Raw genomic sequence first — 137573 nt, 5'->3', positions numbered from 1 at the left:
CGGTAGGGGAGGCAGACAGAAAACAAGATAATTTCACACGGCGGTAAGAGCCGTGATGAGAACACAGAAAAAAGGCGGGTGATGGGAGGCTGGGGGCGGTCAGGGAAAGCCTCTCTGAGAATAGGCAGGAGCCAGTCTTGAGAAAAGGAGAATGGGGAATGGGGGGCAGGGGGGTCAACCTAAACAAAGAAGTAAACAGGCAAGCTCGAATTACCAGAAGTTGAGTTTCTTTGGGAATAGCAGAGGAATTGCCCTTTGGGAAATGCTTGCTGTAGGCAGCCACAGGCGAGTCTGTCGAGGGTTTGGGGTGGGCCGTATTTATGGGCAAGGAGCACAAAGAGGGAGAAGTCCAGCCAGAGTCCAAGCAGTAAGTCCATCGGCTTCGGGATGGGGAGAGATCCTTGGTGGATGTTCATTGGTTAGGTACGAGTCTGGGCGTTTTGGAAGTCAGGCATTTGTATGAAATCAGTCACAATTCTCAGGTTCTGGTCTTCTGAGGGCGCATGCGTGGGATTCTCCATTTTATATCCTCCAGTTCCTTTTTCGATTGAAATCCTTTCGTAGAGGTGTGTGTCTGCGGAGGGGTGAATGGGGTGGCCCAGACAGGGGAACACCCAGAGCAAAGACCCTGAGATGGGAAAGAGCCTGGCGTGGTGTCAGACCCCCAGAGAGGCCCGTGTGGCTGGAGACCAGAGGGCAAAGTGCCTTAGAGGGGCTGATGGGACAGATCCTGTGGGACCTGACGGGACGGTAGGGAATCTGGGTTTCATTTTCATGTGATGGGCAGTCACTGGAGGGTTGTGACTCTTCTCCCAGGTATTGTATGACTCATGCTCCACGTCCTTCAGGTCTCAAATGCCCCTTTCAGTGGGGTCTTCCCTGGCCACCCTACCTACAATTGCAGGCCCCTATTTAAAGGGATGACATGAATTCGGTCCCTCTCACCGCCCTCCATGTCCTCCTTCCCTGAGTTATCTTCCCCCCCAGCTCTTCTTATCTTCTAACACAGTCTACATTTCACTCTTTAATTTTGTTGATTGTCCTCTCCCAGGGGAGAATGCAAGGTCCTGCAAGGTCTAGAAAGTGCTGGCCCAGAGTAAGTGGGCAAATATTTGTTGAATGCAAAACTGAATAAAGTGACATGTTGTAGGTCACGCTTTCACAAGGACTTTCTGGCTGCCCGTGGGGGAGGGACTGTGGGACATAGGGAGCCTGGTGAGGTGGCCTCCGAGGCTCTCTGGTGTTACCAGAGCAGGCTCGTTTTGCCTGCCGCACAGTATGCCAATCACTGAGACCGTGAGTTTGCAGCAGAGAAAGGCAGCCAAGCGAGGAGACAGGAAAACAAGCCTCAATCTGCCTCCCTGAAAATGGGGACTAGGGATATTTATGGAATAGGGGGGCCGGGTGGTCTGAAGTGGGAATAGATGATTGGAGGTGAGGAGAAGTGAGGTAGCAGATGATCTGCGCAAGCATAGTCAAGCTTCACGGCTCTTCCTAGCACGCATGTTCACAAAATGGCGGCCTTAGCATGACGTGAGGGTGGAGTTTTCAGCCCCTTGATGTCAAAGGGTCACCTATCAGGCGTTCACGCAGGCCCACTTGATGAGTCAGTGGTCTTAACTGGCCTGAACTGGAGAAGGAGTCAGCCACAACAGGAGGTGCTCACGTATCGTGGGATTTGAGATTCAGGAAAAAAAATCCAAACCTAGATCTGAGTCCACTCTCAATTCCTGAAAAACAACTTAAGCGCCCGTTGCCATGGTGAGCCAAGCGTCAGAGCTGTTATCTGTAAGGTGGGTTTCAGTGATGTGTTATCTAACTAATTTTGCAGACAACTCACTGAGCATAGTTAAAGCGAGTCGCCTCCGGTTCACAGGACAAGAGGGGTGGGAGGCGGTCCAGTTTGACATCGTCTCACACGTAGGGCCCGCTGGCCTTGCTGACGGCTGGAGTGTGGGTTTGAGGAGTGAGAGGACTCGCTCTGTGTTTTGGACATGAGCAACTGCGATCATTTGCTGAGACTGGGGGGGATGAGGTCGGGAGGGGCCGGGCCAGCTGGAGGAGTCAACTTGAGGGGTCTAGGCGACAGCTGAGAATGGCGGCGTTGTCAACAGAAAAAGATGGTGATGAAAAGGAAAGTGCTTAAAATAGTGGAGAAACTGTCAGTTTGACAAATAGGAGTTGCTCACGTATCATGGAATTTGAAATTCAGAAAAAAAAAAATCCAAAACCTGAATCTGAGTAAATTGGGATAAATGTGCGACACTTTGATTACATTCAAGTACAAAGCATCAAATAATAATGTTAGCCAAAATGCCTGCACTTTGAAGTCACAGGAAGTGCTTTAAAATAAATTTCAATGGAATTTTAAATAAAATGAAGAGAATGACAATGGAGGAGGTCTCCAATTTATAGGATTATTTTTTTCCTTTCAGTTAAAGAGATAATTACAAATAATCTTTAATATTTTAGGAGAAGGATACCACCCCAAATAAGGGGTATTTCCCAGAATGCCATTCTCGGTTTTTAGAAAGAGGCCCTCTGAGTTTTGCCTCCGCACGGCACTATGCAGGCCTCCCCCACATTTCCCAGAGGCCATTTCAACCCAGTCGCCTTCCACCAAGACCTTCAGGCATCTGCACATGGCAGTGCGTTTTGTTTGGTTTTCACACCCACAGACGTGACAGATCTTTCTATGATGAGATTTGTGGTAACTCTAAGACACAGGAGTGGTTCTGGAAGCAAAGATGACAATGCAAAACCTGGGAAGATGTGGATTAAGCAAAGCTACGCTACAGTCTATCCTTGACGGGCTTCTTGAAAGCATTTGGTTTTTGGAGAATGGAAGCTGCCGCACCATAGGAATTTCAGCCCGTCCTTTCCTCACGGGAAAGTCACAAAAGCGATATTTTCCGCCTAAAGATTTTCCTGCCCCCACGAAAATGGTTTGCTGACAGCTCATATTTTCCCACGCGGAGCTGTGCGTTCTGAATGCAGTCCGCTACACTTGGTAACAGATGCGCAGGAAGCCTCGCCTTTGAGAGAAATCGCTGTGACGAGCCGGGCAGGGTTGTAACCAGGTGGCTGTGTCGGGAACTCCCGGGTTGTGTTTGTTATTCCATGTGCGTCGAGGCTGTGAGCACCCAGCCAGGGCTGCCCGGAGGACTGCTGTGCAGCTCACAGGGCGCATGAATTGTGAATCTCAGAGTCTGCTTGCAAGGAGGTTTGTAGCTAAAACATCAGCTGCTCTTGCAGGTAAATCCGAGTTTAATTCCATCTCCCATTGCTGAGCTTGGGGATGCTGCCCCCCCCCCCCCCCATTTCTCTGTTCTTTGTTCTCTGGCGGCAGATTTGCTGGCAATGCGCGGTTTGGTGCAGAAATGACTGCTCCTTGAAAAGGTAAAAGATGGCCCTGTTCTGTGGATGGACTGAAGCTGTGCTGTCCTGCCTCCTCATCTCATTTTTTCCCCCAACCTCTGCTGCTTGACTCTGGTTCAGCAAGCCGGCGTGGAAGAGCCACCAGGGGTTAGGGGACCTGGGTCTGAGCTGGGCTCACCATGGCCACTCTGCGTGACCCTCACCTGAGCCTCAGCTTCCCAACCACGCAATGAGGAAGTTCAGGAATATCATCGCCTCCATCTCCTGACACGGCAGCAATGCTCTCCCTGGTGTGGATGCTCGGAGACACAGGGCTCTCTGTGCGCTGTCAAAGATCCCAGTTTCAAGGGCCGTATCTGGGGGCCACACCAGCCCCTCAATTATGAACACTGATGGCAGAAAATGGGCGCACCCTCATCCTCGCACATCCCCGGGGACGCATGTCTGCCCACACCTGCCCTGAACAAATGCTGGGGAAATGAAAATGTCAATTACATGGTTGCCATGGCAACCCGATCTCCTGTTTGCCGCTACAGCTTCAGTGTTGCCATCATTATTTTCCTACTGAGTTGATTGAATTCGTCAGTTATTGCCTCCTTCCCCAACTCTGTCACCCTTTCAAAACACACACGCACACACACACTCAAGTACACACACACACACTCACGCTGGTTTGTAAAGACTAACGGAGCCAATGATGCGTCTTTAGTGGGCTGAGGTGAAAGCCAGGAGAATGCTTTTGGAGCAAGAGGGTGCACTTTTGTGTTCTTTCTGTGCCTTTTGCAGGTAGTTCAATGAGATACAGGGAATTTTCAGCTTGAGATTAGAAAGACTCTGCCAGTAATTCCCTTCTTGACCTTGCATGAGCTCTCCAACTTCTTGAGCCAGAGGTTTAAGCTCTTTATCAAGAGAAGATAATGCTCTTAGCCCCACCAGGGGAGTCGGATAAAGACCGACAAGAAAATGCCCACAATCTTTGCATTCCCTGAGGAGGAGTGACCTGCACACGGTCGTGGCTGGGTTTCCTTCTGGAGTCTGGTGTGGCTTGGGTGAGGAGCAAGAGCATGGAGACAGGAGCCTGGGTTGCAATGGAGTTTTATTAGCTACGAAACTTTGAGTTGTTCCCAAACCAGGTTCATTTTGCCTGCAGCGCAATTATGCCAATCCCAGAGATGACGAATTTGCAGCAGAGAGAGGGTTTGTTCACAAGGCAGTCAAGCGAGGAGACGGGAGAACCAGTCTCACATCCACCTCCCTGAGAAATAGGATTAGGGCTATTTATGGGATAAAGGGGCAGGGTGGTCTGAGTGTGGGAATAGGTGACTGGAAGTGAGACGAAGTGAGGTGACGGATGATCTGCGCAAGCGTAGTCAAGCTTCATGGCTTTTCATAGGACGCAGGTTCACAAAATGGTAGCATTGGCACAATCTAAGGGTGGAGTTCTTAGCTCCTGACGTCAGGAGGTCACTTATCGGTCATCCTCATGGGCCCAGTTGATGAGTTAGTGGTCTCAGCTGGCCTGAACTGAACAAGGGGTCCACTCTCAGTCCTGAAAAGCTTGAGCACCTGTTACCTTGGTGACCCAAGCGTCAGAGCTGTTATCTCTAGGGTGGGCTTCAGTAACGCATTGTCTAACTGCTTTTGCAAACAGGCAACTAACTGATTATAGTTAAAGCAAGTTAGCCCCCGTGTCAGAGTTAGTCCCTTAATCCCTCTGTTAGTCTATGAAACGGGGCTGACAGAGCAGTGCGACCTCGTCAGGCTGTTCTGATCATTTAATGAAGCACCATAGAAAATGCTGGCCTGTAGTAAGGACCCAATAGGTGATAGTTCTTATTATATCATGTTGGTCACTTCGAGAGAGCCACAAAGGAAAATTGGACTGTCCGATTGTCACAGCTGGAAGGTACCTGCTTTAACTTTCCGTACACATCTTTGCCGCTTTTTGGAGTGTGTTCTAGCTTCATCTTTCAGAGCAGGCTAGGATGCCATAAACATTCATTTTTCTTCCCTGTTGATAAATGAACTGATTTGATTTTGATTTTATTAATTTTTTTTTTTTGAGGAAGATTAGCTCTGAGCTAACATCTGCTGCCAACCCTCCTCTTTTTGCTGAGGAAGAGTGGCCCTGAGCTAACATCCGTGCCCATCTTCCTCTATTTCATACGTGGGACGCCTGCCACAGCATGGCTTGACAAGTGTGCCTAGGTCTGCGCCCAGGATCCAAACCAGCGAACCCCGGGCGGCCGAAGCAGAACATGCGAACTTAACTGCTCACCACAGGGCTAGCCCCTGTTTTGTTTTTAAAAGAAGTCTTTTTTCTGTTGCCAAAACCATCCGATGATGAAATCACCTATGACTGAGGTTGAAGGGCCTCGGGGGAAGAGGCAGCATTTCTCCCGTGACTTTGTGCCTGGAACACAAGAGGGACTCCTCCTCTGTTCCTACTCCCAGGGCGGAGGGGCCCTGCAGGGGTCCGCTCAGTCTGGGCAAAGAGGACAGCTAAAGAAGGAGGCTTTTTTTTGCTTGCTTTTTTTAACCTCCTGAGCTTTGCCATCAGAGTTAGGTCTCTCCCTGTTTCCTCCGTCTGCTTCCCGGGGGAAGAACCCTGGGCGGCAGTGACGGCAAAGGCCTGAGCCCTGCTAATAAGTCACTATTTCTGCAGAGCAGGGCACGGTGGAGAGACGCCAGAGTGTAGCCCCCATTCTAGAGGGCGTCTAAAGGTGTTTCTATTTCACAGAGATTTCAGAATGTTAGCACTTTAAAAAAAAAAATCAAAACAATTTTACTGAATAACAAAGGAATTGTATAATGTGTATAACCTTTGCAATATATACATTTTTTAGTGTTTAAAAAATGTCAGGGAGCACAGTTTGCTCAGGGATACACTGATGTTTCCTGGGCCCAGAAAAGTTGAGACAGGAGGGCTCCACTAAAAAACAGCACCGAGATGATTTTAACAGACGGAAAACTTCAGCAATTTTTTATCAATTTATTTGATAATGTGTTCCCAACCTACTATACATGAATTACTGTAAAAGTAAAATGGAGGGGGCTGGCCCGGTGGCGAAGCACTGCTCATCAAGCCATGCTGTGGCAGGCGTCCCACATATAAAGTAGAGGAAGATGGGCACGGATGTTAGCTCAGGGCCTGTCTTCCTCAAATAAATGAACAAGTAAATAACATAAATAAAAGTAAAATGGGAAAAACACTTTCCTAAACGTCGAATATCATTAAACTAAGTATATGCAGTGGGGATGACACCACTTTAACAATTGCTACTAATGCTCTCTAGTTCTGTCCCCAAGCTTCCTTGGAGAGGAGTGGCCATCAATTCTTCTTCAATAATTTGGGGGCCCCTGCTCCTCCCAGATACCACCAGAATGGGGAACTCACCCAGAGGCTGAGGTAGAGGCTCTGTACTTCGATGTCCTGGTCTCTGATGGTGAAACCATGGGGGTTCCGGCCTCTGGGTCCTGGGGGGGTCCACGGGGGCTGCTTTCAGCAGAGTGTGCCTGGGGTGAGGGGCCTGGGCTCCTCTTTGAGGTCCAGCTCTGCCTGGCGGTGCACAGCCCTGCTGGCCTGTGCTGGGCTTGTCCCCATTGGAGGGAATTCCCTAGGGTGCTCGAACCTGCCTCCCCAGAGAGCTATGGCTAAACCATCTATGTTGAGGAATTCGGGGAGGTGGTCCTGATGGAGTTGATGCAGAGGCCGAGGGCCCCCAAGCTTCCTTTCGACGCCGTCAGTATTCCTGCTGCCGCCACCTCTTGCATAAGACAGGAAGGACGAACCGCCGTCCACTCCCTCATCCCGGGCCCCTGGGCTTATCTTTTTATAACAGAAAAGAAGAGCCACTCCAAGATGATCCAGCAAAAATCCGTCTTATAAATGCTTTCCCATAAGCAGAAGCAGGTGAATCGTAAGACGGGGAGTCAGGGGAAAGGGTGACAGGAGAGGACCGGCTTTATCCAGAGACTTCTGTTTTTAAAAGGAAAGCCGACTACCGCAATTAGCTGTAATTTTAAAATCTTCATGGCAAGACAGCACCAAAGGGTCTTGCCACCTGCCTGAAAAGGATGTGTGTGTGAGGAGGGGGACTGGGTATGCTGGGGGAAAAGATGAACCTTTCGGTAAATGATCCTGCCACAAATGTTTACATTTAATTCGTTTTGTACCCCATCTCACCCTTCCCCCGCAAAAAATGAAATCATGAGGATCTAGTTTATCGTAGTGCTGGTTCCCTGAAACCCAAGCTCTGGAGCGCAAACTGCTCAGGGCGCCTGGTCTACCTGGTGAAGGGCAGCCCCGGCGTCAGTGGGACCAGAGGAAACCCTAGGTCCTCGTTCTCGCCAACAGCGTCGGCACCACCCACGAGCTTGTCAGAGATGCAGAATCGCAAGCCCCAATGAGTCTTAAGCTGCATTTTAACAACATGCCAGGTGATTCGTGTGCACCGTGCAGTCTGAGAAGCCCTGAGCCAGGGGTGCACGAAGCAGGGAAGGGGGGCTGGGGGTGCCCGCTGCCAAGCGCTCTGGGAATACGAGGAACTCTTTGTTGGGTTAGCGGGGTCCGGCCTCCGTGGTGTGAGCAGATGTGGCTCTAACTACAGCGCTGAGCCTCGGTGTCAGACAGGCTCACCTGCTGGGCGAGAGCGCTGCGCACCTGGAAGGAGCCCTGCTCATTACTCAGGCCTCTGTTCCAATTTCACGGTTTCTGCCTGAGGTTGTGTAATCCCGGGTTTGCAAGGCTCAAGTCTGGTGTAAGTCACAGCTCGTGAATTTCTGACTCCAGCGACGCCTTAATTGGAGGCGACGCTCCCTTTCCTTAGTAAAGTCACGACCTCCTGTCTAAATTGTCCCCTCAAAGCCTTGGAGGGAAAAGGAGGCTGACCTCACAGTGCAGCCTCAGTTATGGTGGCTTTAGTGGCTTCTCCAAATGAATATTCTAAGTTTTACTAGTTGCAACTGCTTTCCAATTCAGAAAACATTTTATTTCCACCCATTCTCATTACAACCATATTGGGGCAGAGAGAGGGTTGCCATTATTCCCACTTTCCAGAAGGGAAAACAGAGTCAGAGAGGTAAAGTAACTTTCTCAAGGTCACACAGCAAACTAAGTGGCAGACTGGGGACCAGAGCCCAGGTCTGAATGACTCTAAAGCCAGGGCTGCCTGTCCACCGGGGCTACACCTGGACTTTCGAAGACAGAATTCGCATGGTGGGTTGAGGCCATCCATTGTTTCTTTCAGGTGGGGAAGAAAAGCCGGACAGTCCTTTCGGATGATCTTTGTCATTCCTCTCCTGCTTCCTCCAGCGCAGGGCAGGCATTGGTCCTCACCCTCTCCCTCTGAAAGACTCGGCCCCTGAAACGTGGCTCCTCTGCTCCAGCGGCTTCTTGGAAGGCTAGGAGTTGAGCCCGGGCAGCCTGCCCACCAGGGACTGTGGCCAGCGGGGCAAGTGTCCACGGCCCAGTGGCTGCTCTGTTTGTCACTCTCCCAGGGACAGGTGCACAGCCAGCTCCCGCCATTGCCCCGGTGCTCCTTTGACTGCCCTGCACTTCCGAGGGGAACAGCTCTGGGTTCAGGTCCTGCTTGCTCAGGGTGGCATGATGACTTTCATGAGCCCTACACGCTTTTGCCTTTGTGGGCCCTTTTCTCCATTAAAAAGAAAGATCCAAAGCCATGTTTTACTGCTGCATTGGTGTGGAGATGAATATATTCATGTTATATATTAAACATTTTCTTCTCCCTGAAAATGTATTATTTTCCTTCTGATTTTAAGTGAAATGAAAACATTTTCACTTCACTTTGTGTCCCTCAAAGTCCTGTAGATCCTGGACACGGCGCCCCTACTACATAAGTTGGCCTTGTGCTTACTGAGTTTGTGGCGACCTTGAGCAAGTTGTTTCACTTTCCCGAGCCTCGGTTTTCTCATCTGTCAAATGGGCGCAGCGACAGCGTCTGCTTTAATCCACAGCAAGGGGCTCGCGTAGAGGCAGGCCATGGCGCCTGGCATCGCTCATGCTCAGTGGAGGCGCTGCTGTCACAGCCCTTTGCTGGGGAGCGAGTGGCCTGCTGTAGGGGTCCAGTGCCTGCCCTGGGGAGGGGGCTGCTTCTCAGACAAGTATCGACAGGCCCCTGAGGGTGCGGGTTTACGCTGTCAGCCCGCGGCCCGCTCCTGCATCACAAGCATCAGCGCTGGGCGAGTCCGGGGAGCCTGCCCTCCGCCCGGCCCGTGAAGAGACTGGATCCATCGGGGAAGAGCCGGGATGAGAACCCAGGCTCAGACCCCAGCCCAGAGCCCCGGGCCCACCCCAGCTGTCTCTTCAGGGGTGCCCCTCGGGGAGACAATTACAAGCAGATCTCCTTGGTGAGGACATGGCAAGTCTTTGCTACAAAACTCCCTCCTGCTGCCACATTGCCTCCTTGGCCTTTCCGCCGCCAGTTCCACGTCCTCGTGGCCACGTCTGCACTGGGCTGTCGTGGGCAGTGCCCGGCGAGGGCCTGGCCTTTCAAGGTGGCACAGCCTGGGCTGGGTCCCCGCTCTACCCCCGAGTTGCTGGGCAGCTGGCTCCCGTCGGCTTTCTCACCGGGGGGAAAGGACGTAAGCACACCTCTGACGTCACGGGGCAATTGCAAAGGTGACATGATGACACGGGTGAAGCTCTTGCTCAGTGACAGGCACACGGGGGGCTCCATCACGGAGTGAAGGCAACGAGGAGCACGAGGATCAGACAGCTGCTTCCTCCTCCGTTCTCCTTCAGGAAGCTTCTCAGGAAAAGCCCTGAGGGGCCCACAGGCAAAGCTGGGCTGCCTGGGCTGCAAATCTGGATGGAATAATCCTAGAATTTACCTCAAGGGGTTGTTCGGAGGAGTAAATAGTGAACACAGCTGAAACGCTCACCTTGCTACCGGCTATCCAGCGAGTGCTCAGTAGACGTCAGGTGTTTTTTCCTCAGGACACAAGCCATAGATAGCAAAGTGGCTTTAGCTTTCAGGATGGAACCTTCTAGAACTTATATGGGGCTCCGGAAGTGGGAGTTCTCAGTTCCTTCCTCTCCACCTGCTGCAAGGCTGCAGCTCAGGGAGCCCAGGGAACTTTCTGTCTGTCCGTGACCTTGGGGTTGCTAAGACCCAAGCGGATGACTTCTCCTGAGCCTTAGAAAACGGCCGTGTTACCAGGGAGGCTGTGGGCCTGAACCTCCCCATGAGGCGTCCTACAGGCAGCACGAGGCTCTGGAGAGAGTTTGGGCTCCAGGATCGGAGGGAAAGGGGGAAGGAAGCGAAGGGAGAGCAGGTGTCCAGAGTCTCCGCTGTGCCAGGCATGGGGCCCTGACTCTGCTCCAGGTTTGTGCAAACAGCCCTGCCGGGAGCTCGAGCCGCCAGGCCCCTTCGCCCTCTGGCTTCAGCTCCTGCCATGCCTTCTCTGTGGGCAGTGCCCTTGGACTTCGAGCCAGCTGGACACCAAGATGGGGCCTGTGACCACAGCCCAGGGGAAGCTCCTGCCTCCACGGGCACTGAAGTCAGACCCAGAGCCGCTGACCCCAGGCTCCCACCAGCCACAGGCTGCCGGCAGCTCGGATTCCTTCTGGCTTTCCTCCTGTGGGACCCTTTAGTCTGATGGGGACCCCGAAGGAGAGACGATGGAGGCTGTGCTCCCTGTATCCTGCTTCCCCGAAGACTTCTGTTACCCCGAGTCCTTATTGGCTGCGGCATAAAATATTAACACTGACTGAGTGTCAGCGCTGGGGCCTTCCTGGCGGGGTCTGGTTTCACGGCCCCAGGAGGCGGCAGCTGCAGGCCCCAGGGCCCTGGCGCCTCGGCGGGCACACCACGGCGAGCAGCAGCCTGGCCCACGCTCCTGCTCAGCAGCCACGATCTGGGGATCTGAGGTCAAGGAACATGACGCCTGTGGGAGGTAGGTACCCGGATGCACAGAGCTGATAAAGAGTCTGACTTCTGGAATCTGAACTGGACTCTGCTGGCCGTCTCTGTGACCGTCAGCAGAACAGCTGGTTGCTTCCTGTGTAATGACTGAATCAAAACACACACACAGATACACACGCGCACACACACACGCACGCACATGGGAGGGACGGCTGGCCACGATCTGCTTACACACGTTCTTTCCTCCCGTACCGACTTCTGAATGTGGGCTCTGTGAGCCTGCCTCCAGAACTGAATGCCAAACAATCGCACAGGTTTTTTCTGGAGACGGGGTTCTAATTTTTCATTAGACTCTCAAAGGGGTCATGGATTCCTACCCCAAATTTAAGCACGATAATGCTAACAATTTCCCTCTAGGAAAACCTACGCCTACCCGTCAGCGAGAGCAAAGATCTAGGTACAAGGCCACTCCCGGAAGCATTGTTTGTGGTTGCAAAAGACTCGAAATAACTCAATCATTCATCAACAGAGACTGGTGAAATCGGTGGGTCCCCTCACCCTTCGGAAGGCACAGGACCGCGGGGGGCGGGGCTGGGCGTGTGGCGTGGAGGGCACGCAGTCAGAACAGTATGTGCGTCCAGCCAGCGACGTTGGGGGACGGGATGTTCTCCACCGTGAGCTTGTGTCTGGGGGTTATCTCCAGGAGGATTCGCCAGCCACTGGGGGAAACGGCTGTCTCAGAGGAGGTGGGTGGGAGGACGGAGGTCAGGGGGAGGGGAGACGTGATTGGCACCAGAGTTTGTACGGTTTGAACTTGTGTGGTGTAAAAACAGTCAAACAAGAAAACAGCCCCACGGGCAACATGCGGCCTTGGCTTTCAAAAGAACCTAAGCAGAGAGAGGCCTGGGGCTGGCCAGCTGAGGCCGACCGAGGGGCGGCTAATTCGGGTGGGCAGCTGCCACTCCTGTAAATCAAGAAGGTGGCTGAGGTCAAGCCTGACTCAGAGGGAATGAAGTGGAGTGGCGTCCTCACGCGCGGTGTTTAACAGCCGGCCACGTGCAAGCTCTTATCCTCGCCACGATCACGACGTCTGGGCTTTCATGGACGGAGCTCAAAGCTCGCGGGCAAACCCCGTTTACCCTCCTCACAGCCCTTCAGGCTGGGGGCTGTAACACAGACGTTTGGCATCCGTCGGGGAGGGACAGAAGGGAGGAACTGAACAGTGACGCAGGAGGACTGACAGTGCCCCGCCTCACTCAGGAGGGAAGTCCCCAGGAGGTCATCCGGGTGGCAGTGCAGTCTGGGATTTCCCACAGGCCAGCCCTGGCAGCCGTCGACCCACCAGACAGGCTGGGCTGGGGTGAGCTGGGCTGCGGGCCACATTCCTTGGCCATGAAGCGCCCTGTTGACTGGCCAGAGCCCCAGCTGCTGACATCCATCCATCTTCACCCGCTGGGCTATGGTCTCGGTGAGAGCTGAGTCGGCTGCAGATGCAGGTTAACTATTTGCCTGAGGCCGGTGAGGGCCTGGTCAGAAGTGCCAAGGGGTGGGGCTGGCACGCCCTCTGCTTCATTCCTCTCGTGGGGCCGCAGGAGTGGTCCAGACAAAGGGTCACCTGCCCGCTTTGAGATCTTGTTCTCGGAAGTGGACACTTTATTTTGCCCGTGAGTCTCTGGCCTGGCTCCTGTTGTGGGGGATGAGATGTCAGCTTGCGTTCTGCCCGCTCACAGGAACCCTGCCCTTGGCCGCAGACGCAGCCTCAGGGTCCCTGCTGGGGGAGGGACCTGGGTCCTCACGGGACACCCAGAGGTGCACCAGGCTCCCACAGCACCATCCACAAGGGGCGCTTGCGGGCAGGGTGACCACCACCCCATGCCCAGCACTGAGGACTCTCCCAGGACATGAGACTCTCAGGGCTAAAACTGGGACACTCTGGGGCAAACCTGCACAGCTGGTCACCCTCCCTGGAAGCCTGCCACCAGGGGGACATGCTATCCCCGGGCAGAGGGACATGCCAGGACTCTGCATCCCTTCAAGGGCAAGGACTCCGCATTTCTTTTTTTTTGTTCCTTTCACAATTACAGACTTTACAGAAAAGTTGCAAGAATAATACAAAGAATCCCCAGATACCCTCCCCCTAGGTCCCCCAAGAGTGCCAGGTCTCGTTAGTCCCCATCTGCAACAGTTCCTGAGCTTTTCTTTGGATTTCATGTCATTGACATTGTTGAACAGGATGGGCCGCTTATTTTGTAGAATGAAGGACCCTCCAGTAGTGCCTGGCATACCACTGGCCCTAATAAGTGCTACCATGTATTGAGCACCGACTGTGTACCAGGCTCTCCCCGTACGTTATCTCGTTCGTCTCTTCGACACCCTCTGACGGACAGGTGATATGATTACCCCATTTTGCACACGAGGCAGCAGGCTCAGCGAGGTCAAGGGGCTGGCCTGAGGTTGTTCAGCCAGGAAGAAGTAGGCTCGGAATTCAACCCCTGAGCCCACACTCCTAACCACTGGGCCGTGTGTCCCGGGGGAGTTTTCTCGTGTTTTATTTGCAGGTGTTGTTTCTTTTAACTTCTGGAACTCTGAGGTCAGCAAATTGTTGTCAAGGTCCCCAGCCATCCCCACAGCCTATAGAGATAAGAAGGCTACCTTTGTACTTTCCCCAGGCCCGCAAACGAGGGCGCAATTATCCTCAGAGGCTTGGAGAGACGGTGAGCGGCGAGCAAACGGCTGTAGAAGATTGTGGGGAAAGTTCACCTTTGAGTCTAAAAACCGCTACCTCCCACTTGGAGTCCCTGTTGTGGGTTGGAGCAGGATGTGGACTTAGGAATCCTCCCTGGTTTGGTCTCTGTGGCTGTGGCTGTCACTGAAGCCACAAAGGGTCACCCGGCTCTCCTGCCTGCCTCTGCCCCTGCCCAGAGCCACAGAGTGAGGCAGAGCATCCTCTCAGAGGGTCTGGTCACCCTCCTCCAGGAAGTCCTCCTGGCTCGAGGCTTTGAAGCCCCGGCAACCCCCACCTCCTTTACCCTGTCCCCATGCCTGCCTCCGCCCTCTCCGGAACAGCTCCCTCACTCATTGCACATAGTAGGTGTTCGATACCCATGAATGAAGGAAAGAAAGGGCACAGGATGCCTTGGGCCTACCTTTCGCTGTCACCCTGACAAGTAACCTTTAAGCTCTTACTTGCGTCTCCATAGTCTCTTGCACCTGCTGGTGGGCCACGAGGTCTCGTCTGACTGCTCTTGAGAAAGCAGCCTCCTTTCTGCCCGTTTCTGCCCTCGTCTGTGGCCAGGTGGCCCCTCGTGCCGCCCGCGCCCCTCTCCTCTCCCAGGACACCCCAGCAGCCTCCACTCGGCCGTGCCCTCTCACCACATCATGACTGCTGGCCCAGCCTGCTCCGAGTCTTTCTCTGGGTGACCCACGTGTGACTCCATATTTCTATTGAATTCGTTCATTTAGTCATTCAACAGATACCGTCCGAGTACCTACTGCGTGCGAGGTACCGTGCTAGGGGCTGGGGTCTGCAGGGAACAAGTCGAAGTCCTGCCTTCGTGGGAGAAAGATGATTAAGGAGCAAACAATAAATAAATGGGGCCATGGCAGGTTGCTGCAAGTGCCAGGAAGGAAAGAAACAGGGGGACTGCCCATAGAAGAAGTGGGGGGCACCGAGGCTGGACTGGTGGCCAGAGAAGGCCACTCCAAGGAGGCGACAGCTGAGCTGCGATCTAAGGATGAGGAGCCAGAAGGCACAGAGTTTGGGGAATGGCGTTCCAGGCAGAGGGAACAGCAAGTACAAAGGCCCAGTGGCATGTTTGGGAACAAGAAGGAAGCCTGTGTGGCTGGAGCTGGGCTGAGATGGGGCAGGTCATCGGGGCCAGCCCTGCAAGGCCGTGCTGACCGTGGGAGCAGTCGGATTGTGTTGTAAGCTCCCTGGGAAGCCACTGGGCTTCTGGAGTCGGAAGGTGGTGTTGTCTCCTTTACATGTTGGGAGCCCTCCGGCTGCGGTGGAGGGTCAGACTGGAGGCCCCCCGGCTCCTGCCCTCCTGCCTGTGCCAAGTCGTGTTCTCCCCTTGGCTCACATGGCTCCCGAGGGCACGGGCTTGCCCCAGTCTCCTGGTCCTCAGGTCTGTCCTCCTTCTCTCAAATCCCCCGGTGACCCTCTCATGGTCCACGGTGTTCCCGCCACAGCAGCCACTCTCGCGGCCTCCGCCCTCCCTGCAGAGACCAAGACTGGGGCCCTGGACTCAGGCAGACCCGGGACCAAGCCCTGGCTTGGACACTCGCCAGCAGAGTCCTCTGAGCCCCAGTTTCTTCCTCTGGAAAAGTCAGGGCACCAATAGCACCTGCATCGTGGGGCGCCTGTGTGGATTAAGAGAAAATGCTGGACCGTGCCCGGCACAGGCCACACTGGGCTGAGTCTGCAGCTCGCCCCTTCTTGGCCAGGAGCCGCTGGGGGAACGGGCCCACCGCATCGCTGGCTGCCGCCCGGGCCCCGTGGCTCAGCTGAGCTGTGAGGGCTCCGTGGATTCTGGCCCTTGTTTTCTCTGCTTCGCAGCTGCTCAAACAGCTGGCCTTGCTGCCGGCCGAGAACAGTCGGGGACGAGGGGCTGAAACCTGAGGAGGAGAATTTAAGCCACAGATTTACCATACCTTTTATGAGCTTGGCAGTGTGGCTGAAGTGGGTGTTATCAGTAAACACGGCAAGGCCATTGAGCGCGCTGGGCGTGTTGCCTCCACTGACTTGGCAAAGCCTGAGAATGTTCCCCTTAGACCCCCGTTTGGAGTCTACATAGTAGAGTGTGCTGGACCTGGGGTCAAAAGCCCTGCCACTCAGCTGTGTGACCTTCACAGTGCCTGTTTCCTGTGTAAACCGCAAGCTGGGCCCCTTGAGGTTGTGGTGGCCAGAAGAAAATGTGATGATGGCCAAGAGAAGCTTTGCAAATGTTGAACCGCTGGGCCCCTGTGAGGAGATGGCAATGAGGATGATGTCTAGGACAACGTAGTGTGGGTTCCAGAATCAGAGAGAATGGGTTCCGGTCCAAGCTGTGTGACCTCAGGCAAGTTGTTAACCTCTCTAAGCCTCAGTTTTGTTATCTGTAAGATGAGGATAAGAGTAGTATCAGGGTTTCGGGGGGATTACATGTGATACACTGGGTTGGCTAGTGTCTCCCACAAAATCATGTTCATTTGGAACCTGTGAATGTAATCTTACTTGGAAATAGGGTCTTTGTACGTGTAATCAAGGTCAGATGTGGTCGTACAGGACTGGAGTGTTCCCTAATCCCATATGACCAATGTCCTTATAAGAAGAGGGAAATCTGGACAGAGACACAGACACAGAGAGAACCCCACGGGGAGACAGAGACAGAGATTGGGGTAATCCATCTACAAGCCAAGAAGTGCCAAGGATTGCTAGGGACCACCAAGGGCTGGGAGAGGCGAGGACGGATTCCCCCCTCAGGCCTTCGGAGGGCGCGTGGCTCTGCCGACACCTGGGCGCTGGACCTCTAGTCTCCAGAACCCTGAGAGGAGACGTTTCTGTTGTGTACACCGCCCAGGCTGTGGCAATCGGTTACAGCGGCCACAGGAGACTAACGCGTGGGATAATCCAGAGAGGGCACCCGGTGTGGTCCTGGGTGTGGAGCAAGCAGTGTATCATTGTTGTCATTCTCATCGCTGTCTTCAGCCCCGGGTCAAGGGCGGCTGTGACGGCTGCAGACGTGGTTGGGGGAGACCAGCAGCCCTGGCCTCAGGCCTTGCTGGCAGTGAGGGTGGGGTGGCTTCCCTGGGCCATGGTCTCCGGGAGCCCCTGCCTGGGTGGGGTGGCTGACTTCCCTGAAGCTCCGGGGGGTTATGTCGAGGCTTGGGGGCGCATCTTTACGAGCCTTTGTCGTGGGGAAGGGTGCTGGCGGCCTCCCGGGAGCCGCCTGGTCAGCCCAGCCGCCTCTGAACCTGTCTGACAACAACATTCCTCTGACGCTCGGGCCGCCAGGTCGTTGCACAGCGCTGTGGTTCTGTGACTCGTGGCCTACATCAGCTGCCACTGCCACGGGCAGTTCCGAGGCTCCCCTGTGGCAGGCAGAACCCCTGCCTCCCACCCAGCCTGTCAGCCACCCAGGCGGGTCCTCGGAGGCCTCTGCAGAAGCAAGGTGGGGAGGGACAGGCCTCTGGGACCCTTCAGACTCTCCAGGACAGAGCCGACTCCCTTTCCCATCTTCCTCCGGGGCCTGTCAGGGCTTCTGGGTTTGGGGCAAAGAGTGTGATGGTTTGGGTTTCAGGGAAGAGCGGGCAGTGGAGAGAAGTGGCCTCAGGACGTCTGGTTCTGGCACTTTCTTGGACTGCCCACTTCATCCTTCAGGGCCTCAGTTTTCTCAGCTGTAAGGGGGCCATCTGGAGGACCTGAGGAGCTATGGAAGGTGGAGGGCCCTCCCTGGCCTCTGCCCACCACGCGGGGCACCTTTGCTGGGCGACTAGGAGTGGCAGGTCACATGGCTGGGGGGGTGACCACACCCTTCCCAGTTCGTGTCCACTGATCCACCTCAGGACGGAGCAGGCCTTGGGGGGTAGGGGGGAAAGGAACAGACTCCTGACCACGGCGGCTGACGTCCAAGACATAGACGCCGGGGTGGCTGGCCGAGCCCATCGTGCGGACAGACAGACAGGCCGGGCCGAGCTCACGGCGCACGCAGGCGCGATCCAGGCGCACGAGCACCACCCGCGGGCCGCGGGGAGCCGGGATAGGCGCGGGGCCGGGGCGTTCGCGGGACCCCGGGACCCTGGGACCCTGGGACCCTGGGCAGCCTCGCCGCCGGCGGCCCCGGTGGCCGTGCAGACAGCCCTTCCTCCCGCAGGAGCGTGCTCACTGCTGCTTTCCTAGCCTCTGTTTCCAACGTCACTCATTTCGGGGGCCCCCAGCCTCTCTGGTGAGGGGGGCTCTGTGATCGCCACTGGTCTTGAAGGACGTCCTGGTCGGACAGGCAGGCCGGTTGCTGATGTGGTCCTGGCTCAGCCAGTGGGGGTGGTAGGTGCAGCACCTTGCAAGCAGCCCTGAGGCTTCTGGGAATTGTTTGAAGTCGGGGGGCTGGGGGGTCTAAGAAAACACCGGTCGGTTGAGCTTGGAGCACGGAGACATGTGGCATTCTGGACCTGTGGCCTGAATTGGCAAAACCCGCCCTGAAGCTGTTCTGGCCACAGATGTGTGCAAATTCTGCCCCGGGTCAGCCACCCAGGAACCCTGGAGGCTGGGCACCTTCCAACCCGGAGGCCTGTCTGCGTGGGCTCTGGGCATTCAGGGCTGGTTTGGGCAGACGGTGCTGTGTGTAAAGGTAGGGCTGACTGGAGAAGCGGAAGCAGGCCACCCAGGCCCCAGCCTCCTGTCTGCCAGCGTCAGGCTCCAAAGATGGTACCGTCCCAGTCAGGCTGGGGCTGGGCCTGGGCATTCCGGAGCAGGTGCAGGGCTGTTTCTGGAACTGTTTTCCTACCCAGGTCCCCTCCCGTTTTCATCCACACTTGAATTGAACAAACAGGATTTCAGCATCTGCTGCAAGCTAGGCTTTGTGGCAGAAGAAAGAATCACAGTAATCATAACGGTGACAGTTCTAACAATAGTGACAGTTTCTTCATCTGTAACATGGGGTAATAATAAAGTCCACCTCCTAGCGTGCTGTAAGGATTAAATGGGATCTGGCACATAAAACACTTAGCACATATTGCCAGGCACATAGTAAATTCTTAATAAATAATATCCATAATAATAGTAACTATTACTATTGGGGCTCGCATTTATGAAGGCATTGAGGCTCAGAGAGGTTAAGTGCCTTACCCAAGGTCACACAGCATGGGAGCCTGAATCAGGGAGCTCAAGTCTTACAGAGGAGACTGACAGGTCCCCCACAAGCTGCGATCCAGTGTACTGAGTGAGCTAAGGGAACGGTGGTGGTCCTCGGGGCAGTTCTGGCCGGGTAGTGTCAGGAAGGCCCCACGGAGTAGGTGATATTTCCATTGGACCTCCCAAGGGGAAGGGGCTGTCATCATCGAGGCAACTGCATTGCAAAAGCAGGGAGGCGTGGACACAAGGTAAATTCAAGGAACAGAAAGCAGGGACCTTGGGGGGGTCAGTGGGAGAGAAGGCCGGGCAGCTTGTCTGCAGGCAGATGGTAAAGAGCCTTGAGTGCACACCGAGACTGACACAGGGTGACGAGGACCCCACTGACTGTACCCTCGAGAGGCAGGATGGCACAGTGGCTCGAGACCTGAACTCTGGAGCCGGCCGGCCTGGGGTCGGATCTACAGAGCGGGGCCAATGGCAGCACGTGCACCCCACAGTGGGAGGAAGGAGGCAGGAGCCCTCAGCCGGTGGAGGGTGGGGGGTCTATCTACCAGGCACATGGGTCTGGCCCAGGCTGGGGCTCTCAGAAGTGGTTATGGTCCCCAAGATGTGGCTTCCTTGTTCCCCTAGGGCCCAGGCATCCGCGGCTGTTTGCCCGAGGAGGCAGGCGTAAGGAGGATGGGCCGCCTGGACGGGAGGTTTGCCGGGAAGAGGTGCTTTCCGGCTGGTCTGCCTTTGGAGATTCAGACACAGAAGCTGTGCCTCCGAGACCCTCTGGGATGCTCCTCTTTCAGCAGAAGTTGCCCTCACGGCAGGAGTGGAATGAGCTCCTGCCTCTGATTGGCCAATTTTGCCCTCATTTTGGGTCCCCTGCACCTGTGCACCTGCTGGGGGTCAAGTCTGGGCTGACGTTGCCTCTGGGATGGCTGCATCCATCTGCGACCCCACTGGTGTCAAACAGAACACGGCTGTACGAGTTTGTGGGGGCCCCTCAGGAGCAGTGGCTGCTCCTAATGCACCCTTCCTGGAATGCCAAGATGTTTCCAGGCCACCGAGAGCACCCCGGCCAGTGTTTCCAGGGCCTCCGCATCTGAGCAACCCCTTGCCTTGATTCTCTGAGTCTCCTCCTTGACCTGCTTTGACCCTGCCTTGGCCTCTGTCCATCTTCCTGCCATCCCCGCCCCTCCCCCCATTCCTCCATCCCTCACCTGCTCTTTGATTCACGGTTCCTTAGGCCTCCGAGGAGGTCAGGGGCTCCCATCACTTCTGGTCGGAATCTGGAGCTGTCCCTTGCCACTTGGGTATCTTCACACATACCTGTCCCAGGCTCTGGAGTGAGGGTGCCTGGACAGGGGACCGCTGGGGAGGGGCTGGTGCTGAGGGCCCACTCCCAGGAGCCAGATCTCAGAGGGTGCTCTGGCCCAGCCTCTAGGCAGGTCTCCCTCCCTCCTGCCCTTCTTCCTTTCTCTCTTAAACAGCTTTATTGAGATATAATGAACACATCATAAAGCGATCCATTTAAAGTGTGCAATTCAGTGGTTTTTGGTATATTTACAGAATTGTGCAACCATCCCATAATCTAATTTTAGAACATTTCGTCACTCCAAGGAGAAACCCCATTAGCGGTCCCTCCCCCCACTCCAGGGTAACACTTCCCACCAGGGCACCACCCCCCCCCAATCTCCTTTCTTCTGCTGGCATTCATTCGTGAAGCGTGAAGCGGCTGTAAGTGAAGCCAGAGCGCCAGGTACAAAGACGGAATTACTCCTCCCCTGAACCAGGCCCAGAGCAAGCGAATCTCAGGATTACAGTCATTCCTTCCATCTTGCTCACTCCCTCCCTCTTGGCTTTAGCGCTGGAAAGGTCGCCAGCCCACACTCCTCACTTACCCAGGGAGGGACATGAGACCCAGAGAGGGGAAGAAATTTGCCCAAGGTCACACAGTGCTGGGGACACAGGCCCTGGCCTGGAGCACCCCCTTTTCCAGCGCTCCAAGCCGCCTTCCCACAGCGGCCCCTTGTCACTCATGGGCCTCCCCCTAGCTGTTCTTATAACATAGGACCTGAGCCACTCCACCTGTGGAGTGGGAATTATAACGTCTACTGCACACGTCGTGAGGATTACATGAAATCGGAGGCAGTCCTGGACGTAAAGAGTTTGTTCCAGTGCTTGGCAATAGCCGGCCCTCGGCAGAAGCAAGTTAAATCAAATCAGACTAAATTCCCACCGCGGCATTCCCGGCCCTGTACATCCCGGTTGTTTGGGATGGGTGGAAGTTCTTCCCACTCCGCTCCCGAAGATGACAGATGGATCTACCACCGAAACTACCGAGCTCGCAGTCATTTCTTTCCCGTCACCTGGAAGCCGGTGATGTCGGCAGGGCGGGCGGAAGGTTGAGACTTGTCGGGATGACTAAGAACCCAGAGCCGTGGGAGTCTGGTTAATCAGCAGCGTCAAAACTTCCTGTGGCTGTTTGCAAACAAGGGCCACCCCCAGAAGAGGAGGACCAGCAGGTGGGGGGGAGGCCGGGGTGGGGGGTGCTGCTGCAGAGCCTGGGTGAGTGAGGCTGGCAGTGCTGGGAGGCTGGCAGGGTGGTCAGGAGCCATGGCTGCGGTTCCCTGGGGACACACGGCTTCCCTTACCGGCTGCTGCCTCTGCACACCCCCATCCCCCAAAGAATGCAAAGTTGACTGTAGACGCCAGAGCCTCTTGAGGGATTCGCTTTCCAGGAGTGGCTGAGTGACTTATTACAGGAAGCCAGAATGAAGTGCCAGGCTGGTGTCAGAGCAGAGATAAACTTAGGAATGCTAATGGCCAACTGAACAGAACCTTCCAGCGTTGTGGGCTGTTCCAGAACCCACCTGGGAAGGTGTCTGGGGGCTGAAGAGCAGGCGGAGGGGGTGGGACGCTGACTCAGTGCGCTCAGCGCCGCCCAGCCCAGCCCAGCCCAGCTCAGCAGACAGAAACACCGACAAACAAACCAGACACTCCCCATTCTTGACATCCATCACACAGATCTCTTTTTATGTGCTCCGTGCCTCCAGGGGGAACCAGCCGGGGCGAGAATTCCAGATCCAAGAGAAAAACTGTAAATTAGAGCGAGAAGTAGTTCTCGTCAGAAATGCTGCCAATGACAGTGTAAAGTGTAAATTTGGTACAACCCTTCTGATGGCAATCTGGCAACATGTTTAGAAAGTGTAAACGAAATGCTCAGACTCTATTCAGATTTGATGAAATTCATGGCCCGTCTCTCCTCCCACCCCGGGGAATGAAAAGGCTGCACGTGGAGAGATGTTGACAGTGATGCTGTTTATAAAAGTGAAAAAATGGGAGCTGCTCACATATCTGACCCCAGTGGAATGGTCAGCGCAGTCAGGGTACAGCCATTTAGTGGAATACTATGCAACCATTTAAAATAATTATTCTTTTCGGTCATTTTGACTGAGCACTGGGTGTGCCCCAGACACTGCGACCCCAATGCTAAATGGGATCTGGCTTCATCCACAGTATGGGATGCAGTTTACAAAAGAGCAGACCTTAGTAGGAAAAAGTAACTTGGAAAATGCTTATTATGTGATTTAAGAAAAGGCAGAGTGGAAAATTATATCCACTCTCTGCCTCCTGCTGTAACCGCGGCCAATTTTTGCGGAACGCCGACCGATGCTGGGCTACGGGTGTGACGCGCTCGCTCTTATTTACTTATCACAACAACTCAATACTTAGGGACTAGTGCTTCCGTCATTGTCACAGGAGGAAACTGAGGCATGGAGAAGTGACTGAATTAGGGTTCAAACCCAGGACCGCCTGACCCCAACCCCAGTTTTAACCATTGCTCCATACTGTCTCCCCTTAATACAGTAATAGTGTCTGTTCAAGCTCAAGTGCCAACAAGAAAATCTGAGCCCATGACAATAAGGTAAGAGTGGTGGGATTTGGGGACTTTTTCCTCTCTTTGTTTCTGCTATATTTGTGCAGAAAAAAAATTGCAGTTCAAAAAAAAAAAAAACCCAGCCACCTAGAATTTGCAGCAGATGGGGAAAATGAATGGGGAAGTTGAAAAGAAGTGGGAATGATGTTAATAATGCATGCCTTGGCTTAGAAGAAGGAGCTAGAATGACTTAGGAACAAGAAGGGAAGCCAGGAGCTTTTGGGGGAAGAAGCCCGGCGGCTTCCGGATGGGGGACAGTCCAAGGGAGGAGCTGACTCAGAGGGAGGAGGGGCAGCGGGCCATTCTTGCTAAGTCTTTTTATTACCTGGGCTTAAGTGCCTATCTCCTCAGTGTTTGCATTCCTCTCATTTTTTAGACTACAGGAAATGATAAAGAGGGGAAGAAACCCTCTGTTTGCTTAACACCCTGGAGTGCTCAGAGCAGGGCATCTCTGCCAAATTCTTCCTCAGGTCAGAAAGAGGTAACAGGTTCCCCTCACCTGAGAGCTGGGAAGAGCTGTTCAGTCCAGTCTCCCGCGCAAAGGCAGAAAGGAAGTCACTGTCCAGAGATTTTAAAGCAAGGTGGCTTTATTGCGGGGAGGGGGGCCTTGGTTCCCTACAGAGACCTCTAGAAATGGGAGTGCTGTTTCCCCTCTTAATGTACCTTTTCGAAAGAAAGCACCTTGGGCAGAAGGGGGAGGGCACAGAGGGAGCTGGAAGGGAAGAGAGGAATGAAAGGTACCATTTGTTCAAATATCTGTTGAGCACTTAATGCTCGTAGGAGCCAAGTCTGTAGCAGACAAGGGCGACTGGAACTTACGGTCCAGCCAAGGGTCATCCAAGACCCCACCTGTTCATGTCCACCGAGGAGTGTGGCTTCCTGAGAGCTGGCAGGTGCGAGCCAAGAGCCAGCCCGCCTGGTGCACTCGGAAGGCTGAGTACAGCTGGCGAGGAGTCACACTTGCACTGGCAGGGCTGGCTGCAGAGCCCTGCCTGGCACCCCCCCAGCCCCTCCTCGGATGCTCCCCAGCTCCCGCTGCTTGGTCCAGGACAGACTGTTTCGGGGTATCGGACACGGTGGGTTCACATCAGTGGCTAACTGAGGCAGGGTTACTTAATATGTGGCTCCACTCCAGAATGGCGTTCTCTAACTTCAAGAAACTGTTTATTGCGCAGTCTCGTGCAAGGATGGACGCTTTTCACATCTCCTTACTGACCACGTTGAAATAATTCCTTAAGGAGTCTTCTCTTGCTTCCTTTTAATAAGAATTATCATGAAGTTACACAGGAAGACGGTCTCTTTGGCTACGCTTCATGCCCCCTGTTCTTCCTGTCTTAATTATACGCGATCTAGGTATTTATTCAATAAAAACTCACATGACGCCAGGCCTTGCAGAGCTTTCCCTGGAATCAAGTCAGGAAAGGGCCCTGCCCTCAAGGAGCTGATGGTGTCGACAGGAGAGGCCATCACAGCCCAGTGCGGGAGGGGCTGCAGGGAGATGAGCAGTCAGGGAACTGGTCCCTGGGAGGGTCAAGGAAGGTGAACTCTAAGCTTGAAGGACTTGAAGGACAAGCAGGAGTTGGCCAGTAAAGGAGGGTGGAGGCAGGTGGAAGCGGGGAGAAGGAGAGAGGCAGGGAAAACAGTATTGCAAAGACCTGGAAGGTAACTGAATCGCAAGTTAAACCGTTAAAGCTGGAAAATCGTGTAAATGTCATGTGTGCTTTCCTCTGGGTTACTATGAGAATCAGATCAAGCACAAGCTGGCTTGTTATTCCCCTGTCGTTGCTTCCCTCTGGGCTGAAAAGCTCTTGGGCCCGGCCATGGGTATCTCACCTGGACGCCTGAGAGTTAAGGGGCTTCAGGCTCTTTGAACACAAAGATGGCGCTGCTACCCCCTGCCTGGGGGACATGGTGGATGTGCATACAGATCTGCAGTGTTCCCGTCACTGCCTTTTGTCTGGCCCTCCCTGAGACGGCTATGCCTCTGCGAGGTGGGCAGGGAGTCAAGGCCAAAGGCCAAACCCAGGAGTCCTCATGCCCGGGCTCAGGACCTTAGCGTGGGGATGGCCAGGTTTCTGGCAAATCCTCCACCTTCCTTGTGGCCAGGGGAGAGTTGGCATTCTCATCAAACCATCAGTCCAGTTCCTGGGATAGAAATGACCTTGAAGTCATCGGTATGCAGTTCCTGGTGACATTGTGCAATCTTTAATAAATTCCAACAGTCATGAAGCAATTTGTTTCACATTTCATTAGAGTTTTGCTAGAATTATGAAAATTCCTCTTCCTAATGCCTCAGTTTTCTTTTTCTTTCACTGGCGCTTTGATCTTAATAAACTCTGGCACCCACATACATAGGATAGTACCAGATGTTGCGTGTACGTACGTACACACACACACCTGTGGGTTCACATCTCGGCTGTATCACACACTGGGTTTGTGAATGTGCTTTCGGAGCCTCAGTTTCCTCTCCTGAAAAATTGGGGATATGATGGTGCCCTCCTCATGGGCTGTTCAGGGTTAAATGGGATCTTGTTTCTAAAGAGCTTTGTGTAGCGGCTGGCACCGTGTTAGCTTGCAATAAATGGTGGCTATTATGTGCATAGAAAAAAAAGACTACATGAAAATGTTGGCAGCATTTATCTCTAGTGGGTGGGACAATGGTTACAATGAACATCTATTACTTTTGTAATCAGAGAAAAAGAACAATAAATGTTATTATTAATTTAAAAATCTGGCTTTGGCTTTGGCAGAAGGAACCTGCCGTTAATGTCAATGTACGAGCCAGGAAGGGAGACAGGGCCCCCGGTTGCACCAGGACTGCAAAGACAGACACCACCCACCTCCAGTCAAAGAACAGGGACTGTGATAAAGGGAAAGACTCAGCCTGGCACCTAGAGAAACTTCACCCTCATCCATCCTTGCCGCGCCCTGACCGCTGCTGTCTGGAGAGGCAGGCAAGGGGACTCGGAGAAAGTAACTCACAATGTATGGCCGCCTGTCCCATGGAGGGGGTGCCCCAGGGTTCTTAGCTGGAAATCTCTAATTCCACGGAACCACCCCAGGAGAGTGACATCTATTCTCCACTGGGCCTTCACTCAGCATCTGTCTCAGCTAGAAAACAAAACACACACTAGCCCAGGTCCAGCAGGAGCACTGTGAGTGTCCTAGTCTGGCATCCAGAACAATCCGGGCCCAGAACCAGGCTCTGTGTCCGGTTGAGATTCTTGACTGCCAGCCCGTGTGCCTGGGCAGCAGCAGGAAAGAACCCTCCTGGAGCTGCACGCCCCTCCAGTCCCCTTCTTGCTCCTCCTGGGCCATCCCCTGACCGGCAAGGAGCAGCAGAGTGCCCACGCTGCTCGGATTGTCTGTGGAACCGTCCGCTGTGCTGGGCCGGCTGCTGAGCTGCTTTCTTTCTCCTCCTTCCGCACCCCGGAGCGGGGTTACTGCTGCAGCCTCCGGAGGAAAATGCCACCTCTGTTTGGGAGACAAAGAACAGAGTGGCTCCTTGGGTCAGCTGCCTCTCCTCGGCTGGCCGGCTCCTGGCCTCCCCCAGGCCTCTTCGGAGGCCTCCTAGGAGGAGGGCCTCTGGGTCCACACCAGGAGCCACCGTGGCTCCCGAGCTGCTCCGCTCTGAATGGGTTTTCGCTGGAGCTTAAAGGAATATTTTACCTTAAAAAAATCTCCGGTAGCTTGCCTCCTCTGGGAGATGTTAATTTTTCTGGTGGGGGCGGTGGGGGTGGCGGGTGGCGCAGTGGCTGGGGAGGCAGCCCGGCCTATGCATTCCTACCAGAGCTAGTGAGAGAGTGTGTGTGACCATGTATAAAAATGCATGTGCGTGTGCCCCGGAGCATGTAAGAGCATGTGTGAAAGTGTATCCTAGGGTTTAAAAGAACGTGTCTACTAGAATGTGAGCGAATGTGTGCTAGAGCATGTGAGAGAACACGGGGGTGAGCGTGTGGAAGTACTTGTGTGAAAACATGAGCACTGTCCAATAACACGAGTGCAGGTGTAAAGTGTGTGGGAACATGTGAAAGTGCACACACATACTATCTAGAGTGTGTAAGAGCGTGAGTGCTAGAATGTGAAGAAAACACGTGTACTAAAGTTTGTGACTGTGTCAAGGACAGCCAGGGAGCACACGTGAGAAGTGTCTGTGCGTCCTAACCAGAGCGTGTTAAAGTTTTGTTCTAGGGTCTGAGGATGTGCCTATGAGAGTGTCAGTGCAAAAGCACATATGAACGAACTAATGTAGGAAGCGTGTGAGAACTGTGAATGCGTCGTGTGTACTAAGTAGAGCCTGTGTGCAAACAGAGATGTGAGAACATATGTGCACCAGTGCGTGAGAGCCACAAGCACGCATGCCGACGCGTGTGCCCAGCAGGTGAGAGCTCACGTGCGCACTAGCGCGCGGGGCGGGGGCGAGAGCCGGCGGGAGGGGCCGGGAGGGGCGGGGCGGCGGGAGGGGCGGCGGGGCGGGCGGCCCCCGCGGGAGGGGCGGGAGCGCGTGCCGGAGCATGTGCGGGAGCGCGCGCGCGCCCCGTCGCCCCCCGCCGCGGTCGGAGCCGGTTGCCATGGGAACGCGCCGCGGCCCGAGTTAATCATTTCCTGGGGAAAGTGTGCGGGAGGGGCGGGAGCGGGGCGGGAGCGGGGCGGGAGCGGGGCGGGAGCGGGGCGGGCGGAGCAGGCGGCGGCGTGGAGCTGCCTCCCGCCGGCGGGCCGGGCCGGGCCGAGCCCCGGGCGCTGCGGCGACGCCGGGATCCTGCCTCTGCCAGGCCGGTGAGTCGGGGGCCCGGGCGGGCTGGAGGCGGGCTGGGCGCGCGGGGGCCGCCCGGGCTGTTGTTCGGGGTGCCGCGTCCGGGCCCGCCCTGCTCGCGGGACCCCCTGTCCGGTCCCGCCGTGGAGCGCGGGGAGGGCGCGGCCGGGAGACCCAGCCCTGCGCCGACCCCCGCACCGTCCAGCCGAAGCCGAGGACCTTGCCCGGAGCAGGGCATGGGGGCGGCACGTCCCCTGCGATCAGAGCAGCCTCGGGACCCCCCTTCCGATTTCTTTGGCCCGGGAGAGCCAGACCCTGCCGGGGACCCTCGTGCCTGTCGGCCCCGCGCCTTCCCCGGACGGAAGGCCCCGCACCCGCAGGGCTCCCTGGAAGGCTGCAGTCCGGGCCCTCCCACCACGTCCGTGCCCTGGGCCGTTCGCTTTCCCCCTCGCGGGGCCGGGGGTGGGCGGGCCAGCCCGCGGTGAGGAAAGAGGGCCTGGGCCGCTGTCCTCCTGGACAGTGGGGGATGGAGCCCTTGACAGCGGCAGCCTGGGGGGTCCCAGCCGGGAGGGCGAGCCAGAAGCTACCTCCTTCAACCCCCTGTTGTGAGTTGGAGCAGAATTCTGGCGCAGTGAAGGGCCTGGTTCTGGGAGATTTTAAAGAGGAAGCTGCATTTAAATTCTCAAGTACCGTTTGCAGCCTTCCCCACCCCCCAACGCATCTGTCTCAAGGTTGGGGGTGGTGGCCACCCCTGGACTTTGACCTTCCCTGGCTATCCCTCCGCCTGAGGCTGTGTGAGCACCTATCTTTGCCCCGGTGGCGTAGTCCCCATGCCCTTGATAAAGTAGCTGTCTCCTTGGCCAGGGAGAGTCATTTGCAAGGAATGCAGTGTCAGAATGGGGCCCTGTATTTGCAGTGACTTTAGGGATGAAGGGTGGTGAGTTCTGCTGTCCTTTTGGACGCTAGGGAGCAGAGACTTTGAAATCTGGGTTGCCCGGGAAAACCCAGGATGTGTAACTGTGCGCAGGGGAGGTCCCAACCCCTGTCCAACCTCCCTGACCTTCTGCCCATCTCCGGGAGAATAAGCCCTCCCCAGCAGGGTCTCTGGGCAGTGGTCAGGTCTGTCCCCTAATCATTGCAATATCCCTGGTCTGGGGGCAGGAGGGCTGCAGCTCAAGGGCCTGGCCTCAACCGGGAGAGGCAGATGCCCCTCCCCCACTCCTGGCCCCTCTGCATTCCCCCACCACTGGAGGGGGGGTCACTGAAAAATAAAATGTTTGAGTTCTTTATGCATACCATTATTGTTCTGAACACTTTCTACATGCGTTGTCTAATCTTTACCCCAACCCTATAAGGTGGGGTTCCCCCATTTTTCAGATGGAGATAATGAGGCACAGAGAGGCAAAGTAATTCTCCTAGGGTCACATATCTAGTAGGTGGCACAGCCGGCTTCTGAACCAGCTCTTGATCATAGCCACTGCACTGTTATCACCCGTCACCCCACCCCATGACCTTGGTAGGTAGAGTCTTCAGCCTTGGGCCTTGCTACTTTTCCCCTTCACACCCCTCCGGCTGCTAAATTCAGCAGCCTTTTCCTCTTCAGGATCTTGCACACACCCTTCCTCTTTCTTCCTGATGTCTTCCTGGCTGCCTCCCCGACTTCCCTTCCTGAAAGCCACAGCAACATTGTCTGCTCCCATCCCTGCCCCTCAGACTTCGATGACGTCCTTAGAAATCTTCCCCCTCAACTGTGGATCCGGCCTTCAGCGCCCTGTGCCATCTCCCCTGTGCCTTCTCACCTCCCCAGCAGCTCGGCATGCAGGTGGAGCCTGTCTCTCTCCTCACCCTTTGGGCAACTGGTCCTCGGGGTTGATTGTGTGGCCAGCTCTGTGCCAAGCAGCCTGGAGAAGAGGGAGTCTGGCCGCTCCCCCGGGTTCTTTCCACTCCGCACTGGTCCACCTCCAGTTCCTCAGTGGAGCCGGCCCACATATTTGGATTTGCCCCCGCCCTGTCCTTTGGGCTGCAGTCCTGCCCATGTCCCAGTGAGACTAACCCCAGGAGACGCAAGGAAGGCAGAGACCGCGACTCCCGAGCCAAGAGCCTGGCATTCTTCCAGGACTGTGGTGACCAGCTCTTGGGGCCACCTGTCCCTGTACTCTTACTTCTTTTGCCTCTCGATGTTTCAGTCATTCCTGCCGCTCTGTCGACCCAGCATGCTCCAATCTCTCCTGTTCTGAATACCACATGCTCTTGATTCATCCTCTCCTTCCCATCCTAGCCAAACTCCCCCAAAGAGAAGGAAGTGGCTGCTTCCTCTAGGCCCCGTCCACCCCGTGGGCTCTCCCAGGTCTGCCCTCTGCCCTGCTGCACTGATTTTCCCCGTTCAAGAGCCCCCAGGGGCTGGCTTCCGGTTCAACCTCTCTGTGGCGTCGTTCTCTGGGGATTGACCATCCTCTGCTTCCCGCTCACTCTCCAGTCGCCTCTGAGGGCTCTGTGCCTGCCTGCTGCTCCCACCACCTCTCTGACCTTCCTTCCCCGGCTGCCGTCCCCCCCCAGAGCCAGCTGTCCTCCCTGCTTGCCTCTCATCTTGCACGACCTTTGGTGACCACATCCTCACCTGTGGCATCAGTGACCTTTAGCCTCCCAGCTCTTGCTCCCTCTTCCAAGCTTCGGTCCGAGGTTTTGTGTGTGTTCAGTGCCATCGCTGGGTGTTTGGGGTGGCTGTAGCCGCAGCTCTGGGCTTGTGCTGTGGGGCTGCAAAGAGGAACGTGCTGTGGGCGCTGCCCTCAGGAGCCGTAGAGCGTCAGGGCAGGTGGACACCGTTCAAACACACATCTGTACTGCCCCGTGGCAAGTGGTCAGTGCAGGGAAGTTTGGGGAAAGAGGTCTACAGCCCAGGTGGTGCCATTAGGAAGCCCCTCCAGGGCCTCCCACTCCATTTTAAAACCCAAAGCACACTCAACGTTGCCTTTCTGAGCTGACTTCACTTCTTCTGTAAATGGTGTCCGTTTGTCCCAGTCTGGGACTGTAGCGTGGTCACCTTAAATGCCCTCGAGGCTGCTTTGCACACATCCGGTGCTCAATAAAGACTTGTGCAATGAACGCCTGAAGCCTGCTCTGTTCATTTGCTCAGTTCATAAGGGACCTGAGGGGCTTTCCATCCCGGATCCGTGCTCCCCACCCCCACCTCCATTCTCCCACAGCTTCTGGTGCCTCCCCTGCATCCTGTTCTGATTGTGAAGGTCTGTTGAAATGTTTATCTTGCTCCTGACCCGGAGCTCTGGGGCCACGTCTCTCCTGATCAAAGAAGACCCGTGGCAGATGCCTCGCACACAGCGGGCACTCAATAAATAATTATTAAATGAAAAATGAATGAATCTTTGTATCTCAGTACCTAGCGTGGTGCCTGCCACGTCGTAGGCACAGAGCGAAGGCTGGTTGAATACATGAATGAGCTGACTTTAGGAGAATTTGCTATGTATAAACCTAACTCGTCGTTGGCCGCAGTCTGGGCCCCTCCTGAGCCCCTCCTCAGGGAGATGTTTCTATCAGAGCATCAGCTGCCTGGCTGACAGGCCTGGGGCAGAGGAGCCTGAGCACAAGGGTTAACTTCCTTGGCTGAGTGCAGTCGGAAAATAAGACGAAGTAGAGAAAAAGGATCAGATTTACAGAGATGCTGTTGACTGGTGCCTCCTCCACGTGGGGCTGTGACGGGGCGTGTCTTCACGCTGCCAGGCTCAGAGTGGACGGGCTGCCATGTGGGGTCTCCACAGTGTGCTGCAGACACACCTGACGGGGCCCTCTGCCCACCTCTGAGCCTCCCCACTCAGGAACAAGCATGCCAAAATGGTGACAGGCCCTGTTTCTTCCCTGAGCCCTGGGGGTCCTTGGGGGACATTGGATTGGGGGCAGACCTTCCAGATGGCTGGCTCCCATCTGCCTGGCCCGGGGTCTTCAATCTCGTCTCCCCCTGTTCTTTCTGCAGGCTGCCGGGGCCCCGGAGGAGACTGCTGAGCCCCGGGCCATGGTCCCTTCTCGCAGGACGTGGAACCTGGGAGCCACGCCCTCGCTGCTCGGCCTGTGGAGAGTGGGCCGGGCCGGGGAGCCCCAGCCGGCAATGGCTCGCCCCGCCCCAGCCAGCCCGGCTGCCCGCCCTTTCCCACACACCGGCCCGGGGAGGTTGAGAACTGGTGAGTCCGCATTTTTAAAATGCCTCTTTATTTCCTTTCCTTCCTCCAGATACCAGAGATGAGACTGGGCTTTCTCGCAAGTTCCTAGGCTCAGTCAGAGCTGTCAGGTAATTACAGGGTCGCGGGCAGCCCGCGAGGCGGGCGTGGATCAGGGTGTCAGGCTGGCTGGGCGCTGCTGCCCTGCGCCGTCGGTACCGAGAGAGGCCGTGGACGCCGGGTTAAACTTTAACGCGGTCCCTAGAGCAGAGGGAGAAGCCGCAGTTGACCACGCGCTCCCGGCCCTGCTGGATCTGGAGTGGGGAGCCTGCCGTCCTCCATCCTCTCCTCCATCCTCGGCGGGGAGCTCGTGGTCTCGCCCGGTTCTGCCTGCGGCTGGTAAACAAGGTAGGTGAGGTGTCTGCCCGGCGCCCTGCGCGGCACTGACACTTGATCCAGCAGGCTGGCCCGCGGATAGCGAGAGGAGTGGACTGAGGCTGCCCCGGAGTGTGGCCTGGCTGGGTTTGGGTGTCATGCACTCAGTTTTAGGTGTCCTCCAGGGTGGTCTCTGTAGGGGCCCCGGCGGCAGGTGGGCGGTGAAGGAGTCCCCGAGTCTGGGCCCCGCTGTCCCCTGGGGGAGCTGTCAATACCAGCTCTCCTTTCTGGGTGAGTTCCCCTGGTGCCTCCAGCATCAAGACGTGAGTGGCTCCTCTGATTCTGGGTGGAGGCTGGATTGTCAGGGCTGGGGAGCTGCCCTGTGACTGTCTCCCGAGCTTGGCTTGGGCAGGTGGTCCTGGAAGTGTTGGGGGAGGGGGGTCTTCAGGCAAGATGCCTGAGGGGTTTGCTGTCTGTTGCTCCTGACCTACAGGGAAGGGAGATTAGATTACCAGCCTGTCTGAGCTAGCAGAGTCCCTCTGACCATCAGGTCCAAGTCCCCAGAGGTACAGGATGGGAAACTGAGGCCCAGAGAGGGCACACAGCAAACTCCTATTCAGTTCCCTCTCTCCTACCACATTTGTGACATCAGTGGCAGCCAGAGTGATGCTTCCCAGGGTCTCTCTGCAGGGGACAGTGCGCCTGGGCTGCCTTGGGGGCCTCTGGGAAAAGCCTGGGCTTTGGGGTCAGGTAGCCCCAGTTCTCTGGAAGGGACTGAAGATGGTTTCTGCTCAACAAGGTTGTCCTAAGGATTCTAAATGTAATATGAATGGGTATTGCTGTCCTGGTAAAAAAAAAAAAAAAAAAGAAAACAAGAAGGAAAAACAAAAAGATGTTGGAAAACTAAAAAAACCCAAAAAACAAAAACACGGAAAAGTGTAAAAAAGAAAATAAAAATCACCTGTAAGCTTGTCACTGCCCATTTTATATAGTTCCTTCCAGTCTTGTGTGTCCAAGACTATAGCCTTTATAGGTCTATTAAATGAGTATTATGAGGGCTGTATGACCGTGCAGACTTTTATCCACTTCTAAAATTCAAGACAAAGGTCAAGTGAAATCCTGGGTGTGAGATGCGAAGCACCTGCCCCTGGGTGGAGTGTCAGCCTGCTCTGTGGCCCGGGCCCCCACCCCTTGAGAGGGGTGGGCCAGCACAGGGTGGGTTAGCTGTGGGATTGCAATCCTGGCTCCCTGGGACTGTGGGCATGTCGTTAACCCTTCCAGACCTTGGTTCCTTGCCTGTCAAGTTGGCAGAAAGCTCCCCACTTCTGGGGGTTGTTGTGAGCAGCTGATGTGGTCCTCACAGCCTGCATTTGCGGCCGCTTTCCGGGTGCCTGGCACTGTGTGAGCACTTTCTGTGTGTGACCCCATTTGATCCTCACCACCGGACTGTGAGGTTGGTTCCTCACCCCTGTTTTATTGACGGGGAAACTGAGGCTCGAGAAGGGCATTAAGGCCTGGAAAGCACCGGGCCGGGTGCTGGCAGGATGCATCCCAGGGTGCTGGGCTCTGCAGCTTGCCCCTGGGAGGGCGAGCCCCCTCTCCCAGCCACGTCCGACCCCTCAGGCTGTGGTGGGGGTGGTGGGGGTGTCGAGGCCATAGTCAGCTCTCTCTCCATCCCGTGAGGGAGGCAGTGTGTCAGAGGCACGAGAGGATGCGCTTTAGCTGGTCCTGCATATGCTTTTGGAGGCCACAGGGACCAGGCCACCCAGCGTGGGGTTGGTCGGAATGAAGGCAGGGCAGAAATTGCCACCTAGAGGCGGCCCGGGTAATTAAGCCGCGGCCGGGGTGCACCTCCTTTGAGGATGAGCGCAGCCCGGTTGGTTGGCTTGCTTCTGCTCTCTGTACAAAGTGCTCGTGAGCAAGTGCCAGTCCCAAAAGCCACTGGAGGAGGGGAGCCCCCCGGCGGGGTCTGGGGCACCTGCCAGAAGAGAATCTTGGGGCGGCTTTGGGTAAGACAGGAGCGCAGGCCCTGCTGTGCCAGGCCCTCCCTGCGCGCAGGGCAGGCGTGTGAGGGCGTGTGGGTCCCTCCTGGCCGCGCCCGGGCCGGCCCGGAGTGCAGAGCCGAGCTCCGCCACAGCCCTGTGGACGGCAGTCTCTGGCCAGGCGTCCAGCGGTCTCACCTGTCTTCTCTGTCCTGGGACAGGGCGTGGAAAAGACACCCCGGCTGGCGGTGACGAGGACTCTGGTGCCCGCAGTGCAGGCCGCCCGGCCCTGGCTCAGTGCCGGGCCCTCAGTGTGGACTGGGCTGGCCCCGGGAGCCCCCACAGGCTCTACCTGACCGTGCAGGTAAGCCCTGGGGCCTTGAGGAACGTGCCGGGTGGGGCCGCATCTGCCCTGGCCCTCGGAGCTTCAGCGGCTGGGGCCCCGACAGCCCCTCCTGGGAAGGAAGCACCCGGGCGAGCTGGGGACCTGCCTCGGGCCCCTGTGCCAGCTCCCTGCAGCACATCCGCCTGGTGTATGGAGCAATTTGCTTTATTAGTTTATCTCAGGAACATCTCACGGCCGAGGAGGGAAGCTTTGCAGACACTCCCCGGCTGAGGGGAAAGTGGGGAACGTGGGGCTTCAACACAGAAGCTTCTGGGGAGGGGGCAGGCTTTTGGGGTAGCTGTTTGTGCCCCCTTGGGCGTGCAAGTCGCTTAAAGTGGGAATTCGAAGTTAGATGCAGGGCTTTGCCAAATCGTGGGTCCTTTTCTCAGCAACTGACTTTCAAAAGACAAACTTTACATAGGTTTGTATATTTGGTTGTAGAAATAATACATAACGATAGCACTAATAGTGGCTACTATGTATTGAACACTGACTTGACACCAGGCCCTGTGCCGTGTATTATATATCTCACATCAGTCCTCATAATCCTCATAAGAATCTCAAGTACCACAGTTACTGTTTTATCTGAGTTTTATGGATGAAGTAATGAAGGCTCAGAAAGGTTAAGTAACTTGCTACTGGTCACACAGCAAGCTGGGATCTGACCCACTAAACATGATGATTTTTATAACAAATGGTGTAAAGAATTCACACAGGGCAGAGACGCAATATCTAGAAACTGAATGCCTCCTATAATCCTGTATCTGAGAAATCCACTACTGAAAGTTTGGGGGTTATCTTTCCTATATAACTGCTTAATTATATTTATGTGACTCATTCTTTATTTTATGTACTGTTCTGTGTCTAGCTCCTTCCCTCAACAGTCACCTTGGTGATTTCTTCCTGCATGTCAATATATGGAGCACCGCTTCATTCTTTTAAACTGCTGCGTAATATTCTACTTCGGGTTTACTGTAAACCATCTCACTAACTGTCTGTGTTATTTCGATTGCAATGAGCACTTAAACAAGTACCTGCGCATTCGTGCAGCTGCAGCTTTGAGCGATTTCAGGACAGCGCAGGCTCTGTGCCTCTTAAATGAAGGCCTTTGTTAACAGATGTTTACACAGTGCTTGCTCTGTGCCGGTCGGGTGCCCTGCTAGGTGCTGGCACACAGCACAGAGGAGAGAGGAACCTGACAGCCTGGCAGAGGTGCTCCAGTCGTCAGATGATCACCAAGGAGGGAATGCAGTCTGGGCAAGGGTGTCGACGCAGGGGCAGAGGGTGAAGGACCAGGGGTGTCTGGGAGTGTTCCCAGGGTGCCCCCAAGAAAGGTCGTGCATGAGATGGCCCACCTTGAAAGGACGTGTGCCAAAGGGGGGGCGGGTGCGGGTGTGGGAAACACTCGTGCCCTCTGAGCGGGTCCTCCTCATGCAGACGGAAGTCCCTGGCCCAGGCCGCGTGGGGCCCAGGCCCTGATCAGAACAGGGGCCAGTGCTTGATGTTGCTGCAGGCACAATATTGTGCTTCCGGGTTTTCTCGGCCCTTCTCATGCAGTTCGTCTGAAATGGAACCAAATGGTCCTCCATTGATCTGTAAGGTCTGCGAGAAAAGCAGGTCTGGTGTGGGAACAGTTAAGGAAACCGGAGAACCCGTTTTTTTCTCTGACTCGAGCCATTGGTGGTTAAATCGGGAGGTGGTCAGAAACTGGCTGCCTCGAGTTGGGCGGTGGCTCTGTTCTTGAATCTTGATTATGGGCTGTTGGGCTGTGGTTGCGGCCGAGTCCTGGGGTCAGCAGATCTGCTGAGGATCTCTGAGAAACTCCCTCCAGAGACCGTCTCCGTGACCCTGTGCTTCTGGGTCCCGGGAAGCTCCATTATATTTATGGTGCTTCGAGCTTGGGGATGTGAGACCAAAGGAGGGACACGGGCACAGTGAGGTGCCCCCCCCCCCCACAGCGTCTCAAGCTGTTAAAACCGGAGATGCTCCCTCTGGAGACTCTGCAGGAATTTCCCACCCCCCGGGGCTGTCTGCCCTTCCTGTGGCCTGGCCAACAGGCCAGAAATAGTATAACCTTCGCTCTGGTCGGCAAATGGAAGCTTCCAGCTGTTGCCATTGTCGCCGTCTCTGACAAGCCTGCTCGTGATGGAGCAGCAGTTGGTCAAAGGGTGGGGACCAATAAAGTCGGCAGAATTCTCCTAAATGCGAGAGGTGTGCTTCTCAAGTAGAAGGTGGGGTCTGGAGGGAGTGGGTTGTGGACTAACCAGCCGGCTGAGGTAGCTTTTCGAGTCTTTTCAATTCCCTTTACTGGCTTTTGGATGATAAAAGTAAAAGATTTGAAGATTTCAGAAATAATGTAACGCTGCTGGCTGCCTGACGTCAGGTTCTTCCTGTGCACCAGACGCTTTGGGGCCTTGGCCTAAGTCATCGCAGTTACTCTTTGCACCAGCTCCGTGCGACGGCGGGTCGTTCTGTTTGAAGACTCCAAAAGCGGAGTTTCAGGGAGGGTTACTCACTTGCCCACAGTCACACAGCTCACAAGAGGCAGCTTCCCACCCAGGCCTTTCCGACTCTAGACTCGAGCGTTGTTTGGCAGTCCTGGGCTAGTGCTGTCTGGCAGTGGGAGCAGCTGACATCATGGGGGGCTGCCCTGAGATCGCCGTGGTCCTGATGCCACTGGACGGGCCTGTGATAGTGGGGTTGTGGACCCGATGCTAGTGGGCCACTGCGCTGGTGACTCATCCCCCACTGAGCCCTTGGGGACGAACAGTGAGCATCACCTGGGATTTCTAAGTGCCTAAGAACCTTCTTCCCTGGTGCAGAGAGCCGGCTGCCAACGGGTCCAGGAGAATGTGCGGTCTTGCCATGGGATGTGGGCACATTTTCTTCCAGACTTCGGGCCTCCTTGTCCCCACCCACCCACACAGTGAGGGATGGACCCGCGGGGCCTGGGGTCCTCGCCAGCTCCAGGAGTGCACCATCCTCAGGCTTGAGGGGGTTCCCCTCCCCACTGCAGCCCCCTTCATGTGAGGATTCTGGTTGTGTCTTGGCAGCAGGCCCTGCAGGACAAGGGGTGCAAGAGCAAGAGTCAGGGGACGAAAGAAGAGACGCTCCTGAAGAGGCAGGCGCCGGGCCCCAGGCGGGACCGCGAGGCCCCGGAAGCTGGCGGCACCATGAATGTAGAGAAAACAGGTAAAGGAGGTCCGCCCACCGACCTGGATCAGCCCTGGCTGAAGCCGGAGGGGAGGCTCTTGTGGCATCTGAGCTGTCCCCACACACTGTCCTCCTCATCTGGAGATGGTCCTGCCAAACCCTGGCTGGTCAACACGGAACTCAGGGACCCCAGCCTGCCTTTCCCTGCTCCAGGGACACCCTCCTCCTAATGCCACCAGAGGCCCTACTGGTGATAAGAGGCTTTGGCCAGCATGGGCTGGCGTTGGATTTCCCTGCTTTTTGTCTTTTCCCCAATGCCTGTCAAAAGCAGGGCTAGGAGGCAGCCTCAAAGACGCCAGTGCCTGCAGATAGAGGCCTGGCCCCTTGCATCCCTGGGTCCACTGGGGACCCAGAGGCCCTAGGACTGGGCTCACTCTGCTGACTCAAGGCCGGGAAAGGGGAGCTGGTGGCTCCACTCTTTTCTGACAAGGCTGACTGATTCTAGAAGATTCTACGGGTCCTTTTTGTGGGGTTTCCCAGTAGGAGTCCTGAGCCCCGTGGTCATTGGGAAAGGACATCCTCAAGGGAAGGGCAAGAATGTGTGGAGAAGAAGGAGTCGGTCCTTCTCGTTTTCCTCCTTCTGTCACCAGAGCTTGCTGTGTGGCAGGAGGAACTGCTCCTTCCCTGAGGTAGGGCCAGAGCCACGTGGGGGTCTGGCCCACGTGTGGGTGGATGGGCCTTGGGAACGGGGCATCGTCCAGCCAGCCAGTCAGGCTCTCCTGATTTGCCAGAGGAGAAAGGCCAGCTCCAGTCAGGAGTGAGGACTGGCCCTTGTCCCTGGGCCGGGCCTCCGTCTCCCTGAGCTGAGAGCTTGCGAGGGGCGGCCCCAGCAGGGTCTCCGGGGCACTCTCTCTTGAAAACTTGCCCTGAAAACTGACCTCCCGAGAGGGTGCAGCCTCCTTGGTGCAAGGGCCCTTGAGTCCCTGGCCCCCAGCTGCCTCTTTGACCTCCCCTCCCACCCATCCCTCCTCCTCTGCCCTCCCTTAGTGTTTTCAAGGCCCTTTTTCCCCCAGCAAGCTCTCTCCAGCCCCCTGTCAGCGGCCCTGGCATGTGGACACTGTGCTGACACCAGGGTGAACCCACTGAGCCTGGGCTCTGTGGTGCCTCAGAAACTTCTGTGATCTGAGCAGGGTCCTAGACAAGAAGGGCTCGTCTACATCCTGTGGGTAACTCGCGCATACCTGTGCATCCCTCACGGGTTCCAGGCTCCTTTCCCAAGACTGCTTCTTGGGGCAGGGACTGTTGTCCCCATTTCACAAAGGAAGACCCTGAGGCCCCTCCCACACGTCTCTCACGTGGAGAACCAGCTCTTGGACCTGGAGTCCAGGGTGCTCCCTGCCGCCCCACAGCAGTCCGCAGAGGGCTGAGGGCCGTGCTGGTCACATGCTGCTCGTGGCAGCCCCGTGTGCAGGTCTGGAAGCATCCGTCTGACCTCACTCTCTAGAAGAGAGCAGAAGCTTACCCAGCTGTGTGTGACATGCACTCTGTGTCACGCGCGGGCCCTGTGGCCAGGGCCACTAGCCAACCAGTGAGTGCTGCGGTCCAGCTCTCTAGAGGGACGTGAGTGGGAGCCGTCCCGCAGGGTTGGAAGGAGGGAGAAGCCAGCCTGTGGGTGCTCTGCCTGCTGTCTTTAGAGTGGGAGCAGGGCCTTCTCACTGGCCGCCTGTCCCGGGCACCGTGCTGAAACGGCCGCCAGCCGGGAACCTGCTCCCCCGCATGCCCGGCTCCAGCCAGTCCCAAAGCCAGGCGCCTCTTGGCCTCTCTGCAGTCTCGGGAGCTCACTGCTGCCTCCCTGTGGTCAAAGCTGCCAGCGGCTGTGTGACTTCAGGCGCAGGTGGCTTCCTTCACAGAATCTGGGAACCCCCTAGTCCTGGCCGCATGGGGACCTAGTGTGGGGGAGCCCAGAAGCTCTGGTGTTCCAAGGGAGACGGGAGGCTCACCGCCAACAGATGCTGCTCTCTGTGCTTTGCTTTGGGACACCGTATTCAGCCTCTGAGCGGTCAGGCCAGGACCCCATTTGGGCTGGCCGCCCTTCCACCCTCCCCCCTGCCCCGCTCTCCTTCCTCCTGAGCTCCTCACCAGCTCCCGCTTCAGGGACCGCGGCCATCCTTGGTGCCCTGGAAGCAAGCCAAGACAAGCATCCCTGGCCCCATCAGCAGGTCCCAGGCCTTGATTCTGTGTCTCTGTCCTTCCATTTGTCTGTCTGTCTCTCTCCTGCTCCTGGTGACAGGACAGTGGAAAGCCACGGGTGGAGGAAGACTCAGGCTGAGGCCCCTCTCACCCCGGTATTTATCACTTCCTTGTGCCTGTGCGGTCCCTGTGCTCGGTCCTGCCGAGTGCAGGTGTCTGTCCCAGAGCGGGCCTGTTTGTGTTCCTGCCCACATGCTGCGTCTGCCTCTGTGTCCTGGTCTGTCTGTCCCTTGCACACGCACACCCTCCCCGGGCTCCCTCTCTGTGTGCAGGTGACCACCCTCTGCAGAGGGCAGGGGGCAGGCTGGGGAGCCCCTGCGTCTCTTCTGAACTCTGGAGAGGGTTTTGGGTTTAAGAGAAATCATGTTCCCACAAAAGTAGTCTTTTCCAGGGAGACAGCCCCGGCCTGTCTCTGCTGTTGCCAGAAGGCATGTCTCTCTCAGCTGAGTCCTTGCAGGCTGGCCCTGGAGAGGGTGTGGCCCCTCAGACCTAGAACACGTGCTCTGTGGGGTGTAGTCCCTGACAGTTGCTTTCCTTAGTCCCGATCCCAGAAACTGCCCGCTGAAGTGGCTTCCCTTTCCTGGCAGGCCCCTCGAGGCCCCTGGCTGTAATCCCTGCTGCCCCACCCAGCTGCCGCCTCCTCTCAGCCTGTGTCCCCTCCCCATCCCCAATGGCCCGCCCTCCTGCCGGGCCCCCTCTCCTCCACCAGGACCGCACCTCTGCCACCCGGCTGATCGGCCGCACTTTGCTCATAGGTGGGCGGCTCTTTGGCAGCGGGAGCTGCTCCAGCCTGTCGGGGCCGCCAGGTGCAGCCCCCGTGGTGCACAGGATGGTGGAGGCCATGTCCCAGCTTCGGGAGGAGAAAGTCCAGCTACAGGAGGAGCTGGCGGCCCTGCGGGAAAGGCTGGCCCTCCACGACAGTGACCAGCAAGCTGCATCCACCCAGCTGCAGAACCAGGTACCTGGGGAGGCTGGGACGGGCAGAGGCCACTGCCCACCGTGGAGTAGGTCAGAGGACATTGCCCGGGGCACCTGGAACCCACCAGGCCTCTGCATACTAGACACATGCGGCCTCCTCTCCTTGTTCGGGAGTGCACAAGAGCATGAGATGGCAAGCATCAGAGGCTTGGGCCTCCCTTCCTGGTCATCCTGTGCTCCACTCCTCATGGTGACCAGGGTTCAGGACCTACCTCTTCAGAAGTGACGGGCTGCGGTGTAGATGTGAGCGGAGCAGGAAGGCGCTGGGATGCTTCCTGCCCCGAGGCCCGTGCTGCTTTGTCCCTCCCATCTTCCTCAGTGCCCTGGATGGGGCAGCCCGAGGGAACAGAACTCACTGCAGAGGACACCCAGGGAAAACTGGCGGGACGGAGGGGCTAGTGTGAGTGCCCAGGGAAAAGGGAGCTCCAGACCCCTGGAAGCTGGGAGAGCCGAAGGTTTTTGCTGGCGAGCATCGTCTCCTTCGATGGCTGTCCCGAAGGACATCTGGGGACCCTCGGCCGTGAGCCGCACGCCCTTGGGGCTGGCCGCTGGCCCTCCTCTGCGTGCCTGCCTCCTTTACCCTTTTCCCTTCCCCACCTCCTCCTTTCCTGGGGCTCAGCTCCCCATGCCCATGGTTGGTGTCTGTCTCTCGTACCTGTGTCTGACCCTCCCTCTCCCCCAAGGTCCCCACCTTGTCTGCATATCATGCCCACGCTGGGTCCCGTGCCCTGAGGTCTGGGCCGGGGCTCTCTGCGGGAAGCCCTGCTTCAGGCGGGGCCCAGTTCCTTCTCTGTCCCAAGAGCTATGTGCTCTCTCCTCCAAAGAGGTGACCCAGCCACGTGGACCTTCTGCTCCAGGGAACATCACTGAATACCAAGCCATCTTCTCAGTTCCAGGGGGAGCAGATGTTTTCATGCACTTTTTAAATGCAACATTTTTTCCAGCTTCCGGGTGTGTCCTCTTCTCAAGAACCGTCTGTTCTGACCACCCCTTGCTGAGTTGGGTGGATCTCCTCGGGGTGTCCCTAGTGCCCTGTGACCCCATTATTTGCCACCTCTGTGCCCGTCTGCCTGCTGACGGGGGCTCCTCCACATGGGGTGCGACACACCAGCCTTGCATCCCTGTTGCCTCCTGCGGTGCCCGCCCGCCTCCCTCCGTCAGACCTTCGCTGGGGGCCTGTCTATACTAGGCCCTGAGCTCAGCCCTGGAGATGCCCAGGTGGACAGGTGCGCCATGGCCCGTGGAGGCCGCAGGCTGGGGGAGGCCGGACATTTGTCACGTGCACCCACGTAAGGCTGGGAGAGGAACAAGGGCTCGGTAGGCTGGCAAACACACAGGGCATGAGGGCTTGGACCAGGGGGCTTTGTCAGGGAGGTAAGACCTGTTGGGGAGGTCAAGGACAGCCTCCCTGAGAAAGTAGCTCTGGAGCTGAGGTCTGGCACGGAGCAGGGGAAGTGCGTTCTGAGCTGAGGGAACAGTTGTGCAAAGGAACTGTGGCAGGAGGAGCAAGATGAGTGTAAGTGTGGAACCAAGGCTTGTGTAGCTGGAACGTGGTGCCAGGCGTTGCCCTGTGGGGCCATGGGGCTGGTCTGAGACCCACCTTGCAGGGGACACACGTCTGGCCCACAGTGACAGCTCATCAGCAGCTCTTCCTTCCCTGACCTTCCCCAGTTAAGGCTGTCCACTTTTCAGAAGAGTTTGTTTTTTTTTTTAAAAGAGCTTTATTGAGATATAATTCACATAACATAAAATTCATCCCTTTAAGGTATACAATTTGATGGTCTTAAAAGTGTATTGAGATGGTGATGCAGCCATCACCGCTATCTAGTTTCAGAGCATTTTCCCAAATTCCCTAAAAAGACCTAGTCTGTTGCTCCCCATCCCCCCTCCCCCAGCGCTGGCAACCGCTAATCTGCCTTCTGTTTGTCTGGATTTGCCTTTTCTGAACATTTCATATAAATGAAGTCATAATAATATGTGGACTTTTGTGACTTTAAACAAGTTTTTAAAAAAATATCTTTTCCCTTTTATTAGCAAAATCTATTACTTTTTAGAGGGAAAGTTGACAGTGAAGCATCCCAGCCTTTCTGGGGTCTTGGAGCCGCAGCCCTCCCCTCCCCTCCCCTCCCCCTCCCAGCCCCCTCCTCCAGCCCCTCCCTCCCCTGGATGGTCTGGAGGGTTCCAGATGCTTCCTGGTCTTTGATCACATCTTAGCCTTGAGCTTGCTGACTGCCAGCTCTTTTCTGGAAATTTCTCAGGGGATGCTTCTGAAGCTCCAGGTCTCTGAGCCGCTCTCTGGAGGGTCCGACCCTGTGGAGCTGGGCCAACTGCGTGGGCCTGGAGCCTAGATCCTGACTTTGGCACTGCTCGTTAGCTGTGTGACCCTGGCCTAGTTAATCACTGCTCTGCGCCTCCATTTCCTCTTCTGTAAACTGGACTCAGTAGCGACCCGACGAGATGATCTGGTGTTATTGGCGTCGCTGCCACCAGCGTCGTCGTCCCTGTGAAGGGTTTTGAATTTGGACTCACGTGAGCTGGATTCTGGCCCCGGCTGTGCCACTCGCCAGCTGTGCAGCTGCAGCAGGTCATGTCCTCTCTGAGCCTTCACTTCCCAGTCTCTGAACTGGGGCTAATAGATGTTGCTTTGTGGTTTTTGGGCGTATCAATTGTGAGACTAGGAAAATGGATGGTAAACCGTAAAGTGCCATGCCTTGTGAAGTGTCCCTCCCATGTGCTGCGGCCTCCTGGCAGCCTCGCTGTGGTTCCTAAGAAAAGCTCTGCCTCGTTCTCAGCTTTGCCCAGACTCGCCTCCTGAACGTGGCTGCTTTCCCACGGTGCTCTTCCTGAAAAGGCAGTGTTGCCTAGTGGTTAAGAGCAAGGGCTCTGTGGGGGTCACTGAGACCCCCGAGTTCCACTTGGTGGTCAGGTGACCTTGAACAAGTTGCTTAACTGAGGCTTAATCTCTCGGAACCTCAATTTTTCTTCCTGTAAAATGGGGATAATAGTGGTACCTACCTCACAGGGTTGGGGGTTCAAAGTGATGATCTTAGGAGGCCCCCCTGCCCTGCTGGCAAAGCTGATTCAGTCCGTATGTTACCACCCAAGGGGGCTCGTCTGCTCGCTGCAAGACATGCCAATGGTCAGGAGGGAAGGTGGTGGGAGAGAAAGGACTTTATTACAGCTTGCCAGCAAGAAGGAAGATGGCCCACTCATGTCCGAAAGGACCATCTCCCAAAGCAAAGACTACAGGCCAGTTATATACATATATAACGGGGGCCAGCCTCCAGGTGGGGGAGGTGGGTGGTCTCTGGGTGGGGCAGACATCTGGTCCCAGTTCCTGAGAGTCCTTTGTTTCACTGGATGTGCCTCAGAGAATGGAGCAACTCCCTACACCCTGATCTTTCAGTTGTCATTGATGACGGTATCAGCATGGGCTTTCTGCCCAGGGGTCATCACATTCCTAAGAAACTCAAAAGAACAAAGTTATCATCTTAGAGCAGCTGGGAGGGGCCGTAAAATCTACAGAGCACGTCTGGGCTAGTCAGTCAGGGGTCATTCAAAGTTACAGTATAGTTTCCTTTCTACAATATGGCTTCTCTTATATCAAGCTTGTGTTGACTGGTATCAAGTGGGGCTGCCGACGACAGTGTTGGAAGCTGGCTTGTGAGGGCTGCGGGAGTCTCTCCAGGCCTCTCCGCGGGTAATTGTCGGGGGAGATGTGTGTCTTCACGGGGAGCCCGCTGTGCTCCTTGTGGGGAGCACTCAGGCCAAAGGTCCTCAGTCCTTGGGTGTCTGGCTGAACAGGCCGCAGAGGCCACTGGGCTCAGGCTGGCGACTGAGGGAGGCTGTGGCTGGTCCGATGACCCTCCCCAACCTTGGCAACCACAGCCCCAGGCCATGTCCTGGTGGCCTTGAGCCCCCCTCTCCTCTTGAGGATGTCCCTGGAGTGGTGGCCTCTGTGTTCCCAAGACCCCTTCCATGTGACGCACCCCGCCTGCACCCCACCCCTTAGTGCCCCTGCACCTCCAGATAGAACGTGAGAGACTGTCGGACGCCACAGACACAGACCAGGTCTGGCCCTCAAATGTGTCTTGCTTGTTTTCTCTGCTTCCTTTTTTTTTTAACCATTTAAAAAAACTGTGGTAGGGTCCACATAACCTAAAATTGACCATCTTGACCATCTTTAAGTGTACGGGTCAGTGATGTAAGTACATTCGTGTTGTTGTGCAGCCTTCACCAGCATCTGTCTGCGCAAGTCTTTTCATCTCGCAGAGCTCCGTCCCCATTAAACACTAGCTCCCCGGTCCCCTCTCCTCAGGCCCTGGCAACCGCCATTCTACTCTGTCTCGATAGATTTAGTATTCTGGGTGCTTGTATCAGTGGAATCACAGTACTTGTCTTTCTGCGACTGGCTTATTTCACTTAGCATAATGCCCTCCAGGTTCATCCATGTAGTTGCAAATGGCAGAATTTTCTTCTTTTTTAAGGCCAAATAATATTCCATTGTATGGATATACCACATTTTGCTTATCCATTCATCCGTCAGTGAACACTTGGGTTGCTTCATGTTTTCACTATTGTGAATAGTGCTGCTGTGAACATGAGTGTGCAAGTACTCTTTGAGACCCTGCTTTCAATTCCTTTGGGTGTATACCCAGAAGTGGAATTGCTGGATCATATGGTAACTCTATTTAAAATTTTTTTTTTAAAGGTATGATTTTTGGTGAGGAAGATTGGCCCTTAGCTAACATCTGTTGCCAATCTTCCTCCAGTTTTTTTTTTTTCTCTCCCCAAGGCCCCAGTACACAGTTGTATATCCTAATTGTAGGTCATTCTAGTTCTTCTATGTGGGATGCTGCCACAGCATGGCTTGATGAGCGGTATGTAGGTCCACACCCAGGATCTGAACTGGCGAACCCTGGGCCGCTGAAGTGGAGCGCACAAACTTAACCACTTGGCCATGGGGCCGGCCCCTATTTAAAATTTTTTGAGGAATCTACCATACTGTTTTCCACAGCAGCTGCACCATTTTGCATTCCCACTAGCAGTGCCCAAAGCTTCCAGTTTCTCCACATCCTCACCAATATTTATTATTTTCTGAGCTTTTTATTTTTTTTAACAATAGCCATCTTAATGGGTATGAAGTGATATTTCATTGTGGTTTTGATTTGCATTTCCCTAATGATTGGTAACAGTGAGCATCTTTTCATGTGCTTATTGGCCACTTGTATGTCTTCTTTGGAGAAATATTTCTATTCAAGTCCTCTGCCAATTTGAATTGGGTTTTTGTTGTTGTGTTGTAGGAGTTCTTTATATCTGCTGGATATTAGCCCCTTATCACGTAGATGATTTGCAGGTAGTCTCTCATTCTGTGGGTTGCCTTTTCATTCTGTTGATAGTGTCTTTTGATGCACAAAAGTTTTTTTTTTTTGGAGGAAGATTAGCCGTGAGCTAACTACTGCCAATCCTCCTCTTTTTGCTGAGGAATAGTGGCCCTGAGCGAACTTCCGTGCCCATCTTCTTCCACTTTATATGTGGGACACCTATTTTGCCAAGTGGTGCCATGTCTGCACCTGGGATCTGAACCAGTGAACCCTGGGCTGCTGACAAGCTGAACGTGTGAACTTAACCACTGCGCCACCGGGCCAGCCCCTACAAAAGTTTTTATTTTGATTAAGTGCAGTTTATCTATTTTTACTTTTGTTGCTTTTGCTTTTGGTGTCATGTCGAAGAAATCATTGCCAAATCCAGTGTCATGAAGCTTTTCCCCTATGTTTTCTTCCAGAATGTTATCGTTTTAGCTGTTACCTTTAGGTCTTTGATCCACTTTGAGTTAATTTTTATAAGCGGTGTAAGGTAACAAATGGGTCTAACTTCATTCTTTTGCATGTGGATATCCAGTTTTCCCAGCACGTTTGTTGAAAAGACTGTCCTTTCCCCATTGAATGGTCTTGGCACTCTTGTCGAAAGTCATTTGACTGTATATGAGGGTTTATTTCTGGGCTCTCTATTCTGTTCCGTTGGTCTATATGTCTCTCATTATGCCGGTACCACACTGTTTTCATTACTGTAGCTTTGTAGTAAGTTTTGAAATCAGGAAGCGTGAGACCTCCAACTTTGTTCTTTTTCAAGATTGTTTTGGCTATTTGGGGTCCTTTGAGATTTCGTATGAATTTTAGGATGTTTTTTCTATTTCTGCAAAAAAATGTTGCTGGGATTTTGATAGAGGTCGCAGTGAATCTGCAGATGCTCTGTGTAGTATTGATGTCTTAAGATGATTAAGTCTCCCGTCCATGAACATAGGATGTCTTTCCGTTTATCGGTGTCTTTGATTTCTTCCAGCAACGTTTTGTAGTTTTCAGTGTACAAGTCTTTTGCCTCCTAGGTTAAGTTTATTCCTAAGTATTTTATTCTTTCTGAGGCTATTTTAAATGGAATTATTTCCTTAATTTCCTTTTTGGATCGTTCTTTGTTAGTGTATAGAAATGCAACTGATTTTTATGTGTTGATTTTGTATCCTGCAACTCAGTTGAATTGGTTTATTAGTTCTAATTGGCCTGATTTTTTAATGACTGAGTTAGTTGCCAACGTTTAAATCGTAGTTAAGTTCACATAAAAATCTGGGCTTCCTTTTTGTCATAAAAGATTGGCAGATGTGGTACTTCTGGGCTGACATTCCTGTGTGGCACCCACTGCCTGGAGCCTAGCAGCAGCTCCCACCTTTGGCGGAAGCGAGCATCCTTCAGCGTGCCCCCGCCTCCTCCTCCCTCCTGCCCCACGCCTTGCCAGACAGCCTCACTCACAGGCCCTGCTTCAGCTGGCCCGCATGCATTCAGCCTTCTACGCACCGGGTACTGGGAGCACAGCGCCTACACAACAGACAGACGTCCCTGTCTTCACGGACTAGCGTCCTAACAGTAGAAGTTATTATGTGCTGGGCACTGTCCTCAGTGCTTCACATATATTACTCCCTTAATCTCACTTAATCCTCAAGACATCCTCAATATGCGGTAGCCTCATGATACACACGAGGTAACCGAGAGGCATGGCGAAGTTGAGACCTGTCCAGGGTTATCCAATGTCTGTACCAGAAACCTACGCCGTCCGGCCTGAGAATCCATGTTCTAACTGCCCCTCAGTGCCAGAAGGACCCGAATGTGAAAACTCGGCAGTGGAGGCAGGGTGGGCGTGGACGGGGCCAGACAGGCCTGGCCGGAGGTCACGTAACCAGGAGTCAGGTCTGGCGGATGGGCAGTGTGTTGGGGACAGAGTGGGGTGCTCCCAGGGGCCGCCCCTCTGGCCTCTAGGCAGTGCTACCTCGATGCCTTGTGGATCCCAGACCCTCTCGCTACCCCAGCTCAGCAGCGCCTGGCTGCCGGGAGAGCCCGTGTTCCTGAGGAGACAGCGGTGATGGTGGGCCAGGCTTGGCGGGAGGTCGGGAGGTAATTGGCGGCTGTCTGCGTTGATAGGAGCAGACAGCTGAGAAAGCACAGACCTGTGGCCGCAGGGCAGCCCCACCCTCTGCTGAGCCCGCTTCTGCCCAGATGTAAATGTGGGTTTGTGTCAGGTTGGCAGACAGGCCCCAGCTCTTTGCTCCCCTGAGGGCCCTCTGCACCAGGCCCGTGACTCAGTTTCTCTGGCAGATGAGGAGCGTGGGCCGGGGGACAGATGCTGCCCAAACCCAGCCTGGTCCCTTCCTCAGCCCTGGGGCCAGCATCATGCTTCTTGGGGACCATCACAGCAGCCTGGCAGGAGCCTCTGCTGACCCTTTGCTGTTACTTCGAGTGTTTATTGAGCATCTCCTGTGCACTGGTCACGGCTCCTGATGAGCGATGGAGACAGCCCCTCCCCTCTGCGTACAGACGCAGGTGTTGCTGGCGCAGAGCTGTGGTGGGGGGGCCTGCAGGGGCTCCCTCTGTGGAAGGCCCTGCTCTGGTCAGGTTCACCCTCCGCTCCCCACTGTCTGCTCTCACTGCTCCCAGCTCGTCTCCCTCCATGCTTCTCTGGGTGCCTCCATCTGTCTCTGTCTTCTTGCCCATTGTTTTCCCTGACTCTGAGGGACTCGCCTGCTCTTCCTTCGAGGCCGGGAGAAAAGTGGCACCTTCCCCCGGGCCCCGCTGGAGCAGACCCCCTGGTGGAGGTCAGTGTTCCCCCCACCCCGGTCAGCGTGCATTCTTATTTCCCAGCCCCCGGTGGAGCTGGCCTGCCGGGCGCACTCACGGCGCACCGTGGAGTGGCTGTGCCTGACTGACTGCCCTGCAGTGTTGGTGGGCTGTCCCCGCGCTGCCCGACACAAGCCAGGAGACAGCTAAGTGCCTCACGTCTCTGATGGAAGGGGGTCTTGTGCAGCCTCTTTCTCCACTCTGCACCCTGCCCACTTTGCAGCCCCCTCTTTTGGGGACGCCCCCAGAGATTCCAGGCAGAGCCCGGGGGCACCCAGAGTTCCAATTGTGATGCAAGAGAGAACAGGAGCCTGGGCCGCAGGCGGGTGGCAGGCAGGCATCCTGGCCCCCAGGTCAGCACTGGAAAACCCGTCTTTCACCGCATGAGGGTCTGAGTGGCTGTGGCGTGGGGACAAGCGAAGTCAGAGCACACCCAGCCTGGTGCCGAGGAAGCAGCCTGTCTGGGGGCACCGGCTCAGTGCAAGTGGGTCTTCCTGGGGTGATTTCTGAGGGAGGGAAGGCGGGTGGGGGGACCCCAGCTGTTCAAAAGGAGGTAGACCCATCTGTTTCAGGGTGGGGGGAGTGTGAGAGGAATACATCGTCTTCAAGACTTGAAAATTACTGAAGAGCATCAAGAACTTGTCAAGTATAATCCCACAGTCCAGAGACCTCTAGTTTTTTGTATCGTATTCACAATTTTGTTTTCAGATTTTTCTTGGGCTTAATATGTTGAGGCACCTTTCCCCATCTCACTTAAAACTCTGATAAACACAACTGCAAGGCTGACACAGCAGTCTGTGTGTGCACAGACCATAATTTACTTAACCACTCTCCTCATGCTGGGCTGTCAGCTCTTTCCAACTTCGTGACTAAGGGATGACAGGCCGCCTCATGCATACCATCCCTCACTCCTGCTAGGGCCGGGGAACTGGGCACTCCTGGTACCAGACTCTGAACAGAAGGGGGTGGTGGTGTGGGCAGACAATTGGCACCAGCTTTGCCTCGCCCCTCATGGCCCATGGCCCATGGCCCGCCTCCTCCCCCGGCCTACTCAGAGAAGCAGAGGCCGGACTGTTGTGGTTCGGCCACCTTCTCCAGCCCCGGGAGGCAGGGAGCTCCCAGCCCTGCTGCCCACAGGCTGGTGATGACATCTCAGCCAAGTAAAGTAGGGAGATTTGGCACACACACCCCAAAAATCCCAATGTCTGGCCTCTCTTGAAAGGTCAGAAGTTTGGCGACACTGGGCCTGAGTCCCCTGGTTGCAGTCCGCAGGTGGTGCATGGCGGCTGCCTCCTCCAGGTGGATCTTGGGTGCCGGTCCTGCACTGCCCCTCGCCCAGCTGACCTGGCTGGCCTGTGTGGGCAGTGGCCTTTGTCACCTGTTGTTTAGTGATAAGAAGCCAGTGCTTCGTGGCCCGTCTGTGTAAACCACGCCCCCTAACCCTCCAGTGAGGGTCTGACTCTCACTGCGCCTTTTCCAAGGGCACTGTGGTCATCACGGAATCTTCTGCAAGAAAACCCCAAACATGGTCTGATGAACGCTGGTGCCAAAGTCTGTGTCTGCATTCTGGGTTGTTTCCCGATGAGAGGCTCCTGGAGGTGGGCTGACACGGAACCAGGGTCTGGGTCCTGTGGGGAGGGTGGCCAGCTGGGGGACAGCTCCAGGTAAAGGCCGCCACCCTGGGATCTCTCTCGGGGCTGGTTTCCCTGCCCCAGGTTCCCTTGGAGCCGGGTCCCGGGCCTCCTGATGGGGTGCGCACACCCTTCTCTTTCTCCCAGCCTCTGCCGGCCACACTTCTCCTGCGGGACCGACTGGGAGCTGGGGTGGACGTAGGCCCCAGAGGTGCCCTGGTCTCTGGCAGACCTGATCCACAGACAGACTTACCAGGAACCACTCAAAGTGGAGAATTCCGGGGGCTGGGCAAGGACAGACCCAGGTTTTGTAGAGTTGGAGGTTTTTACAACTTGGGAGCCCTTTTAAGAAAAAAGAATATAAAGTTACAAATACAAAAGAAGGTACAGGCCTTGGCAGGGGCCTGTGAAAGGCAGGTGTCCCAAGGGCCAGGCTCCCGAATCTCCCAGTGAGCTGCCACTGGCATGGGCCGAGGGTGACACAGGAGTCACCTCTGTGCACGTGTTCCCAGGCTTTCCCAAGAGCCCAGGCTCACTGGGTCCTGCGGTGGGACAGGGCACTGAAGGCTGTCGGGACCAGGCCAGGTGCCTCACCTGGAGCCCCAGGTGTGGCCTGAAGCTTGCACACAGGGCGGGTTGGGCAAGAGGCTGGGTGTGGGCTGGAGGTGAGGAACACGGCTCACTGTGACCCTGGCTTTGTGTCGGCAGGTGGAAAACCTGAAGGAGAAGCTCATCAGCCAGGCCCAGGAAGTGAGCCGCCTCCGATCAGAGCTGGTGAGGCTCGACCACAGCGTCCTATGGAGGGGGGTCGGGGCTGGGCAGACCCTGCACAGACTGGCCCCCCAGATGAGGGGTGCGACCCTGTCTCTCCCGAACCCCACGTCCATCCAAGCTGGGCTGTATCCTGGCCACGCAGACCCCCGTCCTACTTGGAAACACTCCCAGAGAATACTTGCCATCACTCACTGGGCCCTCCGAGGTCGTGTGACCCCGCAGGGGAGGGGGGCTAATTCTCATTTGCTGACATAAAATGGGAGTGTGAACTCTGTGTATAAATATGACTTTTCTTGTTACTTTCACACTCCAGAAAATAGAATGGAAGGGGTGGGGTGCAGGGGGAGCACTTCCTGCTTCCCTGCCAGGCTCGCCCTTTCTCTCTGCCATCTTCATCTTTGTTTTTCTCTTGAGCACCTTCTCTCTTCTTTCCCTCACTCACCTCTCTTTCTCTTTTCTCCCTCTTGCCGTCTTTCTCCCCGCTCTCCTCCCTTCTCCCCTGCCCTCTCCCCTGCCCTCTCCCCTGCCCTCGCCCTCTCTCTGCCTCCTTGCTCCTTTCTTGCCCCTGACCTGCCCTCCCCCATGCCCCCCCTCGGCCCTGGCTCTCTGCAGGGAGGCACCGACTTGGAGAAGCACCGGGACCTGCTGATGGTGGAGAATGAGCGACTGAGGCAGGAGATGCGGCGCTGCGAGGCCGAGCTGCAGGAGCTGCGGGGGAAGCCGGGGGCCGCCTGCACAGGCTGCGAGCACAGCCAGGTGAGCGCCAGACCAGGTGGGCCTGGAGGGCTCAGTTCCTAACAGTGACCCTGCCCGCCTGCCTGCCTGTCTGTCTGTCTGCCTCACACCTGTCCCTGTGCCTCCAACCCCCGGTCTGCAGGAGAGCGCCCAGCTCCGAGACAAGCTGTCCCAGCTCCAGCTGGAGGTGGCGGAGAACAAAGGCATGCTGTCGGAGCTGAACCTGGAGGTGCAGCAGAAGACCGACCGGCTGGCCGAGGTGGAGCTGCGGCTCAAGGACTGCCTGGCCGAGAAGGCGCAGGAGGAGGAGCGGCTAAGCCGGCGCCTGCGCGACAGCCATGAGACCATCGCCAGCCTGCGGGCCCAGTCGCCGCCCATCAAGGTGAGCCACAGGCCTGGAGCGCGGGCAGTGCCCTGCGTGTGCCTGGACTGTGCCTTTGTTCTTGGCCCCTGGCGCCCAGGGCAGGACGTCAGAGGGGCTTGTCCTGGTGAACAGTCAGTGTGCACGGTTGAAGGAACCATTCCAGGTCTGCACTCAGTCCTGCCCCTTCCCCTTCTGGCCGTCCAGCACCAGGCATGTAGTGGGCATCCAGCAATCGGCACTTGAGGTGCCTGCCGTGTACCTGGCATGGACGCTGTGCCTTGCTAGATTCTGCCCTTCTTGTCTGTTCTGCACCCTGTTCTGGGCCGCAGCCGGGCTCGGAGTGGGCTCATGAAGATGAGAAGATTCCAGGGGGCTCTTGCAGCATTCATGTGGGACCTTGATGCTCCTCTGGCTTTTTCCGGGGACTCTTAGTGGGATGTTCCTGACGGTCCCCTCTGGGCCCCGGGGTGATGTCCAGGCACTCACACACCTCCATGCACCGTCCCTCCCTCACCCTGCAGTATGTCATCAAGACGGTGGAGGTGGAGTCGTCCAAGACCAAGCAGGCCCTCAGCGAGTCCCAGGCCCGGAACCAGCACCTGCAGGAGCAGGTGGCCATGCAGCGGCAGGTGCTGAAGGAGATGGAGCAGCAGCTGCAGAGCTCGCACCAGCTGACCGCACAGCTCCGGGCGCAGGTGTGCAGGCCATGTGAGGGTGCACGCTGGGCTGGAAAGCTAGAGGCGGGCCTGAGGTCCAGGGCAGGGGTTGAGCACTTGGGGGTCCGACAGACCGGGGTTCCAGCCTCTCCTCCCCCTGCTGGCGGTGTGACTAAGGGCAGGTTTTGTCTGAGTCGCTGTGTCCTCCTCTGTACAATGATCTGACCATAGAACCCACCTGACAGCGGGGCTCAGGGACATAATCACGAGAGGCCCTGCACGGGACCCGGCACACGTGCTCTTGGGAAGGGGTTGTAGTCAGGGTCGTAACAAACGCCCCCTCTGCTCTCCTGGGGCCTGTGGCTCGTGCACGTCATGTGCTGGGCCCCAGGCTGATGCTGGGCTGATGCAGGGAGTAGGAGTTGCACGGAGCTCACAGGCCTTCCCAGGAGAGAGCTGGCCATCTTCTGCCTCTTCTGGGTGTGCATGTGTGTTCACTGGTGTGCACAGGGGTGAGGGGCCAGGCTTCTTCCCTCCCTCACCCCCCGGCACTGAACCCCTGGCCCTGGCCACCAGATCGCCATGTACGAGGCGGAGCTGGAGCGGGCCCACGGGCAGATGCTGGAGGAGATGCAGTCCCTGGAGGAGGACAAGAACCGGGCCATCGAGGAGGCCTTTGCCAGAGCCCAGGTGGAGATGAAGGCCGTGCACGAGAACCTGGCAGGTGAGCCGGCTGGCTGCGCCCCAGCCCACCCCAGGCTGCAGCCCCTTACCCCGTCCGCCTCACGCCCCTCGTGTCCCCACAGGCGTCCGGACCAACCTGCTGACACTGCAGCCGGCGCTGCGGACCCTCACCAACGACTACAACGGGCTCAAGCGGCAGGTGCGCGGCTTCCCCCTGCTGCTGCAGGAGGCCCTCAAGAGCGTCAAGGCCGAGGTGAGCGCAGGCCCTGGGGGTAGGGCTGGGGGGGCTCGGGGCCCTGGGGCAGCGAGGCAGCCACCCAGGCTCCCCTCCAAAGGGCAGAGAATGCCCCCGGACAACGCCTCCCCCCACACCCACTGCCACCCTCAGACCCTGTTCGAAAAACAGCCTGGTCAGGGCAGGTCTTCCTATGACTCTAAACCAAACACATTATGTATATCTTTACGTCCCAAACTTATATCCTTATATCTTGAAAACGCTACCCACAGCTGTTCAGCTTAATTGAACTTTTTCAAGCCGCCCTTGTGCAAGACGAGAAGAGCAGCGGCTCATCAGCCTCCGGGCGGAGCCTCTTACGCCGTCGGCCCCTCAAATCTGGATGTCGGCTCCTGCAGGGTGGAGGGACTGACGCATTTGGGGAATAGAAAATAGCTCTCCTTTAAAAACTTATGTCAGTAATACCTGGATGTAGTGGACAGTTCCACCCCTGCAGAAGGGCGTCAGGTGGGAAGGGAAGGCCTCTCTGCCACCCCAGCCCGCTCCCCGAAGGTGGCTTGTGTCCCAGCATTCCCCGCAGGGCTTTCGGAGTGTGCTGTAGCCTGTCGATGTGTATGTACGTGGATTTGTAGTTCCCTCCAGCCCAGCAAAGGGGAACATGTGTATGTGTGGTCTGCATCTTGCTGCTTTCCCCAATGCAATGTGATTTGGAGATCTTACCTACCAGCTCCTACAGATCCACGAGCTAGATGGTGTTATCCCCATCTTGCAGATGAGAAAATGGAGGCTCAGGTCCTCCAGCTGCTCAGGGGTTGAGCTGGAATTGGAGTCCAGCCGCCTCATGTTGTAGGCGAGTGCTAGTGCTGTGGGGTGAGGACTGAGTCCTGGCTCTGTGCAGGGCAACCCTGGGCTACAGGCTTAGCCTCTCTGGGCTCAGTTTCTTCCATGGTCAGTGGGCCTGGTAGCAGCGCCTACGCAGAGGGGTTGCTGGGAACAGGTGATGTGTGCCAGCGCACGTCAAGTACTCAGTCCCAGGCAGGAGGCAGTGAGCAGCCTGTGGGGGGCACAGGCAGTCGGGCAGATGGGCCCGTGGAGCCGGCCCCTCATGGCACTGCTCGTCCCCCATCAGATCGGCCAGGCCATCGAGGAGGTCAGCAGCAACAACCAGGAGCTGCTGCGCAAGTACCGGCGGGAGCTGCAGCTGCGCAAGAAGTGTCACAACGAGCTCGTGCGGCTGAAAGGTGACCCACCATTAGGGGCTGGGGAGCGCCCAGCATGGAGTCCCCGACCTGGCTTGTAGGTGGTCCCGTCCTTCCCCACGGCCCCAGCACCACGCCTCGGAGCTGTGCTGTCATTGAGGGGTGTGATTCCTTCCTTGTAGATGAGGAACCGAGGCACAGAGGAGGCAGGAGACCTGCTCAAAACTGCAGGCTTGTTAGTGTCCACCTTGGATCTGTCCCAGTGCTGAAGTCCTTGTCCCAATGCCCATGGCAGGCTACCCTCAGGCCCCAGGTGGCCACGGGGTTGGGTATTGAAGCACCGGGTGGTGGGTGGCTGGGATGCCACTCGTTCTGGCTTAGGGCCTGGTCAAGCTTGAGACTTCACCCGTCCACTGCACCAAGGTTAGGGAGCGCCTGTTCTGTGCCAGTTGCTGTTGGAGACACTGAGATATGATATGGGCCCCACAGATGCCATCCCTGCCCTCATGGTGCTCACTTCAGCAGGGGGAGCAGAGAGTCATCATTAGTCACCCAGAGAACCCAACACTGCCCCTGATACCAGACTGGGGAGAAGCTCTGAGAGCCCCTGGGTGTCTGACACAGGGGGTGTCGGGGGGCTTCCCGGAGGAGGTGGACAGGTGAAGGGGAAGGTGGCCATGCTGGCTGTGGTGGGAGTTTTCTCCTCCTCCCAGGAGCACTGGGATCCCCCTGAAGGGCTGGAGGCAAGGGGGCGTTGTGCTCAGCTCTGGCCTCCACACGCCCCTGGGGCTGCCCTGTTGCCTGTGCCCACTCTGCACTGCCAGGCGTCCACCTGCTGTCCAGTGCTATTTGCCCGTCTCATCCCCAACCCCTGTCCTGGCATTCACTGCGCCCTTTCAGAACGACAGAACAAGCCCCTCGGCTTACTGGGACCCGAGCCCCTCACTGTGCAGATGAGGAAACTGAAGTCCAGAGATGTAAAGAGAGTGTCTATTTTGGTACTCCACCCAGACTGCGTGCAGTGTTTGAGCCCCACAGTTGGCCTTTCCTCCCCGTCCCACCCTCAACTGGTTTGCTCAGGAAGGAAATGTACCAATAAGTGAACTCATCCTGTAGTGTGAGTGACTGATAACAGCTTTGTGGGCCACCTTGCCCTGGGGGCCTTGCTTTGAAGGCAGGGGGCTCTGAACCACTAGGCTGCTTAGGATGCCAGTGGAGACCAGTGTGGAGGCGGTCTGGTTTAACCCTTCTCTCCTCCCCTACCCAATGCAGGGAACATCCGGGTGATTGCTCGTGTCCGGCCAGTCACCAAAGAGGACGGGGAAGGCCCTGAGGCGACCAATGCGGTGACCTTCGATCCCGACGATGACTCCGTCATCCACCTGCTGCACAAAGGAAAGCCTGTATCCTTCGAGCTGGACAAGGTCTTCTCCCCGAGAGCCTCACAGCAGGACGTAAGTGTGGCCCTTCAGAGGAAGGGACAGAGATCAGTGGAGAGGGGACACAGAGACTCGCAGGGAGAGGGAGAGATGGTGGGAGGATGGACGGAAAGACGTCTTAAGAGTGGGGAAGACATGATGGAGAAGCCTGGGGCACCACGATCCCTCTCTCCTTCCCCTCTGGAGGAGAGAAGAGGGTGAGAAGCTAAGACCGAGGGCCTTAGGAGCCTCTGCCAGAAGGAGAGCTCCATGTGCAGCCCTCCCACCCTCAGCCCCGCCCACACATGTGGCCCCGCCCACTCTCACAGCCCCACCCACACATGTGGCTCCGCCCACTCTCACAGCCCCACCCACACATGTGGCCCCACCCCCCTCACAGCCAGACCCACACATGTGGCCTGCCTATCCTCACAGCCCCACCCACACATGTGGCACCGCCCACTCTCACAGCCCCACCCATTCACGTGGCCACTCCCAACCAGATGACCCTGGCTCCATTGAAGGAGGGCCCTCCAGCTGTGAGCGCTCTGTTCAGGGTTGTTTCTAGCAACTCCCCGGTCCCCAGTGCCGAGCCCTCAGCCTGTGAGAGCCATGTGGTCTCAGCATCGCTCTTCTCTCATATCTGCCAGGTCCAACCTGCCAGGCCTGTTTTGCCTCTGCCTTCTTGTTGCCATACTTGGCTTCACCTTTGCCCCCATCCTCTGTCTGCTGGCAGGCAGGCAGGCCAGAGGAGGTGCAGGCACGTGCTGGCCTCTGCCTTCATTTTGCTGCGCCCTCCTTGAGAGCTGGAGAATGGGGTTGGGGGTTTGTGAGCTCCAGGGCAGGGGCGGGGGGGCCCCTTCAGGTGTTTGCCTGCAGTAAGCCCTGTTCTGTCTCCCCTTCAGCCTCTTGGCAACCAGGTTGCCGTTCATGTCCAGTGTAAGTGGGTTATTAGTTGTGAATTCTGCACAGTGAGCTGGTTGCTTACAATAGCATGTGCTGCATTATTGCTGAAGGAGAGAGCGCTCAGGGGGAGGGGGCTAGACCTGTAGCTGGTATGGGGCCCTGGTCTCAGCAGCCCTGGCAGCCCCTCACCCCCCATCTGCATCCCCCCTAGGTGTTCCAGGAGGTGCAGGCCCTGATCACCTCCTGCATTGACGGCTTCAATGTCTGCATCTTCGCCTACGGCCAGACGGGCGCCGGCAAGACGTACACAATGGAGGTGGGTGCTCGCTGGATGGGGCAGGGGTTCAGAGTGAAGACCACTGCCCTGCCGCTGTAGAGGGGGCTCCCTCACTGATCTTGGGGTTTGTGTGGTGTGTGTTTTGCCTCACTTGGTTTTCACAACCACTCTGGGAGCAGAGCCCGTAGCTGCCTGTGTTAGCCTCAAGGCACCAGCAGAGGGGCCACCTGGCTCAGTGCACCTGCGATAGTCCCCTGGGTGTGAGGCAGGGGCAGACCCACAACACACTCTGGCATCAGCGGAGTCTCGCTTGGCCTGGGGCCGGAGTCCGGGGCGGCACTTCAGCTCTCTCAGGATAGGATTTCACTGCACCACACATGTTTTTTGGGCCCCTGCTGTGTGGCTTCCCATGCTGGGCCTGGGGGCATCAGGGCAATGAGGGCGGGTCTCTGCCATCGAGGAGAGCCCTGGGCAGTGGGAGAGGCTGGCCAGTGGAGGCTGTCATGGGGCGCCCAGCTCTTACCTGCTGCCCCCACAGTCAGGGCAGGGCTTCATCTCTGGGCTTGTCGCCGCCCCATCTCCATGGGGTGTGGCCAGGAACAGGGCGTTGAGAGGAGGAAGAATCTCGACTGTAGACAAAAATGGAAAGCTGGCCCCTGGGGGTGTCTTTGGTTTGTCGGCATTTGCTTGGCTCTTGAGGGGTGCTGTGGGGTTCCCCGGTGGGGGAAGAGGGCAGGTGTTGAGAGGGTTGGACAGGCCCTGCTGGCCCAGGCCATCAGGCACCCTTTGGCGAGGCTACCAGGCTGGCAGTACTCAAGCCTGGCAAGGGAGCCAAGCAGCAGAAGTGGAAGGAGAGCGGGAGGTGCCATCAAGGGGGAGGCAAGGGCCCCAGTGAGGACCCCAGGTTTCCTTTCAGAAAGGCCAGCCAGCCCATCAGGCCTGGGGCACTGGCTGGCTCTGCCTGCACCTCCTCTCCAGCACCCACAGAGCCCGGTCCATGGCCTCCCTGACATCGAGCACCATTGTGGGCAGTGGCAGGGACATCATCCATTCCCCGTGCCCCCTCCCACGTGGCCCACCAGGGCTGGGTATGCATCTGGCACCCAGCAGTCCCTGTGTGTGGGCTCCTGCCAGGCATTTCACCCAGGGGCTCTGCTGTCTCAGGGCAGTCCTGGCACGGTGGTGTCTTTTTAAATGTGGGAAACTGAGGCCCAAGGAGGTGAAGTTGCTTGCAGCTGGTGGAAGGCGTTTGGGGGCAGAACAGCAGGCAGGTGGGAGCTTCGGTCAGGGAGGGTGGCCTGTGAGGGGAGGCCAGCTGGAGGGAGATGGGGGCCCCAGACACCATGTGAGCATCTGCACGGTACACCCCTCATGGTGGGGAGAGGCCCACTCACTGGGGCCTTGCTTCTGCCCCCAGGGGACCCCTGAGAACCCGGGCATCAACCAGCGGGCCCTGCAGCTGCTCTTCTCCGAGGTGCAGGAGAAGGCGTCCGACTGGGCGTACACCATCACCGTCAGCGCGGCCGAGATCTACAACGAGGCCCTCAGGTGGGCACAGGCCTCCCGGGCAGCTCGGGGTCCTCAGGGCCGTATGGAGCAATGTGGGATGGGAAGTGGGGTCTCCCTGAAGCAGGGAGTTGGAGGCTGTATGTCTTGACTCGGCCCAGCGGTCTGCTGGTCCTAGGCCCCGCCCCCATGCCCGTGGGCAGAGGAGAGAAAGGCTTTCTGAGCCCACCTGGGACCCCAGACCCGGGCGCTCCTTTTCCCGTGGAAGTGTCCTCACCCTCCCCGCAGCTGCACCAGGTGGTAGTAAGTGAGAGTGGGGGGGCTGGGGGCCGTGCCCTCAGGGGCTCAGTGCATCACAGGGCAGGAGTGGCGCCACCACAGGACTTTTGGGGAACATTGGTCTCTGCCCTTCAGGGGCCTGAGTGCTGGGAGGAGCTGGAGGAGGAGGAGGAGGGGCGAGGAAGGCTTCCTGAAGGTGCAGTGTGTTAGGGGAACATTCCAGGCTGGGGGCAGGTGCGGTGCAAACAGAGGCAGACTGGGAGGAGGGAGTGACCGCCATCCGCCTGGCCCTCCAGGGACCTGCTGGGACAGGAGCCCCAGGAGAAGCTGGAGATCCGGCTGTGCCCAGACGGCAGCGGGCAGCTGTACGTGCCGGGGCTGACGGAGTTCCAGGTGCAGAGTGTGGACGACATCAACAAGGTGTGGGGCCGGGCCGGGCAGGGCAGTGCTGGGAGACCCTGCCCACAGGCAGAGCTGCCCTAGGGTAGGACACGTCCCCACCCTCTCTGAGCCTCAGTTTCCTCTGTACGGTGTAGCGGGTGACGCCCCTCACAGGGGTACTCGGGGACAGGGTGATTCCAAAGACCCCACTCCCAACCCTGTGCTTCTGCCCTCCCTGCCCACCCCCCCCCACCCCCCCGGCCAGGTGTTTGAGTTCGGCCACACCAACCGCACGACGGAGTTCACCAACCTTAACGAGCACAGCTCCCGCTCACATGCGCTGCTCATCGTGACGGTGCGCGGCGTGGACTGCAGCACGGGCCTCCGCACCACGGGTGAGTGAGGGCGACGGGCAGCCCGGCCCGAGCCCCGCCCAGGGACCCACCCCTGGGGCGGCCTTGACCTGCCCTGTGCCCTCCCTGCAGGGAAGCTGAACCTGGTGGACCTGGCCGGCTCGGAGCGCGTGGGCAAGTCGGGGGCCGAGGGCAGCCGCCTGCGGGAGGCACAGCACATCAACAAGTCGCTGTCAGCCCTGGGGGACGTCATTGCTGCCCTGCGCTCCCGCCAGGGCCACGTGCCCTTCCGCAACTCCAAGCTCACCTACCTGCTGCAGGACTCGCTCAGTGGGGACAGCAAGACCCTCATGGTGGTGCAGGTGAGGAGCGCAGGTTGGGGCGGCCGGCAGCACAGGGGCTCGGCCAGCACCAGGACCAGGGGCCCCTCCCAGGTACCCAGGCTGTGCACGGAAGGGCCACTTGTCCTGAGCAGCTCCAAAGCATGCTGAGCTCCAAACCGTGCACCCCCCAGCCTCCCCAGCCGAGCTGGTGACATGCACCCTGTGTACCTCGCAAGTTGCTCCTCTCTGCCTCTGACCGTGCCGTCGCTGCTCCCTCAGTTCCCCTCCAGCTCCCCCCATCTTCTCCAGCAAGCCTTCTAGAGTCCCCTGGCTGTGAGCTCCCTCTGCTGAGCATGCTGCCCCCTCCAGTTGTTGGGGGGTGGCTGGTCGGGGTGGGGAGTGAGCCCTGGTCTCTCCCAGGTGTCGCCCGTGGAGAAGAACACCAGCGAGACGCTCTACTCCCTCAAGTTTGCTGAGAGGGTCCGCTCTGTGGAGCTGGGCCCCGGGTCCCGCAGGGCAGAGCTCGGGTCCTGGTCCAGCCAGGAGCATCTGGAGGTACGGGGACCACCACGGGCCTGTCTTGGTCGTGGGCAGGAGGGGAGATCTGGGAGCGGGACAGCCTGGAGCGGTGGGGAAGAGGAAGATGCCAGAGGGGGTGGAGCCCGAACTTGAACCCAAACCTAGCAGCCTCTTTAGTTCAAGTATTTCTTCTTGGTCTCTGAGGTCCCTGTGGGGTCGTCTTCTGGTTGGGTGTGCAGGCCGGCACACAGGCACTCGGTAGTAACTAGTTTATTTCTTTACGTGGATTATCTCATTTAACTCTGGCACTACCTGAAGCAAGGGTATCATCATTGTGCCCATTTGGCAGATGAGAAAACAGTTTCAGGAGGCTGGGAAGGGGAGGAGGGGGAGGTGCGGTGCGGGTGGGGAGCCAGGGCAGCGTGGCACGGACCCACCTGTCCTCCCCCTCCCCTCACAGTGGGAGCCAGCTTGCCAGACGCCACAGCCCGCAGCACGAGCCCATTCGGCCCCCGGCTCTGGGTCCACTAGCCGCCCAGGCTCCATCCGGAGGAAGCTGCAGCCCTCAGGTGAGCCTGTAGGGGGTGTGTGGGTGGGTGAGCCTCCCCACAGGTCCATCACAGCCACTGGGCTGCCCTTCCCTGGGGGCGCTTTTTCTTTTTTTCCTTTTTTTAAACTTTATAGAACTTGACCAAAACTTGTGTCGCAACTTGCCCTGGCCCTAGGAAGTAGTCAGGGCGGACAGCCCTGGGCCCGTTTTACAGAGGGGAAATCGAAGGCCCCCCTTGGAGGAAGGGGTAGCGTAAGCAGGAGTGCACCCTCCAGCTCCTAGCTGGGCTGCTCACCTGAGGCCCAGGACACGATTCTCCCAGGCCGGCTGGCTGGGCTCGTGCAGTACCTGCCCGTCAGAGCAGCCTGGCGCACCCGGGGGCTGGGGTGGGGGAAGAAGGCAGGGCTCACCTGTGTCCTAGGACTGGCAGCCAGGGCTCCGGCCCCCTCGGCCCCACTCATGGAAAGGCCTGATGAGTGCTTGAGGAGGGGGAGCGGGTAGGGGCAGCAGGGTCCGGGGGGCCCTGGCCCGAGGCAAGCCCACCAGTGAGATGCCTGTCGCTTTGATTTCAGCCTGACGGCTGGGGCTGCAGTCTCTAGGTGAGTGTGGGGCCCGCGGCCCAGGGCTTCTTGTCGCCCGCCCGCTGCGCCGGCCACCTTGGGATGCAGGGCTGTGCCGGGAGCTCGGCTGCTCAGGGCTGGGGCTGTCCTTCGCTGCCTGCTGTCTGTGTGCTTCTGCCTGGCTCCCTCGTCTCCCTCCTGCTCTCCTCGACAGACTAACGAACCCCCTTCTCGTCCTGCAGGGAAGTCAAGGCCGGTGCCTGTGTGATGGATGTGTCCACCCTGCTGGCCCCGTGGCTGGACCTGAGCCCCACTGCTGCCTGCCGCAGCGCTGGGGGTGGGAGGCGAGGCTCCTCTTCTCTCCCGCCCCCTCGGAGATGAGAAACATGTTCCGAAAGAGATGGTGGCTCTCGGCTGTGGCTCTGGGTGCACGTGGCGTGGGCTGTACGGGCAGGGAGGGCCGCTCCGCCTGGGGGGCCTGGCCATCCGAGCCGGCCCACGTGGGGAGGGCAGGAGCATGTGGGGGGGTGCCAGCCCAGCTCTTCCCAGCCTGCAGGGCCCCCTCCGTAGTGGGCGGGCAGAGGAGCCCCCAGAAGGCACAGGAGCCGTGGAACTGGGGCTGGTGGGCGGCCTCCCCTCCTCCAGGGGCCTGCACTGGCGTGTATATAGTGTCCTCGGTGTACATAGGAGCTCGGCCCTCCTGCGGGCCGGGCCATATTTATGGCCGGCAGGAGGCCAGCGGGCAGGATTCTGCTACCCCCACCTGCCTGGCACCAGGCTCTCTCCTTGCTCACTGGCCTCTTGATAGTTTCCTCTCTCTGAAATCCTATTTAAGAACTTTTGGAAGCGTAGCCATTTTTACTTGTTAAAATAAAAGCCTTTTTACACAAGTGTGGTCTGAGAGTTGGTCTCATGGCCCCTGGGGGATGGCTGGAAGCATGGTGTCGGCGTGTGCTGCTGGCCCCCCACTGCTGGCTGGTCACCCACGGCCCTCCCCACCCAATGTCCCCATCAGGATCACATGTCCTGATGTCCATGACTGGGAGGGGCTGTGCCCTCACCCCACCTGGTCAGCCTGTTACTGATACCCGAACAACGGTGCCATCACCTTGTCTCACAGACGGGAACCTGAGGCTCCTAGAGGCACACAAGACGGTGGCCACGGGGCGCCCTCTGCCCTGGCCGCGTCCCCTCGAGTGAATGGCCACGGCTGAGCGCCCCCTGCCCCCAGTGCCTACAGGACTCCCACCCGTCGGGGGTTGTGTTGGCCTGCACTGCTCCCAGCCCCAGTGGGGCCCTCCCTCCAACCAAGCGGGACTGAACCGACAGCTGCTGCCTCGGGAAGGAGCAGGGGCCCTCTTCTCAGGGCTGACCACTGGGTCAGGGGAACCTGTTCTGGGCAGCCAGCACTGGGGGCTCCCGCGGGGAGTGAAAGCTACGCAGAGCCCTCGTCAGATGGGGCAGCTGCCCTTCCAGTCCTGTCCCTGGAGGCAGCCTGGGGGATGGGGGAGGGTGCTGGGCTCTGGGCCAGCCCAGTGCTGCCCGTGTCTGCGAGGCTGCGCTCCAAGCACCCTGTAGGGTACAGCTGTTGGCCAGGCCCAGAGGCGTCCATGGGATGCCTCTCCCGCCTCCCCCAGAATAAGTAAACCAGCTCTTTCCCGCCCGTCTGTCCCTCGGCTGCCCTCTGCTGGCCACACCGCCTGGCGCACCACCTCTGGAGCTTGGAGGGGGAGTGGTCTCCTCTCTGAGACCAGGCAGGCAGTCCTGGGCCCAGCAGAGCCACGGGCCAGAGCACGCCCCTCCCAGCAAGGAAACCAGGGAATAGTTACAAATTTAATAAAATCTGCCTTATAAATTACAGCAGCAGCCCCCGGGCTCAGTTCGCTGCCCCCAGAAGCAAGAGTTGGGCAAAGCCGGGCAGCGTTGCTGGAGAGAAGTCCAAGAGTTCGGGGCTGTGGAGGGGGCCAGTGGGCCAGCGCCGCCGCCTCCAGGATGGCCATAGGGCAGCAGTGGGGGCCAGGCAGAGGCTCATTGGCCAGTGGGCACACAGGGAACAGGAGGAGGGGCTGAGGCCAGGCCCTGAGGGCTGCTGGGTGCCCCCCACGAGGCTCCTCAGTCCAGACTGGCCATGAGCAGGTGCAGCTCGCGGAAGGCACTGCCGTGGCGGCCACTCAGGCCTGACTTGCTCTTGACAAAGCCGCTGATGCTCTTGAGCTGCTTGTAGCACAGCCGGCACTTGTGTAGCCTGTGGACAGAGGGGCAGTGATGGAGCAGCTGGACACGACCCCAGGACCGCACCCGACCCTGGGCCTTTCCTGTCCTAACTGCTCTTGCCCCTCCCCAAAGAAGAAGGCTGAGGCCCAGAGCGCAGGACCCACCTAGGCAGTGCCAGGGCTCAGGGCAGAGCCAGGCCACGGAGGGCCCCACGCCCTGAGCCACTGCCCAGCACAGTGACCTCCTCTACAAGCTGTTTCAGCAGAGCCACCATCAAGCTGGCCCGGCCCCCAGGCCCGTGTGCCCTGGCACCCCTGCTCCCAGCATACACACCTCCCAGCATACCCACCCTGCCTGGCCCCTCACCTCTCCTCCCGGCTGATGTCCACACCCACGGAGGGCGGGGCCGCCAGGATGTCAGTGATGAGGGGCAGAAACCGCTGCAGGATCAGCTTCAGGGAGGTGCAGCCCGTCTGCACATAGCTTCAGAGGCAGATGGATGATTGGGGCCATGGACAGAAAGGTCAACAGAAAGCAAGGCACAGAGACAGAGGGGGCAGAGGCAGGATCAGAGGCAGCACGGGCTTGTTATCACTCTGGCCTCCCTGGGAACTTGGAGGGGACAGCAAGGCTACACTGCCACCTCACATAGGCACTGGGGTCTCTCCCGTGGTCCCTGCAGGAGCTCTGATGCCCCCTCCCCGCTGTGAGGCAGGCTCGGCTTCCCCACATGTACCTCTCATACTTGCTCTGCAGAAGCTTCTCGATCTGCGGCAGGACCGTGGTACACAGGTCCAGCTTCCACAAGGAGCTGGGGGAAAGGGCCAGGGACACGCGTCCTCAGTGCCCGCCCTGCCTACCCACCCACTCCACCTGCCACGGCCACTTACGCTTTCTGGTTGACGATGTTGAGGAGGTCCACCACCACCGACAGGTCATTGATGGCCACAGCCGAGTCCACTGAAGTCTGCAAACAGAGCACCTGTCAGAGGGGACTGTGTGCGACAGTGCGGCCCCGCCTGGGTGTGGCGTGATGACAGGGTTCGTGGGGTGTTAATAAGACTACACCTAAAATGATGAGTGTCAGGCAGGCCCACAAATAGCTGCTCAATGCCCAACAGCCCGTGATGACAACGACGGAGGAAACAAAAATGAAGTCAGCCACGGGGTGGCGAGGGGGCAGCGACGGGGCCGCCTCACCCCCAGCCCTCCCTCGTGCGGCTTGCCTCCGGTTCAACCCTGAGCCCCAGGCAGGGGCGGTGCCTGCCTTGATGTCGCCTGTGGTCCACACAGCCCTCACGGTGTCCAGGTTCTTGTGGCGGCTAGTGAGCACCACGCACATGGTGTCGTGGCCTTTGCGGATCTGTGACATGGCATCCTCGTCGACCAGCTCCGCCTGCTGGGGGATCTTCACGGCCTGGTGGGACAGGCACCCAGATGCTGGCAGCAAAGTTCTGCCCTCGCCGCATGGCTTCCACCCGCCCTTGGGTGGGGCCCTACTCACGGGCAGGAAGTCAGAGGCCTTCAGCCCGATGGGCTCGTTCCGGGCAGCAGGGATGATGGTGGGCTCAGCCTTGGGTGCAGGGGTGGAAGTGACGACGGGGGGCCGGGCCAGGACCTCGAGCTGGAGGGATCTGGAGCTCAGCGGGCGGCCACCCTGAGGCCTCCCCTCCACCCACAGCATGGACAGCCCAGACCCCTGGTTCAGGACTCCAGCCCATCTGATCCCTACATCACGCCCTCTCCACCCTGATGTACATTTGGCACTGGGAACTGTGCGTCCATGGCTGGGCTGGGCTCTGCTGCTTCCTTTGCTGTGGCCACGTCTGGAGGCAAAAGGAAAAGATGGCTGGGTCAGGCCAGGAGAAGGGACTGGTGCGAAGAAAGCAGGGCTAGTGAGGATGGGGGGTGGGGCTCCGGGCATCTGTAAATGGGGGGACGGAGCAGGAGCCAGCAGTGCAGGTCCTGGGGAGGCCTGAGGGCAGGGCTGGGCCGGGCTCATCCCTCTCTATGCACCAGGGGTCTGGCAGAAAGCAGGTGTTTACCCTGTGCGTGGACGGGACCCAGGGGCTCCAGGGTGTGGTGAACCCGTCATCCTATTAGCGCGGGAGTGTGTGCGCTGGAGAGGGGGGGCGGGGGTGCTGTGGGGAGTGGGGTACACAGGAGGGGGAGGCCCTTCAGGAACCCAGCCTCAAGGTGGGGCGAGAGGATGGCCCCTCAAGGAGAAAGCCAGGGGGCGGGAGGGTGCCCACCCCCGTCTCTTCTCCAGTCATAAAGCAGATCACGTTCTCTCCTTTCTTAAAGCTTCCAGCGAAACACAAACCAACGACGGCCCACAGGGCCTGGCCTCCTTTCCCAGACCCAAGCCCCCACCCTCCTCTTGGCTCCCTCCCACCCAAGGCTCTGCCCTCTTCTCTCCTCACCTGGCCCTCAGGCGTGCCTGATCCCCATCACAGGGGGCCCTAGTGACCTCTCTCACCAGCCCACCCCTTCCTCCACGGCACGTGTCCCATTTCTAGACCCGTCTGTGTGGTGGTCTGTCTGCTATTTGCCCTCCTTCCCACGGTGTGGGCTCCTAGGGGGCACCTGCCTGCCTTATTCACACCCAATCACCAGGGCCTAGCCCAGGCTGGGCACACAGTAGGTACTCTTGAGTGAGCGGAGGGAAAAGACCCAGTGGGAGAGAGGCTGGAGGTTGTGCCATGAAGAGGAGGCTTGGGGGAGGGGCAGGGGCTCCTAAGGAGAGAGGACCAGAGTCCCTGGGGGGCCAGGCTCCGTCCTCCAACTCACCGTCCTCCGGGGGTGCTGGGAAGGGCTCGCTTCTCCGGGGTGGTGTCCGACCTGCAGAGGCGAAGGGGGCTGAGGACTCACGTTGACCAGTCAGAGATCCTGTCTGAGCCCTCAGGGCTGGGGTCTGGGGACCCAGGGCCCTGTCAGGATGTGGGGGATGGAAGGTGGCTCCCAGGCACACAGCTGCTGACCTGTGACCCTGTTCCTGGCCCCACAAACCCTCAGGCCTGCCCCTTTCCACCCACTTGCCCCTGTGGACCTTCCTTTGCTCGGGGCGGGCAGGGGCACCAAGTAGCTGCCGGGCCTCCACTGGGGCCCAGAGGACCTAGGAACAGAGCCTGGGGCTAGGTGTGCATCAGGAGTTAAACCAAAGGAGCAGAGCGGCAAAGACGCCATCCCTGAAGGACGGCGTGCCTCCATTTCAAAATGGGGACGCTGGGGCTCGGAGGGACACCGGGGCCCAGGGCTCACTGATGCTGTTCTTGGGCTGGAAGATCTCGTTGTAGTCCTCAGCGTTCTGGATCTCCGCCTGGGACTCCCGCTCGTCCCGGTCGTCCTCGCTGCTGGGGCTGCGGCGCTCGCTCTCCGAGTTCTGCTTCACCCTGGGGGCAGGGCCAAGCCGAAAGGAGGGCAGGGCCCCAGTGAGGCCAGGGCTGCGCCCCCTGAAGTCTTCCCGGCAACAGGCCTGCGTCCTGTGCCCCCCAGCACCCTGGAGGCCCAGATCACCCCACCTCTGAGGCTTGCTGCAGGCCGTGCTGGGCCGCTCGTAGATGCGCCGAAGGGGGGCGCTGGGGTGGGGTGGCTGCTGCGCCAGGGGCCGGCTGTCCTGCACGGGGTCCTGGGCCACCATGCCTGTCCTGGTGACCCGCGTCAGGTCCACCACATAAGAGGAGACGTTGCTCTGGGAGAAGGCCACGCCTATCTGCAGGAAGTGGCAGAGCTGGGGCAGGACCTTCGCAGCAGGGGCAGTGTGGGGGGGTGGGGGTGGGGCGGGCAGGATCCCAGCTCGGGGGGGGGGGGGGAAGTGGGGACAGAGGTGGAGGCGGGCAGGGCAGGCAGTGGCCCTCTCACCAGCTGGTCGTTGCAGATGGCCAGGTCAGCCACCTTGCCCCAGTTGACTAGGACCACATCAAAGCAGCGCTCGGGCTCCCAGCCATAGACGCGCAGCGAGTCCTGGCAGCCGCTGTACAGGCAGCAGCCATCGGGGTTGAAGAGGACGCTCCTGGGCCAGGCGAGAGTGGGCCATGGGTCCCAAGAAATGTGGGCAGGCTGAGGGAGCCCAGGACAGGAGGGAGCGGAAGCAGGGATGGGAAAGGCCCACCCACGTCCCTCCCACTGTCTGGGGGGAGGCCCGGCCCCTGCGCAGCCGCCTGCGTACCTCACAGGCCCCGGCTCCCCTTCGATGCAGCTCACCACCTGGAACTTCTCCAGATCCCAGAAACGGATGGTCCTGCAAAGGCAGCCAGGCTGTGCTGTGCCAGTGCCCCAACGCTGGCCTCCACCCGGGCCTGTGGCTGGGGAAGCCGGGTTCTCTCCAGACACCTGCCCCCACCCCTCCAATCAAGGCCACCAAGAGCAATGCCTGGGGCCACGGGCTGGCCCTGCACAGGCAGGGGGAGGGGACTCAGCAGGCGGGAGGCGAACATGGGCCTTGGGTCCCGACATGCCTTTGAAGACCCAGGACACTGGGGCCAGGGGAGAGATGGGACCAGGCTCCGATCCTGGCAGAGCTGGCAGTCAATTCAATCTACATAGGATCATCAGGTGTATGACACCCTGGCACAGAGAAACTGACTGGGGACAGATGTACATACACACACGGAGGGCAGAGATGTGAGGGATGGCCATCACAGGCGATGGGCCCTCCTTCTCACCTGTCAGAGCTGCCAGAAGCCAGGAGGTACTCGTTGGGGTGAAACTCCACCACATTCACAGGCCCCGTGTGGCCAGGGAACTCAGACATCATCTTGCCAGCAGTCAGGTCCCAGAGCTGGGCAGGGCGGGGTGGAGGTCAGGACTGGGCCTGGCACCTTGGCTGCCCGCCCTCCCTCCATTCCAGCCTCAGCTCTTTATCCACAAACCACCTTCCACTCTGGATGGGCTTGGGACAGACACACGAGCCCAATGGGGAGGGAGGTGAGGACCCAACCTGAGTGTGACCGGCCCCGGGCCCGGGGCAGCCAGGAGCTACCTTCACAGTGTGGTCATCTGCAGCTGATGCCAACCACTTCCCATCAGGGCTGAACCGGAGACAGCGCACGGCCTGGCTGTGGCCCTGAGGAGCACACTGAGCTGAGCTGAGGACCTAAGCCCAGTGGGCTTCCCTCCCCGCCACCCGACTCCATCCCTGCCCTCGGCACAGTGGGGGCAGGAAGTCTCGGGAGTCCCTGGGGAGCAGGCAGGCAGGGGACAGACAGCCACGTGTGGGAGATGTCACAGAGGGACACTTCTCCACACGCCGTCATGGACAAACCAAGATGGGGTGGTCATATAGTTTGGGAAACGACGTATCTCATGCCTCTTTTTGGAGAGTTAAATGCTCTCTCTTAATGTCAAAGGGTGTAAAAACCTCCAAATATAATTTTTTGTTAAACTCAATGCTTCCAAACGCATATGAATAGGCACCCCTTCACCTAATGACACCTGTTACCTGCCTGCAAACCCAGAGCACGGAGCAGTTTGGCAAACACGGCTCTGGGGGATGCACCGAGAGCCGGGGGTCCAGGTGGACCACCCACAGCACTCCTGCTCCACTCACATTTCTCTCGTTTGCACTCCCATTTCTCACATTCTCACCCATGCTGGACAGCACTCCCTCCAGCCCCGCCAGCGTCGGGCCCCACCTCATGCTCCATGCCTGCACAGTACTGGTGATGAGCGAGGGCGCCTTCCTTACCCTGTATCGGAAGACACAGCCTTTCCTCCTGATGTCCCAGAGCTGTGGGGAGAGGCACAGAGGGGCGGAGTCAGGATAGGTCATAAGAAGGTGCTGGGGCCGGGCAGGATCCAGGCACTGAAGCCTAGGTCAGAGGGCACAGTGCAGCCACGAGCAGAGAGGGCTCTGGGTCATTACACCCCAAAATGCCAGGGGTCTGGAACCTGCTCACCAATGCTGGGCAGACGCCACTCACTAACCCTGAGCAGAAATGCCTGGTGAACACCTCCACATGCCCCTTCCCCAGGAGGCTACAGCTGCTGCTGCAGAGGGCAGACACCCCCCCTCAGAGCCAAAAGCCAGCCCCTCAGGCAGGACACACAGCTCGTCCCCTGGCCGGCCCTGCGGGGAGGCACCAGGCTCGGAGCAGCGTCTCACCTTGATGTTTGTGTCCTGGGAGCCCGAGGCTACGAACTCGCCATACGGGTGGAAATCCAGGCTGCAGATGTTGGCTTTGTGTCCCATGAGTGTGCGCAGAACTACCAAGGGAGAAAACAGAGACACGGCGTGAGGCACGCAGGCCGGCCCCGGAGGAGGGCCGCTGTGCTCCCTGTGTGTGCTGTAATGCAGCTGCACAGAACACAATGACACAGATTTCACAAATACGGGGAAACCAACCAGAGTCCTACCACCCCAACAACTAATTTTCTTATTTTTAACCCAAGAGATGACAGCCATTTCTGTCATTACCCGAGCCCCCAGAAAATGTACCCCCTGGCTTGTGACTCTGGGCTCGCCCCATGGATGTGCAGCTTATGATCTGCCAAGTATCCCACCACACTCGAGACAGAGCAAGAAGGATGCAGCAGAGGTCCAAGCTGCGGGAGAAACTGCTTGGTTGAAAAGAGAAATCCAGGAAGGCTTTTTGGAGGAGATGGTATTTGAGCAGGCTGTCAGGCAAGAGGATGAGGGAGGATGTCGAGCAGAGGGGAGTGGTGGGCAAAGGCCCCAAGGAGGGTAAGTGGAGGGTGTGCCTGGGGTGGCCCCGATGCTCACACTTGTCCTCTGTCCAAGGGATCTTGAGGGTGGCCATGAGGACACTCAGTGGAGCTGTGGGACTGAGGGAACACAGGGAGGACATGACAGGGCCTCAGAACGCTCAGGGGCAGGAGGTTGCTCGCCTCCTGCTGCCCCAGGGAACCATGTCTGCCACCGTTCAAAGCTCTGCAGGCAGCTCTGTGGCCCAGCCTGTCTCGGCCCACAGGCAAACCTTGTGCTTCTGTCTCGACAGTTTTCTCTGGTAACAGATTTGCCTCTTCTCTCTGGCCTCATGTGTCTTGCTTTTTAAAAGATTTCTAATTCCACTGTCTGAATGACATCAATGACCCCACGAGTGCTGGTGCCAGGGGTGCGGGAGTCCAGCCATCCTTAGGTTTGAGCCACGGTGAAACAGGGTGCCTTGGGAGGCAGTGAGCTCTTTGTTGGAGGAGGAGTTCAAGCAGACTTCAAATGTAATGCTTTAGGGACAAAGAGTCGAGCTCCAAGCACTGAGTGAATTAAACAAACTCTACTGTGATTGTCTCTATCCTTCAGGGTCCGGGTCCAGGGCTCTGGAGCCAGACAGAACTGAGAGAAGTCTTGGCTCTGCCCCTCACTTGCTGTGTGACCCTGGGCAATCCCTTACACACTCTGAGCCTCATAGTGGGTCATGGCCAGAATTATGTAATAAAATGGACCTAAAGTTCTTAGCATGGGCCCGACGCATGGTAAGTGCTCAGTAAATGCCAGTTATAATTACTATTGGTGTAATTTCTTCCTGCACAAGGCCTGCCTTCATCCCCTCCTCTCTGTCCCCCAGGCTGGACCTTCTTTCCTCCTCAGGCCTCATGTCCTGGTTCTCTCTCTTGGAGCCCCAGGGATGACCCACCACCCAGTGCCATGGCCATTTGGGCACCTGCCTTCTCCCAGGACATCTGCTGAGCACTTCCGGTGTTCCCAGAACAGGCTGAGTGATTCCGAGCAGGAGTCCGCCCCCAGCAACGCCGGGCGGTGGGGATGGACCGAGGCTCAGAGGGCGCAGCAGCCTGCCCAGGCCCGTCAGCAGGGCGCAGAGCCCGGCTTTAAAGCAGGCATCTGACTGAGCAGCATGCTTCCCGTGTGGCCCTGCACCTGCCTCCCATTCGTCTAAAGCTCCCAGGACAGGACAGGCACACCTGAGAGTAGGAGGGAGGGAGCTGTTCTGGCTGTCATCTGCCTTGGGGACAGAGTCCAACCCCCCACCCGCCACCTCCCCCCATCCCCCCAGGTGCCCCTCTGCGCAGGCACCTGGGGCTGAGCTGGGACTGAGCCACCTTTACGTCCTTCCCAGACTGTGACCAGGCACCTGCCACGTCTGTCAAGTGAGTGTCTATTTCAACCACACCAAAACCTGAGCAGCTGCCCCTCCTCACTCTGTAGGTGTCACGGATCACTAGGGGCTCAGCACTGGCTTGCTGGCCAGGGTGGCATCGGGCACAGGCTCCCAGTCCAGGGCCAGGAGGGTGCAGACTCATGCCAGCTCCTGCTTCAGTCCACTCGCTTTGCATCCCACAGCACGTCTTCCAAAATCCTGCCCTGCTCCGGGAGAATGCATCAGGTCCCAGCCCCGCGTGGGCCAGCATCATGAAGCGCAGCCAGCCTTGCTGTGGGATCCCGGGGCTGACCCACCCTCGCCCTCTGGCTGCACCATGGAAAGCTGGCAGGACCACATTCTTCTGGTGTGACTTCTGCCCTTGCTCTTCTGTCCCAGAAGGGCCCCTGGAAGTCCTCCTGATGCCAGACTCAGTCACAGGATCCAGAACTGCAGAGCGGAGGGGCCTGCGGGGGCTGTGTGGCCCGTGTGGGAACCCCCAGGCCCTGCCAGCTGAGTAGCTGGTCGGCCTCCACCCGAACCCTCCAGTGATGGGCTGCCTTTCAAGGCAACTGATGTGACAGTCAAGCAGCCCTTCCAGAACCCCTTCTGCTCCTGGGGTGCTAATATGTGGGTCATTTTCACTCCCGCTGTGGGTGGGGGTGGAGGTGGGCCTGAGTCTCAGCTCTTCCTGCCGAGGCTGCTGAGAGCACGTTTCTCTTCCATCGGAGAACACCCCTAAACGTGAGGCAGCAAATGGCGGGCGGACAGCTGGGATGGGAGTCTGGACACCAGGATTCGAATCCCAGCTTCTGCCACCCCCAGCCACGGGGTCTTTACTCTCCCTGGCCCCAGTTTGCCCATCTGTCAAATAAGGGGGCCCTGCCAACCTGGCTCTGCATCAGAATCACCTGGAAGCTTACTGAAAGCCAGATTCCAGGCCCACTGCACTGCCGAGTCAGGTTCTCTGGGAGAGGGGTCTGGCCAGGTGTCTGGAATTAGCTCCTTGAGAGGACCAGCCCTAGATGGCCAGGGCCCAGGAATCCCAGAAGCCTTTTCTTCAGTTTTCCTCCTTTGCCCACCTCAAGGAATCCCTCACATTCCCTCATGAGGGACACGGTCGTGGCTGAGAAAGCATGGTGCCCTCGGCTCCCCACTGCAGAGTGCGGTGGTGGGGACCATCCACTGGGACCCAGGTCCAGGCAGGGCTCCCCAGGACGTCAACCGCCTTCTGCTGAAGCTCTTCTGCTTTCTCGGCCGGAGCCCAGCCGGCCCGGCATGCTCCTCCTTGGCCCCTTGAGTGCAGTGACACCCGAGCACACCATGCCCTCGATCCTGCACATGGCCAGGCAGCAGGACCATGTGCTGAGACGCAGCCCCTGTTTGTTATCAGGGGTCCTGGGGCTCCGTCTTTCTTAAGCAGCCCCTCCCCAGTGGGCAAGCATCACCCATGAGGCCCAGGGGCACCATCTTTCTTGAGGACCACCTACACAAGAGGACCACTGTTCTTGAGCAGAAGGAACCTGGCCAGTGGGCATGCATGGCTGATGGCTGCGGTCCTGCAGCAGAGGCAGAGCGCACACCATAGGAAGCCCAGAAGGACCTGCAAGTCTCAGCCGGGCAGGGGCCTCTCTTCTGGAAAAGCCAGCCTCGATAAAATCCATGCTGCTGTTCCCTGCTCGGCCTTCAGGGAGCAGACAGCCTCCCGCCTGGCATGCTGGAAGGTCCAGGCCAGAGGCTTGGAAAGAGCAGAGGGCAAACACGTTTTACTTGGACCTCTCAGTGTTGGCCTGCATAGTGTTCTGAAAAATATGCTGAATTAGCTGTCAACATGCAGAAATGGGTGGATTCCACATCAATTTCCAGATTCGCAGCTTCTCTTGGAAAATCCATAGAGCTGGCAACACTGGACCCACACTGCTGTGTGGCAACACCTGCCTGAGGCTAAAAGGCAGCCCCTCTTTTGGAAAAGGCGAGACTCCCCCCTTGGCCCAGAACAGAGGGCATGAGTTTATAGCCTGAGAGAAGCCAGTGAGGATCTGGCACAGGGACGAACACTGACCCACCAGGTCCACCACTGTGAAACTTCAGCACGCAGGGACAAAGAGGCTGCAGGCCTGCAGAGAGAGGCGGATGGGGAGAGAAGCAGGGCCCACGCTCTGAGAGAGGGACTGCCGAGGAGACGACACCGCCCTCCTAACAGCGCCCCCGGAACCTAACACGCAACGGAGCTGCACCTTCAAAATTCTGGGGAAAAGTATTTCCACCCTAGAATTCTATACTCGAACTCTAAACAAATGATGGGGGTAGAATAAAGTCATTTTTAGCCATGGACAGTCAGTCTCGAAAACTGTGCCTGTCACGCACCCTTTCTCAGTGAGCTATGAAAGAACGTGCTCCATCAAAAAGAGCGAGAAAAGCGAGCAAGACGGCCACATGGGCCTGGCGCAGCAGAGATGAGAGAGCTCCCCGGAGAGGAGACAGGAGGCCCCCGGATGGCAGCTGGGCTGCAGGCCAGGAGCTCCCAGGCCACCGGGACCCGGGGGACAGAGGCTCTGAGAAGAGACGCCTCAATTATGGGATGAGTTTGAGGGTAAACTCAAGGAGGAGGCTGACTCTTCTGGCGGAGAATTTGGGGTTGAATTAGTAATAATGAGGTAAAAAACATATAGATGAAAAAAAGAACAATTATCAACTCCAGGGAAACAAAGTTATGAAAAGAAAAGAAATATAATTAGCTCTGAATAATCCTGTATGGTCCCGATAATATAAACACTGAATGTTTAAAAGGTGACACTGGGAGGATGGAGGGGAAATGTGAGTGACAGAGTCGGGGTGGCTCTAAGAGAGCTCAGTTCTCACCTTCTGTCCTAGGAAGGCAACAGCTAACGTAGCAAGTGTCTTTAAAAAGAAAAGAAAGAAACTGCCATATAGCCGTGTCGTTTGGAAAAGTGGAGGTGATGAGCAAAGTGCCAGGCAGAGGAGAGAAGCCTGTGGAGAATGAGGAGTGGGGAAAAGCTCCTTGTCTCATTGTGATGACTCGTAGAACCAGCACTATTTGACTTTCGAAACTGTGCGTAGCTTCTATAAAGATGAAAACCAAACCAAAACAAAGCCCAAGGAAACAGAAGTGCTGGCCGCCCGAGGCCCCATTCCTGCAGGCAACAGGGAGCCGGAGCTGAGCTGGGCCGCCCCCTGAGGTGGGCGCACGCTCCCCAGTTCTCCTCAGAGCCACCTCACTCGAGCCCCTGTTCTGTGTGGTCCCTGGCACACTGGATGTCCTTCTGGGTTCTGAATCCACACAGACACCCCCGCCCCGCCCATCCACACAGTTGTCCGTTCAGACATCCCCTGGGCACCTCCTTGGTGCCAGCACTCAGAGATGGCAGTGCACGTAACTGCTGCCAGGCTAACGGGGGCCAGGGGTCACCACACCATCTGGTCAGGGCTCCAAGAGAGAAGCACCCAGTCTAGTCAGGACAGGCTCCCCAGAGGAAGCGGCTGGACGGCAGAGCCTGAGATGAGTACGGTGCGGGGGTACATGTGGGGAAAGCAAGCGCCAACACCTACTTTTGGCAGCTTCCAGGTCCCAGACGCGAATGGAGCCCGACTGGGAGCCGGCCACGATGAGCTCCTCGGGGGTGTTGAGGCGGACACTCTCCACCGGGGACGTGTGACCCGTCAGGCTCTGTGGAGAGAGGGCGGCAGCATCAGTGAACTGCATGGACAGACCACCAGCTGCCGCCCCAAATTCTGGGTTCCCGGGAAGGGCATCATGAGAAGCGGCTCAGGCAGGGGGCTGCCTTCACAGTCACATGCAGGCTCCCCTGCAGATGGCTGAGCAGCCGCCTCTCAGCCTCGGCTCCCAGGGCTAAAAGCGGGCCAGGCCCCAGGCAGTCATGCTCCAGCCCCCTCCGCCTGCCCACTGTGCTCCTGACATGGACGTCACCTGATGAAATGGCCCTGGGCTCCCTGGAGGGGAGCAGCCGGCCCTCCAGCCCTGAGTCCAAGCTACCACCCCCTCGGATCTGCTCCCATCTCCTCGCTCTGCCTGGCTCCAGCCCCTCAGGAGGGGAAACCATGGCAGAACCATGGCACACTCTCGCCCCTCTGGAACTTCTGGAGGACCCTGCCACGCGCCCAGGCTGGGGCTCGTGGAACCCAGAGAGGCTTCGAGTGACTCTGCTGGAAAAAACTCAGACCCCACCCGGAGCAGACAGAGCTGGGCAGGGCCGAGCCCACGTCCTGGCCTGGCCCCTCGGAGCGGTGAGAGGTGATGACATTTCCAGCTTTCTGGAGAGGAGGCCAGAATCTGCAGTTCATGGCGTCTGTCACTCCTCACCCAGCGCTGGCCACCCCAAGGCAGTGTTTGCTAAGGCAACCTTCCCCAGGGGTGCTGGGGACAGCACAGAGAAATTGAAGGCCAGTTACAAGCAGCTTGTCCGACTCCTAAACGGTGGGGCTCCATGGAGGGCAACCGTGCAGAATCCATCCACACTGAGAAACACACATCCCTGCACACGAGCACCTCCACCTCTGGGAGCCCACGCTGCACGTGCTCCCACACGCGGGACACAGGGACCAGGTGATTCACTGCGGCAAATCTTCTTGACAAAAGACTGGAAACAACATCAATACCCAACACAGGAAACTGGCTAGAGAAGCTGTGGCCGTCCGTGGTCGCCCAGGCAATGGACACCACTCGGCCATGAAAACCAACGAGGCCACCCTCTGAACATGACAACGACCTATCTCCAGGATACTCTAGGTGACAAAAGATGGAGGACAGCGTAACAGCAGGACAACACTTGTGCAAAAAATGGAGGGGGAGGGAAACAGGCAGACCATAAAACAATTCTGGGCAGACACGGAGAGATGGGGAGCTGGGCTGTCTCCAGGAGGGATGTCGGGTCGGGGGAGCAAGGAAGACTTTTCACTCTTGACCCCGCACCATTTGGATGTTGAACGGTATGAGTTCATACATGCACAAAAACACACAGAAATGCATCACAGGGGACTGCCTGCAGAGGGAGCCCATGCGCACAGGCTCAGGTGAGAGAGAAGGCGGCTTGTTTGACGCACTGAGGGCCGGGTCCGTGGTGAGCAAGGGCAGAGGCACCGCATGAGGCCAGCTGGGCCCGCGGGCTGCACCTGTTGTCAGAAGATAAGTCTAGAGGCCAGACCCCAACCTGTCCCCTGGGATTCTCTGGGGACGAGAGCATGGGGTCACTTTATGTCCATTTTTTGTCAGTCTTTGTCGATTCTTTTTCAATTTGTATGTTACTTTGGCATTTCAGGGGGGAAAAACACATTTGAACCCTAAAAATAAAGTGAAACAAAATAAAATTTCAATTCTGTTCTTAACCCTGACCGTGGTTGGGTCACATCTAGGTCCTCTGCTGGATCTCAAAAAGCGCCAGGTGACCAAGTGTTTACTAACACTGAGGTGATTATTCTACTAATGAATATCACCTCAACCCCTTTTTACCTTTATCTTCACTGGGACAAGAGTCCAAAGAACGATAATACTGTGTGCTGCCAGATGCTGGTGAGAATGTACATTGACTTCTGGAGGGCGATTGGGCAATATGTTTTGAAAGCTTTCTAAAAAGTGCACGCTCTTGGATTTAGTGCCATGACCACAGATCTGCTCAAAGATTTAGGTAGATGAGGACGGTCACCACGTGGCTCAGCCGAGCCAGAAAACAGGAAATGACCTCTGAGCCAGGAGCAGGGCATGGCTAAGCTAATTCCAGCCCATCCCAACCACGGAATACCATGAAGCCATTAAAGATCATGTTGTAAAAGGACATTTGTTGACATAGGAAAATGATCACAATATTGTTATTTTAAAAAGCCAGGCTACAGAAGAGTAAGATAGTGTTCTGGAAATACGTTGCTGTCTATTTAGGTGTGCACATGCATGTGTGTACATGATATTGTACATGTGCGTGCACATGTATCAATATCAGCACGTAGGACACAGACCAAAATAGCAGCCGTATGGTCTTTGGATAATGGAACTATATGTAATTAATTTTTGGACTTTTTCCTCCTGTATGCTTTCCTGTTTTGGAGACGTTTTTGGCGCTGAATGTAGTTGCGTGGTAACCAGGGGGAAAGTGCTATTAAAGAAGCAGTTCTCTAACAGCTCCAACCAGCTGCCCTCAAACCCTGTTTGTGGAATGAGGCATGGAATGAATCAAGGCGCAGTCAACATGTTGGGGGGTGGGCAAGGGAGGCTCAAACCCAGCCTGTGGGCTCATTTTAGCCTCCTCACAGGCTCCCTGGAGTTCTGTCCCATGGCCAGGTGACTCCCCCATTCCTGAGAGCTGGTCACTATCCCAACGGTCGGGGTTGTCCTGGGCCTTTTTGAGTAGAGGGCTGGGGGCGGCACTGAGGTGCTTGTCCCCCTGCCCTCGGGCTCAGCACCCAGGAGATAGGATGCCCCGTGCCGCAGAGCCTGCGAAGCTGCCTGCCCCCAGCCCCTCATCAGGCCCCACCCCGCCCAAGTCCCCGCCCAGACCCCAGCCCCTTCCAGGCCCCCCACAGCCCCGCCCACAGCCCCTCCCCAGGCCCCGCCCACAGCCCCCGCCCCACCCAGGCCCCGCCCCGTCCCCCCCACACCACCGCTGCCGGGCTCACCATGATGCAGTTGGGCTTGTTGATGGACCACAGGTTGACGCGGCAGTCGTCCCCGCCGGTAGCCAGCAGGCGCCCCGAGGCTTTGCCCAGCACCAGCGAGGACACATTGCTGGCGTGGGCGACGATCTCCTCTGCACAGGAAAGGGCAGGGGAGAAGGCAGTCAGGGGGCTGGACGGGCCGCACGCAGGACAGTTGGCCTTGCCCTGCTGGGCCGCCAGCTCCTACGCCCGAAGCCCAGCAGAGGCTCTGCCCACTTCAGCCCCTTTGGTGCCAGACCCCTCGCGACAGGCCTGAGACAGAGCTACAGTCATTCCTACGCCGCTCTTAGGCCCCATGACTTTTTTCCCTTTTCTCCACATCAACCGGTAATATTATTGCCTTATTATGCTCAATTTTTGAAATTGACTTGCAATTTTTATTTACCTCTGTCTTGTAAGCAATAATATGCGTGAAATTACAAGTTTGAAATGTTCATTATGCTTTTTCTATGATACAGAAAGAAAATGAAAACAATTATTAAAATAAAAAATATTCACCTGTGTCCCACCTAAGCACCTCAGCTGCCACGCGCTGTGCACACAAACCCTGCTTTGGGGAACACACTTTAAGAACCATTCAGGTCAACTCCAGACAAGCTGTCCCCAGGTGAGCTCACTCAGGGCTTCAGCCCACAGGCTCAGAATCATGGACCGGGTTCTGGTCTGAGCTCTACTATTGTGGGCTGTGTGACCTTAGCTAAGTCACTCACCCTCTCTGAGGGCTGGGGTCCTCATCCGGCAAATGGAGAGAACAGTTCCTGGCTCACTGAGTTGCTGAGGATTCACTGAGAACATGCCTGTGAGCCGCTGCAAAGGGAGCGAGCGAGTGCTCCACGATTGTCAGGCAGCTAAGAAGGAATTGCTATAGAGAGTGGGTACTGGGGTGGGCACAGGAGGGTGGGCTGCATGAGAAAGCGGGGCAGGAGGCAGCCAACTGAGAGGTCTGGGAGGGAGGGGGTAGGAGTGAGGGCTGATCCGACAGAGCGGGAGGTCAGGTGGTTGTGGGCGGCCCTGAGGGCGCCTGGCCAGGGCAGCTGGGGCAGCAGTGGGGGAGGCAGACACAGCCTCAGAGAGCATCGTCAGTGCCCCAAAGGGAACAAAGCATGGGCAAGGACCCAGAGGTAGTGCAGGCCTCCGAACCAGGCCGAGTGAGCCCCTCCCCACAAGGAAAAGACAAGACAGGTCTCCCCACCCAGGCAGAGGGGAAACCCCAAGTGCCAATGCCCAAAGGCAACTGGGCGGCTGGCTTGAGTGACAGTGAGGAAAAGGGCCCCTCCTGTGCTCCAGCTCCTGCCTCCACCCTGCCTGGGTCTCAGTGCTGCCCGCTGCAGATCACAGGGGGGTTGGGAAACAGCCCGGGGAAGGCTGCCTGCCAGGCAACCTGGCTCAGAGGGGCTATTAAAACTGCCTGGGGGACCAGGGCCCAGGCTGGACCTCAGGATGACACCCTACCTCAGGGCCTGGCCAGGCTAGAGCTGGGCAAAGGGAGCACCCAGCCTCAGTAAGGACGAGAGTCTCCTGCAGGCCCACCCGTCAGCCGGGGCCTTGGGGACACAACCACGGGATCCAAGGGACCTGGGCCCCTCTCTAGTCTGCATCTCAACCCAAGAGCCTTCTGTCCTACTGTAGGGACAGGTGCCTGGGGTGCTCTGGGGCTCTGCCCCGACACGTGTCTGTCCAGGAGCATCTGCTGGGCCAAAGGGACTGCCCAACCCAGCTCCGAAGGCAAACTTCTCCCTGAGCACTCTGTTCCCCAGCTCAGGCCCCTCCCCTTCTCTGAAGACACTCCCCGTGGTCACCGCTCTCCATGCGTGACCTCCCTAGAGGCCTGAGTGTCCACCCCAGCTCTCGTCCTTCCCAGGGAAAGTTCTGGCTGGGCCCCACCTCACTGGGCCTCCTCGGGCACTCTGCTACCCCTCTCTGGGCCTCAGAACTACTGCCCCTGGAGACAGACATTAATTCATAACATAAATGTTTCCCAGATGCCTGCTCCAGGCCCAGCACTGGGCAGACAGTGGGGAACGAGAGTGAAGAGGTTCCTGTCTTCACGCCACAGCCTGATCAGATGGCTCCCGGGATGGGGCATCCAGCTGGAAGAACCACAGACTTAGGGCTGAGGATCTGGAGGTTGGGCCCTTCTAGAAGGGCTCAGACCACTCCCCTCTAAGCAGCCTGACCAGGGACTGACTGGAGGGACCAGGGGGACAAGGGGACATACCATGGGCACCAGGCAGAGGAGGCCTCAGCACAGGGCACTGGCCCAAGAGCTCCTCCTCTGACCTGAGGGCCAGCAGCCACCATCAGCCCAGGCTTAGGTACTGACTTTAATGCAAACAAAAAAAAACCCTCACAGCATCTTCTGGCAGGCCAAGCTGCCGCTCCACCCGTGGCACAGGCCCATGCCAGTTTCCCAAGCTCGGGTGGCACAACCCAAGCCCCACATCCCAGCCAGAGCTGGGGAATACTGCATTCTGGCCAGAGGAGCTGAGGCCTTGCATCCCAAACAGAAGATGCAAACAACTAGGCTTCAGTGAGCCCATGTTGGCCAAGCACCTTCTGATCCTCGCCAGACTCTAGAGCCACAAGGAGCCAGAGGTCATTTGGCCTTGGGCTCTTCCAACAGCTTATACCCATGGAAACTGCAGTGCACATGAAACTGTCAGCGGATGCCCAATACACCTGATGACATTTTCTCCCACTTGAACACTTTGACGGCTGGTCTTGCCTTTAAGACAAAGCCAAAGCCTCACAGGGCTGGGGTCCTATGAACATGTGTCCCTGAAGACCTCGCCAGCCCGCGTGGCACCATATGGTCTCCACTGCTGTGCCATAGCCCATGGCCTCCTTTGAGGCCTTCCAAAGCACTGACCTTCCTGCCTCAGGGCCTTTGCATGTGCTATTCAGGTAGTCTACAGCACTCCTTCCCCCCCCCAGCCCCATCATCTAGTTAACTGATTCGAAGCACATGTCCCAGCTTAGAATGGGGCAGGGGGCAGATTATCTGACTCTGGCCTGTCGCTCTCCTCACACTCTGTACCCCACTGCACAGGGACCTTGTCTATTTTGCCCCCACTGGCTCCCCAGAGCTTGGTTCTGTGCTCAGGAAAGACCAACCATTGAAGGGACAGATACCTAACCCCAATAAATACAAAGTCATACTGCCTAAAGTGAGCGCTCCCTGGAAGCCCCTAACAGGGCTTCCCCGGAACCTAGGGCTTTGAGGGACGATCTGAAAATGGCCCAAACCTCTTAGTTTACAAATGATGACACGGAGGCCCAGAAAAGAGCTTCGCCCAGGTTCTCACGGCTAAGAAGTGGAGGAGCCTTCCCCCAGCTTCTGAAAACAGCCGGGGACAGCTCGCAGCAGAGGTGACCAGAGGTGACCAGTTTGGGCACACCCAGTCGATGCCAACCAGTTATGACAGGCGGGGAGGGCACAGAGGCACCGACGTGCAGAGCAGTTCTCAAAACAGACCCGAGGAAGCTCGGCATCCCCCAGAGCTTTTCAGGGGTCCAGTAGGACAAAATCGTTTCCATAATAACGTTAAGATGGCATTTTTTACCTTCTACACTCTCGTCCGCTCACAAGCACATGGTGGAGTTTTCCAGAAGATACAAGACATGTGATGACATCATCACTAATGGCACGTTTGATTGTACATTCTTGTGTTTTAAAATGTCTCACTATTAATTTCTAACATGGTAAATACTGACAGGTAGAACTCCCATAAACACAAACTTTTTGGGGTCCTTAATAATTTGTAAGAATATAAAGGGGTCCTGAGATCAAAGAGTTTAGAACTCCAGTGTGGAGTACTGGGTGGGGGTGGGCGGTGCTTGTGCTCAGTTATATTCCAGAGCCCAGTCATCATCCCTCTGCCTACCCTCTCACTCCCACCCCCGCCCCAAGATGCCCTCATCTAACGGGGGAAGCTTGACTTGTGAGATGTCCGAAAATGCCAAGAACATCTTTCAGGATTTCTCGTCCCAGCCTGCCTTCCAGCCTAACTGGAAATGCTGCACTAAGTGTCTCATTATCTTCATCAGCTCACTTGAATCTCACAGCAACTCTAGAATGTAAGTGTGATTATCTCATCGCACGGACAGGAAACCAGTCTCAGAGAGGTTAAGTCACCTGCCCAATGTGACCCAGCTGAAAAATGCCAAAGTCACGATTTGCATCTTGGTCTATCTTACTCCAAAGCCTGAGAGTCTCCCCCTGGACCTCGTGCCAAGAACAGGACACAAAGCTGGGAGTTGAGGGCACTCAGCAACAAGCAGCTAACAGGGGTGAATGGGGGCAGAAAGAAAAAAGAAAACCACTCACGCAACTTCCAGGCTGTCTTGGTGACCACAGGGGTGGCCATCCTTCGGGCTGGCACCTGAAGCTCCACCCACAAAACAGGCTGTGCTTTCCTGGTGGGGTGGGGGTGGATCCCCCCCAGCCCCGCTAATCAAGTTGGCAGGGAGCTCTCACACATCCAGGCAGAGGGAACGCTTCGTCTCCCGGCCCCAGACCGCCTCGTGGTTTCAAATCAGTCACAGCAGCCACGGCAGCAGCCTGTGCGTGCCTGTCAGGATCCCGGCTCATAGAAGGTCAGGCCCGAGCCATCTCAGCTTGCCCCTGGGCTGGAACACAGAGGGGGTGGCTTGTTAGGAAACACTTGGTGGGCGCTCAGGGGACCCTGGGTTCACAGAACTGCCACAGCAGCTCCCTGGATCACTAAAGCCACTTAATAAAGACAGACACCCACCAAGGCCACCAGAGCCAGTAGCCACACTGCAAATCGCATTTGAGAATCTGGAGACGGGGCACCTCAGGCAGGGTGACTTGGAACACAAGCAAAAGAAGGTCCTCCTAGAGGCCAGGATGAGGGGAGGAGGCTCTGTTCCAGGAGGCTGGCTGCCTAAAGCGCAGCAGCCGCAGTGGGGCGGGCCGACCACATGTCTGCAGCTCAGATAGATTTCTGGGAGTCACTGTTTTGTCTGACGTATGGGAACGGGGCGGAGTCAGAGGCTAAGCTTAGGGGCCCTGAGAGGCATCCCAGAGTTAGGCATTGATGTCTTCTCTGGGGGGGAATCTCGAAGAGGGTCCTGAGAGTCCAACCCCCCCAGTTTGTGGCAAGAGATCTACTCCTGGTCCCTGGCATTCCCAAGGACAGTGCCGGGTGGGCGTGAGTCGGGATGACTCCTCAACTCTAAAAGGCCACCTCGCGGAGCCTCCTACCCACTTCCTCCAAGCCTCTTTCCCATGAACCCTCTCCTCTCCGTCCCCTTTCTCGTGGGTCCCCCCGTTCTGTCTCTGTAGTCCTCCGTTCACCGCCCCTTCTCCTGCCGCCTGTGGCCCCCATTCGTGCACATCCTGTCTCCTCACTTGGCCCCTGCCTCGCCAGACCCCCTTTATTCCCTTTTCCCCCCTGCTATCGGTATCCCCCATTCATTCACTCTCCTGCTTCTCGAGTCTCTATTCATCACCCATCCTCCTGCAGACCCCCGGCTCCGCTTCCGGCCTCGTTGTTTTCCCCTCCGGCCTCCACGCCGGTCTCGCCCTCCCGAGGCTGGGGCTGGTCCCTCGGCCTCGCCCGATCCTCCCACTCCTCTCGGCTTGCGGAGCGCCGGCTCCAGGCTGCCCCCGCCTGGAGCCCTCTCCCCGCACCCGGCCGGCCCCGCCCCGCCAGGCCCGGCCAAGTCCAGGGCCCATCGTCCCCTCGCCGCCTCGCCCCCTAGCCCACTCCACCTGCAGCTGCGGCTCCGGAGGCCGAGGCTCCGCTCCAGGCGCGACCCCCACTTGCCTCCATCCCCTGCCCTGATTGGCCGCTGCTTGACAACCGACCCTCACAACAAAACCTCCGGCCCGGAGCCCCGCCCTCCTCACCGCCGGCACCAATCAGCCGCCGCGAGCGCTCCGCCTCCTGCCAGGATTGACCAATCGAAGCAGGCCCTTCTGCCGCTTTTCCTAAGTACCCGCCCCCTTTACCTGAATTGGACTAATCGCGAGGAAGGAGCGTTCAAGAGCCGCCCCTCGCCTCCAGTGAACCAATGCGGGCCGCCGTCTCCTCGGTCCCGCCTCCGCCTCAAGCTTTCCCTTTCCTCCACCTTTCCTTCTAGCTCTCCAACCTAGTTTGCGTTTAAATAATTTGCGAGACGCCCCCAATGGCAGCTGTGCCAATGGCTTTAGCAACCGTCCCGACTCGACCAATCAGCGTCAGCGTTATTGGAAAACCAATTTCCAGCTGGCCAATGGGAAGGGGCCGTCGGGAGCGGCGTGAAGCAGCACGCAGTCATCTTGGAGTGGGGCGAAACGGGGACCGGGCTTAGTCAGCGCTTTGCAGTCGTTTCTGCTTCTCGCCCTTGCCCGGGAGCCGTGCGGCCGTGGTCTGAGGACTTTGTCCCTCCTCTTTGGCACGAACGCTGGCCTGGATCCCTCGGGGGATGCCTGGAGGCGCTCGAGCCTGATGGGGGTCCGAGTCAGCCGTGGAGCCCAGGAGAGCTGCCCCGCGGCCGCGGCCTCGGTGATGGATGAGTGGGCTGCTCCCTTATGGGGACAGCCGACTAGGAATCCCAGAAATCCTGCTTGTCCTGTGACTCGTTGCGGGGTGAGCTTAGGAAGGGCCGTGACGGGCCAGGAGTTGGAGCCGCTTGGGAGAGACTGGTACCCACAGAAGCCGCTCCTCGGGCCAGGCCCTGGCGGCCGAGAGGTTGGTCAGCCTTCCCAGGGCCCGATGCCCAAAGACCCTCGAACCCCTCCAGCCACTCGTTGCAGCCCAGGGCTGCTCGATCTCACGTAATCTCATCATAACCCTAAGGGGTAGGAATTCCTTCTCCCGTTTACAGATGAGGAAACTGAGGCCCAGGTTAAGGTGCTTGTAAGAAACCACACGGTAATGGGGCAAGGATCTGACCCCTTGTCTTTAAAGCAAAGCCTGCGGATTGCTCCCCATACTGCTCCCTCTGAGGGACAGAGGCTGAGGGTCTGCCCCTCACACTGTGCTTTGGGGAAGCGTATCAAAAGAGGACTACATGAGCAGAGTAAAATCTGATCAAAACTGCCCTCCTTATATTTCCCCTCAACTTTTTATTGTGAAAAACTTCATGGAGAAAACTTGAAAGAATACCATAAGGGTGTAGCTGAATAATATAGTGACCCATACACTTGGCATGTCGATTTCAACTCTTGCATCATCTTGTCATATTTGCTTTGTCCAATGTGTATATTTCTTCTGAACCATTTGAAAGTTGTAGACATTGTGAGATTTCACCCCAAGACTAAATACTGAGCCTGTAGCTCTTAAAAATAAAGCCCTTAACCTTCATAACCATTGAATCACTACACCTAAGAAAACTAATAATTCTCAAACATCTAATCCATATTCAGATTTCCCCAGTCATCCCCAAAATATCTTTAATAATTTTTTTTCCTAACTAGGGAGCAATCAAGATTCAGTACATTCGGCTCTTTTATGCTCATTCTATTTCAGTAACTTTTTAATGACATTAATATTTTGAAGAGGTCAGGCTGTTTACTTTTTAGGCTGGCCCCATAGCCCACATTTGATTTTGTCTTGACTGTCTCCTGGTATCATTTACCTTGTTCCATTTCCCCTGAATTTCTTAAGTGGAAGTTAAAGCTTGATTCGATTCATGACCAGCTTTTAAAACACTTCATACTGAAGCATAGTACTATAGGGGAGGAGGACATTTCCTCTCCCCAAAAGTGGGTTCGTTTGACCGGAGAGCGAATTAAATTCACATGAGACAGAATAGCAAGAGAAAATTAAACAAAGTTTTATGAGGAACCATGGCCTGGGGCCTTTCTTCCCGAAGGCGAAGAAGTGGGGTGCACAGAGTGGTTATATACCCCCAAACAGGGTGTTTCACGTGTGATTGAAATGTCCCTCCCACAATAGTCACAAGATTGTCCTGTCGGCACAGTGCTTGATGGACACAGCAGGTAATGGTCTGCTATCTCGGTGGGCATAGCAGGAGGCAAGTCGATTGTCTGGAGCTGGGCGGTCACAGGTGAGCGCAGCAGCAATCAGTTCCTAGCCTAAGGAAAGATGTTTAATCCTTAAAGAAATGCCAACGTTGGGAGGGGGAGGGAAGTCAGCTACAGGAGGTTACCAGAGAAGCACAATAAAATGCAGATTTAAGTCCTTGCCTTTGGTATTGATTAAGAGTTTTTAGAGAGAAGGTCACCTCCTTTCTTCTTCCTGGTACAGAGAGGGAGGCACGTTTTACAGATAGAGATTTACCTTACAAACGTAAATGTGTCCTAACAAAGGGCAAGTTCCATTCCTCAGAGCCTCCTTCCCTGTCCCAGTTTATCAAAAGCAATCAGCCTCAAATAATCCTGATGCCAAAGAGACATCTCTTGGGATGGCCAATTCCAGGTCCCCACAGTACAGATACCCCAAAGGACATATAGTGTGAGTGTACGAGATTGATTCATTTCACAAACTGAACATAATTAGGTCAAGAAGAACATCACCAGCACCGCAGAACCCCCCCCCCCCCCCCCCCCCCGGTGCTCTGTCCCATTTAACCCTCACAACCCAAGAGTGACCACCATCGTGATTTCTACTACCAGTGATTCATTTTGCCTGTTTTTGTTCTTTATATAAATGGAATCATACAGAATGTACTTTTTTGTATCTGGAATCTTTTGATATTATATTTGAGAAATCCAACATGGCATCCATGTGGTTGTACTTCGTGCATTTCCACCGAGCCTGAGCAGGGTTTCTCAAGGTCAGTGTTATTGACATTTTAGGCCAGATGATTCTCTGTTGTGGGATCTGTCCTGAGCATTGCCGGATGGTTAGCAGCATCCCTGGCCTCTACACAGGAGATGCCACTGGCACGCTCCAATCAACAATGTCTCTACCACATATGTATCCATTCCACTCTGGATGGACGTTTTGGTCATTTCCAGTTTGGTGCTGCTATGAACATTCTAGTGCATGCCTTTTGGTGGAGAGAGAGATATATGCATGCCTGTAGAGTTGTTCTTCATTATGGATGGATAGATGAATGGAAGGATGTGATGGTGGGTGGATGGGTGGATGGAGTGCAACCTAAGAGTAGAATTGTTGGGACATAGTTTTTTAGTAGCCAGTTTTCCAGAGTGGTTGTACTGACTTCTGCTTCCACTGGGGAAGCCATCTGTGAGAGCTCCTGTTGCTTCTCATCCTCACTGACACTGACTCCTTTTATCCATACTAGTGGGTGCGTGGTGGCGTTTCATTTCCCTGATGACTGACGAGTTTGACATTTTCGTGTGTTTATTGGCCATTTTTTAAACTAATATTTCGTGAGTGCTTTGTCTGTGCCCCTCCCGCTCCTCCCTGCTTTGCAAGTCTTCCCTCATTTCATACAGCGACGCCATCCCATTTCACAGGTGGCTAAATAGTGGCTGGCGAGCAGAGGAGCTGCGATGCAGTCCCTTGCAGTCTAATGTCAAGCCTCCAAGTTCTGGGCACACGCCTTGGCCTTGCCATTCCCACTTGGTGAGCTGGGTCCCTCTCGCCATGCTGAGCTCTAACCAGGGGTTTGAAGGTGGCTGTGAGACCTGCAGACGTGCTGCAGAGCCTCAGCATTCCACAGGAAGAAGGACAGGAAGCAAGTGAGGAAGGGGGCCAAGGTGTGGCGGCAGGGGCGGTCCCAGGCTATAGATTAAGAAGGGGAGGAGAAAAAGGCTAGTGCTGGAGTGTGTGAAACATGAGGTACAAATGGCAAATTAAAAGTGTGTTTATTTACAGGAAATCGTGAGAAGCAGGAACAGACAGGGCTGCAGGGAGGTGGCGTGGCAGGGAGCCTGATCCTCGGTCCACAGTCATCAGCTGGGTGCAGGGAGCGTAGGGCCGGGCTCCGGGGGAGGTTTCTTTGTCTGTCCGCTTTGGCTGAGGCCCCAGGAGGGCCTCAAGCAAACACTTTCAGGAGCTCCACCAGCCGCGGGTCCTTGTAGAGCTTCTCCTCCAGAGCCAAGTACTTCAGTGGCGCCAACTCCTTGTGTCTGAAATCAGAGGGATGAGCGAGAGGCGGTGAGGGACTACAAAGCTGCTCCTGCAGCCTCCTAGTGGGTCCTTCCCCACCTCATCCTCACCGATTGAGCCGCTGCTCCAGGATGCGGATGCGGAACATGGCTTGAGAGCAGTAACTCAGGTAGAAGTCTTCATCCTCAGTCGTCAAGGTCACCTGGTTCTCCTGGTACCACTGCTGCTTCTTCTGTAGTTCCTGGGTCTCCTTCGGGCACGGGGAGGAGAGAGCAGGCGGGTGATGAGGGCTGAGCCTCACCTAGGCTGCAGGCTGAAATCCTACTGGTCACCAGACAGTCCCATGAGGGTTGGCCCAACTACCCCCACCCACAGAAGCCAGAGACAGGGGCCACAAAATGTCTTGGGAGGGAGCAACGGGGGTCACGTTTAGAGGGACACCATGTCCATGAGGTCAGAGTAGGAGTCAAGCCTGAGACAGCCATGTGGCTCTGGACAAGGTATATTTTCAGAGCTTCCAATTTCTTTTCTGCAAAATGAGGGTCATTATACACCCCCCCCCCCCACACACAACCACCACCACTCTTTGTAGAGCTCTTTGTGAAGATTAAATGAGAAAATGCATGGGAACTACATGGTGTATACCTGACCAACAGAAATGGGTCAAGGACTAGGAGTTGTTATAATGCACCATTTATCCATCCATCCATCTACCCATCCACCCATCCCTCCACCCACCCATCCATCCACCCCTCCACCTACCTATCCATCCATTCTTCCTCCCACCCACCCATCCATTCATCCACCCATCTCTCCACCCACCCATCCATCCACCCATCTATCCATCCATCCATCCTTCCTCCCACCCATCCATCCATCCATCCATCCATCCTTCCACCCACATTCTTCCACCCAATGGATAAGAGTGAGGAATGACAAGTTGGTCATTTGGAAACTCCAAGCACTGACATACTCATCCCCTCAGCAGTCTCTCACAAGTCTGTGAGATGGTGGGCAGACAACCCTGGGTCTGTTTTCTGGATGAGGATGCCAAGGTCCCCTCCCCTTCCCGGGCCCTGGCCACACCTTCTCAAAACGGGCCTGAATGAGGTTAGCTTTGTCGATGAGCCTCTGCTTGAAGTCACTGAGACACTCATCCTTGAGGCGCACGGCCTGCCATCGTGTCAGCTTCTCTCCTGGCGGGAGCTGTGCCAGGAACGGGGCCAGGTAATCCAGCTGGGCCTCCACCTGCCGCAAGTGTTCCTCGTGCATCACGCGCTCCTGTGGAGGTGGTGGGGGAGGGGAGAGGGTCAGCTAGACCAGGAGGGGCTGCAGAGACCTCTTGGCCAGCCCTCCATCGACATGGAACTGAATAAAACCTGGCCTCAAATCCAGGTCCCAGTGCTTGGTGCCTCTGGGACTGAGGCCTTAGACAGGGCCTGCGTGCTGTCTCTTGTAGCCATGGTTATTGGTAACAGCCAACTCTTGTGTCACATAAATTCATGTCTCTACCTGAGCCTCAGCACTTACCTAACACTCAGTGGACGCTCGCTCAATCAGTGGTAATAAATGGTGGCTATGAACGATGTTAAATCAAAAACTGGGTACTCCCTTTCCTCTTTCACCTTGGGGCCTTGTGTCCCGTGCTGGCAGACAGGGGCCAGTGACGCTGGAGACGCGAGGCTGACGCCCTGGGAGTCTAAGAGCCAGTTCTCTGATGCCCGGCCCTGCTTCCCCAAACTCAGACTATTTTTAGAAATCCCCACTTGGTTAGTGAAGGGGATTCAGAATCTGGTCTTGAAAACCAAGCTGGGTCTTGGCAACCTGAGGGTGTAACCTGTATGCCCTGTGCTGCAGGGGCTGGAGAGCCCAGGCCTAGGGCGAGAGTCCTCTTGCTGGGGCTGCCAGCCCAGGTCATGACCTTGAGGGGAGCGCCCGGTGGAGGGGGTGCACAATTTTCATTATTCCCCATGCTTAGAGGCCTCGGCTTGGCCACAACCCCTGGAGGTGGGCGGAGATCATGAGTGCTCTTTAGGGGTGAACCACAGAAATGGTCAGCTCAGCAGCAATGATGACCACAGTGGTGTCAATAACTTCACCCCTGTAAAGGGCTTCCAGGCAGAATCCCTAATCATCCTCAGCACCCTGGAGGCGGGGAACTGGGGTGGGAAAAGCCAGGGCCTGGGCCAAAGCAAGGCTGACCATGGCCTCCCGGTACTCCTTGCTCTTCTCATTGCGCTTGGTGTCATAGATGGAGATGGTCAGGGTGTGTGCCTCCTCCTCTTCCTCTCGGAGCTTCAGGATCTCCAGCACCTGAATTGCGAAGCGGGAGAGGGCACGGTTAAGGCACTCTGTACCCCCGCCACCCCCCACCTGCCTGCTCTTTCGTGGGACCCTACCTCCAGCTCCGACTCCCAGGCCTGATGTCTGGACAGCTTCTCCTCGTTTTTCAGCTGCATCATGGCCTCGTACTGGTAGAGAAGCTTCTTAGTGTGCTCCATGGGCTCCACCTGGGACAACAAGAACCACAGTGACACAGAGACGCAGCAATGGCTGGGGTCGTGGGCAGACTCTGGAACCAGCCCACTTGGGTTCAGATCTTCCCCTGCCATTTTCCTAGCTGCGTGACCTCAAGCAAATTGCTTAACCTCTTTGGGCCTCAGTTTCCTCATCTATAAAAACAGAAATAATAATAGAAGAGGAACTGGAGACTCAGAGAGGCTAAGGAATGTGCCGGGAGAGTGAGGGTTTGCACTAGGAAAGCCAGCCTCGTGAGAGTCGTGGCATCTTCTGCTACTCCAGTGTTGGAACCGGGATCGCGGGTCTGCTCTCCCCAGGGCTGGGGGGTAGGGTCCAAGAGGAGCAGCCCTAGCCTGCCCAGTTGTCTTTCTTGGTGGAAAAGGGAAAGGTTTTCAAAGGAGCTTTGAAGAAAATGTCTCCAGATGGGAGCTCTTGATCTTGGCAAGGGCCAAGATGACTTCCGGGGCTGGGATCCAGGTGTTTCCACCCCAGGCCTCCCAAGCGGCTGGGACGGGACAGAGGCCCCAGTGCCTCCTCCCTGCCCCGCCCCACCAGCCGTGGCCCCAGGCCCACCTCGAAGCTGACGCACATGTCGGCCGTCATGATGATCTTGTTGCCCTTGCTGTCCACCTCGGTACGCCGCAGGAACTCGCGCTTGGAGGCCGTGATGTGGTCCTCGCGGCAGTGGTAGCGCAGCTGGATGCGCTCGTCCAAGATCAGGAAAACGCGCTCCGCCACGTCCTCGTCCGCAGGCTTCGCTGGGTTGCGGGAGAACCGCTCTGTGATTTTCTGGGAGGCCAGAACAGGCACAGGATGGGAGGTGGGAAAGGGGGGGGTTCCCTGTGCTCCCCGAGGGCAGGAGCAGAGGACATACAGGGACAGTAGGGTCTGGGGTCATTTAGGGGTTCACGTCGAGTAACCCTTCCTGGCCAAGTAATGGCTCTTGTGGCCTCACAGGTTCTCAGTGCCAGGCCCCTCTAGCCCCATATGGTGCTGGACCCCTTCTCTAGCTCCCTCCACAAGACACTGCTTGCCTACCTCCAGAGATGGGGGGCTCACCACCTCTCCAGGCAGCCTGCTCTATCAGTAGACATCCCTTACTGCTAGAAAGAGCTGCTATGGTAGACAGCCATTAAACACAGTTGCCAAATAATTCGTAATGATGTGGAGGGGAAAAAATGCACAATTTAATGTTGAGTGGGTGATACAGGGGTTCTACACACAGACACACACACCCCACCTTGAAAAGACTCTCAAAACAAAACCTATTAATACACGGTAATATCTGAGAGATACCATTCTGAGATATTTTTACTTTCTCTTTATATCTTTCCACATTTGCTAAATGTTTAGTCATGAGTGTGTATTTTTCATAATAGTACGGGAATGATACCTCCTTGGCCCGGTGGCCAAGGGCACAGTCTGGCATCAGATGGCCCTGGGATGTGCACTTGGTAAATGCTCCTAGCTCCCAGCTAGGGCTGGGGAAAGGCTGCTCGGGAAGACCCTGCTCCAGAGTCAGGGCTTTAGCCGTCCTGGGGTAACCTCAGCCCACCAGAGAGGGCGGGCACCCTGTCCCCGGGCCCAGCAAGCTCTTACCACCACGGGCCGGGGGTTTGACTCTGCACTGTTCAGAACCAGCTTCTTGACACGGGGCCCGAAATTGATGTGGCGGTAGGACAGGAAGTCCGAGCGTCCTTGGTAGTACTCTGTCATGGTCTTGGGCGTCTCTTCCCGCTTTATCAGGCCGTCCACACGGGCCGTTTCGTAAAACTCCATGACACGGTCCATCCCGGGTTGCATGGTCTTGTATGAGTGCACTGCGGTGGGAGACGGGGACCGGGAGACAGCTGAGTGAGCACCAGGAGCTCTGACCGCCGAAGGATAAGCTGAGCCCGGGCCCCAAGGAGAAGGCATGTCCACGAATGCTCATGGATGAGCAGTGGATGTAACCAATCTCTTACTGCTGGATGTTTTGGCTTGTTCCGACTTTTCTTGTTATAAACACACCATCATGAATACCTGCACTGTGCATTTTTTGTTCTAGCTTGTTAATTGCGCAAGACAATTCTCGGCAGTAGAATTGCTGGTCAAAAGGTATACACATTTTAAGGCTGTTATTGATATATTTTGCCTAACTCTCCCCTAGAAAAGCTGTGCCAATTTGCTTTCCTACCAGCAATGACAGGGAGTGACTGACGGCTGCTTTGCACACTTGTTCACACTCGATAGGACCATTTTTTTCATCTTTGCCAACATGAGGGGTAAGAAGGTCCCTTAGTGATTTAGTTTCATTTTTTAAAAATTTCAACCACCAAATGAGGTTGATCTTTTTAAAAAATGTGTGTTGACCCTACGTTTTTCTTTTGTGAACTCCTGGGTAGGGGTGTTCATTCTCTCCCCAGACAGGGCGTTCTCTCCCTTGCCAGCCTCCTGGGCTCATGGCCGTGTCCACACCCTCTGCCCTCTGCCCTCTGCATCGCCCTTGCTGGGGCATTTGTTGGTTTTATTGCTCAGCATCCTGACCCCCTGTAAATGTGGCCCCCACCGTGTGCCCGATCCCAACCACAGAATGGGCATGTGGCCCTGGCTTTGCCTTTCCTGGAGGAACATTGTCACGTTTCCGTGGCTCTTCTGTGCCTCCCCTGACCTCCCACACAGCTGATCTGCTTAGGGAAGCAGGGTGGTTTCTGTTGCTGGCCACCCAAGAACCCTGTCAATACGCAGATGCTGGTTCCTCCCACCACATGCCAGTCACCATGGAGAAGGCTGCTATAAGAAGCACGTAAGGCCCCACCTGGGGCTCCTCGCTGGCCCACAGTGGGGTCCACATACCACGTAGAGCCTGGGGGTGGCCCGGCTTGAAGTAGTCGATATTCAGGCCTGTGACCTTGTTTATCTGCTTCAGCTCCAGCATGTCCTCCCGGTTCTGGTACCACTCCTTTATCTCCAAAGTCTTGGTGCCTGAGGGCCCAACCAGTGCTCACTGCAGCCAGGCCAGCTGCCCAGCCTCTGTCCCACCGTTCCCAGAGCACAGAGGCCAGCAGGGCCCACACTCACGCTGAGAGAGTGGCAGTGACGTGCCCAAGGCCACACAGCAAGTCGGGGGACGCAGCCCTCCCGCTCCCCCGCCTGGGCCATGGCCCTTACACTCTGCGTCCTCGTAGGTGGTGAGGCGGCACACGAGGCCATTGCTGTTGAGGTACGGGGCCCACTTCTCCAGCTTCGCCCTCTTGTACTGTATCACCTTCTTCCCATTTGGGCAGCGAGTCTCAAATGCTGCGGACACAGAGCGGGCTGGGATCCCTTCTCCCCAGATAGGGGGGAAGGGAGGGCCGACCCCTCCCAGCCACTCCTCCAGCCACTGTCCCTTGCACCATCTGCTAAGCTGCCCCCGGCCCCAGGTCCCCTCCAGGGAGGCAGAGGAAAACAGTCCCCAGGGACGGCTCCGCCCTGAGGAGGTCTCTGGTTGGAGCTGCCCACAGGATCTGCGCCCTGCCGCACCACACTGCCTCGCCACCGGGCTGTCGCCTGTGCAGGTGTCTCTGCTGAAACACCGTCCCCTCCTGCCCTTCTGGGCTGACTCCTCCTGATCCCTCAAAACTTAGCTCAAATGACTCCTCTTCCTAGGAGCCCCTTCTGCTCACTCACCCTCCAGGCCCCATCCTCAGGTCTGGGCTGGGTGCTTCTCCTCTGGAGTCCCTTGATACCCTCTCTAGCCCTTCTCACCCTGTCAGAACGGCCTATGCCCTCCCCATGGGTCTAGGCGCTGCCAGCCGGCCAGCTCAGCAGCCAGCAGATGTTGGCATGGGGCACGAGCATCCCTGTCCGCCTGCTTCCTCTGCCTGCCTGTGCCCCGTCCTGACATCCCCTCCCTGTGCCCTGTGGGTACTGTGCACGGCCTCCTCCTGGCAGGGTGGGGTGAGGGAGGGGAACAGCTGGTCTTCGGTCCTCCATCACCTCCCACACTTCGTCATCCGGCGTGTGTTAACTGAGCGCCCTCCTGTACGCCAGAATGATGTCAGGCCCTTGGCCGCAGAGCTGAGTGTGTGTGGCGGGAAAGAAGGAGGAGGGTGCAGCAGGAAGCGGGAGGGGGTGGAAACGAGGGGCCTCGGCAGCCTCTGCTGGCCTCCCCCTGCCTGGCCGGTGCTGCAGACCCCTCCAGGGGCCCGGAACCCGTCCTGGGGGGTGAACGCAAGCATGCACACACCTTCCGGGGAGATGTCAATCTGCTCCACCCACGAGTTGGGCATATCGAAGCTCTTGTCTTTGTCGTCCTTGCACTGTTGGGAGAGGCGGGGCAGGGGTCCCGGTCAGGGCTGGGTCTCGGAGCAGCGGTTATGGGCAGAGCCTCCGACTCGCCCCCCAGGGCCAAGCCAGGGTGGGTGGGCAGCTCCTCCAAAGGAGGCAGAGGTCACGGGCAGTTCTGACCTGGCATGACCCCGCACAGGGAGGAAGAGGAGGAGGCAGCTGCTGGCCAGGAGCCCTTCCCTGCTCCCACCTGGCTGGGGCTGCAGCACCCCTGTGCCACATGCCCCACCTTCCCTTGGTCAGCGGAGGCACCAGGCACAACCCTCTGTTAAGAGAGGGGCTTCTGGAGTCAGGTGGACCCAAGCCCCAGCCATCCAGCACCAGCTCTGGGGTCCTGGGCAAGCCCCTTAACTGCCCTGAGCCTCAGTTTCCTAACTGTAAACTGGACCCCGCGGGAGGCTTAACAGACAGAATGTACATAAAGGGCTTGGGACACTGCCTGGCTGCCCTCACTGTTTGTTCTCTTCGAGCCTTAGTTTCCCCATCTGTAAAATAAAGCCTGTCTAGACAAACAGTCCCCAAACTAGGTAACTGCAGAAAATTGGACCAGATTTTCCTGTTTAAAACTTTTCTTGCATAAACATTGCTCAGATCTCTGATGCTGCTCATCGGATCGGCCCCCGCTCTGTGGGTCCTGGACTGAGTGCACAGGGAAGCCCCGGTCCCCAGAGACGCGGCCGCTGAGAACGCTCAATACCAGCTCCGGGCCTGTCCACACTGCTAAGCCAACCACGTCACAGCTGCGGCCTCATTTTGTCCCCAAGCCATCCCTGGAGGTAGAACAGAGTCACCACTGGCAGACCAGACTTGGGAGGCAGACTGTCAGGCCCCAGGTTCAACTCCCAGCTCTGCCGCTTACTGGCTGTGCACCTCTGGGTGGGGCAGCTCACCCCCCGTTTGTAAGTCTTCCTGTCTGTGAAGTGGGCCGACAATAATCCTGGACGACACACTCACGCCCCCCTCACCGGTGGATGTGAAGATTTAGAGGCGTTAATCCAGTTAGCACCTCCTGGCACTTAGTGAGGGCCATGGGAGTGCCGCCTACTGTTAGGGGCTGCACTGTGTCCCCCCACATTCATATGTCCAGACCCCCAGTTCCTCAGAAAGTATCTATATTTGGAGATAGGCTCTTTAAGGAAGTAATTAACTTTAAATGAGGTCATGGGGGGGTCCTACTCCAACACGACGGGAGTCCTTGTGAGACGACGTCAGGACACAGCCACGCGCAGAGGGAGGACACAGGGAGGGGACGGCCATCTACAGGCCAAGGCGCAAAACCAGCCCTGCCGACACCTTGTCCTTAAGCGTCCAGGCTCCGGAACCGTGAGAAAAGGAATTTCTGTTGCTTAAGCCGCCTGGTCTGTGGGACTTTGTTGCGGCAACTCCAGCAAACGAACACGCCTGTGATTACCGTGAGCAGAACAGACCCGCTCCCCCAGGTAACATGCGGACGCTTCAACTGAAGCTTCCAACCACTGGAAAGTTTGCCCAAGATGCCGACGCCCATAGCTGAGGCCTCTGGGCCCCTCCACGCACAGGGCCTCCCGCAGCCACGCCTGGAAGGCCCCGGACTGGAGATAAGAGAAGGGATGCTGACATCTGGGGAAGGCCCCGGGCCGATGACCTTGAGAAGGGCTGATAGGATGGAGAAGAAAGGCCTGGACATACATGGGGGGATCACGGTGGCTGTGCAGGCAGGCCTGGACGTGAGGCAGGGCTGGCCCTTACAACCCCAGAGGAGCAGGGTAGCCCCTGAACAGGGCGGAGTCGGGGGGCGGGATGTGTGGGGCAGGAGAGCTGAATGCAAGTCCCAGTCCTCCCCTAACCCACTGGGGCAGGGGTCCTGGGCGGGGCTCTGGACCTGTCTGGGCCTCAGTTTGCCCATCTATAAAATGAGGGCAGGGCCCAGGCCCTTCTGCTTTGAGGAATCTACAATTGGGCTATCTGGACTGTCCCCCCCATACACATCCATGTGGTGGGGACATTTGTCTGGCTGGCCCGAAGCCAGACAGGGTGTGAAGCCCCTCCCACCTACCATGTGCCGCTGAGTCTCACCAGATTGTCCAGGTCCTCGTCATCGTTCATCCCAGTGTCCTCTTCCTCAGTCGTGGACAGGTGAGGCTTGTCGGTCCCCAAGAGCAGGTACTCCCATCTCACAGGGTCTCCCAGGTCAAAGACCAGGTCCTGATGGGGGGGGGAGTCAGGTGAGCATGCCCCACCACCACACCCCTCCTGCTCCACGGGGTGGCAGGAGACAGCTGTGCCCGAGTAGAGAGGGGGCCTGGGCCCGGGTCGCAGATGGACAGAGTGTCTGCTCCAGGCAGCCTCTGAGCGCCCCCACCCTCCCCATTTCAGCAGGGAAACTGAGGCCCCGAGGCCCCACTGCCCAATCTCCCTATGAAGAAATCGCATCGGTGGTCTCGTGAGAGGCTCAGAAACTCCCTGGCCTGGGATGGGCCTGGACGTGGGGTCGTTGTGTACTGTCTGGGGGCGCCCCAGGCATGTTTAGAGCAAACGCAGGCCAGTGAGATCTCATGGGAGGCAGAAGTGGCAGCTTGGAAAAAAGGCCTCTTCACGGTTCTTACCCACGCCGGGGGAGCCCCACAGGCACGCGTGGAGCTGCCCGGAGGAGGCAGGTGGCAACTTCTCCTGGCAGGGGTCTCCACCCTCTTTTCACCCTAGCCCACCTGAGCCCAGGCTCACCTGCCAGACAGCTCCCAGCATGCAGGGAGCACCCCGCACCCCAATCTGCCTCCCCAGGGTGGGGCGCCCCTCACCCCAATGCCCCCTGAGTCAGTTCCAGTGGGAGATCAAGGGCTTACGAACAGCTGCCCCCAAGCGTTTAATAGGAAGTTGTCCTGAAGTCGCCCTAATCCTGGTCCTCGCTGTGGCATCTGAGTCCACGAGCCAGAGGGTTACTCTGTCTGCTGGGAGGTGGGCGAGGGAGGAGGGGGACATGGGGGAGGACAAGGAGGGACAGAACTGCTCGTGGGTCTAACAATGACAGGCAATAGTCAAGGCTCCGTGGGAGGAGCCGGCTGGCACAGGTGTTTGTATTTCTTTGAATCAGGTCCTCCACTCCATCCTCGTGAGTGGTAAGCAGTAGTTAGACGTTATGCTTTGCTGTTTAATGTTCTATTTCTATTTTCTAAAAACATAAATGAGTGGACGACTCCCACGTCCCGTGAGCCTGGGCGTGTGTGCACCAGGTCTCTGTGCAGGTGCATTGCGTCGCTCCCCGCTCCCAAGGCCATTTCAAGGTTCTTTGAAGGAACAAAGCTGCTGCGGCCGTGCTCATTTTGCAGTAAAAGCGGCAGCCAGTGTCGTGATCGCTTTCTTGGTACCCTCGCTTGGTGATGCAGTACTGCCCCTCTGGCCTCACTTTTCCCGCCCTTCCAGCTCCATCTCACAGCTTCTGTTCTGCGTATCATGAATTTCCTCCGCCTGGCACTGGTCAGAGCGTGCGGGGAGGGAGGCTGAAGGACCCTCAGCCTAGAAAAGGGACGAAGGGGGACTGGAGGGGCCTCTGAAGGGCCACTGTCCTTGAGAGGGCACTGGCCACCGTGGCCGTTATGAGCCTGCGCTCTGGGGGAGGGTGGTCTTGCCTGTGCCCCATCCGTGCCCCATCCAGGACAAGTCCTTTTTGCGAAATGAGAGCGATGATTTATTGAACAGCCAGGGACTATTCCAAGGACCGACTGAATGTTATTTCCTACAACCTGTGGGGCCGGCGAGGGCAGAGCAAGCCTGGCATGCGTGGCTGAGGGAGGCCAGGGGAGTGGGTGCGTCTCCTTCACTGAAGGCAGACTTCCTCCCCTCGGACCATCTGCCTTCCCCGCGGACACAGTGACTTGCACTGGAGAGCACGCGCGTTAACTCTGACGTCTCCCGCAGCGATGGCAGCGTCCTTGGACGGGGTCACATTGGAATAGGGGCCAAAGGCCCAGGATCTGCCTTTGGGAGGCTGGTCTGGTTGGAAATGGAGGAACTTGGAAACAACAAAGAAGCCCAGGACTTGGAGCCTGGAGCCTGGAGCCTGTCTCTCTTTTGACTTTTGCACAGCTCAACGAATTTCCACAAACTGGACGCACGCTGGTTCCTTGCACCCAGATCAAGAGACGGAACATTGCCCGCACCCCAGAAAGTCCCCTTGTGTCCAGTGATGACCTTCCCCTGCATACGTGCACATATTTTTAACCTATGTAAATGGTACTGAGTTTTGTGTATATACATGTAAATTTATGGAAATTCATTGAGCTGTATACTTAGGATGGGTGCACTTTTCTGCGTGTGTGTTACACTCCAACACAATGCTTAAAAAAATCCTTCATACAAACTAGCAATCCACATTTTACAAGGCTATACAAATCAAAAGAGAGACAATAATCATATGAGAATGGTTGTTTAAGGGCAAAGGAGTGGGCTGTGGGGACTCAGCTGTGGGGCCAGCTGTCCCCGCAGATCTGGCCAGCGCCTCCCCAGCCCCCAGTTGTGCCTGCCGCTCCCCGGCCCAGCCCGGCACCTTGCAGCAATTCCAGCAGTCCTGCATGTTGACCCAGTAGTTCTTGTGGTTCCAGAGGCTCTCAATGCCCAGGAAGTGGTCATCTTGCGGGCTGTAGCTGCGTGCCGTGAACGGGTCAATGAAGAAGGTCTCGGGTACCTCGCGCTTCCCCGACAACACTAGGACCCAGCAGTGCACCCGCAGGCCGTGCAAGGGGTCAATCTTCGCTTTCTCTGCCTCCTGCACAGGAACGGTGGGTGACTATGGGCCAGTTGGGTGGGAAGGGGGGGCGTCAGGGGCCCAAATATCTCCCTGGAGTGGGGGAACTGGTAGGAGAGCTGAGTTCTGATCCAGACTGCACTACTGTCTGGCCCTGTGAGGACATCACCCCACCTCTGCGTCTGTTTTCTTATCAATAAAATGGGAGGATCTGAGTCGATCTGTGGTTTACACACTGGGTCCTTTGGTGCTCTAGGGTATCTGGGATTTGCTGGCTTTCTGTGTTGTGATTCTGAGTGAGCTTTCATCCATACAGAGGCAAGGGGACACCATACGGCTTCCTTGTCTGCCTCCCTCTAGGAGAAGGGTGATTGTGTCATGTTCATTATTGTATCCCTGGGGCCTGGACCAGAGGAGGCACCCAGTAAACGCTATATGGAAGGAAAGAAGGGAGGAAGGAAAGGAGGGTGGGAGGAAGGATGGAAGTGTGGATGGATAGAAGAAGAGATGGGAGGATGGATGTTGGAAGGAGAGATGGGAAGATGGATGGATAGAAGAGATGGGGAGATGGATGCTGAAAGGAGAGATGAAAGGATCGGTGGATGGAAGAACAGCTGGGAGGATGGATGGGAGGATGTATGTAGGTATGTCTTCAGTGCAAAAGTCTGGAATGAGGAGAACACCAGAGCTGCCCAGCATAAATGGGTTTCCCCAGCAGCAGAGCTCTCTGACGTTAGAAATCTATCACCAGAAGCTGGCTGACCGTCTTCCCGTATGGCCCAGCAGAGGCGGGGGATGGTTGAGGGGTGGAGGAAGGAATGCGGACTTGGGTGTCCATAAGCACATCCCTTCCACGACCTGTGTCTGGTTCCCTGTTCCAGCAGCCCTTCCTCGAGAGCTGAGCTCAGGGATCGAGGGCTGAGGACGATGGACCCACCAGGAGCCGTTCCTCCTCCTCCCGCAGCCGCCTCTCCTCCTCAGCTTTGATCTGCTCCTGCTGCTTCATCTCCTGCTCCTGCTCAAACTTGCTGCTCAGGTCCCTGGGCTGTTTGACGGCGTACTTCTTAGCTGGTGCCTTTTCCTGCTGCTGGACGATCTGTCACCCAGCGAGAGAAAAAGGGTCAGTGGCCTTGAATTGCCCGCCCCTCAGACCAGGAGATCCCAGTGCTCCGGGAACCTGCGGGCTTTCTGGCCCTAAAGGCAGAGGGAGCCTTAGCCCCAGCTCCGTGACGGTGAGCAAGCCCCCCGCCCCCTTCCCTTCTCGTCTGTAGAGTGGGATCTGAACAGTAAGAACCTTCTCCAAGGCCTGTGTTGAGAAGTAAAGACGGGACAACGCCCACAGGAGCTGCCTGCCGGGCAGGAGACCAGGAGAGGTGATTTTCTCCTCTTCACTCCCCACTGCCCAGACTAGCTATGACCTGGATCTGATCTAGAAAGAGGGCAAAGGGTCAGGAGTCAAATTTTCCAGATTTTGTCATTGCAGGGTTTCCTACGTTGACTTTAAGTTTTCTGGGTAAGGAAGGAGAAGAAAGCCTGTGTGTGTGTGTGTGCGCGTGTGTGTGTGTGTACAAATATGTGCAGGGTGGCAAGAAAAATGTCCGGAAAAGAGCACCACAGAGGCTGCAGAAGTGGGCCTGTGACAGTTACAAGGGAGAAATAGCGACCCTCCGTGGTTGAGTCAGACCAACCAGGCCTCGGTGCCTGGGTCTCTGTTTTCCAGCCTTGTGACTTTGGCCATGTTATTTCCTTTCTCTGTTTCATCTCAACATACTCATTTATACAACAGGAGTGATGGTACCCACCACACAGCAACAGCGTGAGGAGAAGCCAAGTCAATGGCCACAAAAGTGGTTTATAAACCAGAAAATTCTCTGCATCTGTTAGCTACTGATGTCATTTTAATCACTAAAATTTGGGCTGAGATAAGAGGCCAGAGTGTGAGCTCACAGGCTTTTTGGAGCCGAAAGCAACGATGGAGCTTTTGTGCTTTCTTCCTTGGAGAGTTGGGCCCAAGAGAGCAAGGCTCTCACCAGGTGCCTCCCCTCCTTCTCGCCTCCCTCCACCAGAGGGCCCACCCAGGACCCCCTGGGCTTGCCCAGGTGTAAGCCAGGTGCATGTGCACCCTGCTGGAAGCCCCAGGCCCCTGCATCCCCAGACCTGAGCTGCAGGGGCTTGACCCCAATCACAGAGTCCTCGAATCAATCTAGCTCATGAAAACCATTTTCTGCCTGTAGTATGGCTGTTTTCCAAATGCAAAGAGATGCTTTTATGACTCCTAAAATTAGATTCACTTAAAAGTGTTTCTTGTGTTCACAGCAGCCTCTGATCGTTATGGACCTTTCAATCAACAGGTATGAAAACACAGCCACCACCTGCTGGAGGCTTGGTGACATTTTCTTGCTGTTAAAAAGGGGCGTTTTACTGGGAGGGGAAAAAAAAGAAGTAAATGTCTGTCCATTCATCTGTTTTTTTCCCTTGTAGGAATCGGCTGGGTGGATTCTTCTCAAGTGCGTTGGGTAAATTTGGAAGAATTTGACTTAAGATATAGGCCATGTGGCATTCACAAAATTTACTTCATGGGGAGCATGGTAGCGAAACGGAGTTATGACAAGGGGAGACGGACAGTCCCTTTGGAGACCTGGGCTGTATGTGTTAAGATGCTGAGGACAGAGAAACCGCTAGCGGTTTGAAGCAGGAACTCCAGGGCAGCTGAGGGCTGCTTGGTGATGGAGCCGCCTGTATGTGGCTGTGATGGGGGAAGGGGCAGCAGGGACACACTGCCCTGAGGATGGCGAGTCCTGCAGGATGCTGAGGGCAGCGCGAGCCCGGCCGTACCTCCTTGGGCTTCAGGGTGAGTGGGCACACCTCCCGAGTCAGGTCCATGTGGCATATGTCCTGCGAGCCATAGCCATTTACGCAGTAGGCGTCATAGCCAGAGCCGATGAGCATGGAGCAGAGCAGCGTGCTGAAGTCGAAGCAGTTCCCCTTCTGCTGCTCCAGCACTGTGGTCGGCGAGTAGAGGAAGGGGGGCTGGCCACAGCCAGCTGGTCAGTACAGCCCAGTTCCGCTGCCCCCGACCTGTCCTCCCCACTCGTCTGGGGCCGGGTGCTAGGGCCCACGGGCAGTCTGGGCCCCAACACGGCTCCTCCGCGTTGTCGGGTCAGGGAGGCTGCTCAGAACAGGATGAAAAGCACAGAGCCCATGTCCAGAAGGCGCCATCCACATTTGCCTATACTCTTAAGGGGCTGTGGACTTACGGATGGGAAAGACCCTCTGGACTGTAGAAGCTTCTAGTCTAATGCTCTCTGATCCGTCATTTTATGGTTTTATTCCAAAGTTCCCCCATCCTTTCCTTCTCTTCCCTGTCTCAGATCTCCACTGCTCACCAATCCTTTCTCCCTCCCTCCTTTCTCCATGAGAAGCAGACTGAGCCGGTCAGAACCCCAGAGATGGGGCTGAGGGCCACGGGCAGCAGGGCCCTCCCATCTCTCTCCTTTCCCCACCTCCTGAAGTCATGAAAGGAAGACTCTGAAGGCAGAAAGAGGCGAAGGAGGCAAAGAGGCAGGAGCCTGGATACCGGGCTTGCTGTGTGATCTCAGGTCAGTGGCCACCTCTCTCTGGGCCTCTTTCCCAACCTGTCCCAGACAGACTCATGGGCCGTGGCCTGAGCCCTGTTGAACCTCCTTCTCCTGACCTGCCTGGCTTCCCATCTCAGGCCTCATGGGCCTAGGGATGCAGCCCCGGGTGGCACTTACCGGCTTGAGGGGGTCAGGCAGGGGCACCATGGACAGGAAGTCTGAGACAAACTGGGCGCAGCTCTCCCAGTTGTAGAGCTCAGGGTAGGGCATCAGTGTGGGCCGGAGCGTTGTGCTCACGAACTTCTGCAAGAGGACAGACCACAGGCCCCTGGGAGGGCGTGCCGCCTGGGAGGAGACCACCCGCTCCCAGGAAGCCTGCGAAGCCGGAGATCAGGAGTGGCTCTCCAGGCCTCTCCAGGGTCTCAGGCTCCCCCTCGCTGTTGGGAGTTGGAGGGAGCAATTCCTCAAGACCCTTCCAGCCCAGATCTAGAACAATTCCTGGGTGCCAGTGACATGTCAGGGCCTCCCTGTCACCTCTACTGCCCCACTGAGTGCCACTAGATCTGGCATCACCTCTCTGATCCCCCACCAACCCTGTGAGGCAGGTCCGCATCACAGATGAGGACACTGAGGCTCTAAGAGGTGAGCTGACTGGCTCAGGGCCACAGTCAGGAGCAGAGCTGGGTCTGTCTGGCTCTTGAGCACCGCCCAGTGCGGGGACCTGGGGCTTCGAGGGGCCTCGAGGGGCTGCTGTGATGCCTGGTAGCCCGGGGCCAGGCCTCCAGGGTCTCCCTGTGGATTTGAGGAAGGCCCCCCCAGCACAGATCTCACGGCTCCATCTAAGAGGCAGCCCCGATGCGGCCCCCACTGATCGCGGCAAGGGAAATGCAGGCCTGGGTGACCAGCCCAAGAGAAGAGGGGCCTGGGGACCCGAAGGGGAGTTGTGAAGCTTCAAGCGCTGGCAGCTAATACGAATGTTAAAAGCCACCACGTGGGCCAAATAAAACAGTCTGAGAGTCCCTGTCAGCCTGATGGGGAAACCGAGGCCCAGAGAGACTCAAGGATGTGCCCTGGGTCACAGGGCTGGAAGAGAGGAAGCCAGCGCTCGGGCCCTGGTCCATTTTTCCTTATTTCTCCACTCTTCCCTGCACAGGGCCAGCCTCTGGGGCTGGAGACTGCCCTGGGTTTCTGGCTGCCCCTTAGGTGGGGCGTGGGGTCTCCAGGCCCCCTCAGGCCCCCGGGGGTGATCTGCACCGAGCTTTCTGGAGCCTGCGGGCACTGGAGTTTATGCCTCCCATGGGCTATGAGCTCCAGACCATGAGAGGTCTGGTCTTCGGCTCGTCTCCCTCTGCCCTCTGCTGTCTGCCCCAGGCCTGCCCTTCCTGCCCTGGCTCACCGGCAATCCACACTCATTCACGGGGTGCAGGAAGAGGGGCACGCGGTCTGGGCACAGGTCGCTGTACTGGCGGGAGAAGTTGTCTGCCACCTGCAGCAAGTGCTCCTCCTTGGGTGTGTTAGTTTGGTAGGAAACGGGCAGCTTGAGGATGTCAATCGTGTCCTTGGTAGAGATCCTGTGTCCACGAGGGGGGCGGCATTAGTCTGCGTGAGGCTAGACCCGGCGCTCAGGGACCCCTCCATCTACCTTAGCTGCCATTGCTCTATCCCTTCCTCATTTAATCCTCACAGCTACCTTGGAGGGAAGTATCATTATTAGCACCTGCGCTTTTAAACAGGTAAGGGAACTAAGGCACAGAGAGGTTGATTGACTTGCCTAGGGTCACACAGCTAGTGAGGGGCAAAGTGGGGACTTGGAGCAGGCAGCCTGAGACGCCGGCCCTCACTCACAACTGCCTCCCTCTCTGTCCTGGTCCTGCCTCCCAGCCACTGCTTCCTCATTCTGCCTGGCTCATCCTTTGCCCACCCTGCTTTGACCTTGGCCCCCACCCCGACACTCACGAGATCTTCCCCGGGACCAGGATCTCCGACAGCTTCTTCTCCAGGTCCCTGAGCGCCTCCTGCGTCAGCGGGGCTTCCTCCCTGCGCACCTCCACCGGCCTCAGTGTCTTCTCTCCCCGCTCCGCCCGCTCGGCCGCCTCCTCCCGCTCGGCAGCCTCCTCCTCCTCCACTTTCTCCTTCAGGACCTCCATTCTGGGGTGTCTCCTGCTGGCTGTCTAGAGATGGAGTCTAGAGATGTATAGAGGGATAAATGCGCTCAGGACGGCTGCCTCCAGACCAGGAAGGAGCCCCCAAGAGCGCCTGCGCCCAGGCGGCGGTTTCAGTGGGTTAGACGGCGGAGGGAGAAAGCGATTCCCTCATAATTGTCCTTTCCATCAAGGAGAAAGTCCGGGCTTGGTGCTGGCCCGTCTGGAACGCCTCCCTAACATTTGCAGACTTCCCTTTAAAACAAAGACACAGCAGGCCACGGGTCGAGAGCTATTGCCAGGGCCCAAGGAGGCAGCCCAAACTTGCTAATATTGCTTTGCTTTTTCCTATATTCATTCTGACGGTCCCTTCTCATTATGGCAAGTGATGCTAATGATGTGGGATTACTGTAGTATTATGAAGTTTCCTCTTTAAATATGTTTATTAAGTCCAATAAGTGAATTGGTTTAAAGAAAATTATTTATAATAGTAAAGTGGTATGGAATACGACCAAAAATAACGTCATCAAACTTGGAATTGAGGCACAGAGTGAGCAGGGCAGGGCTGCCACCAAGGCACCTGGACAAAGGGCAGGTGTGTGTGTGTGGGGGGGTGACAGGACCTGTGCCCTCCTGGCCGAGCCCCAGGTCAGCCCGCAGGGTGATCATTTTGTGAGCCACACTGAGACGCCATATATGCCGTGTGCCCTAGGGACGGCCCTGCCTGCGGCCGCAGGGCAAAGCCTTGCTGAGGTGACCACTACTTCCTACCCAGAGATCCAGTCCTGCCTTCCGTACAGCAGAACCCCTATTTTGTTGGGGACAGCAGTGTGCCTGGTTCTAACTGTTCACCTTCCCAGCCTCCCACACGACTAGAGGTGGCCGGTGACATGAACCCAGCTCTGGCCCAGACAATGGGAGTCAAAGTTGCAGGACGTCAAAGGCCGGGGCCCAGCTGGCACAGACTCTTTGCCCTTCTCTTCCTCCTGCCTGGGACATGGGCCTAAAGCGAGAGGTGGGATGGCTGACGCGTGACTGTGAGGTGACCACCCGTGAGGACCAAAGCTGCCTGCTGAGGACAGCAGAGTGCAGAGACGGGGGGACTGGGGTCCCCAGCGCGCTGTGGAGGCCCTGAGTGCCACCTCCAGACTTCCTGTCACGTGAGAACACTCAGCCTCTGCTTGTTCGAGCGGCCGTTGTCGGGTTCCTGTTACATCAGCCCAGCTGATGCGCCAGCCGCCCACCTCCTGGCTCGGGTCTTCCCGTTACCACGCCTCAAATATCTATTTTCCTTACAGCAAACGGAGCAAAGTTCCAGAGAGGAGGAAAATGGACCCAATGCACAGGATGTGATGGGGGGGATAGAGAGGACTGGGGAGAAAAGAGCAGGGTCTCCCCAGATTTGTCACCCCTCCCTGAGATGGAACCAGAACTGAGAGGACAATGGGAACCAGGAGGTGCAGGCTGGGTCCCCCTCCCTGCTCTGAGCCCGACCTGGCCACTGCAGCCTCTGGCGGAGGCGAGTCACTGACCGCCAGCCCGGCCAGGGCTCGGCTGGCAGCTCCTGCTGGCCCTCGGCCACTCCCTGCCCCTTCGGGGCCTCAGTTTCCCTTTCTGCAATGTGAAAGGAGGGAGAGATGTTTCCTGTCCGATGCTGACGTTCTGTAGGACTCAGGTGAGGATGAAGGCACCTGTTACTGGTGGTCGGCCTGCCTGAGTCCCAGGTGGTCAGCAGCCCAGCTGAGGCCTGGTGTCCAGCAGCCCCTTCAGGGCCCCAGTTCCCTACAGGCAGACCTCCCACTGTGCCCACCAGCCAAGCAGCACAGCCCCGGGATCAGATCCGTTTGTCTGACTCTCCGGCGCAGAGAGGATGCCTCCGCAGAGGGCAGTCATAACCATCACAAGGCGCTCACAGTTTCCTGAACACCCACTGTGTGCCAGGCGCTCTGCTAAGGGTTACACAGAGATAATCCCTTTCAGCCTCCAGGACTCTGTGAGATAACAGAAAGTCTGCATTGCCTCTGCCCGCCGTTCCTGGCACAGGGCTCCTGAAACCCTTGTCATTTCCTAAGTGATAAGAACACCAGTTGCATCTCTTGTCTTGTTGAGGTGACCCTGGGGGTGCTCCTGGATGGGGCTGGTCACCAGAAAGACCCAGCCATGATTACAAGCTTGGAATTTTCAGCCCCGCAACCCTCTCCTCCAGAAAAGGGAGAAGAGCTGGAAATGGAGTTAATAATTGACCACGGCTATGTGAGGAAGCCTCCGTAAAATCCTGATAGTATGGGGTTCGGAGCGCTCCCAGGTTGGCCAGCACATCCACACCAGGAGGGCAACGCACCCCAGCTCCACGGGGACAGAAGCTCCAGCGCTCGGGACCCTCCCAGACCTCGCCCTGTGTATCTCTTCATCTGGGTCATCCGCATCCTTTAGCACCTCCTTTAATAAACTGGTAAAGGCAAGTAAGTGTTTCCCTGAGTTCTCTGAGCCGCCCTAGCAAATGAATCAAACCTGAGGAGGGGCCGTGGGAACCTCCAATTTGTAGCCGAATCAGACACAAGTTGTGGGTCGCCTGGGGACCTACCACTTGCAATTGGCATCTGTAGTGGGGTGGGAGCAGTCTTGTGGGACCGAGCCCCTAACCTGTGGGATCTGATGCTATCTCCAGCTAGACAGCGTCCGAATTGAGTTCACTTGTAGGACACCCAGCCGCGATGTGCAGAATTGCATGATGGGGGAAAATCCCCACACATTTGGTGAACAGAAGTGTCAGAAGTGAAGAGTTCTGTGTGAGTAAAGGAGACACATGGGAGATGGGAGACGGAACCGAGTTTTCCAGTTACAGACCCTATGAGGTGACACTGTCATGCTACCCACTTAGCAGATGAGCAAATCGAGGCCAGAGAGGTTAAGTGCACTGCCTCAGGTCATAGAGCTGGCTAGTAGCAGCCCTGGGGTTTGAACCCCATCTGGGGCTTCTGGCTCTGAAACCCATGCACTTCAGGGCCTAACGAGACGGGGAGGTCCTAGAAGGGAGGGTAGCGGGGAGTGGCGAGTGAGGAAAGAAGAAGGATGGGGAGAAGCCAAGGTGTCAGTGGGCAGCAGGGGTTACGACGGAGCCCAGGTGCCAGGACACAGCCATCAGAAGCAGAGCTGGGCCAGAACCCGCAGCACTGTTTTCCCCACACCAGGCTGCCTCGTCAGCTGCAGTGCGGCGTGGGGAGGAAGTCCTGCCTCAAAGTTCCCTGGACCCTGCCCAGGGGCCTGGAGGCCCTCCCCACCTCACAGGCCCTTCCCTGCATCCCTGTCCCCAGCAGCAACTTCTTCTTCCCCAGAACACACACGCGCACACAAACACACACACACACACACACACACACACACACTGACAACTTCCTCAGAAAGGTCAGGGCTGGAAGCCCCCTTACCACCGCCACCCTCCCATTCCGCCTCCCCCTGCCAGGCAGGGTCCAGCAACCCCCAGCGGTCCCCTGTTCCCTACTCACCCCTCTGAGGATGGCCTGTACAGTCTGTTAGTCCGTCTCCATGGTAACAGCTTTCTGAAGCTGAGGGCAGGCCCTGGGAGAAGAGGCTTCTGGGAAATGTAGTCTTCTGGGCCCAGAAGACCCTCTGCGGCAGGCCCCTAGGCCAGCAGCCTGAAAGAGCCAGCTTGTGACAGTTTGCAAGAGCTGACTGTTCAAATGTCAGAAATATTTGTGAGCCACTTGACACACACAGCCATTATTACAAATTCAATTATAAAAACTGATAAGTAAATAGATACTAAAAACAAAGGTAATGAATACCCCCAAACTCATCACTTCTAATTATTTTGCTACTTTTTACTATGATCTATGTTCTTGAGATTATTTATGCTTATTTCGTCTGTACAGTGAAAATATTATGTAACGGTGGGCATCTCTGCATCTTGTCCCAACTTCTGTTCCGTGATGTCACGTTAGTAGTTTGAAATTGGCCGTAGGATTATTTACACCATGGAAGTGGGCAAATGCTCCAGACCGGGGCTTTTTCCTCCCAGCGAACCAGTTGTTCAGCATTTACCAGGACACCGCTGCCTCTGCCCCAAGCTCAGCCAACACGGCCTTCATCAAGACAGAGGGAAACCAGTGTGTGTCCTGGCACGGCTGCTGTCGTGCTGGACCGAGCCAGGCTGCCTGACTGAGTCCTGGGTTCTAGTCCAGCCGGGGCGTCTGATTTAGTATATAGCTTGCCGGACAGGGAAAATGTATCCATTAGGTTAGTGGCCCATGAAAAATGTTTAATTTTAGTTTCTTTGACATTCATAAGAAAGATGAATAGACTAAGAATGAATATAAAATTGTGAATCCACTCTGGATTATATTCATCTTTGTCCCCATGCAATTGTAACGTATAAATTTTATGGTTTTGCTTTGGGAGGCAGGAGTCCACCAGAATCGTGGTGCAGCCCTGTGGGGGTGGGGGAGCTCAGAGAAACACTGCAGAGGTCCTGACAAGGTCACATAGCTGCTGTTCCTGGTGAAAATGTAGGAATCAAGTCAATTCTCAGTAACAAAGCATGACTTTAAATTCTGGTTGAAATACTATGCAGTCATGAAAAGTAAAGTGTGCTGGGCAAATCAGACGGAGGGAAAGCTCATGAAAGGGTGTGTGGACATCAGTCCTGGAGCACACTCTGTGGTTACCTCCGTGGGGAATTTGCTCACAGTGAGGGAAGGAGGCAAGGAGGAGAAAGAAAACAGGTGATGTGTCAGCCTGGTCGAATGGAACATAGACTTCAGTTTCCTTTTTTCCCATGCAACATCTCATTTCTTTTCTATATTGATTTACTCTCTTTTATCCCTATACCTGCTCCCATTCCCTGATCCCTATGGCAACCGTTCTGATGTGTATTTTTTTCCTCAAAATGAGCCTTGTTTGCCTGCTGCTGTTTTTAAGTTGTGTAAATGGTATTGTGTTACCGTCTCATTCTGTTTCTTATCTTTTCACTAAGAGCTGTGTTTTAAAGATCCATCCATGTGGCTGTGTGTCTGCGGTATGGATCCACACTAATTATCCTCTACTCTTCCAGTGAGGGACACCCGGCTTTGCCACCCACTCCCTTCCCCTACAGATAATGCCTCACGTGTCATCGGTCGTGTGCCTTCCAGACCTTCCGGATGGTTAACAGGAACGCTTGCTGCGTCAGCAGCAGCATGCCGTTTTTCTCCAGCAGCGAAACCTCCACTCCCCAACCTTCCGCAGTGTGTGTGGGGCCGGGGACCCTCGCCCCTGCTGGCAGCGACATTATGTGGCTTCCTAACATTTGCCAGTGTAATGGATCCCTATTAAATGTGCGTCTCTCTGATTACTGGTGATTTTCAATGTGTCTTCTTGCACTAACATGTGAGTTTTAGGTGTTTCATCCTCTGAAATTGTCTTTTAAAAACTCAGCCCATTTTTCTTTACTGGCGACGGTGTTCTTGCTTTGATTTGCAGAACTTCCAGGTGTCAACCGCTGGTTTCAGGTTGGCAAACACCTTCCTCCACTCTGTCCTGTGTCTGCCGACTTTGCCCGTGGTGTCCTTCATTAAACAAAAACAAATCTTAGTTTTGACATAATTAAATTTATGAGGTTTTGCTCTGACGTTTTGTGCTTATGAATTTTTGTTCGAGAAGTCCTTCCTTGCCTTTAGGTCACAAAAATATTTTCCTACATTAACTTTGTAGTGTTACCATCCTGTTTAGAATCTTTCCTCTGCCTGGAGCCTCTCTCTGTATGAGGAGTTAGGTACGGATCCTGTTTTGCTTTTCTCCATATAATAGCCATTTTCCAACACCATCGTCAGACCGTCCATCCTTCTTGGTGATGCCACTCTTATTGTTTATTAAGTCCTCGAAGTATACATAAGCCTGCCTCTGAGCCCTCTGTTCTGTTCCACTGGTCTTCATTCCTATCCCTGCAGAGACATCACGTTGGATTTACCGCTATGGCCTTGTAATATCTTTATATCTGCAGGTCAAGTCTTCCTGGTTTGCCCTCTTTCACTAAGGTTGACCTAGCTGTTTGAGGCCTATGCGTCTTTGTATAAATTTTAGAATACATTTTTAGAAAGTCTAGAAAAGTCATTTGGAATCTTTATTGGAATTGCCTTATATTTATAGATTAATTTGTGAAGAGCTTTTATCTTTTGATATTATCTTTCTGGGAGCACGGAGAAAGTGAGTCTCCTTATTTCCTGTATATTTGTTATATTGTAATGAAAAATACCAGGAATGAAGAAACTGGGGCAGAACAGAGAGAACTGGGCGTGGAGGCATGGAGGGGGGACCCTCCCTTCAGCACACAGAGCACACTGCAGTGCAGAGCCTGTAAGGTGACGGCCAAGGCCAAACTCTGGCTCAGTCGTGTCATGCGGGTCCAGGCAGGCCAGGCGCCGGGCAGCCCTCCTGGCCAGCATCTCGTTTAAGTCCTCAGCAGCCCCGTGGGGCAGCTCAGGGGATGAGGAACTGGTCCCGGGCAAGTTGCAGAGACAGACTTTGGACCCAGCAGGCTGACCTCAGGGTTCGAGCTCTTAGCCACGGTACTGTCCACCCCCTGGGTTGCTGCTGTTACGGTTCAATGACAGGGGAACCCCGCCTATCTGTGCTGGTCGTTGGGGTGTATTTTTGCAGTAGCCCCTCTTGGCCTTAGCGTGTCCTCAGCTTGGCACTTGGAGCGGCCTTTGCAGTGACCCCAGGCAATGAAGGACCCCAGCCCCCCAGCCCTACCTGGCCCTGGGGTGGAGAGCCAGCTGGAGAAGGAGCACGTCCCCCCCACTAGCTGCACCCCCATCTGCCCTCTCTGCTTGAACCAGGAAACAGCCCATTCGGGGCTTGTGGTTTTCTTGGTCCCACATCCCACTGAGCACATCTTGGAATTTTCTCTTGGGATTCTGGGGTCAAGGGATGATTCCTGAACCCAGGGAAAGCTCTGGGAGGAGGTGTTGGCTGCCAGGGGAGGCCCCACCCTAGCTTCAGCCCAGAGGCCTTGGGCAGGCTGCTGGGCCTCTCTGGGCCTCCATTTCCTCGTCCCCATGCAGGGCTGGCCCACTGGCAGAGCTGGAGAAGGAGTCTGGAAGGGAGCTTTTCCCTTCACACCCCTCCTGTCTTACACGCAGCTTGCAGAGGGTCACGATCCGCTTTACACAAGGGTTCCACCCGGTGTAAGCCAAGGGGCCCTCGGGGAGCCGCTGACTCCTGCTGAGTCAGTGCCAGATGCTTTGCTCCTGTCACCTCCCTTAATGCTGTGGGGACCAGGCAGGGGCGTCATGATCTCCATTTTACGGGGGGGGTGGGGAAGCTGAGGCTCAGAGAGGTGAGGCAATGTGCCCAGGTTCACACAGCCCTTGAGTAGTAGAGCCAGGATTTGAACCCAGGCCTGTCAGACCCTGGGGCAGCTGTTCTTTCCAAGCACAGGTTAGTGGCTCCGAGACTCTGGGGGAAGGGAGCCAAGATGCTCAGTGTGAGGAGCACATGTCTGTGAAGATAAGCCCCAAACCCAGCAAGCGTGTCCACAAAAATTGATAATGTGGCTCCGTGGGTGCAGCGGCCCCACCCTGGTATTTCCCTTCCACGAACACAGTGGCTGGCACAAAACCCAGGCCCCTGACTTCCTGACGTTCACGTTTGCCGGGTGGAGGAGGGAGAGGGTGTCCACTGTAGGCTGAGGTCAGAGGAGGGGGCGGGCTGGCAGCCCAGGGGCTGTGGGGTCTGTAATAACTTCTCACCTGTAGAAAGGGCTTGACGGGCCACAAAGCCTCCTGGAAAGGGTCGGGGCTGGGTAGCGATGGTGAGACGTCCCCGGCGGTCAGTTAAGGCTAGAGTCGGGGCATGAACGTGCCAGGTGGGGTTCCAGGGAGGGGCGGCCACCAGTGGTCTGCCCTCCAGGTAGGGCCAGGCCAGGCGGGCTGCTGGCTCTCTGCATCTGCTTTCCTGTTAGTTCTGTCTCTCTCCATCTCTCTATCTCTATCATCTCCATCTCTATCTCTATTATCTCTGTCTCTTTTTGTTTCCTACCCAGGAAACCAGCATGTGGTTATCAAATGGAGGCCCAGCCCCTGGAAGCGACACACCCCAGCCGGGTCTGGTCTGAGATGCTCCGCTGACTCAGGGCCCCTTCTGGCTGGTGCCAAACTCCCGCATCCATCAATTCAGCCAAAACAGATTTATTCAGGGCCTGAACGTGCGAGGCTCGGGGTGGCTGGCCCGGTGAGCGAGGCATCGAAGGGCCTACTGTGCAGTAGCTCTGGTTCCGGGGGAAACGCCCACCCTCTCTCGGCTCGGCCCAGTCCTCTCCCCTGCCCGGGACCCCCCCACCCGTTGGGGTGCAGAGCCCTGACCAATTCGCCCTCCTCCCCCATGTGACAGCAGATTAGCGGTCGGGCCACCACGTGGCAGTCAGAGTAGGGACCAGGGGGTGTGTTGAAGTGTGACACCACTGGGTAAGGGGCATTCTCTGAAATTCAGTGTCCCCAGACACCTCGAGGGCTGGCAGCCCCCTGAATTGTGGGGCCTCCTCTGTGAGGATCTGGCCGAGACTGGGGGCAGGCGGGCTGGGAGGACCTGTCCCACCCCAAGCAGCCCTCCAGTCCACAAAGGCCCCGGGGCCTGACGGCTGACCACCTCCTGAACGCCCCTCACACGCGGGCAGCCAGAAGGCAGCGATGTGGAGGGCAGTGGCAAGAGGCGGAAGGGGAGAGGCTGGGGGCTCCTTCAAGGGGCTGTGCCCACCACAGACTCCCCTATTTGGGCTCAGGCCCTTGCTGTCACCAGAAGGTGGGTGATGGCAGAGACAGGCTGCTTTGCTGGGAAGGCAGGGGGGCGTGGAGCAGAGTGAGGGTGCTGCTCTGTGCTGGCAGGCGTCCCAGGATTACAGGAACTTCAGACCCCTGCAGTCCTGGATCGGTGGATGCTAGGACCCACAGACGGATCTGGATGGGACCCTTGAGGCCACGTGGTCGACCCTGGTCCCTGTCCCCTCCCGTCCCAGCCGCATTGTACAGACAAGGGCACTGAGGCCAGAGGGAGGCAGAGAGCCACCCAAGGTCACACAGCGAGTCAGAGCTGAGTCCAGATGGCAGGGCCCACCACGGCCTGACCACTTGAGTCCCCCTATTCATGAGACACAGAGTGGGCCGGGTCAGCTCGGGCAGTGCCAGAAGTGGAGGACGTGGTGCTCTGTCTTGGGAAGTAGAGGATGACGAACCAGCAGAAGATGAAGACACCTGTCAGGGAGGAGAGGGCGTCAGTGAGCCTGGGGTGCGGCCGGCAGGGAGTGGGGCAGCCTGGCTGGAGTTGCCCAGCAGAGAAACAGCTCCACTCTAACAACCCAAGAATGTATGGAAAAATTAGGCAAAAACGAAACTTACTTCTAAAAAAGAACCATATAGAAATCTTGGAAATGAAGAATGGAGTCCTTGAAATAACAAATATACACACATCCATCACAGAAAAGAAAGAGCAAAACACAGGAATTTTCAGACGTACAAAACAACCACCACCACAGTGGGTTTCTCCCACTGCCCGTCTATAGAGGATTACTACAGGGTGCGCTTCTGTGAGAAGAAGGAAGGTGTGAGGTATAAAAATTATAGTAAGTATAGAAATTGGTAGGAAAATAAAAACTTTGTGCTTAAAAGAAATTTACAGCTAAAACTCTAAATAATGAAAACATTGGGAAGAGTTCAAGGGCCCTTAAAGCGTAGTGAGGGCCCTGTCGTGTTTGGAAGAAAGACAGAAGTACCAAGTAACTCACACTCAGTTGAAACAATTCAGGAGAGTGAAGTGTTCAGGCTTAAATATTAAGGGTAAACTCTGAAAGAATAATGATATCATCTACAGTTTCCAGGTGCATTTCTTAACCTCTGGGTTTTTCCAGATGTGGACTCATGATTCTTCATCTGGGGACCATTTCAGACAGCCTAATAATAAGGACTTCTGCTGTGATTAACATAGTTCCCACACACTGAAGGCCTACTGTGTCCCCACACGCGTTATCTCAGTTGCTCATCGGGAACTCTGGTGAGAAAGCGCCGGAATTATCCCGACTTCACAGATGACTGCGCAGAGGAGCGGGGAGACTTGCTGGGGTGGTGAGTGGAACCGGGACTTGCTCTCAGGTTCGCCTGTTCCCCACCACGAGGCCACGCAGTCCCAGGAGGTGCTGGGAGCCAGCCCGGTTTCTGTGGGCTCCCACCCGCTGGATCTAGGCCAGCCAGGTTCCTGGTGACTCTCTGGACGAGATCGGACTGTGAGCCAAAGCACACACTGTGCTTCCCTTCCCACCTGTCAGGCTGTTGTACGTATGAGCCAGGGGTGTGAGGAGCAAAGAGGGCAGGTGCGGGCAGGGAAACCGTGACCCACACCCTGGATGCCTGCCCCTTTGCGGGGGTATCAGAGGAAGGACCCTGAGGGGCAGGGAGCAGACGGAGTCATCATTTCCTTCCTGCCTCCACAGCTCCTCAGAGACTCTGTGCATGTCATGCAGCCATCGCATCACAGGACCCTGTCTCCTGGTCACAGCTGACTGGACCAGAGAGGGACCCCTCACCCAAGATGGCCCAATCAGATGCTTGGCTCTGCTCAGACGTGCAAGAGACAATCAGACTGTGGTCATTAGTTTTGGAAAGTCACGTGGGGTTGAGGTGGTCATACTGCGTGGCCGTGTGGGGGCCGTGGGTAGGAATGGGCCAGCGGAGAGAAGAATGAAGGAGTTTCCACAGACAGAAGGTGAGAGGCTACACACGGCTCCAGAGAAAAAGATGGAGAAAGTCTCTGCTTTGCTTTTGCTAGCCTTTCCTCCGGGTACTGGCTGCCATGAGGTCAGCCAGCCCCCCTGCCCTGTGGTCCTTGAGGGAGCTCTGGATATTTAAAATCAGTCCCTTTGGTTTGAGCTAGGCTGACTGGTGTCCTGTTTCTTGCCGTCTGCTGCCACCTCCCATCACTCCCCAGTGCAGACGGGGCAGCCCGTCACCTCCCTGGCCCGGGAGCCTCACCTTGCAGGGAGTTGAACAGTGCGAAGATGTAGGTGGTGGACAGACCAAGTGGCGTGAAGATGACCAGCCCCCATGTCATGCCCAGCAGGCTCGAGAGGCCCAGAATGGTGAGGACCCCCTTCCAGGTCAGCCCCTGCATCTTGCCCACTGTGGCATTCGACAGAGTGAAGATCTTCCAGGCCACCAGGCCCAGGACCACGGCGCTGAAGAGGAAGGTGACGAGGAAGTAGCCGTGGACAGTGACGTAGAGGGCAGTTTCCTCATTGAACCAGCACCTGGAGGAGACGGATGGCCATCAGGACTGGGGCTGCGAGGGGTGCCAGTGGCCGGCAAGGCCCAGGGATCTGCCTAACTGACCTTCTGTGACCGAGAAGAGGCCCTCTCCTGTTTCCACCCGCCGACCCCCCGACTCCCGGGGACAGGGCTGTCACGAGGCTCCATTCTGTTGTCTCTTTACACCAGCAAGTGCAAAAGGTCCAATTTGGGCCCCAAAACATGTTTTGTTTGCCCCACATTATATTGTAAAAAAGCTGAATTAAGGTGGTCACCCTTTAAAAAACAGCAAGTTTGGCGTAAACATCCGTATTTCTGCTTCTCGTAAAACCATGCACCTGGCAGCCCTGGGGACACCTTCCTGAGGGACAGTAATCAGCTGTCCTTGGGAAGAGCATGTGACTGCCAGTCTGCTGCAGGCCCCCGCCCCCGGACCACCGCGTGCACTTCTGTTATCTATCCAGCCCCTGGGTTTGGGGCCCTGGGGACAGGACCAAGGCCCCACCAGCCCCTCTTAGTACAGAGGGTGCCCCGGTATAGGCTCTGCTCCGCCCCACAGCTCCCTGCACTGCAGAAAGAGCATGTGGATCGGCCCCCCCATTGTATGGACGAGGAGACTGAGGCCCTGGGAGGGGACGAGCTCGCCCAAGGTCACACAGCAACTCAGAGGCTGAGCCTGGACAGAACCAGGGCTGTTGCAAATGTTGGGCAGGTTGTGTCCTGCACAAGGGCATCCGGCGGGGAGGGCAGGTGGGGGCTGAAATCCAGCTCACCCTCCACCCACCAGGCTGAGCACCCGGAGTGACAGGTTGGGGGGACGGGAGGAGCTACATTTAAAAATTTGCCCAAAGGTGCCATATGGGCTGGTGGCGGCCCAGGCCAGAGCAAGGCATCCTGCCTCCTGGTGCAGATCTCTGTCCTCCTCAGGCCCCCTCTCTCATTGCACTTCCTCTCTCCAGGCCTCAGTTTACCCCTGCAGGCCATGAAATAGCTGGATCTGAGGATCCTTTGCCTTGACTCAGTCTCTCTTCCCCGGGTTCCCTCCTCTCTCCTCCTTCCTCTGGCCCCCATATGTGCAGCCAGGGACCTGATGTCACCCCTGTGCTGCCAGCCACCACTCACAGCTCCAGCGTGGTGGTATTCTCCTTGTCACGGATGGTGTAGAGGCCATAGCTCTTGGCAATCCCGGTGCCAAAGACGATTAGGGCAGGCAGGCCTGTGCGCGAGGGGAAGAGGGATGGCATTGCCGAGGCTCCCTTGGAGTGTCCCCCTCCAACGCCCCCTCCAGCTGCCATCCCTCAAGTGCTGACAGGTGCCTGAGAGAGGGAGCTGCTCTCTGCCAGGCCGTTCCCTCCCTGCCCCTCCCAGGGCGCCTACCCCAGCCCACGAGGCTCAGCTTCAGGAAGTAGTGCCCGAAGTAGGTGTTGAAGACCCTGATGATGAGCAGGTGGAGGTGGAAGGCTTCCAGGCCCATCCAGGTGAAGGTGCAGAGCAGGAAGTAGTGGAAGACGGCCCCGTGTGCCCGGCAGGCGGCCTCGGACGCCCTCCGGCCAACCCCCACGTTGATGAAGAAGACCAGATTCAGGAGAAACAAGCTAATGCTCAAGGCCACATGGATCTTGGGGGCGTCTTCTGACTTGAGCCTCTGCCAATAGAACCTGGGGCGAGAAGGGCCAGTGAGAGGCTGCAGGGGCCACAGCTGCCATGGGGGCCCCAGGCCTCTCCATTCCACTTCCTCTGGTCCATCCCTGCCAGCAACCAGAGTGGGAGCACCCTCAGGTTCAAGTCCAGGAGTCCTCTTGAGGCCCCCAGGGCCCTATGGGTTCCGGATCCTGCTGGCCTCATCCCTCTTTAGCCAAACTGCATACATTATAATTCCCTGAATGCACGCTGCTTTTCCACGCCTCCCAGATTTTGCCCACGTCCTTCCCTCTGCTCTCAATGCCTTCCCTACTCTGCCTTCAAAACTCCCCTGGGACGGTTCCATCTGGGAAGGCTCTCTCCAAATGTCCCTTATCCCGGGCTGATGTGGGTTTCCCAGCAGTGCAGTGAAACTGTGTACCCTTCTCTTGTCACTGTCCCTCCCCATGCTGTGACCTTGGGCCTGGCGCAGCTGGCAGGAGGAGGCCCTGGGTGCACTGGCTGAGTGAGTGGACAGATTGCTGCATGGGGCATAAGGCACAGTAGGGAGAGTGAGGCTCAGAGAGGGACAGGGCCTCTCGCAGAGTCACAGAGCAGAGCAGGGGCTCCAGGCTCCCAGCCCAGTTCTTTGTCCCCAGCCTCCCCTCCCTCTCTGTGGAGCTCCCACTCTGAATTCTTAGCAAATTAGATCCTGAAGGGCTCGCACCTGAGGGATGGGACCGCAGGGCTGCCTGGAGGGGGCGTGAAGGATAATGTCCACCTCATCTGAGATATCAGACCCCACCTTTGGGAGCTGGTAACAATTCCTCCTCGTGCTCCAAGCCTGGCTCACAGGGTCCAGGTGGAAAGTCACGCTCAGCTTGTCAGGGATGGGGGCGGTGGCCTCGGCCAGGGCTTGGGGGATGCAGGCAGCGGTGGCACCACTTATACTCATGGTTCAGTCTGAGATGGAGCGAGTGGGGCCAGTGGGGGCTGTAACCCAGGGCCAAATGGTGACAGAGGCAAAGGGGCACGTGGAGAAGGACATTGGAAGGGCCCCAGACCGGGAGTCAGGAGACCCAAGGGCTGCTCCAGGTCGGTCATGGGTCAGGAGCTGAGGGACGAGCCAGCCTGGGGCAGCTCCGTCAAGCTGGCAGTTCCCGTGGGTCCTCAGCCATGGCCTGGGCCGGGAGAGCCTGGGTGCAGGCTGCAGAGGCCTCTGCTGTTTCTACCTGTCCTGCACCCACTCCTCCTTCTCCCAGAACTGGCCCCAGGCTCCTCTGAGGAGCACCCCTCCCAACTCTCAGCTGTGAGCTTTGAGCAGAGTTGGCCTTTTGTGGGCTCAAATCCAAGAGCAGGCACATGACCTGGGCTGGCCAGTGAGTCGTCCGTCCCTCCACCCCTGACCACCCCCTCAGTCGTGGGCACGTGGTCCAAGTGAGACCAACGACGCTTGGCTCTGGTATACACGGGATAAAATTGCATACACACTCACACTCACACACTCGTACAAACGAATGCATGTATAAAAAGGTGAAAACTGAGTGAGGTCTGTATTCTAGTTCGTAGCACTGTACCAATGTCAGTTTCCTGGTTTTGATATTGTACTACAGTTATATAAAGTGTCATCACTGGGGAAAGCTGGACGAAGAAACCATGAGACTCTGTGTACTATGTTTGTAACTTCCTGTTAGTCTATAATTATCTCAAAATAAAAAATCATTGGTTTTTTTTTTTTTAAAGACCTAAATTCTGGGACTTAGTTTAGAATATTACCTGTTTAGGTAGCTAAGAAGCTGCAAGGCAAGCCTGGGGCTCCCTAAGGCCCCTGAGTGTGGAGAGGCAGCCTGAGATGACTGACAAAGGAGAAAGCAACGTTGTGAGAAGCAGAGAGAGATGAAGTTCTGAGGACATGGTGCTGGATCAAACCGTGCCTGAAGTGACCTCACTTTGGGTTTTTCAATTACTTGAACCACATGTGCTCTATTATATTTAAGGCAATTTGAGTTGAGTTTCTGCCACTTGCAACTGAAATAGCTGGGACACATTTCAACCTCCAACCCCGTTTTGTAAACGAGGAAACTAAGGTTTGGAGAAAATATCAGCACAGGGCTGCACAGCCAGGACGCTTTCTACTCTGCACTGTCGCCGCTGTTGAGGGCAGGAGGGAGTGGGGATGGGGGTCACCCACCTCAGGGCAGCGTAGAGGGCAATGGTGAAGGCCAGGAAGAACATGGAGGCGCCACAGCCAGCCTGGGAAATGTACTTGAGGGCCTGCACAGTGACGTTGTCCAAGACTGGCCTCTGTGGATGACCCCCCAAACCGGGACCCCATCATTTGGAGGCCAGGCCCACACACCCCAAAGGCCCTGGCCCCTGCCGGGCAGCCTCCTCCCTGGGCAGAGCTGTCGGGATTGGGGTCGGGGCTGTTACCAGCAGCAGGGCGAAGAAGGTCAGGTGGTCACAGCGGCACACAGTCTCCTTGGCTCTGAGCTCCGTGGAGCAGCCTTTGGAAGACCAGTCTCCTGTTGACCCTGGAGAGGATGTGGGGGTGGGGTGGGACACAGAGGAGTGGACGGGGATGCAGGGGAGTGGAGGGGAGGAGAGGGGACCAGAGGGAAGCCACAGAGGGGAAGGGCCCTGTGGGTGGAGCCCGTGCCCTCCCACCTATCTTACCTAGGGGTCCTCCATGCCCTACCTTTATTCGCATCCCAGAACACACAGCTGAGGGTCACGTTCTGAAAGCAAAAGTGGGAGTCAGGGGAGAGGCAGCGGGAGACGGGGATAGGGGAGAGGGAAGCTTGGGGAGGGGTGGGGGAGGATAGTGTGCTCCGTGTCTCAGCATGTGCATGCATTATGTAGAAAGCAAGGCCCCCCACCGTGGGTCACGCAGGAACACTGACAGCACCATGTGACGCTCCCCAGGTGGGCGCACAGGCGGTGGGGAGATGGTGGGGGCTGCACTGGGAGGGTTGCATGTCTGTGGGCACGTGCCTTTATTGGAGCACATATGTGGGAGGGTGTGTAATGCCATGTGCATGCAGGTGGGTTTGCCAGGTCCTGTGTGCACCTCTGTGAGTAGGAGGCGTCCCCCCATGGGGACATATGTGTACAGAGTGGGCCTATGTCCCTGGGCACATTGTGTGTGTGGTGGCTTCTCCTGGGTGTATGTGGAAGGGTGGGGGTGCAGAGTCCTGAGCATGTCTGCCTGTAAGCCCATGGGTGCCCACCCTCCTGTCTGCCCCTCAGTGATGGCCACACCCGGTGGGAGGGCACTCACGGGCGGCTGCTGCTGGTGGGAGAAGGTGATCTCCAAGGGGTCGGCCAGCCCGGTGACACATGTGTGGCCCAAACTCAAGCCCACTACGCGATTGTCCAACACTCTGCTGCCGTCCTCCAGGCTGAGCTGGGTGCCCTGTGGAGGGCGGGGGAGGTGGGGCTGCAGAAGGGGCTCTCCCAACCCCAGCCCGGCGGGGGTCCTGGGGTCCTCTAGGACCTGCAGTCCTTATCTGGAGCGCAAAGTCTGAGGCCAGGGGACCAGGGGGCCGAGGGATCACGGGTGACATTTCTCCTGCTGCTCCTTATAGTCTCCTGCTTGGGCTGGGCCATGGCGACACAGACCAACTGGTCACAAGGCCATGCATCTGCTGGCTCTCCGTTGCTGTCCTCCAGACTTCCTCTGCCCTCTTAGCGGAGGGGTGCAGGGCCAGGAGAAAGATCAGCCCAGAAGTGGAGGGCAGTGGGTGCCCACAGGTGGGGGAGCAGCTGCCCACACCAGCACTTAGGGGCACACACGTCTACAGGTGCATGGGGACACGCCTCTGGGGCCACACACCTGGAGGTACACATACGCAAGGGCATGGATACCCTTCTTGTGTGGACATGGGCACACCAGAGCACGTATGATTGTGTCTGCACCAGGAATATGAAAGGATGTGCACGTTTGTGCCTGCACAAGGACACACCGGGGGACACGAACACACTCAGCATACACATACACATTCCAAGGGCTGGTGTGTGGGGTCCAAACATCTGAGTGCGTGTGGTCAGTGTGAGTCTGCAGTCCACAGACTTAGACACAGGGGTCTGGGTTGACTGTGGGCTTCCTTAGAAACACTCCAGAGGCTCATCACCTCCTCCACCCCCATCGGGCCCCCTAGCGGACTCCAGAGAGGGCCAGCACGGCCTGGTGAACGGAGCATTGAGCCCCCAGCAGGCTTCTTCTCACCTTGAAGAGATTCCCCGGACCGACATCCAGCACAGTTATGGCCAACCGGACCATCGACCTGCTGCCCTGCAGGGACTTGAAGAGGGTCCTGGGCAGCCGGACTCTGTCAGGGTGCTCGTGCCCATCATCCGTCATCTGAGTTGGGATCTGCAACCACAGACTCAACTGCTCCCGTCTTTATCCAGGGATTCCAGCCTCTGACTCAGGTCTTTCCACTTGCCCGGTTGGGAGGGGAAACTGAGGCACACTGGGTGGAGGGGCAGCACCCGAGGACATGGGCTCTGAGAGGCAGGACACCTGGGGACACAGTCAAGCTCTGCTCTGTGCAGGCCGTGAGCCCCATGGACAAGTCATGGCCCTCATGGAGCCTCAGTTTCCCCAATATGGAGATGGCGCTAACAAGCTGCCTGTGTGGCCACCTGATGGGCTGGAAGTGGGCCGTGAAGAGGTGACACCCGGACAAGCTCACTTTGCAGGTGTGAGGGAGGGTGCACTGTGGTGTGCTTTTGGCCAGGGTCCTAACGGGCCCTGTGCTCACACAGGGCTTCATGATGACGGTGTTTGGCTCCTGACTTGGGAAAAAATGGAAAGAACAAGGCCATCGGGAAGGGAGATGGTGAGGGCAGAGATGGAGGATACGAGAATTCACACTGACTGTGACTTTTACCCATGTCAACAGCAAATTTCGTAAAAGCTGAGTGATCAAAATATTGAAGTAAATTTCACTGGTAATTGCAAAGTATGTTTTGTTCATGCTCTGACCTTACTGTTCCCCTGGGACCGCAGCCCGACCCCCACCCAGTCCTGCCTCAAATGCATCCCCTGCACAGTGGAACAGCGGGAGCTAAGCGTGGTAGCTGAGGGCCCCGACTTTCTTGTTCCCAGTCCGTACCCTAGTCAAAAAGATGTGTGGGTGACTTCTGGGGTCCCTGTGTACCCCACACAGAGGACTCAGCTCTTGGGTGACATAAAAAGGGTTGAGAATGGCCCTATCCGTCTTCCTTCTCCCCTTCTCCAGGCAGACCTAAAATACCTCCGTGATAGACAACTTGCCTGCTGCCTGGACCTCCAGCCTCGGCTTCATTCCTCGAGCGAGGCTGCGCCCTCGCTGAAGCAGCATTCCCTGTGTGCTGTCTCATTTGCTCCCCCCACTAACCTTGAAAGTGGGCCATAGCATCACCATTTTACAGATGGGAAAACTGAGGCTCAGAAGATTAAGTGATTGCCTGAGACCACAATAGCTGGTAAAGGGCAGAGCTGGGATTCCAATGCAGACCAATGTAAATCCAGTCCGCCTGTTCAGTCCTGGGAGTACTGCTAGGTGTGTCTCAACCTGGTTTCTAATGCGCCCCCTGGGTAGAAGAGCTCTTGGGAAGTTCAGACTTTGAAGGAGTCTTAAGGCTCATTTTATAGACGAGCGTTCTGGGCTGAGAGAGGGTCAGGGGTTTCCTGGAGGACACCAAGTGAGGCGGTGGGAAGTCCAGGACCAGAACCCGATCTCTTGGCTGTCAATCTGGTGATCTTCCAAATGCCTCATCTTAGCACCCCGGACACTCTGTCAACGGGATCCAGTCATCCAATTAAGTCGCTGGCCCCTGTTGGCAAGGTGACAGGGCACTCCCCATGGGACATCGAAGGGACAAGTTTTGATGGGCACCAAGCACAGACTAGGACTCTCTCAGAATTCCGAAAAATCTACCTGAGGAAAATGGGGCCAGGACTACCAACAGGAACGGGGGACCTTGTCACCTGAAAGGGCGTCAGGGAGAAGTGCAGGTCCTCTGAGATGTTGGTGCTGATGTCCTTGACAAAAGACTTCAAAAAAGACATATTGACTGTGTCCGTGACACTCTCTTCCACCAGATGGATCTCGTAGTTCAGCCAGTATCTGCAAGGGGCCAGGATCAGGGGAAAGGAGGGGTTTGCAGGCTGAGTGACGCACGCACCTTCCTGAAGGACAGGAGGGAGCGAGCACGAGGCTCTTGGGGTAGGAAGGGTGACCCAGAATGTCGGTGGAAAGACCCTGGAGTCGCTGGGGAGAAGAGGGCTGCCGCGGGAGCCATCCAAGCTGGCTCTGAGGGACTTCAGCCAGGAGTCCCTCTCAGTATTTCACGTGTTTGCCTTTTTTATGATAAAATTTAGGCAAGGTAAAATTTATCATTTTAAAGCGTACAATTCAATGGCATTAAATACATTTACAATGTTGTGCAATCATCATCACTATCTAGTTCCAGAATGTTTTCATCACCCCAGAAGGAAACCCTGTGTCCATTAAGCAGTCACTCCCTTCCCTCTTCCCTCAGCCCCTGGCAACCTCTAATCTGCTCTCTGTCTCTATGAACTTGCCAATTCTGGATATTTCATATAAATGGAATTACATGATATCTGGTCTTTTGTGCTTGGCTTCACTTCGCATAATGTTCTCAAGGCGCATTTGTGTTGTGGCATGTATAAATATTTCATTCTTTTTTATGGATGAATAATATTCTCTTGTACAGATATAACACATTATTTATCCATTGGTCCATGCTGGACATTTGGGTTGTTTCCCCTTTTGTCTATTGTAACTAGGGCTGCCATGAATATTTATATACAAGCTTTTGCTTGAAGACTTGTTTTCAACTCTTTTGAGTATATACCTAGGAGTGGAATTGCTGGATTATGTGATAATTCTGTATTTAACTTCTTGAGAAAACATCAAACTGTTTTCCATAGGCAGCTGCACGATTTTGCATTTCCATCAGCAATGTATGTTCCAATTTCTCCATGTCCTTGCCAACACTTGTAATTTTTCATTTTGTTTTTAATTGTAGCCCTCCTAGTGGGTGTCAAGCGGTATCTCATTGTGGTTTTGATTTGCATTTCCCTGATGAGTAATGATGTTGAGCATCTTTTCATGTGCTTGTGGGTCTTTGTGTATCTTCTCGGGAGAAATTCCTCTGAGTATTTTAAACTGTGGGATGATAATTATGTGGCGTGAGTGAGCACGTCAGCACGTTTATTGAGTGCTAACTGCTTACTGGGAATTCAGCCTTTGCAGATTGAGCTGTGTGGGAACTGACTTATGCGAACTGAGCTGGTGTTGGAACCACACAGAACATAAAACTTAATTGACGTTTATTTTCTGCGGCCCCCTTGCATCAGCTAAAACGTTAGGGCAAGCCCATGGTGCTCTCCGTGGTACTGAAACGTCACCACGCACGGGTGTTCCTTTTCTGGAGCCTGGGGTGCCAAGTGAGGGCTGAGGTAGCAATGGGAGAGAAGGGGGACGACAGAAGACACGGCCAGATCAAGGCAGTTGGAAAGGAGTAGCTGTGGAGGGCTGGCCAGGGAGATAAAAGGAAGCTTTCATTTTGACATCATTCTTGAATAGTCACAGATACTAAGGAAAAAAAAAACCCCAAAGAAACTGCAGAAAAAATATCGTACAATACTAAGGTTAGGCCAGGCAAAAATGTGCAAATGTGCTTGGGAGGGGCGGGTAATTAGCACACCAGTCAGCCAGAAACAGTGGGCTGAGAGCATCCAAATCCATCGAGTGAGCTACACCAATTGATTCTAGCTTTTATTTACCTTTTAAAAATCTAAACAAAGACGTATCGTGATTTCCATTGTCATCAGATAAAATAGGAAGTTGTATTTCACAATACATATCGTTCACCTTATGCACTTTAAAAACGTTCCTTGGCCTCATAAACAGCCCAATTCACTTTCTTGAGGAACATTTCCTGATCTGGTTCTCAGAGTACTTTCAAAAATTATTTTAGTTGTGAAATGTAACATATAGTCAAAAAGTCTAAAGCATGGATGGACAGTTGAATTTTTTTTTTTTTTTGAGGAAGATTTGTCCCTGAGCTAACACCTGTACGAGTTGTCCTCTATTTTATGTGGGAGGCCACCACAGCATGGCTTGACAAGCAGTGCTAGGTCTGCGCCTGGGATCTGAACCTGCAAACCCAGGACCAGTGAAGCAGAACTTAACCACTGTGCCTCCGCCACTGGGCCGGCCTTACAGTCGAAATTTTCAGTACAAAGTTGACACTCATTTGAGCATCATCTTCTTTGTCTGATATTAATATAGCCACTAAGATTTCTTTTGGCTCATGTTTGCATAATACATATTTTTCCACAATGTGCCAGTTTTTTCATGGTAAGTGGTGTGAGGGTCAACAACTTATTTTTTACCTTGGAGGGGATATAGTGGTGTTCTCCAGACCTCTGAATGCCCAGAAAATTCACTGAGGTGATGGGCCCCTGAATTCTTATCACCCATCCTCTGGTTCACATGTCTTCCTAAGACATTTAAGTATTTGCCACGTTCCGTTCATCAGATCACCACCCCTGTTTCTTTCAAGTCTTTCATGGTGGCACTAATCTTTGCAGTTCCCCCTAGGGATGTGGTTTTGTTTCTGGTTTACTATCCCAGTAGGAAGAAAACATTCTTTTCCAGAAGCTTCCATTTAATCCATCAGTGGAATGCCCTCAGAAAGGCAATTCAATGGAGAAAGCACAGGCTTTTCAACAAGTGGTGCTGAAAGAATTAGATAGCCAAATGCAAAAATAGTCATGTTTTCAATCTTCTAAAGACATCATTAAGAAAACAAAAAGACAAGACATACACTGGGAGAAAATATTTGCAAATCATACGTCTGATAAAAGGCTTGTATCCAGAGCATATGAAGAATTCTTAAAACTCAATAATAAGAAGACAAGCAACTCAATTTTAAAAAGAGGGAAAGATTTGAATAGTCGTTTCCCCCAAAGAAAACATACAAATGGCTAATAAGCACATGCAAAGGGGCTCAACATCATTAGTGATTGGTGAAATGCAATTGGAAACCCCAGTGAGATGTCACCCACGCTGACTGGCATGGCCATAACCAAACGGCCAGACGACACTGCAGGATCTGTGGAAACAGCAGCCCTCTGCAGGCCTGATGGGAAAGGAAATGACGCAGCCACTTTGAGAAACAGTCTGACAGCTTTTTATAAAGCTAAACATATACTTACCATTTACTCCAGCAATCCCATTCATAGGTATTTACCCAAAAGAAGGGAAAACACACATCTACAAAGACTTGAATTCGAATGTTCACAGCAGCATTATTCATTATAACCCCAAGCTGGAAATAATCCAAATGTCCACCAATTGGTGAATGAATAACCAAAAAGAAGTGTGTCCACACAATGGAATATTACTCAGCAGTAAAAAAGAGCAAACTATTGATACATGCTAAAATATGTGTTACTCAAAAACACTATACGTGAACGAAGCCAGACTCAAAAGACATTATGTGGTTCCCGCATATAAAATGCCCAGAAAAGGCAAATCTATTGAGTAGAAAGCACATTAGTGGTTGACTGTGGCTGGTTTGGGAGCAGGAATTGTTTGCAAACAGGCACAGGGTACTTTTGGGGGTGATGGAAGTGTTCCAAAATGATTGTGATAAGACTTCCACACACTCTGTAAATTTACCACAAATTATCGAGCTACACGCTAACAATGCATAGATCGTATGGCATGTAAATTATACATTAATAAAGCTGTCCAAATTAAGAAAAAACAAGTGAGATACCACTACATGCTTCTCAGAATGGCTAAAATAAAAATGACTGGTAATTCCAAATACCACAAGGTGCGGGGTGACTGGAGCTCTCACATGTGGCTGGTGGGAGGGTAAGGTGACAGGGCCACCACAGAGAACTGGCAGTGCTGACTGAGACGCACCACACGCCCGCCTGTGACAGCCATTCCACCTCCAGGTGTTTAGCCAAGAGAAAGGACTGTGCGTGTCCATGTAAAGACAAGTCCAGAACGTTCACGGCAGCTTTGTTCACAGGAGCCCCTGTTACGGCCCGAATGTTTGCGTTTCCCCCAGATTCACATGTTGAAAGCCTGGCCCCCATTGTGACGGTCTTAGGAGGTGGGCCTTTGGGAGGTGACTAGGTCCTGAGGGTGGAGCCCCCATGAGTGGGATTAGCGCTCTTTTAAAAGAGGCCCGCGAGAGCTCTCCAGTCCTTTTTTCTGCCCTGTGAGGATACGAGAAGTCTGCAGGCTGCAGCCCAGAAGAGGGCTCTCCCCAGAACCCGGCCCTGGTCTTGGACTTTTGTGCTAAAGAACTACGAGAAATACATTTGTGTGCTTTTAAACCTCTCGGTCTATGGTACTTTGTTACAGCAGCCTAAACTGACTAAGACAGCCCCAAACCAGAAACAACGGAAACGCCTCTCAACAGTAGAAGAGAGAGTAAATCGTGGTGTATTGGTACTGTGGAATACTAGAGAGCAACAACGAGAACAAGCTATTGCCACATTCAAAACAGCCAGACGAATGCCACAGGCATATTGATGAGGGAGAGAAGGCAGACACACGAAAGTGTGTACTGTATGATTCTACTTATACGAAGCCTGAGAAGAGGTAACATTAATGTTTGGTTCACAAGTTAGAATGGTGGTGGCCGTGATGGGCTGTCACTGGCTGGGAAGGAACAGGAAGGACCTTTCTGTGAGGCTAGATAAGTTCTATGGCTCGATGTGGGTGGAAGTTAAAGGATGTACATATAAATATGTAAAAATTTATTGAGCTGTACTGTTCACATTTGTGCATTTTGTTATTTATATTATACCTCAAAATTGTTTTTTTGGGAAAAAAAAGTTCAGGCTTTGGACCTCTGCTTCTGAGTAGGTTGGAGGTGTTTGTGATACATCAATGCTCTCACTGAGAACAAACGGGAAAGCCAGACACAACACAAAAATTACTTGTTCAAAGGCATCAGGGAGCGGCTGGAAGAAAGAGGACTAGAGGCGTTAACAGTCTGCAGAGGGAGCGTCTCGGAGAAACAAGCTGAAAACCTGCAGTCACCGTTTTCCTGGGGACACTTGCTCATTCTAAGCCTACATGAAAGACTGAGAATTAGAGTTTTGCTTGGATAGAGGTCACTGCTGGTCACAAACAAGGCCCTGCTGGTCACAATATGAATGAGCCTCAGGAACATGCTAAATGAAGGAAGCCAGACTCAAAAGACAACGTATCGTCTGGTTCTGTTTGTACAAAATGCCCAGAGAGGGCAAATCAACAGAGCGCAGATCGTGGCTGACTGTGGCTGGGTGAGGAGCGGGCACGGGTCACACTTTGCAAAGTCCCAGCAGGGCATTTAGTGGTCTTAGTGGGGTGGCGGGGGCCTCGAAGAGCCTCAAGTACACAACTGATTTCTCCTCCAGACCCTTTTCAGAGTCCTGAATCGGCGTGTCGGAGAGGCACCAGCGGAGTGGAAACTCTGAAAAGCAGAGTAGAGTTTCCCACAGGCCTTTACTTTCTTTTAGTGGATTGTAGAGATAAATGAGAAAGATAAAGCAATAAAGCTTTGAGAAGAAAGCATAAAAGAGCATCTCCATGATTTTAGAGTAGGCGAAAATTTTTTAAACAAGACCCAAACGCATTAACTATAAATCTGGTAAATCACACTATATTAAAGTTAAGGATGGCCGTCGTTAGTCAGAAGACAGCACTAAGAGAACGAAGAGGAAGCCTGCAAAGAGGGAGAAGATATTCATGTTTGCAAATATATGTATTCACAAAGACACGTATGCAGAATACATAAAGATAGCCTAAAAACCACTAAGAAAAATTAAACAACCCCATAGAACAACAAGCAGAAGACTAAGAGGGCACTTCACAAAGAGGACATCAAAATGTCAAATAAACATGTGAAAGGTGTTACATGTCAATGGCCATAAGGGAAACATCATTAAAATCACTCTATGATGTAGCACAAAGCTGCCAGAATGGCTGAAATGAAAAAGCAGACAATGTCAAGTGTTGGCAAGGATATGCAGCAACTAGAACCATCATATACTGATCGTGGGAGTGAAATCTGGTTCAAACACCGATTTGGCAGTTTCTCCTGAAGCCAAGCACGTGCTCACCCTATGACTCACCAGTTCCGCTCCTAGGAACTCGCCTCACAGAAACACACATTTTCACCAAGATATTTGAGCAAGAACGTCCATAGCAACACTGTGTGTATAAGCTGGAGGCCACCCGGATATCCATCAACATAGTAGAATGGGCAAATGAGTTACGTATTTAATCCTTGCAATAATCCTGCAAGTAAGGTGTTATTTTAGCCCCATTGTACAGATGAGGGTGCAAAGTCACTTTGAGCACCAGCAGTCTGACCCCAGTCCGTATTGCTGTAACCTCCCCCACCGCCTTCCAGACCGAGGCTCAAGTTTGGGTTTGCTACTAACCTGCTGGGTAGCTGTAGACAAGTTACCTAACCTCTCGGAGCCTTAGTTCTCTTATCTGAAAAATGGGTTGATAACAGGACCTATTTCAACAGGGTTGTGAAGATAAAGGAGGTAATTGGATCAAATGATAGAACTGGGAACAGAATCCACGTCTTCTGACCCCGGTCCCCCTGCTTTGCCCAGAGTGCTTATCCCCTCCACAAGGCAGCTCAGAGAGGAGCCCTCTGACAGCTTCTTGGAGCTAAGAAGCTACTGGAGCAGCTGTGGGGGGAGGGGAGCGTTTCCAGGCCACTGGAAGCATGTCATCCAATCAGATTGCTTTCCTAACACCCAGCCTGACACAAGCTTTTCCTTCATTTTTTTCAACAAATAAGTATTGAGTGCCAACTCTGAGCCTGTCCTGAGTCCCCCAGAAGAGCTAGGGGCAACTGTGATTGAAAGGAAGAGGAGGGGAGGGAGGCAAATCTGTTGTTGGAGACGACTCTTGGAGACATTGTGCTCTAAACTCTTTCCTCTTCCTCAACCCGATCTCTCTTGATCCCTTGGTCTCATCAGTCTCCTGGTTTCATTGATTCTGCATCGTGAATCTCTCTGATCCATCCCTCCTTTCCAGGTTCACAGGGCCAACTGGTGGTGGTGGTGTTGATGGTGGTTCAGCCCCCGCTCACCCAGACCACCACAGGTGTACCCCACCTGGTCACTTCTCATCCCGCATCACAGCCCTTGTATCCTTCCCTGAAGCCTGAGTGATCTTTCTGAAAGGTGAAGCTACTGTGCTCTTCCTCTGTTTAAAATATATCCTTGCCCTGCCCCCTCCTGCATTGGTATAGCTTACACAGCCCTTCACACTGGTCCCTGTTACGTCTCCAGTCTTATCCTCCACCTGCCCGCTTTCTCCATCCCCAGCACTTTAGTCTTTCACGGTTCAAAGCACTGTAGTTCTCTCCAGTACTCCCTGAAGTTCTGCTGCTTGTGTCCCCTAACATTGCTAGGGTCCAACTAGAAAACTCCTACACAGCCTCCAAAGCCCTTTCATGGGTGGCCTCCTCTGTGAAGCTTTGGCAGACTTCCCTCCTTTGAGCTGACCTGGCACCTTCTCCACACTTCTGTATGATCACATTTTAGAGTCACCATCGTTTGGGCCCATGTCTGTCCCCCCACAGCTCCCAGTGACAGGGATGGGGGCTGATCCCTCTTTGCATCCCCTGGCTCAGAGGGGGCTTGGTGGGTGGATCAGGAGGAACGTGGGTGTCAAACAACAAGGTGGCAGAATGAGAAGGGAGCCGCGTTTTCAGGGGCCATGGGAACCGACAGTGCTGTCTCTTCCTGCTCTACTAGCCCCCGCAGCCCCCACGGGCGCCCCACAGCCCTGCTTCAGATCCTCAGCCCCCTTACCTCTGCAGGGTTTCCAGTTTGCAGGGTTTGCTCCCCTGCTGCCCGCACTCCGTGAAGCACTTCGCAGTGTCGTTAAGGCCAAAGTGGTCGTACGTGTTCATCTTGGGCAACCCCAGGCAGACGTTTCTTGGCTGCTCAGTTACCTTACCTAAGTGGGGTGCAGAGAGCGTAAATGGGCTGGGTAGGGAGGGGCAGCAAGGGCAGGGAGGAGGGGGCACGGAGCTGGGGCTCTGGCGTCTGATGGTGTGGGCTGGAGTCCCAGCTCCATTCGTCCACACTAACTGTGTGCACCTGAGCTGGACTCATGCCCTCTCTGGGCCTCAGTTTCCGAGGTGAAAGGAGATACTCCTCACACCTCACAGGGCCAGTGAGATGCTTTGGGGAAAGTGTGTACAAAGGGCTTGGCTCCATGGCTGTGTAGATAAAAGGTTTCATATGGTCATGCTATTACCTTTCACTGCCTCCTCCAGGGAGTCTGCCTTGCTTTTCATAGTTGCTCCATATCAGACTTTCTAAAGCCATTGTAGCTGTGGCTTCATCGTATAACTCTTGGACGTATTCTGTTTTGGTTTGGCTCATTCTCCCACATTCCCATTTCAACCCTCACAGTGACCTCTTGGGGTGGGTAGAGAAACTGAGGCCCCCTGGAGCACAGGGATTTGAGCAAGGTCACCAGCTAGCTGGAGACGGCTCCAGGACTGGAGACCAGCTTTCACGACTTTCAGTGCAGTTCCCTTTCACCTGGTGCAGGGGATGGAATGGAAGCTTTGGGCCACTTACTAGCTGTGTGACCTCAGGCAAGTTACTTAAACTCTCTGATGCTCAATCCTCTCATCAGGCAAATGAGGCTAATAACACCTTCCTTGCAAGTTTTAGGGAGGATTAGAGATCATATGTGCAAAGAACACAGTTCATTGTAGGTCTTCAAAGAGCCGGTATTATTTATTCCAGGAGGTGAGAATTTTGCTGTAAAACTATTTGTAAATTGTGTATTTATGGATGGATGGATGTGTCTACATATTTATCTCTCTCTCAACAAAAGTAATTCTCCACAAAACTTTTAACAGTTAAAAAAAACAAAACTAAACTAAACCGTACGCAAGGACACAAAATGAAAAGCAAAGGTCCCTGCAGCCCCCAGGCCACCCTCTGGAGGTCGCCACCCGCACACCCTCCCGGAAATTGTCTATGCATATGCGAGTATTTTTATATAAATCGTTTAAAAATGTGCGTGACTGACGTGACTCAGCAGTGGCTCTTGAAGAGCTCTCGGCGTCAGCACCTGTTGATCCATCGCATTCTTTATAAACTGGCAGATTCTTCGTTGCATGCGATTGAGACACTTTTTCAGTTGGTCCTCGATGACATTTAGGGTTCTTTTTGTTGTTTTCTGTTTTGAACGATGCTGCATACTTCTTTGTCAGCTTGTGTTAACAATTCATGAAAAACATTCCTATCATAGGAATTTCTGGGTCGAAATGTACGTGCTTTTAAAAAACGGCAAGGTGTTACTGAATTTCCTTCTAAAAGAGATGCACCCATTTACACTGCCACGCAAAGCAGGCGAGATGGACTATTTACTCTTGTGTTCGTAAACCTGGACTTTACCAAACATTCAAATTTTCGCCAATCCTAGGGGTAAAATTGAATTTCACTTTAACTGAAGAAGGAGTTGGCGCATCTACTGTATGTCTTTTTCCCTGAACTGCTTTCTTGCCTTGCAGGGGTGGGGTCCTGACAATCTCTGCACCTTCACCTTTCCCGCTGGCTCCCGGGGCACTGCGGGGGTCTGCCCTCGGGACGTGCAGCCCTGGGGAGAGGCAGGGAGGGAAACACCTACTTTTGATTTTTTCATACTCTTCTCTGGCGTTTGATATTTTTTTAAATCATGTACAATGTGACTTTCACAATAAAAGAAACAAGTTCATTTTTAAGACAAAAATAAAATATATGGTAAAGATAATGGCAGACCAAAGTTAGAGTAAATGTAGGGTAAAATGAAATAACATTTTAGTGGATTTTATAATAATCAGATCTATGTGTAACGATGTTTTAAGTAGCTTACAAAGGAATTTTAATTCTCTGTTAGATTGTAAAGATATTCATGAGGCCCCGGCCCCATGGCTGAGTGGTTAAGTTCGCCCTCGGCTTTGGCAGCCCTGGGTTCGGATCCTGGGTGCGGACATGGCACCGCTCATCAAGCCACGCTGAGGCGGCATCCCACATGCCACAACTAGAAGGACCCACAACTAAAATATATAACTGTGTACTGGGGAGCTTTGGGGAGAAAAAGAAAAACTCAAAAAAAAGAGATATTCATGATACATTGTTTAATGGAAAAAATGCCTGATAGCTGAGCATGTATGTAATATGATCCAGGTTTGCTTTTTAAATAAAGGAGGAAGAGAGAGAGAAGAGGGGCAAGGGGGAGAAAGAGAGAAAAAGAGAAAGAGGGAAGAAGAGAGGAGAGGAAGAGAGAAGGGGGCAAGGGAGGGGAGGAGAGGGGAGGGGAGGGAAGAAGAGGAAATGGTCACCTCGAGGGAGGTGCCCTTCTCTCTGTAATCCAGCCCTCTCTGTAAGCCAGAGGGATTACAAAAATGGGCACTGGGTGCAGGTGGCACCACGGGGGTGTGAACTGCCCTGAAATTTCAGTGCAGTCTAGTATGTGTTGCTCTCGGCAAGTACCTAGTGCGGAGGAGATTATTAAAGACCTTTTTTGTGATTATTTTTGGAAGATGTCGGAAGCATTCAGCGCAGACAGGGGGAGCCTGAACCAGGCCTGTGTGCAGGATGGTGCCACCCGTCCCTACACTTCCCCATCCCGCTCTGCCCCCGAAGCTGGCCTCCGAGGACCACCTCAGTCCGGGTTCACACAGGGTGTGGACTGGAGGGCAGAGGCAGGAGGGTGCAGGGCCCCCACAGCCCCCGCTGCTCTCGGCCAGTGGTCTGTTTTCCTCCGCCACAGCCACAGCCTGCTCTCCCTGGCGCATGACCACCCTTCTTGGGTCCCCTGCCCACACCTTTGGAAAGTCCCTTTATTGAAGAGTGTGTCTGCCTCCTGCTGGGCCCCCTCCACGCCCTGGACTCCTCTGAAGCACCCCCTCCCCTCTGCTGGACTGTGAGCCCTGGGGGCAGGGACCACAAGGTGCACCAGCACTGGGCGCCATTAGTGCTTCCTGAATGAACCAACGAACAAATGAATGAATGAGCAAACGGATGGCTGGCGACTGACCCATCAGCATCTGCACAGGAAGGAGACAGAAACCTCTCAATGCTCCTCACACTTTTCAAATGGCTGACGCTTTGCCAGAACCGGAGCTCCCACCACACCCACCGCAGGGCAAACTCCATCTCTCCGGGGAGCCTGGAAGGCCACCCAGCGAATTACGGCATTTGTGGAGGGCCTTACGAGGTTCCTTACGAGGCCCGCTGAGAGCAGAGGACAGCCTCTGTCGGTTATGAAATTAACATATCCAGCCAGTGTCACCAGACGGCCTGCTCTGCACCTCCCCACCCACCAGGAGGACCACACTGCCATTTATCACCCTTTTTTGAGCCGGGGCCTGAATTTTGTCCTTCTCTGAATCTCCCAACAATTGAAGAGAAGAGGGTTCTTAGAAGCCTAGAGAGGTTAATCCATGTGCCCAAAGCCACAAACCCCGTGCTGGACAGGCACACAGGGGAACAGACACGTGGGCCACGGGCTGAATCAAGAGCAAAGCAGGAGGAGCCGCAAGGCACGGGGATGGAGCCAGGAGGAGGGAGCACTCCTTCTGCCAGAGGGGAGCACTGCAGACTGCACAGAGCGGCCAAGAGGGCAAATGAGAGCTGGCCAGGTGGGGGGGGCTCCCCTGAGAAAGGACAAGAAGGGCAGGGCCTGAGGTCTCAGACCACCTCTGGGGAACAACACATGTGTGCGAGGCCAGGAGGCGGGGGCTGGGAGAGTATTGTTCCTAGCTCAGCTGACCCATGACTGTGGGACCATTGCCAGGACAGGCAGA

At 56.0% G+C, this 137573-nt stretch overlaps 4 protein-coding genes and 1 long non-coding RNA gene across 14 annotated transcripts in view; 1 reads left to right on the top strand and 4 right to left on the bottom strand.

Annotated features, from left to right (window-relative positions):
- Positions 1-20749: 20749 nt before the first annotated feature.
- On the bottom strand, positions 20750-30920 carry LOC124250077 (uncharacterized). The gene is made up of 3 exons (XR_006891531.1): positions 29576-30920; positions 26350-26497; positions 20750-22181 (listed from the first exon to the last, which is right to left on the bottom strand). It is a non-coding gene; the product is annotated as an uncharacterized LOC124250077 (long non-coding RNA).
- KIFC3 (kinesin family member C3) lies at positions 27696-63467 on the top strand. 7 transcript variants are annotated; one of them, XM_046681817.1, is made up of 21 exons: positions 27696-27799; positions 31762-31966; positions 34521-34663; positions 37738-37876; positions 40843-41045; positions 51567-51632; positions 52245-52388; positions 52510-52749; positions 53253-53426; positions 53964-54111; positions 54194-54324; positions 55436-55547; positions 56778-56959; positions 58041-58145; positions 59524-59654; positions 60188-60311; positions 60538-60667; positions 60758-60987; positions 61369-61503; positions 61928-62036; positions 62820-63467. In XM_046681817.1, the coding sequence occupies exons 2-21, from the start codon at positions 31801-31803 to the stop codon at positions 62843-62845; spliced, it is 2838 nt and encodes a 945-aa protein (XP_046537773.1). In that variant the 5' UTR covers positions 27696-27799; positions 31762-31800; the 3' UTR covers positions 62846-63467. The 7 variants fall into 7 exon arrangements, with proteins under 7 accessions (XP_046537773.1, XP_046537779.1, XP_046537775.1 ...); XM_046681819.1 differs by lacking the exon at positions 27696-27799 and adding an exon at positions 62590-62616; XM_046681818.1 differs by lacking the exon at positions 27696-27799 and having other exon boundaries at positions 37741-37876.
- Positions 63468-64397: 930 nt separating this feature from the next.
- On the bottom strand, positions 64398-85388 carry KATNB1 (katanin regulatory subunit B1). 3 transcript variants are annotated; one of them, XM_046684367.1, is made up of 20 exons: positions 85267-85388; positions 83857-84158; positions 79491-79621; positions 76416-76533; positions 70895-70995; positions 70478-70519; positions 69773-69856; positions 69456-69571; positions 68960-69031; positions 68653-68803; positions 68313-68503; positions 68053-68183; positions 67582-67632; positions 66550-66617; positions 66296-66415; positions 66059-66208; positions 65682-65758; positions 65528-65602; positions 65158-65274; positions 64398-64822 (listed from the first exon to the last, which is right to left on the bottom strand). In XM_046684367.1, exons 2-20 carry the CDS (start codon positions 83894-83896, stop codon positions 64690-64692), a joined length of 1968 nt encoding a protein of 655 aa, XP_046540323.1. In that variant the 5' UTR covers positions 83897-84158; positions 85267-85388; the 3' UTR covers positions 64398-64689. The 3 variants fall into 3 exon arrangements, with proteins under 3 accessions (XP_046540323.1, XP_046540325.1, XP_046540322.1); XM_046684369.1 differs by lacking the exon at positions 85267-85388 and adding an exon at positions 84284-84843 and having other exon boundaries at positions 66059-66190; XM_046684366.1 differs by lacking the exon at positions 85267-85388 and adding an exon at positions 84284-84841.
- Positions 85389-89260: 3872 nt separating this feature from the next.
- DRC7 (dynein regulatory complex subunit 7) lies at positions 89261-106854 on the bottom strand. 2 transcript variants are annotated; one of them, XM_046680716.1, is made up of 17 exons: positions 106607-106854; positions 106047-106221; positions 104828-105025; positions 103908-104102; positions 102010-102168; positions 100875-101093; positions 98408-98536; positions 96252-96324; positions 95192-95320; positions 94877-95005; positions 93641-93861; positions 92615-92830; positions 91921-92031; positions 91724-91834; positions 90608-90802; positions 89632-89771; positions 89261-89541 (listed from the first exon to the last, which is right to left on the bottom strand). In XM_046680716.1, the coding sequence occupies exons 1-17, from the start codon at positions 106795-106797 to the stop codon at positions 89448-89450; spliced, it is 2685 nt and encodes an 894-aa protein (XP_046536672.1). In that variant the 5' UTR covers positions 106798-106854; the 3' UTR covers positions 89261-89447. The 2 variants fall into 2 exon arrangements, with proteins under 2 accessions (XP_046536672.1, XP_046536674.1); XM_046680718.1 differs by having other exon boundaries at positions 104828-104953.
- Positions 106855-114994: 8140 nt separating this feature from the next.
- The window catches only part of ADGRG3 (adhesion G protein-coupled receptor G3), a 23092-nt gene continuing 513 nt past the window's right edge, over positions 114995-137573 (bottom strand). Inside the window, exons 2-12 of the mRNA XM_046680680.1 lie at positions 133573-133720; positions 125677-125815; positions 123928-124074; positions 122980-123114; positions 122398-122437; positions 122133-122233; positions 121891-122003; positions 119457-119737; positions 119202-119295; positions 117807-118081; positions 114995-116036 (exon numbers count right to left, since the gene is read on the bottom strand). Coding sequence (XP_046536636.1) covers positions 115924-116036; positions 117807-118081; positions 119202-119295; positions 119457-119737; positions 121891-122003; positions 122133-122233; positions 122398-122437; positions 122980-123114; positions 123928-124074; positions 125677-125815; positions 133573-133720 — 1586 coding nt within the window. The 3' untranslated portion in view covers positions 114995-115923. The remainder of the gene's footprint in view (positions 116037-117806; positions 118082-119201; positions 119296-119456; positions 119738-121890; positions 122004-122132; positions 122234-122397; positions 122438-122979; positions 123115-123927; positions 124075-125676; positions 125816-133572; positions 133721-137573) is intronic.

The sequence above is a fragment of the Equus quagga genome, chromosome 13, assembly GCF_021613505.1.
Source record: "Equus quagga isolate Etosha38 chromosome 13, UCLA_HA_Equagga_1.0, whole genome shotgun sequence".
Classification (NCBI taxonomy): Eukaryota; Metazoa; Chordata; class Mammalia; order Perissodactyla; family Equidae; genus Equus; species Equus quagga.
Note: the sequence above shows the minus strand (reverse complement) of the source record. Positions and strands in the feature narration are given on the sequence as shown.

What these genes read in the sequence shown, in the direction of transcription:
- DRC7 (XM_046680716.1), bottom strand. Translation starts at nt 106,797, where the DNA reads ATGGAGGTCCTGAAGGAGAAAGTGGAGGAGGAGGAGGCTGCCGAGCGG. An exon ending in AGGAGGAGGAACGGCTCCTG is followed by an intron (nt 101,094 to 102,009) that starts GTGGGTCCATCG and finishes GTTCCTGTGCAG; the next exon opens with GAGGCAGAGAAAGCGAAGAT. An exon ending in CAAACCCCCGGCCCGTGGTG is followed by an intron (nt 92,831 to 93,640) that starts GTAAGAGCTTGC and finishes CTGGCCTCCCAG; the next exon opens with AAAATCACAGAGCGGTTCTC.
- KATNB1 (XM_046684367.1), bottom strand. Translation starts at nt 83,896, where the DNA reads ATGGCCACCCCTGTGGTCACCAAGACAGCCTGGAAGTTGC. An exon ending in AACATCGTCAACCAGAAAGC is followed by an intron (nt 65,603 to 65,681) that starts GTAAGTGGCCGT and finishes CCTTTCCCCCAG; the next exon opens with CTCCTTGTGGAAGCTGGACC. An exon ending in CTGCAGAGCAAGTATGAGAG is followed by an intron (nt 65,275 to 65,527) that starts GTACATGTGGGG and finishes CTGCCTCTGAAG; the next exon opens with CTATGTGCAGACGGGCTGCA.
- KIFC3 (XM_046681817.1), top strand. Translation starts at nt 31,801, where the DNA reads ATGGTCCCTTCTCGCAGGACGTGGAACCTGGGAGCCACGCCCTCGCTG. An exon ending in CCCAGTCGCCGCCCATCAAG is followed by an intron (nt 52,750 to 53,252) that starts GTGAGCCACAGG and finishes CTCACCCTGCAG; the next exon opens with TATGTCATCAAGACGGTGGA. An exon ending in AGACCCTCATGGTGGTGCAG is followed by an intron (nt 60,988 to 61,368) that starts GTGAGGAGCGCA and finishes GGTCTCTCCCAG; the next exon opens with GTGTCGCCCGTGGAGAAGAA.